This window comes from Platalea leucorodia, assembly GCF_965183815.1.
Source record: "Platalea leucorodia genome assembly, chromosome: 6".
Taxonomy (NCBI): Eukaryota; Metazoa; Chordata; class Aves; order Pelecaniformes; family Threskiornithidae; genus Platalea; species Platalea leucorodia.
Window position 1 is genome coordinate 5,838,442 of NC_138828.1, and position 130,258 is coordinate 5,968,699.

The 130,258-nt window shown below is 38.9% G+C and overlaps 3 protein-coding genes across 3 annotated transcripts in view; 2 read left to right on the top strand and 1 right to left on the bottom strand.

Moving 5' to 3' along the window:
- Positions 1-6,798: 6,798 nt before the first annotated feature.
- On the top strand, positions 6,799-27,760 carry METTL14 (methyltransferase 14, N6-adenosine-methyltransferase non-catalytic subunit). The gene is made up of 11 exons (XM_082315202.1): positions 6,799-6,904; positions 7,342-7,430; positions 8,155-8,242; positions 12,639-12,719; positions 13,164-13,251; positions 15,791-15,881; positions 17,425-17,566; positions 20,094-20,186; positions 21,571-21,687; positions 24,407-24,617; positions 26,121-27,760. The coding sequence occupies exons 1-11, from the start codon at positions 6,839-6,841 to the stop codon at positions 26,432-26,434; spliced, it is 1,380 nt and encodes a 459-aa protein (XP_082171328.1). The 5' UTR covers positions 6,799-6,838; the 3' UTR covers positions 26,435-27,760.
- A 2,677-nt stretch (positions 27,761-30,437) lies between these two features.
- On the bottom strand, positions 30,438-84,221 carry SEC24D (SEC24 homolog D, COPII coat complex component). Its single transcript, XM_082316310.1, has 22 exons — positions 84,041-84,221; positions 82,743-82,869; positions 80,498-80,646; positions 78,158-78,430; positions 77,243-77,364; positions 73,604-73,715; positions 72,119-72,246; positions 53,441-53,579; positions 51,603-51,718; positions 48,712-48,836; positions 44,127-44,318; positions 43,398-43,491; positions 40,716-40,832; positions 40,046-40,216; positions 39,192-39,288; positions 38,419-38,564; positions 36,656-36,794; positions 36,048-36,166; positions 34,282-34,461; positions 33,592-33,783; positions 32,973-33,062; positions 30,438-32,601 (listed from the first exon to the last, which is right to left on the bottom strand). Exons 1-22 carry the CDS (start codon positions 84,189-84,191, stop codon positions 32,461-32,463), a joined length of 3,120 nt encoding a protein of 1,039 aa, XP_082172436.1. The 5' UTR covers positions 84,192-84,221; the 3' UTR covers positions 30,438-32,460.
- An 18,815-nt stretch (positions 84,222-103,036) lies between these two features.
- The window catches only part of SYNPO2 (synaptopodin 2), a gene marked incomplete at both ends in the record, with an annotated part of 90,344 nt that continues 63,122 nt past the window's right edge, over positions 103,037-130,258 (top strand). Inside the window, one exon of the mRNA XM_082316380.1 lies at positions 103,037-103,165. Coding sequence (XP_082172506.1) covers positions 103,037-103,165 — 129 coding nt within the window. The remainder of the gene's footprint in view (positions 103,166-130,258) is intronic.

A 130,258-nucleotide genomic window follows, 5' to 3' on the forward strand; every position in this document is an offset into this window, starting at 1 on the left:
TTATTATCCTACTTTGGAAACAGGTCTCAGAGTTTTGTTACTGGTTTCAACAGAACCTTTGTTTGGCCCTTAGAAATCAAATAAGTAACTTCTGCTTGGAGCTGTAGGAGATGGACTTGCAATTTGAATCATAGAATCATAGACTACCAGGTTGGAAGGGACCTCATGGATCATCTGGTCCAACCTTTCTTAGCAAAAGCACGGTCTAGACAAGATGGCCCAGCACCTTGTCCAGCTGAATCTTAAAAAGTGTCCAATGTTGGGGAATCCACCACTTCCCTGGGGAGATTATTCCAATCATCATGAGTCGTCCATATGTCTACTTTTTTTTTGGTATACATAGGTTTTTCTTCCTGAAGCTTCTTTCTGAATTTCCTAGAACCCAGGAAAAGTAAAAAGCAGCAGAATAACTTCTTTCTTTAGGATTTAACTACAAGCCGTCTTCTGGAGTAACATTTTTCATATTTCTTTACTGCCTTCTGTCTGTACTTCTGGTGTTTCTGAAGCTGTGGCTGCACATTTGCTGCAAAATAATCGAAACTGGGTTAAAAGATCAGCCAGATCTTTTTCCTGATCCGATTTATTGCACAGCCACACAGAAAACACAATTGATAGTGAACTGACGTGAATGTAGAAATAAGTGGCAGATCTAGGAGCTGTTTAACTTAGTACGCTGTAAACTGAAACGAGAAAGCATTAAGATGGAGATATTGAAAAGTGGAGTATTCATAGAAGCTACAGTTAACTGGTAACACTGTAAATGTTCTGGAAAACATGTCAGTAAATGGGAGACTGGGAAAAGAAGATAAACAATAAATTCAGGGATATGTTTTTAATATTCTGTGCAAATAACATGCTGATGCAAAACACTCGATCTAATGTGCTATAGAGGTATCCAGGAAAACATTAAATAATATTGAAAACAAATTTAAAATGTAAAAGTACTGAGTATATGAGGTAATACATAAGGATGAGTTTTCTGGAATACAAAGACTTTAGACATATGAGGTTTTCAGTGTGCAAAGCTACCATAAACTGTAATATTCTGTATAGTATTATCTAGTCACCTTTATTGCTATTTAGTACAAACAAAACAGCTCTGAGACAAAGTAAGGGTACTATAATCACATAAAACATGCACAAGTACCGTATTTAAACATAAAAATACATGGGATTGTTTTGCAGGCACGATAGGACACAATTTCTGACTGTAAGATAAACTGGCAGTATAATTTTAATGTCTTGGATGAGAAACATAGGGAAAGCAGGAAAGTGATACATAATATTTGCTGATCTCGGTGCTTATAGGGTTAAGTCTATAAGTCAGTGAGCACTGAGCTGTATGGAAATGCGTTCTTTGTTAATCAAAGCATAACAAATTCACACTTCTTTAACACTTCGATTTATAATAATAAAGCCAGCAGATGTCATGTAATTAGATTTGTACTGCCCTTGAGGGGAGCGGATCAAATTCAGCTCAGCATTAGAACAAATAGTATCACTGAAGTTCGTATAGTTACTAGAGATGTGCTCCTGCCTCGCGAAGGGGGCAGTGTTAAAATGAGAAAGGGGGCCAATTTGGGGACAGTGTTAAAATGAGAAGGAGTAAATACAGGGCTGGATGCAATACAACATAAAGCTGCACTCTGTCCCCTCTTCACATTCTATTTTTTGAGGCACATACACAGACCCTTCAGTTAAAAAGCCAGTTGTATTTTAACACATTCTCTGAACGTGTTGGGAAGCCAGTAATGCTTGACCTCCAAGTGAAGCGGGATTTGGGCACTCAGGGGACTGTTTTGCTAATTTTTTTTTAGTAATTTAGAAGGAGGATTGTCAATTAATTGCTATGATTGACTGAATTTGTCAAAAGAAAGAATGTGTTAATCTCTTTCTTAAAATATGGATGTAACTGTTGGCAAGCTGTGTGGATGACTGTAGGGTGCAAGGTAGCATCTCTGAAATCACATATGCCTAGCATCTAAATCTTGATAGTGAGAGATATCAAAACACAAGTCACTAGAGCTCCAGAAAAATACACAATATGCTACAGTAATGAAGATGAGTTAGGGTCATATTGTGCCGACCTTATTCACATTTAATACTATTGCATTGTCTATTCTGTGTGAGTAGTCCCAGTGACTCCAGTGGAACTCTTGATGGCGGGTGGGCTCGTGTGAGCTGGGACGGTGCAGTGCAACCATCTGTGTCCTCAAGAGAGTTAAAATGCCCAGATTGTCTGAGAACCACGGGGCAAGTTCTCGGTTCCAAGTTCCACTGCTGTATATGGTTTACCTCAGAGTATATGGACAAGTGGCTAGTAAGTTTCTGCAATAGGAAAAGAAAAAACGTAAAACAGCTTGCTCTTTTTCCCACCCCAAATAAAAGGCTAAATCTTACTTTTTGGTATAGACATGAACACAACGAATTTGTAGACTAGACTAGACTATTTCAGTTGGAAGGGACCTAGAAGGATCATCTAGTCCAACTGCCTGACCGCTTCAGGGCTGACCAACAGTTAAAGCCTGTCGTTAAGGGCATTCTCCAAATGCCTCTTGGACACCGACAGGCTTGGGGCACCCACCACCTCTCCAGGAAGCCTGTTCCAGGGTTTGACCACCCTCTTGGTAAAGAAACGCTTCCTCATGTCCAGTCTAAATAGCTGTAAATAGACTGTCTTGAATTAAAAATTCTATATTTTTGGTAGTTTGTGACATTCCTAGAACAAAACATGTTGATCAGAGGATTTTTTAAAAGTGGGAATCATTTTCATTCCCAGCAGTTTAACAGATTCAATGCAAGGTCTTAAAATGCTCTCTTGACCCATCCACATTTTTCTGCAAAGCAAAGTTTGGTTCAAAAAGCTTCTCCAGCTCTACTCCAATACCGCTGTTCTTCTGGCAATGCTGGATACTCCTTGAAGAAGCCAGAACAACATTTTGCTCAGAACATTTAAGAAACTAAAGGAGTTTATGCCATGTAGGGGACTTAGAAATATTTTTATAATTTTTTAAACATTTGTGTGCAAGTTACTTATTCTTGCTGACAAAGTAGAATGAAATATGGTGCTACGCAAAAGCAAAGAAATTAAATAATGTCTTTCAAAATTCCTTTCAATAGTCACCTCCAGGTTAGTAAGGAGGCTATGATCAGTTGGTCCAGAGGCAGCAGCTTGTGCTGCGAGCAACATGCAACATCAAGGCTTCATGTCCATTACAAAGGACGTGTACAATACTGGATCAAATGGCAATGAAATTTCATCTAGATGAAGTGTGAAATCGCAGCACGTCTGTCAAATTACCCAGAGCGTATGGTGGTGTGTTTATGAAGGCTCTATTTTGGCTGTATGTGGGCTTACCAAGGACAAGCAGACCTGGCCTAATAAAAACTCTGCTGCTACTAAGTTACTTCTAGGAGATTTTTAAACAAAATTTGAACTGCTACAGTGAGTTTGCATAGACTCATGGTTGTAGTGTTTTTGCAACATGCTCATTAAGTCAGGTTTGCCATCTTGTAGGGACACAGCCTAAGGCAGAGGTAGAAAAGCATGTGCCGCCACAGTCACTGGGTGTTGTGGATACTGCCAGATATTCAAAGTAGGCCCCAAAGTTAAGGTTACGAACTTTTAAAGATATTTTTGAAGAGATAGATCTAGGTACTTGACTAAAAGCATGGGGAAAAGGGACATGGAATAGGAAGGGTGTGATGTTAGTCCATGCTAACTGTTTTCTATTCATCTGAGTTAAGAGATAAAAGTTCTCTTTTATTTCATCTTTGTGGTCCATTCAGTGCTTTTAATTTATGAATTTACTGAGCATCTAATCGGGCATAATTTAGTTTGAGGTTTGTGATGTGAAGAACAATTAAGGTGAGAGTACAGTGATAAATGAAGCAGCTTGGGCCTAATTCTCTAACTTTTACAGTCATTTCTACTGACACAAAATAAGCTAGCAGTTTTTTGCTAAATGGAGTAGAGTAGACTTGAATATATGTTGGTATAACACAAGTCCCAAATGGGTGTGAAATTCTACCATTATTTGTTTGTGTTTTATAAATATTTTATAATACTATAAACGGTTAAACAAAGTGGCACAGAATGTCTGTTTATTACATTCGGTGACAACCACCTGAAGTTGGAAGTAGATACAACTATGCTGGAGGACAGGATTTGAATTAGAAATTGTTGCAACAATAGAAATAATTAAAAAGATTGAATGCAGGTCAATAAAGAGAAATGAAAGGTAATGTACTCAGGAAAAGTCAGTTAAATACAAACAGGATGAGAAAACAATTGGCTTCATAAATCTGAAGGAAAAAATATGGATAATGGATCAGAGTTGAAGGCTTCATCTGCAGCTGAATGCCTAGTTCGGGGAATAGTTCTTCACGAAGGAGGTGACTCGATTAGATGAGATTCCAGGAGGCAGAAGGATCAGAAGTGCAGAACAGCAAGGTGAAAAAAAATGCGACAGCAGTCTTGCCAGACACTAAGGACTGTTGCAGAGCAGAAGCAAATAAACTTCTGCATGCTCACGGCAAACACTCTGAAATGCATTGCTCTTGCTGTCCGCATGGAGTAGAGGTTATTAATTCCAGCAACAAATATTTAGACTGGAGACTAGGAAAAAAAATCTGAATGTGAGTACCACGAAGCTCCGGTATGGATTGCCCAGGGAGGCTGATGCATTTGCAGCACCGCGTATTTGTAGGTCTGACACCGTGTCAGGGATGACATCAGGACATGAGGCTGGGTTAGAGAATTCCATTCTTTTTTGATGATTCCATGATAAGGCTCAAGGCCACAGCAAATCACGATGTAATCAAAACAGCAATATCAGTGATCAAACCCAAACCTATAGATTGGATTATGGTACAGTATATGTGCGTGTGTAGCTCTTGACTCCAGACCGGCAGAATTTGGCCTGATACTTAGCTTAACAGAAAAAAAATGACCACAGACTGCATACAAGGCCGAGAGAGCCAAAACCGCAGCATAGACAGAGAAGAAGAAAGACAAGGAGCATGCTGCAAAAATACAAAACCTTTTGTTTTGAAACAGTGTATGTGTATAGCGTAACATCTTTCACAGCCATTAGTGTTTGTAAAGATTAGCTCGTCTTAGCAACTGGTTCTAAAAACAGAGTGCAGGCTCACACAAACTTCAGGATATCACATCCAGGAGGAAGTGATTTTGTTACTGTGCAGGGACTTCTACTGTATTCATTACAGCCAACAATATCAAAGCAGCGGGTAGTAGTATGAGATAGTATTTCTTTTTCCATAACATTTCCATAGATAGGACAGTATTACTAGTAATGCATTCCCTAAGGAGATACAAAATCATCTCTTCGTATTTTGGGCTTTTAACATTTAAAAGCTCCATGATTTTTCTCGGATGTTCTATCACTGAGAAATGCGAGTGGCTGGAAATAGTTTCTTTCTGCATTGGTCTGTGCTGCTCTCATTTCCTTCTCTTCACGGATCTTTCTCAGTTTTAAGTTTGACCTGCATAATGTCATTGGCATGTATACCATATATACCACTTAAAAAAAGAGAATAACAGCTTGTATCACAGAAGTGTGATAGTATCTGGCACTAAGATACCAGCAGAGGAACACTGTGCTCCATATAACAGAGCCGAAGGTCACTTTTCACCTCTTGTCCACATCTTTGGGTCTGACATTTCCAGGAAAAATTGGTCTATTTCCGGAGAGCAAACATTAGCACTGATTATAACTGCGGGGATCATTTGTAAGGTTTCTTTATTCTTTTGTTACGTTTCCTTTTGTGAGATGCTAGGAACTGGAGTTTATTGCACAACTTTTGAATCCAGACTGCAGGCCTTTATTTCAATCTTTATTCTTCTTGTAGTATGAAGAGCTGTCAGAATGAGTATCAGCATGCAATATAAATTACATACATCCAAAGACAGATGATAAAATATGAGGGGGGAGAAAGAAGGAAGCAGGAAAGAGCCCAAAAATGAGATAAAAAATGCTTTAAAGATACTGGAAAACTCCCTCAAACTGGAACTTTTTAAACAATCGGAAAGACGTAGGCAAAACATAAAGGTTAACCTACAAATAACTACACTGGATATTGAGATTGGCTATAAAGGATGTACTAGGGTGAGAAACGTGTAGGAGAGAAGTAGCATTCTGGCATGAAGGGAGAAGGGCAAAGAAAAGCCCTCGCATGTGAAACTAAGATACAGGCCCCCAAAATGCAACAAATTGCAGTAAGTGGTCACAGCTGTGAATAAACCCTGCTGAACGAGCTCCCCGAGGGCTTTGCACAGCTGTTTGCCTGGAGTAGGCGAGGAAACCTTTATTGCAATGGTTGAGCGAAAATGAATTTAACATCTAGACTTGAAAAACACTTAAATTCCATTAAAACAGGTAATTATTCTGCTCGGTGGCTCCTGAAGAGTCTGGAAATGGGGTTTCCGTCAGTCGGGGGGCTGACAGGTTACACTGGAGAATGGGTTTCTCTGTAGGTCAGAGCTATCCTGCTTCGAGCGCGACCAGCACGTTCCCCTCCCCGGTCGCCGCCAAGCACGGCGAGCCGTGGCTGCGGAGGGGAAGGCTGCCTCTCGGCCGGCCCCGCCACGCCGCCTCGCTGCGCTGCTCGGGCCCCGCAGGCCCGGGCGGCCGCTGCTGCAGGCGGGCGGTGCGGAGCAGCCCCGCTCCCCGCCGGGCCGGGCCTCCGCTGCCTGCTACCAGCATGGCCGCCGCGTCAGGCGGCCGCCACAGCCGCCCCATTGGCAGAGGCGACGGAAGTGACGCACCGGGGGGGAGCCCGGCGGCGCGGGGCGGCGGCGGCGGCCGGCGGCGCGGCGATGAACAGCCGCCTGCAGGAGATCAGGGAGCGGCAGAAGCTCCGGCGGCAGCTCCTGGCCCAGCAGGTAGCGGGCGGCGGCCGCAGTGAGGCCGCCCCGCGCCGGGCCGGGCCCGGCCGGCGGGCGCTCGAGCGCGTGGGCCCCGCCCTTGGCCCGGGGGGAGGGGGCAGCGGGCGCGTGCCGCCTCAGGTGCAACGGTTCAGCTAACGGCGGCGCGGGGGCCGTTGTGGCTGTTATGGCGGTTGCTCGTCGGTCGCGCGAGAGAGCGGCCCTGCCGCTGGCCCCGGGGTGCCCGGAGAGCGGGTAGGGGGAAGCGGCGGGCCCCGAGGGGCCGCTCGGTGTGGCCCCGCAGCCCCGGGGGCCTGCAGGCGGCCTGCAGGCGGGCCCGGCTGGTAGGAGGGTGTGTGAGGTGTAAAGAGCGGCCCTTTGCCTTCCCGACTGCTAGTGTTTGGGGTTCGTAAATCGGAGGTAACTGGCTTGGATTTGTCTTGCCCGTTGTTCAGTTAGGAGCTGAAAACGCAGACAGCATCGGTGCCGTGCTGAACAGTAAAGATGACCAGCGGGAGATCGCCGAAACGAGGGAAACGTGTAGGTCAGTATCGGTGCGCGATTTCTGTTAGAAATTAGGGGGGTTTGATAGTAATACAGGCCTTTGAAATAGGATGAGATCGCACTCCAAAGAGCAAAATTAATTCTTACCGTTTATTTAAAAACATATAATTCAGTGAAAGGAAATGCTTTAATTACTTAAATCTGAATTTTGAATGAGGCGAGTAAGGTTTAGTCATTCACTTCTAATAGTAGCTTGGAAATCGGGGCGAACTTTTGTTTCTTATGTTAAAAAGCTACTGTGGAGCAGAACAGGTGTGAATTTAGAGTATGCTATCCCCGTTGTCGTAGAGCCTTTATACTTTTGCTAAGAGCAGTTACAGGGCAATTTAGTTTAGAAGTTCTTATGGAACAGTAAACATGTCTAGGACAGAGTAGCTAGTGCTGATTAATTCTCACGTGTAACTAATTTTCTTGCGTGAGCAGGCCTAATTTTGTAGATACACTGCTTTGGTTAAAATAAGCTGTACCTCTTGGCACAGAAAAACGAGGAAGCGAGGTACCTGTTTTCAGGAGTCCTGTCCTTAAGAAGTTGTGCTGGTCTCAAATATACTGAGAGAGCAACAACTTCTTATATAAGAAGTTTCAGAATAATTTCAAACTTATAATAAAAACATGCAGTTAAGGCAGATTATCAGAGATTTCTGAAATGTTCTCTCTGGAGAGAGAAACTGTTTTATATGAGCATTTTTTCTGGATGTTTATAGGGCTGCTTATGATACTTCTGCACCAAATGCAAAACGCAAATACCCAGATGAGGGGGAAGCTGATGAGGAAGAGATTGAAGAATATAAGGTAAGAAAAAAAGGAAAAAGTTAGTTTTCTCTGGTGTTCATGTGTCTCCGAGGGATTTAGAAAACATGTGTGCATGCATATAAATAAAAATAAATGCGATGTGTATAGATACTTTAAAATATACATCGCTTCCTTAATGTCTTCCACTGCAGAGATCTAAGAGAGGGAGGGGGCACAGAGGCTAAGTGGTTCTCTTTGTAAGTGGTTTAGGTGCATTGAGCTGTACACGCACCAGAACCCAGTGTTTGGAGGCTTAATGTAGCGCTGCTCTTAGGAAGTGGTAGGCTTAGGTGATAGTGCCCACAGGGAATGGCAGTGTGCTGTGGTTGGCTGTCTTGTGTGGAAAGAAGTGGTAAAATGTGTTTGCGCTTGGTATGCAAAAATAAAAAAAATCTTGACCAGAATTTCTTTGTTTCTGAAGAAGAGCTTGCATTTAGCTAGAGGTAACGGGCCATTGGATGAGATAACAGGCAGGCTGAGGGTGTCTCTTGGAAGCCTAAAAATAGTAATTTTTGAAATATGAGCCTTGGTAGTGCTACATATGTGTTCAGGTTTATAAATCTTTCTGTAATAATGTCTATTTTACCTTTATCTTACTAAAACAAAAAGTTACTGTATGACAGGACGTTTTTTGATGACTAATTTTTAAAGTCTATGTGTAAGTGGACAGACATTCTTTTAAACATGCTAAGTGTTAGTCTGTACATCTTGTTTAGCAAAGCAGTCAAGTCACCATCTCAAAGAAGGGATTTACAGAGTATGTGCCCTGTTTGTGAAGTGGGGGTTTTATGTTCACATTAACGATCAGTTCATATCCGTTTATTTTACTCCTTCACCAAGTATGTGGTTAAACAGTTCTTTTTTTTCCTGTGAAATATATGTGGATAAGTCAGTTGAGTTGGCAAAGCATATGAATCTTATTATTAACGTTTTCTTCTTTAGTATGGAGAAGACTCACCCTGTGGTGGGCTGTAACCACTTGCAAGTGGCCAAACTCTTGCTATATTGTTGCAATTGAAGAATATTTTAATTATACTAGCTCGACTAGCTTCAGTCCAGCAGGTGAATAGATTTAAGAAACTTGAAACCCCCAATAGAACATCTATAGTGGACTCATCAGCTGTTTTCTGCAGACATTGCTAATTCCCTGTTGGCCAGGAGATGAGAACTTAGTAAAATCCCATCTGTATTTATGTAACTTTTTTATTAGTACTTTGAGCCTGTTTAAATTGAGTCTCGTAATATGAACTGAAAAAAAAACTTAGATCCTTATGGTATCAAGCCCTATTGGATTGTGTTTAATACTCCTTAGACAAAAGTAATAATAGACTTGACTGTTAGTGTTACAGACAAATATTGCTAGTTTGTCAGTTTTGTTAGGAAAATTAAAGGTAAATATTTCTGATGTGAAGTGACTCCTATGTCTCTAAAACCCTGACTTGCAGTGTTGGGTTCAATGTGAGGGTATCAGTTAGTTTTTCTGAAGTGGTTTAAAATTTTTATGCCCTGACTTCAGATGTGGTGGAAATGAATGTGTCCTCAAACCTCAACTGCTCAAGCTGGAGCCTGAGGATCTAGCTGTAATTGCTGATGAAGATGGGTTCCTGTGAAGATACAGCATGGTTGTTACTGCAGTGCAGTGTGATGGCGCGACATCTGCAGGGGCAGAGTGTGTGGATGTGGGCGTGAAACCTTTAAACAAATAGAGTTGGGTATTTTAGATGATTTCTGTCAGTTTCTAGTGTTCCAAATGGAAGGTGAGGTGAGCTGACGACCCCTAAATGCCTTATGCTGATGTTTTGAGAGAAGGCTGAACAGTGACATTCAGTTTTTCATTATATGTGGAAGTGTGAGAGCAGTTTTTGAGATGAAAGATGAAGTATGTTAACCTCTCGGCCATTTAGGAACATCTGATGCAAAAAGAGCGATGTTTTTTATTTTCTAGTTTTGAGGTTTTGTTTGGGGGTTTGGGTGGTTTTTTGTTTTGTTTTAGAATAAGTGGAAATTTCTAGTGATGGTTCTTAATAAGCATCAGGCTTCTATGAAAATAAAGGGCAGCAAGGCTGCTCGTTAAGCTTCCCGCTGGCAGCTTGACTTCTGTCTTGGAGCCTGACTGCATTGCAAACCATAGAGGTGGGAGATATGGAAAGAGCTGTGTTATTGGCGAAAATGAATAATGGATATTTTAAGGTCAGAAAGTTGAATTGTGATTCTAAAGAACTTCTACAACACTCTTGTTTCTGTGGAACTGCAGCAGTTGTGCTAGGGTTAGTTGAGCTCCCTGGTCTGTATCTGGGAGTGACAGGTAATGGGACTAGACCACCTGCTGCCACTCACCGGCTTTTCACAGCTGAGAGTTGTGATTGTTGCTCCCCCTCTCCCCAACCCCAGGTGAATTCACTCAATTGTTTGCACCTGTATAAATATCTGGTATCAACAGTGTTTTGTGGCAGAGAGTTCCAGACTTTTAACTTTGCATGAAGTACAAAAAACCTGTGGTTCAAATGTGCTGTCTGCCAGCCTAATTTGATACAGCCCTTTTTTTACTTTGTTTCTGCAGGCAGTGGCCTGCGAGCTTGGAATGCTTCCATGCCATTGTTCTGGAGGCTGAAAAAGTCTTACTTGGTTGAATCATGATAATTGCTTAATGTAGTCTCTAGTCACTTGAAAAAACTATATGCTCGGATATTGTGGGTAGTCTTTGTTTCCCTAACTCAGCAACAATATACCAGATTTGGAAAACAAGGATGATTAATGTACAATCTAGTATCTTGTATTGCTGTTAATTTCATTCTGTCTCTGCTTTGACTGTGTCCTTTTCCCTTTGAAAGTTGGTGGTGTGGGCTTTTTGTTTGTGGCCACAAGACTTTGTTTCGGTTTTTTCCTTAAATCACTTAGGAAGGCATAAAGAGAACTGGGATGACTCAGAAGTAGGTATCTAACAAGTGCTTATCATCAGAAGGCTAAGATTTAGAGGAAGATGGAAGAGAGGAAACAGGTGTAAGCTTATGATGGCATAAGCAGTTTTAGTAAAACTCAAGCTTTCAGCTTGCTTTTTTTTCCTAAATAACACTTGCTGCTGCTTGTCTGCTGTTCATTCCTTGTCCTTATAAACACTGTTGCTGTTTCTGATAGTAATCCGTCTCTTTTTGGTCTGGTTAAACAAACAAACAGAAAGACTGTATCTCTTAAGTTCTTCACCTGAATAATAGGAAGGGGGAATCTGTGACCTACTAATCACAGCAGGCATTTCAGAAGTTGGTGCAAAGCTCCAATTTGGAAGGAACACAGACCTTATTTTAAGATTTCATCAGCCAGAGGAATCAAAATAGGGAGGACGCTTAATTTTTTGATTCTGCATTCAGACAGTTTATGTAGCATAGGGTAAATGCAGCAGTAATAATAGCCTCTTCTCTGCATCTTTTGACTTAGGATGTGTGTTGGGGGCAAGAAGTTGAGTTCTTTGCTAGAAGAAATCCAGTTCTCCATCTTTCCTTTTATTTCAATGTGTTAAAATGTCTTTTTTAATATTTCACATGAAGCACTATTAACTGATTAAGATTTCTGTTGTAATCAGTAATGTGTGAAAGACCATATGCATCCTACTAAAATATGGTAGATGATATTATTTAGTGGTTCTTTGGTTTTATTTATGGGAAAACAGAAAGTGACATGAAGAAGCGAGTGTGTCTCATTTCTGTTTTCTCTATGTTGGATGTTCAGAGTATGTCAGTGTGACAGATCTCTGAATTCCGGAAATCTGATGAACGAACAGTTGGTGACATTAACTGGGGAAAAAAATTGCAATACAATTCCTGTTTTCTGTAAGTTTTGAGACTACACAATGGGAATCTTAAAGTTACTTTTAAGAACAGTCCAAATGAAATAGTGGCTTGTACCATGTGCTGTTTCTGCAAAGTGTGGACTTCAACAGATCTATATAGCGAAGATGGTTTCAGCTGCTAAGGTTGGAACACAAGAGATGATTGAGTGGATATAAATGTTCAAAGGTTCTACTACAGAAGAACTTAAATAAAATATATCATTTGCTTTAGTCCAGGGAGTGAAATTTTGGGGGGACAAAAATTAAAAGTTCTACACCTTGTAAAGCACTGCCTACACTGTCAGGGTCTAGAAATGAAGGGTTTTGTATTTTATTCTTCTTTCAGCGGCCTTTCCCAGTAAAACTCGCCTCATTAATGAGAGAGGGGCAGACCTTTTTGGGACTAGGTAATTTTTTTTCCCCTCCAAAACTAGGGTTGGAACCGTTGATGATCTGCTGTTTTAGGAGACTTCTGTTTGTAGACAGACCACTTCTTTTCTTAAGAAGCAGAATAATAATGAGGAGAGAAACAGCATGATCTTGCAGACTTGTAATATCTGCTTTATTTCCAAGGATGAAGTAGAGCTGCAGCAAGATGAAGAGAACCTGCCTTATGAAGAAGAGATTTACAAAGATTCTAGTACCTTTCTTAAGGTGAGCAGCTTTCGTGATTAGAAGTCTAGTCAAAGCTGGCATGGTTGTGTTAAACTATTTCTGCAGTTGAGGGTATTTGAAATACCGCTTTAAAGGTTGAAGTAATTGACTGGAATTCACAAGTATGGAGGCTTCCTGTGAAAGATATGGCTGTAACAGGTGTTTACATCTGACTAAAGATCTGGGTCAACTTAAAATGAGCCAAAGTAATGGTGGGCCTGATTTGGAACTATAAAAACACAATGATGGTCTTCACTAGTGTAGCTTATAAAGGCATGTTGAAAAGGAGAAAAAAAAAAAAAAAAAAAAACAAAAAAAAAAAAAAACCACCAACAACAAACCCTGTTACTTTCTCATTTATCAGACTAACACATGTAGTGTGTGTGTGTGTGTATGTCCAGTTATCTCCCCGTTGCTCCCACTGAACTCCGTTTTGTTCTCCAGGGTACTCAGAGCTTAAATCCACACAACGATTACTGCCAACACTTTGTGGATACAGGGCACAGACCCCAGAATTTCATCAGAGATGTTGGTATGTCACAGTCAGTAACTGGAGAGAACTCATTTTATTCAATAGCACTTCTTTTTCTTGCCCTTTTTAATTCCTTACAGTTACTTGGAAATGTAGATACACGTATACTTCATAGTTTTGTCTCTGTGTGCGTATGTATCGATATATGTTTATATGACTGATTTTATTTTTAATCAGTTAGGAGGTGATTATTACCAAGGCTCTTCTTACTGTTGGTTTTATTTGAAAGTATTTAACTAGGAAGATATTTTCAAAACTAAGCTCTTGTGGTTCCAGAAAGTAGATGAGTCTAGTGAGCAGATCTTGAAACCTTTGGAAGTTTGAATAACTGACAGTTCAGCTGTTTCCTGGACTGTATTGTCTCCAAGAATGCATGTAGCATGTAAAGTATGGAAAATACTTATTTTTAATTCAGTAAACAATATGGATAATATTTACCAGCTAAACTATGTAACTGCTGACAGCTGATTAGAAGACCCAACACATTACTGAATTTAGAGGATGTTATTTTTTAAGTTTACGTTCTTCCAGCCATCACCGAATTTGTTACTGAAATCTTATTTTATTAGGCCTGAATTTAATCTTTCTAAAACTAAGGTACGGTTTGGTCCTGTTTCCCAGAATGGGTGCCTGGTAGTTATTTGGTTTTTAAAAAAAGCAGGATACCTCCCTCGGCAGATTTCTGCAACAGTTCTCTGTATTTTATCAAGTTCAGGATTGTCAGGGCAAGCGTGTTGTGTGTTTAGATGCCAGCCCAAAGAGCTTTTGTTTGCCTGTTGAGGCAGTTAAGTTTGTTTCTTCTCTATATTTTGTGAATGCTTCTGTGAAACACATCTGGATGTTTAGTATGAAAAACAGGCTGTTTTGACTCGGTTATGTCTTTATCTGAAAAGCATCTGGGCTTCACAGTTCTGTACTTGAAATAGTTACACACTGTTCTTTGAAATGAGTATGAAGAAAGAGCAGCCCATGTTACTTACTCTGACTTTTCTGCTGCAGTTGTTTAAATTGGGAAGGGACAGGACAAATTGTTACACAAGTGTTAATATGGAAATGAATGTGTCAGCAGCAGTTGGTCTAGACCCTTTATTAGGGATGAGGTATGTCACGTTGCATATTGGTTAGCATACGTTTTCTACGTGACAATCAAAACTCTGCTTAGGTGCTACTTCGTCATTGGACATGATGCTACAGAAAGCTGTAGGGAAGTGGTGGTTCCAGAACACCCAGTTATATCTTTTTGATGTTGCTGTTGGAAGAGAGGGAGAGACCTGTGGGTTTTGGTTCGGTTTTGGTTTGGTTGGGTTTGGGGTTTTTTAGTTTGTTTTGTTTTTAAAAAACAACTGCAGTCATCTTGATTGAAAATTCTTTTACACTTCTTGGTTAGCTGCTGATAACTGGCTTCTGTTTCTGCTGGTCAGGAGTATTTGACTGGCATTGCCTGGAAGCAACACAGCAGTGGAAATCAGAAAAACACAGTGGTGTTTTGAAGATGTTACGTATTTAAGGAAAAAAATGAAAATAACTTTCAAGTGTTTTGTGCACATGTAATAAGAGATTATAAGGTTAGCTACTAAGAACTTTGCTTTTACCAAGGCAGTGCTAGGGTTGGGAGTTCAGAAGTTTGAATTAAAATAAGGAGAGGCATGAAGGGTTGTGGGGTTTGTGGGTTTGGGTGTTGGTGTCATCATCCGTGTCCATCGTGAGTTCCCCCCCCCCATGGATTAGGACCATTTAAAGTTGTACATTTAAATGAGCCTGAAGTTTTGTAAATAACTCTTACTAAAGTTGAACTGATACTGCTTGGGAGGTGGGAATGGTACCTTTTTGGTTTGTGCTGATACTACTGCTAGCAATAACAAAAACATATTATTTCTACTTACTTTTTTGAAGGGGGAGTGTAATATACTGAAAAGTTTGCTTGGTTTTTTTCTTTTTTTAAAAGTTTTCTCTTTTGCATTCTGTACATGTGAAAGGTTTGAAAATTAACATCGTAAAGCTAAGTCTAGGAACCCAATAAATAACTATACATGTATTCAAATCTTCATGACTGACACCAGAGTACCAAATCTCGATATAAGGGTTGCCTAAGGGAACCAGTCACACCCCAGTTGCTGCCTTAGAAATAGTCTTCAAAGGTTAAATGAGAGTATTCTGTAAGCGAATGTTAATTAGATCTTAATATAACTTATGGGGGAGAACAAAATAACTTTCTCTTCTCATTCTGGCACTTTCAGTTTAAATGAAAGACTGTTTCCTTCTCATAAAAGGAGTGGTGAACTGATCGCTGTAGTGCTTTAGAGAAGATTAGAGCATAGACACTACATTCAGTAAAAGCTGTAATTAACTGGGTGAAGGCAGGAGGCTTTTGTGAAGTACTGAACAAAAAACGGCTTTGAAGGGTTTGGTTTGTTCTAACGAAAATTGAAATGAGGCTAAGTATTAACATCTGGACCCATTTAGAATACTGGACAATGCTTAATTTTGATACAGATTTACTCTCTAAGTAGTTGTTAACTTCATGTTTTCTTCTCCTTAGGCTTAGCAGATAGGTTTGAAGAATATCCAAAACTTAGAGAGCTCATCAGGTTGAAGGATGAGCTGATATCTAAATCTAACACTCCTCCCATGTAAGTGTTCTTGTGGAAAATGCCTTTCTTCTCCAGACCTGTTTGAAGTTAGCTGTCTGCTTTGCAAATCTCTATCTTTAGCACCTGCTCAGAATTTACATTTTCTATTTCTGCTTGTATATACAAATTAATCAATTGAAACTTCAGAAGAATAAAATCAGTTTGTTAGTTTAATCTAGATGTTTAATATAGTGTATAAACGAGATTTTCTTTCCAGTGTGTGATTATTTATAGTACCTAAAGCTTTGGTTTTTAAGACCGAACTGTGAACTGATTGGGCTGCAAGCTTTAATTTGGGAACTAAAAGAACATCACATGATCGTGAACCTCATGCTGTCATGCTTTAAAAAATTGGCCTCTTCTATAACCTTAGCTGTTCTTGTAACAACTTTGTTTGTGTAATGTTCAGCTATTATCTTAGTATCTGTTAATCAGACATCACTTTGTAGTTTAAGACCAAAAAAAGGTTAGGCTGGCTGGAAATGATTTGTCCTATTAACTTGGAATTACCCCTGAGTTTTTGTTGAACGTTAGACACAGTATAAGCAGGCAGCATGTTACTCCCAGGAATTTGAACCCATCTGACTGTGAACCTGATGCTAGTGTGTACCGAGTAAAATGGAATTATTTCACGATAGTCGCATGAAAAAGTCTGAAATAGTTGTCTGAACAACTGAGATACAAACTGCAAAACTCAACTTGCTATTTTGAGGTTAGATGCGTTTTGGCATTCTTAGCCTTAAAGCAGAAAAGGGGAAAAAATAATAATCAAATGCTGCCTTCTGGTAACACCGAATACACTTACAGAATAATGATCTCTTCCAGACGCTTTCTTAGGAAGGGGGAGGTGGTGGTCTGCTAATGAGCTTTTTTAAGGTTAAAGGTATTGAGGGGAGGGCAGTGTAATTTTTTTTTTTGATAGTGACACAGCAGTGAGTGGTGGGCAGGTGTGGAGTCCAGTCGTAAGAGTGCGTTTGAGTGTGTATTTAATAAAATCAACTTGCGTGGGAATTACACTTTTGTTATTGGGATAGAGAAATACATTTCTACTATATGAAAAGTAAGCATATTTCCAGTAGTCAGTGTATTCTGAACATAACGTATAATAAATCCCAATTCTAAAAATATGCCAGTTTCCCAAAGTAAAGCGAAATACAAGTCTGTTAGCCAAGCAGTGAGTGTTTGCTTCTTAAATGTTGAGGTTTTCTCCTGTATAGTTCATGGATGTACAGAAAGTTCAGTGATTCTGTACTAGATATTGTTGTAGAGTCTGTGGGCATCTGTTTCCTGCTTGCTAAATTAGAACCCTAAAAACTGTTTGTTGAGAGAAAGACTGCTTTTAAAACGATCTAATGCAACAGCATCCAGCCTAGGTTAAGTGAGAATGCATTATGCATCTCCTCTGGATTTAGTGCATTTGAGCTATATGAACTACACAGGAGGCCCTACTCTTAACGGGCTACACAGAAGTGCTGCGTGGAGTATAATTTTCAAACCGCTGTTGTAACTTGTCCAAGCAATCTGTCATCTTGTGTTTAAACAGGTACTTACAAGCAGACTTGGAAGCTTTCGATATTAGGGAACTGAAGTCCAAATTTGATGTGATTCTCCTGGAACCACCGCTGGAAGAATACTACCGAGAGACTGGCATTACTGCCAATGAAAAATGCTGGACCTGGGATGATGTAAGTATTTTTCTTGCTGTGAAAAGGATTTCATACATGTACTTAAGCAAATAGTTTGAGAATTTCATTTGGCATCAAAATGTTTGAGATATGTGTTTAAAGGAAAAATGGGAAATTTGTTTTGTTTTTTAAAGAGAAGTCTAGATTGTTATAAAAACTAAGTTTTATATTGTATGCATGCCTACACTACTTGTGGTTTTGAGGAGTTTAATGAATTAAATACACCTTTCTGTTCTCCCTAAGCCTGGTTGAAAACTTAAATAATAATCATAGTAGGTTTTCTCCCTACCCCCAAATTCCATGAGTTTTCTTTTCTGTTTGGTTTTTGCTGTTGAAATTCAGAATATCCATTGTAAATATTCCCTTCTTTGTTGAATTTCTGGAAGAGATTTTTAAGGTATGCTTTTTAATACGCTGGTCTTCTAGTCAAAAGAGGAGATGAGCATGCTTCACTGACATACCTCCTTTCTCCAAAATACTGATTAGGTAGGAAATTTTAACAATCAAACCAACTGTAATCCTGAGAAGCCTAACAAAATAGATAAACCTTACTTGTGGAATTTTTTCTTGTATTTATGTATTCCATTGCTGTTTAGTCACATCAAAGGTTTGGTTTTTTGTTTTTGGGGGTTTTTTTGGTTTTTTTTTTTTTTTTTTTGAAGCCGTGTTGATTTCTGACCCCTTTTTGGGAACAAGGAGAAATCTTAATGTGCAAGATGTGATCTTTTTTGAGATGGCTGTTGGTGCTCTTGTTCTATTGTGCTCTAGTAAACAGTTAGAGAATTGAGTTAGAGAAAAGATTTTAAAGTTCCTTCTGTAGTAAGGCATGTAGATGCTTGTAAAGGAGGAGACACTCAAGATGTATTGATAGGTAACTCTGTTCTGTATCTTCCCCTTCTCAATAAAGTTAGCTCTGGAAAAGCAAGGTGAGGGCTGGAGGCTGTGAAGTGCTGGATGTCATCAAGCATAACAATTTGATGACACAAAGCCTGCTGACAAGTTGCCCTGTCGTTCAAGATTGAACCAGTGAATTCCTTCACTTGGTCATTGAATAAAAAACTTGTAATGCTAATGTAAAATGGCAATAAATTGGCTCTACTCTATGTATCTACACTTAAAAAAAAACACAACAAACCCAAAACAAAAACCAAACCCACAAAAAAAATCCACAAACCAAAAATAACCAACCCCACCCTCACAACAAAACAGGCAATCCGTAGTAGAGAGGAATAGCAGATAAAAAAAAGTTTGCATAACCATGTCAGGAATTCTTCGGTTCAGGCATATGGTGGGATATGCAACTAAGAAATACCTATTATTTTAGAGACCCTGTTTGAAAGGTATGCAGGACTATGTCTGCGTTAGCTGCAAATTTGTCATAATATGAGTGAATCAGTAGATTAAAGCAGTTGTTGCTGAGATTTTCCTATCTGTGTTCTATGCAGTTTTGGGGAGGGGGATGATGGTGTTACTTCAAACTAGATTTAGTTTGTCCTTAGGCTGGAACCTGCATGTGCATAACTTCAGAAGTGAACCAGTCAAGCTAAAGGATCTTGAGAACAAAATAAAATTCAATCCACCTTTAAGGAATGAGTTTGAAAACAAAGGCGTTCCTGCCTGTGATAAGAGACTAGGTAACTACATGTTAAGGAATAGGTAGCTTCTGTGTTAGCCATACTGTTACATCAGGCAAAAATGGTGCCTGGCAGCATTCCCTGGGGAAGAAATGTTCCATCCTAACAGAAAAACTGGAAGTGTTGGAGGCAGGAGTCATACTCTTAGTTGGGAGTCATATCCTCTTAGAATGGCTTCTGTTGCATTATTTTTCTTCGCAGTGGCACTGAATGAAGCTTGATTTGATGTGTTAGCGAGTTACAGATGAATCTTTTCAACTTGTAATGAGTAACAGATGCTTTGCATCTGAAGTTATTTCATCCTGCATGTTACTCATCTGTCATTGTTGAAAGACTGTCCTGATAAATTCTTGCCTTTTTTTTTTCCTGAAAGTGAAAATGGAGAGAATGTCTTTCCGATACAGTAATAGGAATTAAGCTGTTGGGGGTTTTTTTGTTGTTGTTTAATGTGTCTTCACAAGCATCACATAAGTAATTCCAGGGCTGAAAAGAAACAGAGCACTATTGCTCTGTTATTAAATCGTTTTGCTACCAGTGGAATGATAAAATGAAGCATAGGTTTTTGGAGAGGGGAATCATGTGGGTTGTATTAATCTTTTAGGTCTAGAATTTTTATACAGATAGAATTTCTGTTAAAAAGAATAATTAAACTGGTCATCAGCTATGTTGAAAACACGCACTTGGGTACTGATAAGGTAACTTTTACAACACGCTTTTCTGGAAAACAACTTTAAGAGCACAGCTGTGAATGGTATACAGGCTAACGTCTTCAATAAAAGTGCGTCCTGATGGTTTCTGTGATAATGCTTCAACACTTATTAAGTATTCTTCCTGGTATAATTGGTGATTTATATTTAATTCAGAAACACTTATATTACTATTATTTTTATTAGATCATGAAATTGGAAATTGAAGAAATTGCAGCCCCAAGGTCATTTGTGTTTCTATGGTGCGGTTCAGGCGAGGGTCTGGATCTTGGCCGAGTGGTAAGATGATGTTTTAATTCAATTTATCAGGGACAGGCTTAAGAGTTTATTTTTATCGTTGACTTTTTCTGTATAGAATTCTCAACTGTAACTGCTGAGAGATGCTTTGTTACTGTGTATAGGGTATAATTTTAAGTGGATTAAATAAAGTCTATCTGGCATTAACTGTTTAGATACTGTTACTTTCCAGATGAGTTGCTGTGACTATGCGAGGAAGCATAATTCTATAGGGTCTAGAAAGCTGTATTGCTGTCTTGTTTTTGATGTATGCACGTTGCCACAGGAGCAGGTTGCCATGTTCAGTGCGTTTACAACATTTTCTTTTCTTTAATGGAAGTCTTAATAGTTTTCTGCCAGAAATATTCATGCTAGTAGAACGGTGCTACTGTTTCATAAAGTGAGATAAAATTGTGTGCGTAGCACTGCTTATTTTCAGAAAACACCTGGAGTTTAACTGGGTTTGCTCTCAGTGAGCTCTGTGAAGTTGTACCTCCCTATAAGATCTTGGAGTTTTAGAGTAATCTTTCCGTATGCCAGGGTAGCACTGCATGTGTTGGGGACGGTGGAATAAGAATTTCCAGGTGGCTCTTGCTGTACTGAAACATTCTTTGCTTAGTTTGAGCGGTGCTTTCTATTAAAACAATACAGCATTTGTTAAAGGACAACATGTGATTACTAATCTGTTCCAGACAGTTATTTCGAATAGATTGATTTTTGTCACAGACACATTTGTAGTAGCTGGACAGTTCTTGAACTCAGCAATAGCCAAATGAGCTGGAGTCCTTAATGCCCAATTTCCTCCCTTTCCAAGACTACACTTACAGGAGTTAAGGATTAAAAAGTCATGTAAGTTCTGGTTTGGGTTTCTTTTTTTTTTTTTTTTGGTGGGTTTTTTACAGATATAAGAAAAGCCACAAAATAGTAGCAAAGGCTTTTAGCTATTTATCATCTCATTTATAGAATTTTACATTGATGTGAAAAACTACTGGAGTGCAGGTATTAGTTGAGACGGGGCCGAGGCAGCCGATCACTACGTTGTTCAGACTGGTTTTGATTAAATTTAAGTGTTACTAGGTAAAAATGAGTGCAGAGTTCCATAGGGGATCTGTGCAGGGGTTAGATTTTTTTTTTTTTTAAAAAAAAAAAGGGTGATTATGTAGACATGTCAATGTGCACATGAAGTGTCTTTGTATTTTTTTTTCTTTGGGGGGGGCAGCTTGACAAAACATGGTACAGTCATGCCAGTAAACTGTTTCATTCATCTGTGACAGATTTCTCTTCCAGGTATGCTTTAAGAAAAGTTGAGTACCTATATGACTGTTCAGCTCAGGTTACTTAAGTTTTTGGTGTAGTGTGAACTGTTTTATCTGTCTATAATCTTTAGTGTCTACGCAAATGGGGTTACAGAAGATGTGAGGATATTTGTTGGATTAAAACGAATAAGAACAATCCTGGAAAGACAAAGACTCTAGACCCAAAGGCTGTTTTCCAAAGAACCAAGGTAAAGGTTTGACTCCATTTCTCCTCTGTTCCCATCCTGTCTCTTCCTGCTGATGAAACACCCGGTGCTCCGTGGCAGCTGGTGGCATGCTTTCAGGAAAGCAGATGTGAGGACTTGAGAGTTCTGTTCTGCAAAGCACATTATATGGAAATAAACATATTCATAGGGTGAATGATGAACTTCTGTCCCCTTCTTGACTTTAATCAGTGGGAGGTATAGAAGTTTCATCTACCTTTAACACTGCTTGGTAAATTTCTGTTATAGTCGTCTAAATGTGATACTCGTTTGAGCCGTGTTGAAATGCAGGTAGCTGAGGAGGGTTCATAGATGGATGGAACAAGAATGAAATCCTGAGAGGGAAGATGGAAAGTGAATAGCAAATGTTACTGTACGCTGCAAAGGTTTTGACTTCTGGGTTGTTTCGGTTATGGGTGAATCATAAATAAGCGGTTAGTCTATTAGCAATAGCTTCTGTGTAAAACGCAAGCTCCTTTCCAGATTAGAGGAGAAAACTTGCTGGCGGAGGAACACCACCTGAACGGAACTAAACTTAGCAGTAGAACTGGACTAAATTTGACGTCAAAAGAAGTCTTTAAAGCTGTAGATTATAAATGGATGTAGTCATAAAAAAATAACTCTGGAAGACTGGCTAATGGTTCTAAATACACACGTGCAGGTATGTGCCCAGAGATTGAAGCAGAGAGGAGGACTGTTAGGGACCACAGCTCAGTCAGCACCTCCTGACTTGCTGAAGGTGACTGTAATGCACAAGTGACAGAATCGGTCAGCTTGCTTTAAATTCAACAGTTTCTTAGGGCTGTGTTGTGGAGGACGTGTATTGAAGAAGGTGCAGAGGCAGAGAAAGTATTCTGATTTAAAAGACTCAAATGTATGTTATTCAAAAACTTAGTCAAACGCAGATAGGATTAATAAAGAATTGGTTTGGGTGTATGTGGCTTTAACTGTAGCAGTTTTATTGAATACAGAGAGTTGGCTGCCAGTTTAGTAATTTAAAGTGTCATTAACCTCAGGACTCATTCCACATTCATTAATCGTTTGTTAGTATTAAACATCCTCAACTCTGTCTCAGATCTGCCATTTTTTAGGAGTATAAACTTCCCTTTAAGGTATCTGGAATCTTTCTTTGACTTGCGTTTACATTAATCTGAAGTTTGTTTGAAAGTATGTTTTATTAGTTATAAATATTTATATAAGTATAAATATTGTATGTTTATTGCATAGAGTATTGCAGCTATGTGCAGCTCGCTCATGAGGGAGAGGTTAAAACTAACACAGGAGGAGTTGGGGGGACACTTTACGTCTGTGTTTAGGAGGAGAATAGTTTCTGGTATTCGAGAATTTCTCTGCTTATCGAACAACGGTTGGGCTGAGGTCACTATTTACAATAAACATTGAAAATTTAGCTAGCTTATTCTGACTAAATAAATAGTCTGTCGTGCAAGATGTGTTTACCAATGATTGCAACAGCAAATGCTATCCTATTATGTTTAGTTTAGGCATCTCTATAGATGGACGCTTTATGCTGTGCCACCTGCTGTAGAATCTAAGGTACTAATGAACAGCATTCCCTGTGTAATGAAAATAAAATGCTTTGGATGGTTCTTCTAAAGACTAGATTTACGAGGCTTTGCCTGATGGGTCGTTTCCTTAGCAGTATTGTGCCTTTTGTATTTAGTTAAATACAAGGTCCGAAAACCCTGTAGCTTGGGTGCGGTCGATCAACTGCGCAAATGTGATAGGTCTCCTATTCTGCCTCTCATATTTATTCACTAACTCTTAAAACACTTGCCAAAAATCTGGAAATGATTACGTACTCTTGCCTGCAAGTTTTTTGAGAGCCATCTGGTGGCGCTTAGTCAATCAGTGTTTTATGATACTGGGGAAAATCACTCATTTGAGCTTGATATTCCCAGAAGCAGAACTCTGAAATGAATCTGTAGAACCCTCTTTTCATCCTGTACCAGTTATGGTGATTGCTCATTCATAGGTGCTACACACTAGTCACTTAAGTTGATCTACAATGTTTTAGAGGAAAGGAGAGCAATGCATGTTACAGTTAAAGAACATTTTTAATGCTGATGGAGTTGACTGAGAGTGCCTTGACAGTTTGATAGTGGTTTCACTTTTTTGATGCAGTGATACCTTCTAGAAAGGAATCTGAGGGTGAAGGCTACTTTTGTAACAGGTACAATATGAAAATGTAAATCTTATTGTCACTGACTGGCTGTTTTATGACTAAGAACTTTTGACAGTTATTTGTATGAATAAAGTTAGGATCAGAATGCCAATACAAGTATTGATCATAATTAATAACTCTTCCCTTGCTCTTGCCATCACCTTGTACTCTCTTCCCTTGTGGTGATTTCTCAGCCCTTCCAACTTAAAGCTCTAACTTTTCTGTAATTGAAGAAGTTAAAATATTGTATCTCAGCCTCTGTTTGAGTTTTACCACTTCATAGTGTAGTTCATCAAGCCAGATAGCTTAAACTACTCTCTGCTTTGTTCTCAGAAGGCTCTTTTGGTAGCTCCAGCTCATTCTGTTCTTCTAGCTCATGCTTCAGGCTTTTCTCTGTGTAAGAGCAGGATCTACTCTGCCTGGAATGTCCTTTTCTCTGCATTGTGCTCAACCCACGGATGTCTGTGCTACAGCAGTATGTGCGGCATGTGACAGGTACCCTTCCGTGTTCTGTGTGCGTAGGAGCACTGCCTCATGGGCATTAAAGGAACTGTGCGCCGCAGTACAGATGGTGACTTCATCCATGCTAATGTTGACATTGACCTCATCATCACAGAAGAGCCTGAGATTGGCAACATAGAAAAACCCGTAGAGATTTTTCACATCATTGAGCATTTCTGCCTTGGACGACGACGTCTTCATCTGTTCGGAAGGGACAGTACAATTCGACCAGGTAGCTGTTATGTTTACTTTTGTCGAATGGTTACATTTTCATTTACTTTAATAACCCTCTTCCATCATCTGAGGCCACTTGATGGGTTATGATGGGAGCTGAGACAATAATGGTTAATCCTAATGCATGATTCTCAAGGAGATGCATTTTTTTGGTTTATGTGAAGATCTGTCAGTCACAAAGCAGTGTTGTTTGGGAAGTCTGTGACAATTACCAATTCTATCAATTTTTTCAAAAGGAAGTTTTTTGTTAACTGATATTTTCACCTGTTGATGTGTTTACACTTCTCAGAAGCGTGATTTCTTTCTCTAAACTGATTTGAAATCACTATGAGCTTAGTGCTGGTCCTGTTGCCAGTGTCTGAAGACTCAGTGTCTTAGACTGGGTGCTGCATCTGGCGTGATAAAAAAAATGCATAGAAATACATAGATCAGATTGAAGGTAACTGCATTTTGTTTGGTCAGGCCTTTCAATTTATCATGTATAAGCAATGAAGGTTTTTTCACTGCAGGAGAATACAGACTAGAAGAATAAAATCTATTTTGACGCCTTTCTAGACTTTGGTATCAGTTGTCAATGGCATTCTGCCCTAAAGCCTGAGGTGAAATACAATTCAACATGTTACATAAATTCCCAGGGTAAAGAGAAAAGTGTTAAAGAACTGATCTTGGGGTTTTTTATTCTTGTTTTCCTTGTAAGCATGTTGTTGAGATCACTGAGCTACATTTTTCTTCATTAGTATATGATACAACTGAAAATTCAATTCCCACGGACATTTTTAAGTGGTCTGAGCCCTATTTTACATCCAAATGCTACTTCAGCTCCTAATATGAAGAAATAGGAACGTGCTTGTTTTAAATGTCTGCCTGCCTTGATTCACTTGGGGAGGCTGAAGTGCCCACTCAATGTTTTGCATAAACAGGTTAATTTAACTCTCTTAAGCTCTATTTTCCTATCACGTGGGCTTCAACAGAACTGTTACTTTATTGTGTTTTCAGGTGTGGGCTTCCAGTGTGCTGTGCTCTTGGCTGCACTGTCACAACTGGTTTCTGGAGACAAAATTACCTAATTCAAGTTCAAATGCCTTTTAAAAGGGGGAGAAGAGGAGGAGGGTGACGTTATTTTTAAACGAGATGAATTTACTGATCTGGTTTACAGTCTGGTCCCAGAGGGGCTGGAAAACATTGTTGTGGTCTAAGAAGAAGTAGGAAGGAGGAGGAGGAAAGGGGCCTTGAGAAACCATAGCTTGAATGTTATCCCATAGGCATAATTTAAAAAAAAAAAAAAAAAAAAAAAAGGCCCTTAGAAATATCAAACTAAAATCTTAACTTCAGTGACCTTGGCTTTCCTAGCGGTGACCTTTTCATTCCGTTCAGTGCAGGTGACGTGTAGGTAAGTGTCTGTCCCCATCACTTGAGTGGACATTTACTGGGAAACAGGTGCTAATGGCCTTGAAGCCTGACATTTGTTCTTGCTTTTGTTGACTCTGGTTTTGTTCCCCAGGTTGGCTGACTGTAGGACCCACCCTCACCAACAGCAATTTCAACGCAGAAACATATTCTTCATACTTCACAGCTCCCAATTCCCACCTGACTGGCTGTACCGAAGAGATTGAGAGACTTCGGCCCAAGTCGCCACCTCCCAAGTCCAAGTCTGACCGGGGAGGTGGTGCTCCGAGGGGAGGAGGAAGAGGAGGGACTTCGGCAGGCCGAGGAGAAAGGGGCAGAGAAAGGAACAGAACTAACTTTCGGGGTGAGAGGGGTGGCTTCAGAGGGGGACGGGGAGGCACCCATAGAGGAGGCTTCCCCACCCGCTGATGACTGTTAGGTAATTGCTTCTTCCCCCCCGTCCTATGCCTCAGCTCCGAATCTTTTTCCAAGTCTTGTTTTTGCTAAAGCGAATTATTCTGGGGACTCAAGCTAGATGACTCTTAACATTGTTTCTGGTGCAAGCGGTTACAGGTAGCCTGCCTTCCAGCGACCGGCCTGGCGCATCACCTCACCTGGCGGGCAGGGTCCCGCGCCTGCCAGCGCTAAACTCGGCCTCCTGGCAGATTCTCGTTAAAGCAGAGCGCAGCAGCCATCTCCTCAAACCGCGGATAGGGCTGAAGTGAAGATACTTGCTCTTCCCTTATGAAACTTGCAAGGTGTGGGCTTTACTCACTGTCATTTTCTCCAAAACACGGATTCCTCTTCCTCCTTTGGAGGGTCAGGTTTGGACTGACTTGGATTAGTATGATGGAGCGGGCATGAAATGCAGTTCTGAATTGCATGGCCATAGCAGACTTACTCTCTTATTCATGGAAGAAAAAGTGCTGTGTCTGTATTGACACCTATTTTAACTTCTCTGAAACCAAGGAGCAAACTGAATAAATAGAATTCTATTTTTTCTTATTTGGTTTAAATTTCCCAAATTATTCCGGGGAATAGGGAACAAGTTTGGTTTTCATTTGTGGTGTATATGCACTCACTTTTTGTGTCTAGCGGGGAAAGCGGGAATTCTGTGCAGTCGTGTGTTGCACTTCATGGAAAGCAAGAAGTTGCGCGTTATGTGCGGCCCAGAACTTACTTACATGTAAGTTTGGATTGCTTCTCAAGTAGGGGTTTTCACCCAGTGTCTGTTCGTAATAGCCTTGTTCTTTGATAGGGAAAAACAATTTTATTGCACAGCAATCGCAATGTAAGTAGCGGAAGGACCTCGTTGGAGGTCGTATTGGAAATGCGAAGCGATGTTGTAAGAGTGGGCGCTTCCTGAACCTCATCACCTGGGCGACGAGGGCGCAGTAATCGAACGGAGCGTTGCGCTTTGCCTGTGCGTGTTCCGTGCATTGGAAAAAGGCTGTGGGTGGTCAGCTCCAGAGCACGGTGTGACATGAAAGCAATTCACCTCGGTAGGTACCACGGTTGTTTTTAGCAAAACCACCCCTCTGAACTTCTCCATCCATACTTGGTAGAGGGAACAAACCTGGCTGTTGAAGCCTGAGTGTTCTAGGTGTGGATTTTGGAAAATTGGCTTTTAAGTTGCATAATGTTTCTTTATTGGAGCCTAGCTTTTAAATAACTGTCCTGTAAAGTAGTGCATTATTAAACTTGTTTATCAAAGCTAATGTGGAAATATTTTTCTTAATATTTTGTGGGTTTCTTCTCCTTGAGGTTTTGGAATTGCTAAGTTTTACTGTGGTTTGCTCCCTACTGCTGTAAACAAGGAGGCGGTAACTGTTCTTTTGGTGTGTGAAACTTTTAGCACAGAAATTTTTGTAGGATCTGGTCAACTGTGCAGCCTTGGTAAGTGTGCTCAGCAAGGGACTGCGAACCTCCAAATGAAACTCACCTACTGTTTACATTTTGTTTCTTCCTGTGTCATGTTCCCACATCTGAAGAGTGACTGCCTTTGAGGGAGGGAGGGGGTATTTTAAGGGTAGCCCTCATCTTGAGGGTTGGTGCAAAGACTACTTGGAACAGCATCCGATAGAAGCTGCATGCCACAGTACAAAGACTCTTTTGTGATTTTTGCCCTAATCATGTTCTTTCTTACTCAAAAAGTAAATACTGGAGACACTTACTTAACCTTAGGAAGGTTGCTTTTGTGCTGCTGACAAATCTTCTTTTTCTTTTTTTTTTTTTCCCCCCTCAATTAGTAGTAAATGTTAACTAACTCCTATTTCCCCCTTTTAATTAAATGTCCATAGCTAATAGCTCAGTGCTTAGGCTGCTCTTAACAGAGAAGATTAGGCAACACTGAAGAGGAGAGTCAAAAATAACTGGTTGAGATGTGCATCGGTGTATTGATTTGCAGAAGTCGGGGTGCTGCTCAAGACTTCAGTGACTTGGGAAATTAATTGCACAGGGTCTTGTAAAAAAATATCCTGCCAAATAAATCCCTCTTGAGCGTGCGGAGTTAGGTTTCTAATTTTTTTTCCCCTCAAAGCTGAAATAGCTAAAGTAGTGTAAGAAAAAAAGACTGCTGCTCCAGAGAGTGTTAGATTAGATCTGGATGGGCCAGCTTCACCAGGGAGGTGTAATGTATGTGTTGGTAACAAGCAACTGACCGCACTTTTTTAATCGATGTTAACAGACAAGGAAATAGAACTTTCTACGTGTCCTCTATGAAGACAGACACCTGCTCCTCATAATCTGAAGGTGCTGTTTCAACAGTGATAGATTGCCTGTGAAGGTAAGACATGGGGGTGTGTACCCAAAGGCTTGGTGTCACGTACTTGTAGTTGTGAAGGTGACACTTTTAGAAAATACTGTAGAGTAGTGGAACTCTACTCCCCACCCCCCCAACTATACAGCAAAAACATCTGGTCATTTTTTTAATTGCTGTTGATTTGGACCATGTCTAAAGTGGTGTCTAGAGATGAAAAGCTTTTAATATCATTACTGGTTGTCAGTTAATTTCTCAGCTCTAATAGGAGCTCTAATAGGAGGAGGAGAACGCTCACAATCAGTGAACACTTCATTTACCACAAGTAAATGCAGGCTTTATTTGAGCATGCTACGCTTGAAGATAAAAAGCCTAACGTGTTTCTCCCTTTCCAATTTTATTAAATACATAAGATCTAGACAGGCATCCCAAACCAGAGTGGTGGCCTTGTTATGTCTTTCCATTCTGGAAGAGACTTAAGAGTATCTTACACCCTATATGAATTAAGTGAAGGATTTGACAATTACACTGATGAGACACTTGGAATGTCTTAGCATTTTGCTTCAAAGGGATTTTTAAGACATCAGTCAACTGTAAATCATTGCATGTAACTCCAGCTATCAGCTTGAGGATCCTTTCCGCTTTCTGACGCTGCCGGTGGTAAGAAGTTGGTTGAAGTGCTGGACGTGCCGTGCAGGTTAGTGGGTGACAGGCTCGGGGTTTTGGAGGTTCTTCCCCAGCACAGTATCGTAAACACAGGCTCATGGCGCGTGATCGTAGATACTGACTGCTTTGTTCATTGGAGTGGAACTTACTAAAGAACAATTTTGATCTGACAATGGAAGTTAAATGGCATTAAGTCAAGGGGTTAATTTTAGAATACGCAGATGTTTTAAAATCCTTGGCAGGGGACAGAAATAATCCAGAATGCACTCTGGAAAAGAACAGACGAACACTTCAAGCCCCTTACATTGAAAATGTCTGCAAGTCTCTTGTTTCTTGAATGTGGCTTTTTAAGGATACATTGAGTAATTGAAAGTGCTAGAGAATAAGGCCCACTCTTTCTGTATACAGTAGGAAAAATGATTTCTCCTTCCAAAGTTGATAAAATGGTGGCAACTTTATTGCTGTAGTAGAAATTGCCCAGTGTAATGGGATGCAGGTCAATTTAATAACACAGAGGAAAGCTGACTAATCCTTTTCATGATAGGGTCATTCTCATGGGTGAAAAAGCAAGCAGTAGGTAAATTCTGTGGCAAAACATGAAGTAAGTTTGAGTATAATTATTGCAGCAATGAAAAAAGAAAAAAAATGCCTAACTACTATAACTGTGAGTTGAATATTACAGTCCTGCCATTTATGCAGGAGACAAGAATTGCACTTGCAATACGTCTGTGTGGTAACTTATGGTTGCTGCAAGAGCCGCTGTATCAATGTGTGTCTATCTTGGTGCTGGTTTAGCCATTATGATGTCTTACTGTGGCTAAAAGTACCTGTATGTGAAAGGCTAGAGCGCCGATGAATTAACTATGCAAGTGTAAATGGCTTGGTTTGTCTTACTACAACTTCATTCTGAATAGCACCTCTGTGCCTGAAATCCTGCTCTCCGTAGGCTTGGTAGCGCACAGGTAAGTGACTTGTACGCTTTGCTCCAGAATGCTGGGTGTAAAACAGGTTGCCCTGAAGCAGCTGGGCAGTGCTGCTTGTGTGGCCTGAACTGACCAAGCAGAAGACGCACGTGGTTGTGGTGCAGCTGTGATCTTCTGGCCATGGGCAGACTCCAGGCAATAAGGTAAGGAAACAGGTTCTGAGCAGGCATGGCTGAGGCCGGAGCTGTCTGGGGGAAACTCATTCATTGCAGTTGGCATGAACTTTGTTCAGCAGCTGAGCACAAACATTTTCCTGATTACTCTGCCTTAGTAGGTGAGAATTGCTGCATCTTCCTGCTTCCTGACTCATTTGATAAGTGATTTTTCTAACAGTTTACTTACCAGGCTGTTTTGGCACATGTTTTTTGGCACTAGTTTTAGGTGCTCCTGTTTAAGAGGTGTTGGATAGCTTCTGGCAGAGGCTGATAGCATAAAAAACTTAGAGAACTTAGTATATGAAAGAATAAACACCCGTGATGATTATATTTAATACTTGCTTATGTCTTTACACAAAGAGTTGCTGGTGTTGCTTTACAAAGTACACTGATTTGGAATGGCGACGAATACTTTTTACCAGGTAACATCTTCAGCTAAAAAGTCCTTGTCTCAGCAGCTGAATTCAGTCTGAGGATCCTTTTGCAATATAGCCACTTAGTTTAAGAGCTCTCAGTCAATGTGCAAGGATACACCTGTTCTGATAAGCTGTCAAACAAAAAACATGCACCTTGACCGCTTATCTTGGATATTACAATGATTAACACTAAGTAGCAACACTAACATGTTTAAAGGCACTATTTTTTAAAGAGGCCCAACTGTTATCCTTACTTTTAAAGGTTTTTTTGCTTTGTTTGAAACACTGATTTTTGTAACAACAATAGCATTTCAGGTTTGGAAAAGCTCAAACCTCACATGCAGAGGCACTGGTGAGACCGATGAAGTATCTGAGGTAAACCGCTCTTCCAAAGGCTCTGGCTTTCTAAATTCTACCTTAGATATTGGTATTAGCAGAGGCTTGTTTTTCAAAGCGGTGACTGTTGAATAAATCAGTCATGTGAGAGGAGGTCACTGTAACGGAACTGGTATTAAACAAGAGGCTTGCTTTTTTATAGCACCACAAATAACCTTTGATTCATCTGTCAACTGTCTTACACTTGACCTGCCACAGATGTTTATCTATCTAAGTTGCATTGGGAATATTCCAGTTAGCAAACCTCCTAAATAAAACCCAACACGTTCATTTTGGAAAATGTAATTAAATAGTATGCTAAATTAATTGCTGCCCTTAAGACTAGAGATTTGTACCATAATGGCACGGCATTATCTGCCAAACATAGCAAAAGGATTGTTCGATTACTGTTCTTCTTGTGGTCCACTGTTGTTAAACTTGCTCAAGTCTAGTTATAACCTGAGGCATTTGTGTGTCCTAGATAACCCCTTCCCGGGTGTGGAAGGTCACCCAGAGCTCTGTTTCTGTAGAAGGTAATGCTTGTCTCTTTCAGGAAAAAGGGGATTATTATTTTTTAGAGATTAGCTTTACATCTTGAAGGACTTCAAAGTAAAGTACTCAAAACTGAACTACATGATTACTGCAAATCTGATTCAACTGAATGCCCTCGCTTAGAAAAAGCCGTGCGCTGTATTTTTTTCCTCTTCTGTGTGGATTTTTAGCATCTTTCCTGGCTCTCGTACAACTTATGACTAGCAAAAGGAATAATTAGTTTTCTAAATGATATTTTAATAAACACTTACCATATGCTCTTAAGCGTTGACAGTTTGAAATCTGGCAATTCACTTAGAGAAAGAGTCAGGACTCCTAAAAGATTAATACCTGAGGGCAGAACTTCCTTCCTATTCTACAGCTTAATCAGTAAGCTAAATACTCAGTGAGAGGTCGTGTGAAATGAGACTGTACAAAAAGAGCACAGAAAAGGTTCACTAAAGCACAGCAGAAGGCTCGGGTACAGTAGAGCTGTGGGCCAGCCTTCAGGCACCAATGCCTGTCCCTCTTGCCAAATCAAAAAGAAACAGACAAATGGTACTTGAGTTCCTTAACTGAGCAGCTGGCAGATCTCTTTGTGAACGCAGCATAAGAAATCCACGTAAGACGCTCCTCCATGAATACTCTTGTCTTCTACTAGGAACTGTCGGAAAAGCATCTCCGGCTGCTCCCGTTGTTTCACTATAATCAACTGAAAAGATAAAAGATACATATTTTTAGGATACAATCATACTAAATGGCAGTACTGTTCTCCTGTGTCTATTACTATATGCTGTTTGGGGGGGGGGGGGGGGGCAGGAAAAAATAGTAGCTGTATTTATGAGCAGAGGAGAGTCTAGTGTGAGTGAAGGTTTGCAGAATAAAATGGTAACCTTTAGGCTTGACTACCTCTGAAAATCTCTTTTGATTAAGAATTAAGCACATTTGAGATGTTTGCGCCTAGAATGCGTGCTGGAACTCACCTGATATGCAAAACCTTTTACAGCTACTGAAAATTGTGTTGAAAGCAGTAGCGTGCCTTTGAACAGGTATGAGGAATGAGTTGAGGCAGAGAGAAGTTACCTTCATCGTGTAGGGCTTTTGCTTCTGGATGTGCTCCAGTACTGACTTCAGTTTCTTCGAAAATGGATTGTCCAGGACAGGCAGTGATGTCTGTTAGAATGAAAGCGTGGCAGGTGGTTATATTCCAGTTGCATCCCTTATGAAATCAGCAAGACTAGCTGCTGGTGTTTATGATGTGAGTTACTGGATTTTATTCTAAACTGGGAGATGCCATCTCCTTCACAAAAATCTATCTATCTAAGCCATTTTTCAGTTTTAAATGATTATCACTATATGAAAATTCATTATCAGGAGAAACTTGAACTATTGCAAAAGTGTTTTGTTCCTATTTTAGCAATGCAAATCCAAGAGGACTTTAATATCTGCAACTGTGAAAGTTTAAGAAGGTTTAAAAATGTTTTGAAAGCTTCTTGCCTGTAAGTGTTTAGAGTGTAAAAGCTTATTAAAAGTTTTATGTATGTTAAGACACCAGAAGCGTCACCTGTTAAGACACCTTCTGCTGGTCACCTGTTTCTGCTTTTAGTGTAACAATGAAAATGTCTCACTTGTTTCTCTGATTAGCAGTCTGGTCTTACTAAATCATAAGTTCTGAAAAAGGGACTAGTCTGCATCTACTCACGGCCTCCGTGCTGATGTGTGCAAAAGATGGCACGTTGAAAATCCCTTGGATGAGCTCTGGGGGCGTGCTGACTCCCAGCCATAGGAACATAGTCAGACCGTTGGCTAGAAGGAAGGCCCCTCCTTCGGAGAGACGTTCTTCGGAGCAGCGGACGGCAGCTGGGACAGCGTCACTCTTCGGATCCAGGCTGTGCTGTGGGGCAGAAATACACAGAGTTGTAGACATGGTGACTAAAGCTCTAATTAGATACTGAAAAGTAACTATTGAAAGGTTTAGTACACCTTAGCGGTTCCTTTCCAGATCAGAGGAATGAGAAATCAAACCTCTTCTTTTTCAGTGAACGCACTGTGTGCAAAGACGACGTGCTGTAAGTGGAGAGACACTTGCACGCCCGTGTTGTTTAGTAAAGCTGGCATCTTTCATTAGCCTGAGCAAAAAACCCTGCTATGAGTACAGTGACGTTCTTGGAGGGTGCTGATGTCAATGGTTGATAATGTTACTTCCCCATTTTCCATTAGAGGTTCTACCCTCCCTCCTCCATTTAGTTCAACTAGCAACTGCATCACAGTAAAAATGTAAGCCAATGTGGTAGTGCAACGCTTGGCCAGCAGACACAATCTTTTCTGCATCTGCACAGTTCCAAAATCACAGCCTACTGAAAACAAAAAGATGGGCAAACACCATACTCACAATTGGCAGAAGCTGGGGATAGAAAAACAACTGTGTGTCAGCCACGCCCATAGACATGACCAGCTGGCGATGGTGAGCTCTCTCGTCAGTTGGAATTTCTGGTCTGCCAACTAGGACGCAGCTCTTCAACAGACAGTTCATGTACACTGGCAGCACCTTCATCGCATCCGGAAGGATAAGCTGAGAGGCAGAGAAGGGGGGTTAGTTGATATATCCCAGGCACTGGGGAATGAGAGCTGGACTTCCAAACATTTAAATAAACCACTGCTTGTTTTCTTTGATTAAAAAAACAACCAAACGGAAAACTTTTTTATAGGTGCTGTTTCAAACCAGATGTGACAGCTCTGAATGGTTAATACATTTAATAAGAATCCAACAGAAATTATTTGCCCTATAGACTGTAGTCATCTCCCTGTAACCTGTAATTTTAGGTACTAAATTAAAGGAGAGTCACATAGGAAAAGTGGGTCTGTTTTTTCCAAACAATTTAGGAAGGAAATGAAGGTCCCCAGTAAGTGTGTCACTGTTTCTAACACACTTGGCCCTCACTAACATTAAACAATTCACTCCCCAGGCTTCTGGTTATTGAAAGCATTCCGTGGTATGTAAAAGCCTTAGTCCTTCTCTCTCTAAGTTGATTTGCCAGGACATAAGGGTGAATAATTTAAAAAAGGAAACAACAGTTGCTTTTACTGGAGCATTGAATTTTAAGTCATGTAATTAGGATGTGCTAATATAAAAATACAAAATATATATTAAATATATACTAATATATAAATGTAATCTATACATTACATTCAAGAAGAATAATAAATAATTGGAAAATACAATTTAAAGGCGATCAAAGGAACTAACCTAAATCAAATGCCTTCGGCCTTCCTATTAACTTCAGCATTAATGTACAAAATCGCTCATTGTCAGTCAAACAAGTGCCAGCAAGCTGGCCATTCCTGCTATCTTTTAAAGTGCCTCAAAATCTGAAGGAGATAGGGAAATATTTTGAAAGTTGCAAGAAAAATAAAAGTTAAATGCAAATGGTTACAAGATTTGGGTTTAGTTCAGCCATCTTTGGGTGTCAGAAACAGTTGCTGAAAGGATGTGAAAACACCTTCCTGGTGGTTCAGTTAGACCTCCCCAGCTGTTCTGAATATAGAAAAGAATGGGCTGAAAATAATAGAGATGTCTTCAGTTGAGAGAATTTTCAAGTAGCATGGAATAGAAGTACTCAGGTTCCTAGAGCTTCTTACTACACTTTGGTAAATAAAGGAGTTAACAGACTTATCTTAATCGCCATGGATTATTGGGGGTTTTTTTGGCCCCATCTAGACATCACTGGGTATTTATCATTCCAGCATGCTGGAGAAACCTATGTGCAAATGCAGATTGTTTACTAAGATACAAGGTTATTTTGATTTTTTGACAGTAACAGTTGTCTTTGTCAAAAATTAGAATACTAAAATCTTTAACAACATAAGAAGGAAAAATGAAAGCTTTGTGAGTCAGCACATAATTCCAGCAGGAGGAAAAAGGCTGTCTAAGCTCCTGTGTGTGAATATGATCATGAGTTTGCCATTTGTTCCGGAACAACAGCCTCCCTGTGTTGTAATTGCCTCCCTTGAATCGCACCTGTCATTCATTTCATTTGAAAGAAAAGGAAAAGTCTGTCCCGAAGTGTTCCTTTCTGGCAGTGCTGCTGATGTTGCAGGGGTGGGCGTTCATCTGCTGCAAAGCCTGGCTGGGGGAGGACCGAGTTCGGATGGTTTTACCTGGCTTACTGCCGACGGGCTGGCACAGTTCTTCCTGTAACACGCCAGCATGTGAGCTGTCTGGTTCACCAGGATCTCTCTGACCGTCTTCAGTGGTTGGCTTAGAATGGCTTTAAAAGCTGCAAGTACAGAAGAAGAAAAGAGCGTGCTAAAGATGGACACATACTCTTCAAGTATCTATATTGTGCTAGCTTCTAATTTTACTAACCTGAGGTCTATGGCTGTTTTTTAGTCTCTTTTACAGACAGCATCTCAGAGGGTGTTTATTCATCTTTGCAAAAAAAAAAACAAAAAAAAAACAAAACAAAAAAAAAAACACCAAACCTCCAACGCTATGGTGGGATGTCCATTTCCACTACTGTGCCTGTTCAGTTTTGTGCATCACATGCTCCTAGCTACCTTCACAACCATTACTTCTATGGCAGTATGTCTAAAATATGAAATCTACTTGTCTTTTCAATGTTATAATACTTCAAGAGTTGCTCAGGCTTGGAGCAGCAAGTTACTAAACATGATTTCCCACTAGGTAATCACTTTAGCTTCCTTTCCTCCCCCTTCCTCCACCCCAAAGTAAAAAAGGAAACAAGATTGGTCTGTTACAACTTTACCTGACTTGGCAAAGAAGTTGATCAGCGCATCAGTCTCACAAGTCTTGTAGACGTCAGCTAACTGGGAGCTACAATTTAAACCTATATTGTGTATGCGAAGTCGTCTTTGCCCACTTATTGATGTGTAAAGGACAGCACACTGCAACAGAGGAGCAAATTACCATTTTTGTTTTAAAACAAAAAGCTGCTGTCATGCAAGAGCCACTTACTTTGTGCGTAAAAGGCACAGAGTTACTGTTGAAGACAGCCTAGCCTTGCAGGGCTGCTTCAGTGCTTCTGTCATCTATAGGCCCAACATACCTGCAATTTTTGTGGAAGTATATTAGACATTATAAAAGTTACTAATCGTAAAATTATAAAAAAAAAAACCCATAATATGACTGATTGAAAGGCTTATTACTCTCATTTACTACACACTGGTCATATCATCTGAAAACAAGAGACCACCGATTGTAAATTTGTACATCATACTTTGTAATTGTGTAATATTTGAACAGTTCAGATAAATATATCTAGAAAGACACCGCATAAGAGCTGAGAAGCTTGCTGAGAAGCACTCTGCCCATCACATTGTCTCTTGGCAAAAACAACACAGACAAACTTCCTAATCTTGAGAAGCTGAGTGGTTCTTTTTACACAAGTAAGTTGCTTATGAAGTGAAACAAGAGGTCCTGCATCTACCATGGGCTTAGCTATTAACAATTGAGGGTGTAATTTGAGCATTTCCTTATGACTCCAATTCTGCTTCAATATAACGTTGATACGTCAATATAATGTACGATCCAAAGCCTGCGGGGCAAACGCAGACTCCAGGTTGCTGTAGTCTGCCTTGCATTAGGTACTGCCACAAGTCTCTCTCCTATGCAAGAGCTGTAAATGCAACATCTACACGGCGTATACATCCGTGGCTCTAGGAAGCAGCTTCAGACATAGCAAACTGGCTGTTTCACAGTGCTGTAATCGTACAGGGATTAACTGCTGACCTACAAAATGTATTTTTAGGGGCAAGCTAAAAGCCAAGCAGAACAGAAATAAAAAGTTCAGATAATTCCGTGGCTTAAGTTTAAAACCTTGCAAAAGCTGTAACATTTTCTGTCATTAAACAAGAAAAAGGTCATGACTAAACATCTAAAATAGTAAACAATGACCTCCCATTACCTGATAACGGGTGGGATACTCCCATTCCTAACAAAAGATGTATCACAAGTCTGTTTGTTGGCAATTTACGCAGAGAAATATCAATTATTGCCTAAGTGGCGTTCCCAGGAACTGCTTCTGAGGTCCCATGTTGTGAACTAAGGCGGGATGCAAGGATTTAGTTAGCTCTGGAACAGCCTGGCATTTTCAAGGTAGGAGTGAAGCTCCTGATGCACAAGGAGTGCCACAGCAATAACAGTTTCCATATAAGTAGTAACGAATCTTGTACTCCAGATAAACTTGTTTCGTACGATGGAAAAAAATTATAGCCGATGGTGTTTAGAAAGCATTTTGGTATCCCTGAACAGAGCATGCAGCATAGCGGTAGCTGAACACACTAATTGTCGTAAGGGGCATTGTTTGTGCTTTTGAGGCAAGATGCGACCCTTGGCTAATTAATTAAAACCTTTTTTAATCGGCGGTATTGTGTCACCAGAGTATGTGCAAGCTGTGCCTTGCTCCCAGCAGTCCTACACCATAACTTTTTTTTCTGTTATGGCTGCCGAAGTTCTTGCTCACAATTTCATGACATTACATGTAATTAAGTAAGTTGTTGGGTTTTTTACCTGAATTAAGGCTCCGGTGTCTTCATTCAGCTTGTCGTCATGTTTGAACTCCACTGTCACTGCCTTGTCACAGTCAACTGCTGCCATCTCTACATCTGTGGTGTTGTTCATGTAAATAGCACCGAAGAAGTCCGTAGCCCTGAAGCCTACAGCCAGATTAAAACAAAACAAACATATCTTTTTTAATTTAAAAATGGCAAATAAAGTTGACATTATTTTGTGACTTACTTTTTACGGTCAGTCAATTCTGGTTCCTGAAACGGGAACCATTTTCCCTCAGGGGGCCCCACCAACTGTCCTTGCCGATGGCATTTTTTGACAGTTGGGTGAGAGGGAAAAGCTGATGGGCCACGAAGCTGCGCTGGGACGCTGAGCCCACCCAGAACCTTTTGCGCTGTTGACTTGGCCACTTTGTGTGTGTACCTTTCTCAAATATTTGCATTTGAGGTAAGAATGAATGCTTGAAAAGTAGACACAGTAACGTCATTTGACGTATGAAAATGCAGGAACGTATAACTTACTTGCAATCCAAGCTGCGTGCATAATGATCAGCAGCCTTACTCCTATTTGAAAATGAATTATCGCGGAGGCATATAGAGGAAGGACATAGTCATGCGTTTTCTCAGCCTAGCCAATTACTTTTCAAGAGGTACATCGTGAAGTTAAAACCGTTAGCCTGATCTTACAAGTGACCTGGGCAGCACTGTATTATTTAAAATTATACCCTGTCATATGCATTCATGTTTATTTTCATTCCCAACGGGTACCATTACCTGTACTTGTCCGAACCCTCATTATTGCATCAAATCCGGTCTTTTTTTCTATGTCCTTCCTGAGGTCACTCAAGAACTGGGGGCTGTCGGCATCGAGCTAGGAACGCAAAGCAAAAGTTGCAGCTCACCACGGGGTGGCAGCAACATAGCAGAAACCCCACCTTCTCCCCCTCCCTGGGACCCCCCCAACAGCAAATCTCTCTTCCCACGTTTAACATCTCTCTTTTCCTTTAAAAAGAGAGAAACAATGTTGATTGTTGTTTCGTTAACAGAAATGTATATATGCAAGTGTCCACCAATTCATCACTAGGCTTGGACATCCAGAATTTCTATTCAAGCAAATTATCTCCCGTAACATCCGTTCTTGCACTTAGCCTTGCAGCCTAGCTAGGATTTTATGGCACAGCCTTAAGAATTACAGAGTCACCTTGCTGACTTCACAAAAAATGCTTCTGCAGGTCAGCTCCTGACACAGAGAAAGTCCCCTAATCCCCCGAGAGATTCTTACAACATTTTAAACAAGTGTTGTTACGGCTTTTTGGGGGGTCTTTATCATAAGCATTTTTAGCTGTGTATACAGGAGTAACCGACTTCCCTGCTCAGATGCCAGCATATTTAAGTAAGTGGATTCAATTTTAAGATACCAATCAGCTTATTACTGTTTCAAGATACACATATATTTGAGCCTGATGTGTCATTTCTAAGTTTGAATTTTATGCCCTGGAGTTTATAAGTAAGTTTTCTAGAGTCACTCTTCTTCCATCTTAAACGTCGAGGCACACGTTGAAACGAAAAGAAAACCACCAAGTCCCCAGGTGTTACTACCTGAAAGGCAGGCAACCTCCGCCACTTACCTGGAAATTGTTGTACTTGTACAGTGTTCCTCCAGTGTACATTGTGACAAGACCCATGGAGGCTACGTCCACGTACTGATTTGGGAAGAGGAACAAATTCACGCAGCAGCCATTAGCCACACAATCCCTGGCTAAGGCCTCATAAGAATTTACCTGGGGCTGGAAGAGCGTCTGCACAGAATTAAAAAATACAAGTGTCTTAACATTAGATACTGCTGGTAGCCAACCACAACCCAAATGCCCACCTGAAGGAAAAAAAGTGGAAAAAAAAAAAAGGAAAGACAGAGTGGAAGTTTTAAGTGAGGCGTGGATTTGATTAAAAACGTGTTGCCCCTGCCCATATGCTCGTACGCAGGGAACCAACTCGGTACGTTCTTGGAGAACTAAATCCCTACGCAGGCGGGTAGCGAAGGCTCCTGATGGGTGGAATTATTTCCTGCTGGGGGGTTTCCTTTACTGATGGGAACGGCTGCTCTACCGTAGTTTGACTTTGGTGTTGCTGTAGGGCCAATATCAATATGCCTACACAATCAGAGCACAGTGAGAATGGGAATATTATATAATGAAACAATAGATCTTTGTAAAAGAAAAGAAATGGAAAAAAGATCAAGGCTCTGTTACAGAAATTCAGCGTAACAGCAGTCCCTTGTTAACTCGGAGTAGAAAATACCTTTTCTTTATCTGTATTGAGCAGTTTTTTGTCATCTCTGTTTCTCAGCTTCCCTGGTGCTTCCGCAGTTGGCAATGAAGAATGGAAGATAAACAATTTTCCAGCACATTCTGCAGCCTGTTTCAAAGACACCATATTGGCATATTTATTACTGCTAAGATAAGCCTCATTTTCATACATTGTGGTATCTCAGAGAACAGTGTAAACTCTCTGCAAGTTCCTCAGAGCTAAATAATTAATTGAGAGACTCAAAACTTGATGGGAATAAGTCCCGAAACAAACTGGGAATTTTATGTGAGTAAATACCTTGGTCTAGCACACAGATACGTTGGCTGATGCATTGTTACAGTGATTTCTACATAGGAATCTAAAATCTTGATGGGCAAAACTAGGCGTACCCCTCTTGGAGACTTTCCAATTGGATACCAGCATTACGCAACAAGTATCAAAGGTACAAATATTAAATTTGGGTAAAAATAAAAGGAAATGTAATTTAACAGAAAAAGTATTTCTTTCAGTTCAGGCACGCTAGTGTTCACTACATTTTTATAGACGAGCAACAATTACATTCCTGTACTAGATTCCACATTCAAATCCACGCTAAAGTGCAGGAGTATCAAAACTTGTGATGAACATTTCTCCCTGTGACTAAGAAATGAAGTAACTGACTGTTTTATTCAAGTTTTCTATTCTTATTTAGAACTCTAACGAGAACCTATTTACTGAGATGACAAACTACTGACAGAAACCCCTGAATTCCAAAGAAGAGGGTAACAACAGTAGCAGTACCGCAGGCATCTTTGTACTACTAACAAGCTTTTCCACCAAAATTTAGGAAGTCCAGTTTATCGCTTACTCTTGCTATTGAGCCAGCGAATGGGAATGAGCAGAATAGAATAGCGTAATTCAGTTGGAAGGGACCTACAAGGATCATCTAGTCCAGCTGCCTGACCGCTTCAGGGCTGACCAACAGTTAAAGTGAAATAAAAACTGATTAGCAATTCTGAGGTCTTCATCACCTATTGAAGAAGTTGGGTGAAGGTGAAGGGAAGGAGGGAGGAAAGAGGGATTTGGCCTTTTCCTGCTCCCGACTCACCCGCACATCCAGGTTAAAACTCCAATACCCAAGACTACAGACGCAAATCAGCTTTGGTACTCTCTCCTCCAGCTCTTAAGATGTTGACAAGAGAAAGATATTCCACATTTCAAAATAAGCTACGGCATTCTTCTGGGAAAGCTAGAAATCTCTTTGCTATGGCAGAAATACAACTGAGGACAGTGTCTAACTTTTAATAGAGCTGAAGTTTCACCCCTAATATTTCAAGCGTAGTTATCTTTAATCATGAATGCCAATTTCTCCAATTCCTTTTAAGAAAGATTCTGCTGAAGACTGAAAGACTTACCAAATACCTATTTGTCACGATACGCATCGGGAATTACTGACATTGCTTTTGACAAATTTTCTAAAATGTATATATTATTTCTACAAGTCTATTAAAATTAATCTCAAATAGGAACACAATCCATTTATTCTTTTAGACAAGAATGGTTGTCTTGAGCACAGGTATATGCATATTAATAATTCACAGTGAAAATCCTTACAAATTATAACTTTAAAATACTGAGCTAAATAAAAAACTTAAGTGAGAGCTGCTTTCTTTTATAGCCAACATCAAAGGAAATTTACAACGATGGCCCTTAAGTTTTTGTAGAAGTCAAGTATTAGGGAAGAGCACTCTTGAGGGAAGTGGCAACCAAACGTATGTTTTACACACCTACCTTCTGGCAGTATGAATAAATAACAAGAAAACAGGTATTAATTAAATATTTAAGAAGCAGATTTGAGAAATGTTGTGCATTTTCGGTTCAACAAATTTATCTACTCAAAGTTCATGCTTTATTTATACACAGCTCACAGATAAATCAACTATTTCAAAACACCACTGGCTGTTTTCTGCCCCTACAAATCTTGTGGTGAACCATGGTGGCATTCTTTTAATTGGCAGCGCTCCATGGAAATGTCAGCGCTTCAGGGGGTGTCCTGGACATAGAGAAAGCAAGCGGGCATGCATCTTGACCTGCGGATTCATTTTCAGCTGTATTCAAGCTGTGAGAACTTGTCAGTTAAGCGGAAACCCTCCAACCCCCCACCCGATTCAGTCATAAATAGTCATAAACATCTCATTTTGCACAAGAAGTCAGCAGAAGCAGGAGAACAGGCAGGGCAAAATCGCATCTTATACCGACTCTTTTCCTGCCCTTCACACACGCAAGGGCTGGATATCTGTACAAACATGCAGAGCATCTATTTGTTCTGTTGCAGTAACTAAACACTTTTTTATTTCTCTCCGATGCTGAACGAGAAACGGACTCCCGCTCCTCATGTCCTAAACGTCCATTCTATGTAGCGTAGGCTCTAGGGACTGGTTTCCCTCAACAAGCAAAATCTGGAAACAGATGTTATGCTGGTCAGTGTTCTCATTTTGATGAAAGCAGTTCAAACGTACTGTTAGAATAACGGAACATTAGTGCTGGAAACAATCAGCAACTTTTTTTTTCTCATTTCCCATTGTGATTTGTAGAAGGACTTGGGACTGGCTTTTAGCAAACAGAATTTCTGCAACTTATCAAGTCTTATTCTCATTAAAGAGCTGCTTCTCTTACAGAGAGGAACATTCTAACCTTTAACGCCTCCATGCCAGCCTGGATAACAGGAGCGAAGATGGTCTCACCCTCGTTAGTGTCTGCAAACATCTCTGGAATCTGGTCCAACAAGCTAGGAAAGACGAAAGGATCAGTGTCTAAAGCTGGCTAGTGTATCTAGGATAATTCCCGAACACACCAAGTCTTCACACAGGAAGATGTTTTCCATGCAAATTTATATTAAAAAAGTATGAATTCTGATTGCTCAATTTCTTAGGATTCCAGCCAGCCAGAACAAAGAGATATATGCATTTTTAAATTCTATAAGACACATTATTTCAAAGCTGGTAACATAAAGCAACGTGCAATAAATTAAAAATAGCTAAAAATTAAGGAATTCTAGTGTGCCATAAGGACTTAAGACTCCTTAGATCATATCCAGGTGTACATCATATACATCGCAAGAGGAAAAATATTTAACATGGCACACAGCTGCAACCCCCCTCCCATTTTTGAAGAAGCACAGCTGAAGATGCATGGTTTACAGCTGGCCTAAACATGCTTTCAAATTCAGCACTAGGGGGGTGTTCATAGCACTTTTTCTTTGCCTCAAAGGTGGAAATATATGACTTGAAGCACCTGCTGCCTTCTGAAGTATTTCAATAAATACACGTACACCCCAAAACCCAGTAACACAATTGACTAAAAGGCATAATGCATATCATAAGCACTCAGATCTTATGCACATATAGAATAATTATACTTTACTTGATAACAACAGATCGTGATTCCTGAAAGTTAACGAGGAAACCATCCAGCAAAGGAACAAAAACTTCTCCAACATCTGAGACCACCATCATCTGAGGCTGAGCTAAGCTGCTTTTTACATTAAAGAAGTGGAGGACCTTGTTATAAGTGACAAAACCAACTCGAATTGCTGAGGATTCTTCCTGCTCTTCTCTGTAAAAAAAAAAAAAAAACCCACAACTGGTGATAACTGTGAAATTCTGAACTTGCAATAAAAGCATTCTTTTGAAATGCAAGGCTGCTTTCAGATCATTATCTGTACTGGAAGCAAGGAAGCAAACAACAGCCAAGCAGATGTAATGGCCTCAATCCTTGCCTTAGGTCAAATTAAAACACCCTGATAAAATCAACTGCTGTATCGTTTACTTTTGTAAAAATATATATTTACATCAACCCTATCAACTGTGCATCCCATGCAAGCAGTCAAAAGTCCCTAAGATAAAAAATAAACCACATTGTCCTCAAAACATGGAAAAGAGAGAACGGGGCAATTAGTTACAAGATACAATCAGAAAGTCAGCTTTATTTACAATACACTAATTCAGGGACACTATTGATTGATGCCTAGTAAGAACAGTCACCAGGCTTGAGTAATGTCTTCTGCTTCAGCAGGACTACGCTTAAGCAGCAAAAGCTGTTAGATCCCCCCTAGCTGTCTATCACACAGAAAACACTGCAGAAATTGCTCATTATTGCTAGTAAGTTCCCAGCCCAACCAAAGCCAGCCAACTGCTGCTGTGAGCTGCGCCTGCAGGAACACCGCAGGCAGCAGGCTCAGCCTGGTTTTGTGGAGGTGACTCCTCTAAGCAGTAGCCCACTCTGCCATTAGCAGCAGTGTTACTAATAGTACAAGTTAGACCTTTACCAGGTTGAGAGTCCTAAGTTTAATGAGCTTTTCCCTAGAAGGCAATTCTATTCAAAAAATTGGGCTTAATTCCTAATAAAATAGAACCTTCTTGTAGCAGGGCATTCCTCTCGCAAACGACAAACCAAGCCTTTAGCACAAAAGATGCCAGACAGGAGGCCTGCGGTACTTGCAATTGCTACAGGTCAGCCCGTATGTTCTGTACAGCAACACTGAACATTTAAGCAGCTGACTTAACTTACGGTGAGATGTCACAAAACCAGCAAATACAGAGTCTGTAGTCTAATGCTTTTGCATGTTTGAAAGAGTTTCATATTCAGAGTGCTGAAACTTGGAAATCCTCATTCAATTCCCAGCTATGCCACTGATTTAATTTACAACCCAAGAGGAAATTATTTTATTTCTCTGTGCCTCAGTTTCCATTTGTAAAAGGGGAACAGCAAGAAGTATTGTTTAATCTCACCAGGATGTAGAACTATGTACCACAAATGAGACTGCAGCAATAGGAACCACAGAAATAGCCAAGCTGATTTTATTTTCTTTAGTTTATAAAAGAAGCCACTCGCTGAAAGTTATGATTGTAAAAACTTTAACACCAAGAAACATGCCAATCGACAAACAGGATACCGTAATGCACACAGACTCATACAGATGTTACTATCACACCAAAAGTATTTGGTAACAGAGCCCTACCATAGTATTTTCAGTTACTAGGCTCTTAGGGCAGAACATCCATTATTTATCCTTCGCTCTACCCTCTGAAGGAACAAGGGAGTGTGAACAGTCACCCTGAGCCTTCGCCACAGTAAAGAAGCCAGGGTCTGAAAACATTTATCCTCCTAAAGAGAGTAAAGCCTTGGCCCCACCAAAATCAATGGCAAGGCCTCCATCCCGTTCCACTGCAACCAACAGACTGCATTTCATGGCTTCACAAATGCACGCAGAATCAAAAGTCAAACTAAAGAGGACAAACAACACAAACACACTTTTACTGTGGTTCTTGTTTATTTTTTCTTAGAGCAAATAGAAAAACCTGTCAGCCTTCTTCCTGGCTATCAAAACTGCTTGTCTTCAGAGAAATAAAAACAAAAAATTGCCATCAGCAATTTCACAAGCTTCATCTAAAACCTTGAGTTTGGGAGAGAAATAATTTTTCTCGTCTACAATCTAACTCTCATGTCAGCCTAGAATGCTAATCTACCGTTCATGTTTTACAGGAACACAGCTGGGTGAGAAAGGGGCTACTTTGATCTAAAACAAATCAATATTCTATACTGAACACACTCCATAAAGAAGCATTTTAAATAATTCCTCCAAGATACGCTCGTCAAACAGATACCTCATTTCTCAGTGTAAATTTCTAATCATTCCCAGCACTCGGACACTATTTTCTTAGTAACGTGATTAACAGGGAGCATTCGGGAGCTTGATGAGGACAAGGTATTATTAACTTTCTGCACATACAGCACTTTCCTACTTCCCAGAGAAGTATCCACATCACCCTAGTAGTCTCAAAGTTGTCACACAGCAGGTATTCGGGACAATTTTTTCCGATACTGCTCTTACCCGTGGCAGTCTGTACTGCCACACTTCGTCCAATTTCTTCTATCATAGTTGTAAAGATTAGCTGTAAATGTAGCAGCCTATTGCCTACGTAGCTCACACACTATTTAGTTCTTTTTGAAGTCTACGAATGAGATATCTGGATCATATGTACATAAATGCATTTAAATGGTTTTTTTAATTATGCACCTAAAAATCATATTTGCACAACTAGTCAGCCTGGTCTTCTGAGCTCGTAAGCACAATTTCTATAAACACTTTTCTCTGTATTTCTCTAAATACAGAGTCAGGTGTTTCAAACACCTAAGTTTGAAAATGTCTGCTCCGAAATTTCAAGCAAGCAAATAACGTGGTTTTTGCTGTGCTGCAAGTCTACAAACCCACAAAGTTCTTAACACCAGGTCTTGAGCCAGCTACCTTAGTCCTTTCTTTGCTACCTCTAACTTCTCCCTTTGCAGCCACTGTCACAGGCTTACCTGGCACAGGCCTTTACACCAGCGGCCTTTGTGTGACACAGATTGCTTTGCTACCCCAAGTGTTTCCTCTTAAAGATATGAGCACAGGGTGAATTCCCAGCACAGGGCTTTCACCTCATGTGGTAACAGCAGAATATTTTTGCAGGTGTCTTTGTCCAGCAACAGAAAATTAACACACAGTGACCTTTCTGTCTCAGCACCAAAATAAAAGTTTCACCACAAATTCTGGTGGAATGCCTTATGGTTTTTCTAAATTAATATTGTTTAAGGACAACAGATGAGTCTGAAGAAACTGAAGGACCTGCCTTTTCTTTTTATTTTTTTATTGCTTTTTTCAGTGGACATGAAAACTTTGGCCCGGCAAACAAATTCTTTAGCAGCAAATCTCTGCAGAGTGCTGGTGAGGAGAAGAATTAACATGGCCTTTTTGTGATGTAGATATACTCGCTTTCATTCTTCCTCAACTTTCCCTATTTAAGCCTAGGTGTTTCTAAACTGCCAACTGCTTTTTGTTACTACACTCATGCCTTTTATTATCTTCAGAGTCATGACCAATCCTGATGGAAAGCTCTGAGGTATGTTCAGGATAATATCAAACACTTGTGTCTCCAGTGTAATCTTCAATGACAAAGTACTTGAGAGATGGCCTTACATGGGCATCTGACAAACTAACCCCCCACCCTGGACTGGAATTTCTTTCATGCACAGCGATCCCTGAAGAACATACGATAAAAGATTTTTAACATATCCCAGATTATCTTGAGGATCTCATCTCCCACTCTTCCTCACTTTGCTGTCTCCATTTCTTAAGTCTGCTCTCCCTCTGCAAGTATCGTTATTTGGAATGCATTTTCTTTCTGTATGTTCTTCAGTGCTTTTATATGCCTTCGCTGAGAAACGTCTTGTCTACTTTAATTTCTCAGTCTTTCACTGCTCTCATTTAACTATGTGCGTCTGCATTATTTAAACTTTAATGAAAACTATACTAACATACTATACTAAAAACTATACTACACTAAAATAATATACTGTCATTACTATTGATCAGTAGTAATACTACTATTGTGTGTTTAATGCTCACGAAGCAAACGTGCTATATTTCATAAAACGTTTGCTGCCTCCAAGATTTGTTCAACTCTCAGATACAGACGAGGCCAGAAAAGTCTCACAGCACAGCAAGGAGCTTTAGAAGTTTTGCTAATTAACAATAATAGCTAAAGATACAAGCCATCAACACTATGGCTTTAGAGAGACTTGTCATTCTTGAGTATTCTGGTTTTGATATTTCCCCGTTTAATGAGAAAAGCAGCATTGCAGTAAACAGGACCACAGCAAGTAAAGTCAAAACCACAAGCTGAGACTTCGCTGATAATACCACTAGAGTTCACTACAAGAAAGGAAAAGAATGCATGCTCCATGTGCAATTATATGACAGATTCTTTCCATTCATATAATAAGCCCAGACATCAAAGATTAAGAACTGCCAGCAGTGTTAAAATTAACATTTGGTCACTATCACCCCAAAAATGCCTGGACCGTAAATTTTGACATTTTCTGTAGCTAGTTTTTACCGCTCAGCACGCAAAGCTGCACAAAAACTGTAGCGTAGTGAGTTAAGCAAAGCACACTTATGTTTCCTTACCTTGGAAGCTTATCTAGCAGAGTCTTCAGTTCATCACAAATGAGTTTAACTAGGCCACTGTTTATGCTTCTGTACGATACATCAATCATAAAGATATAAGCTGGTGGCTTTGGCGGCTTGCTGTTCTACAGGAAAAATGACCATGCACAGGGAAAATTAGACAGTGTCCCGTTATGTCAAAAAAATTTACAGGTGGTACAATAAGGCAACCTAAATACAGAGTTCAGTTGTTTGAAAAATGCTATGGATCACGAATAGTAACTATTGCAGAAAGCTGACACGTATTAGGTAAAGTCCCCTGGAATAAAACATTATTACTGGAAAACAGCATCCTAATGGAATAAAATATGCAAAGGGTAACAGTTTATTAGATAAGATGAAGCACAAACAATTTCTGCTGGAATCCAAGTGTTTAAACACATTTGCCTTTTGGCTTTTTTCTGTGCCCATACTGGTTTTGCATTCCCCATATCAATATGCAATAGCATTTTGTTAATGTGAATGCTTAAATTCAGTTTTTCTTACCATTTGCCTCTAACAACTCTTAAGTGATTTCTAACCAATCTGGAAACAGAAAATACAACTTAGGTACAGAACCAGAATTAAAATATCTCAGTTCTTAGCAGTACTAAGTGGCGATCATCTGCATCATGTCTGTCTGTCTTGCTGTCTCATGCTCCAATGCATTCTGGACAGCTGAACTGCATTTTCAGGAATAAGCTGACTTTCTGTAAGATAATCATGATATACACTACTGACACAAGGTTCTGTAAGTAAGAAAAAGTAAGATGAAGGGGTTTTGTTTCCAAATAAAGCAATGTAATGCTTAGAGATGTACCCAGGAAGAAGATCATACAAAGTGAACATAGCAACAGCAATCATCACGCTCCCTAAGATCAGTTTTCCTAATTCCCCTTAAGACGAGTAGTGGTCATTACTTGATGCCAAATTCAGGACAGCTTTTCCATTATACTGTTTCACTGCCTTCATATACGGAGTTCTGACCATTTAACCAAATTATACTTGTTAAACTAAACCTCAGAAAACTCCATTTAAGAAAAAAAATCATCTAACCCTTGAGTTATGACTTATCCATAATCCCTGGCACACTTTAAACTAAACTTAACATTATACTCTTGATCTCACTTCATTTAAATCATGTAAATCAGGATTAATTCCTGTGAACTAAAACCAGGCAGTATTTTTAAAAGCTGTTCTGTTTACTGTACTTGGATTCTAGTTTCAAAAACTGTATCAAACACTACTTCTAAACTCTTGCAGCACATCACCATTTATAAAGAATCCCTGCGTAATTTCTGACAAAGATATGGTAGAAATGAGGACTTGCGCTCTTGCCACATCCGCTTAGCAGGAGCGCAATAATGCAGAACAGCTGTTATTTGTTAACATTTTTTGTAGCTGTTCATCCTTGTCATTTGATAAGCACAAAAGGAAATGACTTTTCAGTTCTGGTCTTAAATTGGATTTATAAAACAATTAAACCTCTGCAACTTGGAGCAAAACGAAAAATAAATTATAAAATAATGTTAACTTCTGTAAAATTTAATGACTTAGCATTTCCAGCATGAGCATTAATTTTGTAAGAGATTTCTTTTTTATAACATTCTAGTAAGTCTACGGAGGGGTCTTTGCAACAAGACAGACCATACCGGATGACTTATCAAGGAAACTCCCTGATTTAAGCTATATGGCAAAAGCCACTGCACTGAAAGCTGCGTTGTGATGATGACTGCATCACAGAGGGTTACACTCTGAAGTAGAGAAAAAGAACTGTGAAAATGGGACAGAGCCATTCAGTATACACGAGTTTTCAAAAGTTTAGCTGCCAGAAATCAGCAAAGCTTAACTGAATTTGATGGAGCTACACTGGATGTACACTGAGGATCCCACACTGTCTTTCTTTAATGGCTCACTACAATTCTCTCCTGTCCTGGGGTTTAACCTCGATTTCAATAAAATCTATATAGGTCGTCTCAGGGATTTCACTGGATTTTGGAGCAGTACCCTAGTGAGAAAGCAGAATTAAACCTGTTCATTTTCTTCATACCAGCAATAATCTGATGGTCTGAGGAAGTTATTGGTATCTACTTCAAGACTTTGTAGGATCCAGTTGCCTTTCCTAACCTTATCATGACCTCAGCTCCACTGACAGGAAGCAAATTCTGCCTGATTTTGGCAAGAACAGAAAAATATGTCCATACTGTGGACAGATGAAGTCACACTTGCAGTTTTGTAAAATGAGCTAAAGTTTGAAAAGTTTAAGTAATTTATGCTTTTGGAAGGATCAAACACAGTCCTCTAATAAAATCAAATATTTACAGTGACTTATGTGGGCTTTGGATTGAGTTCTTCAGTGAGTTAATATTAGGAGAGGGAACCCATTCCATTGTAACTTACTTACTGGTCAGAAGAGTAAAACTCACTCTTGCCAGGAAAAGATTACAAGGTCAAATTCCCTTGCTAGCTAAGGTTTTCAATGCTGGGAAGGCAATTTAGGTATGTGTCAGTCTTCAAAATCAATAGAAGACATGCACCTAAAATGCAACACTGCACCAGAATTTCAACTATATCCTCTAAACAGTGCGACACGCTAGCTAGGACCAAACACACACACCCCAGGTAAAGACTGGCGATCCATGACTTTGCTGCACTATTTGTTATTCTTACTTGCTAGTCTCACACTCTCCAGCAGAAAAGAACAAAACATAATATTGTAAGCTTAAATTCTCTGCATCTATCTACATTTTCTAGAATGTTCCTGGACTCTGATATTCAGCTTACAAGTGCATTTACTCTACTGTAGGTATTTAAATGATTTTGTTTATTTTGACATAAAATTGCAAATTAGTTTGCATACTGGAAATACTCACTCGGCAATAATCCAAAGTAGCAACATATTCATAAGATCCCAGAGATAGCTCAGGCCTTTCATAGTGGTCTACCCGTCTGCCAATGTGGTCCAGATGTTGAAAGAAGAATGGAGGGACTAAAAGCCAACACAAGAGCAGGAAAATAACGTTTATATTTTGGGGAGGAGGGGAACAACCCAACAACTTCTTTCAACAGATAAAATGTACTAATGTAGGCTCCTCTGTTGATGATCAAGGGAAGAGTTTAAACACTTATCCAGGTTGCAATGGCTTTTTTTTCCCCACATTGGCTTAAAAAACCTCAACCAACCAAACACCCACAACATTCTAGCAATGCCGGCTCCTTTTGTATTTGGAGGATAGGGCATATTCCCCTATAACTGTCCATATTCTGCCTCCTCTATACTGTCAGGCTTGAGTAGGCAAAACTGACCCAGGTCATTTCCACAGACAGGAGCCCGTTACCCTCAGGATACAGACTTAACAGTGACTATTTTGCTAGTAGATACAGTCTGCTCACAGCTTAATTCAAATCACTGGAGCCAGAGCTCTGCAGAGGGACAGTGGTAAAAACAGCACTTTTCCTCAAGCCTGTACTGCTTTATCCAAAAATACCACTTCACTGGAAATAGCTCTACAAGGGTCACAACCCTGGCCCACTGTACAGCAAAGTGCATTGCGTACATTATATTGCGAACCTTCTGCCACTACAGATAAACGGTGCGGAACTCCAAAGCATTAAGAAATCAAGTGGGTTTGCCACCAACAATTTATATACAGCTAGTCTAATGGTTAGAGTCACATTGGGGAAGAGTCACCTCTGGATTTTAGCTCACTTTCCTCAATCAATATGTATTTAGAATGCTTGTTTTCCACGTTTTGCCTGTAAAAAGTGTATGCGTGTGTGAGTGGGGGGAATATCTACCTAGTTTGTTGGCCATTTTTAGTCCTCATTAAAGTTTTTTTTTAAGTGCTTTCTGGCTTGGAATAAAGACACTGTAGTAATACAAAGCATGATTTAAAATGACACTGCAACTTAAACGTCTTAAGATGTTCACAATGCATTTAAAATTCTTTTTATGAGAGTTTAAATTGCTAACAAACTATGAAATTTGTTATCTGCTATGCTTGCATAAACATTTGAGCGTCAGGCAGAAAAGAAGTTGGAACGAGTCTGTCAAGGTTCACATTTCAGAGTTGAAAAGATTACTGTATTAGGGAAAGCGCTATACCGCTGTGATCCAGCTGAGGAAATCCAACTCGATACAAATGTCTAGAAAGGCTAGTTCTGGCAAAGATTTGGGATTCAGCCAAGAGCACAAGAACAGTTATGAGTCACATGCAGCACACTTGAACAAATATGGCATGGTATCTTCTGTGAAAACCAACACGTGTCACAGGAAGATTAATACGTTATTTAACCATTGCACCCACAGTCATGGACAGAACTAGGCTAACGTGGTTCTAAATACTTGGTTCTTGCCGGACATTTAGATTTCTCATTAATTTTTTCCACACAAAAGTTGCTTTCAGTTAACAATACAAGCAGCTTTGTATCCTACATTGACAGAATATTTTTAAATGAAGTTTTGATAGTATCCGACTGTACTTCCTGAGTCAGCATTATTTTTCATACATTTATCCTTTTACATTGTACTGAACGAATGTTTCTATGGATTCTTCTTGGGTAGTACTTTTTTTTATTTGTGAAATAGGCCTAGTTACTGCATCTCACTAAACTATTTTCTCAGCAAGTCAAGAAAATCATTTTAGGGATATGGTGTCTTTTTACTTTTATGGAATTTGTATGAATCACAGATCAGACAAATACCACTTACCATCATTTATACAATTGCAAAATCCACACTGGTATCTTCTTCCACCTTCGATAAACTGCATGAAGGGACACATGTAAGCCTTGCACCTGTTGCATCGGATTGGTCCAGTCTCACCATGGTTTACAACATAAAGTGGTGTCTAGATGAAGAGGTACATGAAATTATAAAAAGCAAGGCAAACTTGAAACCAAATAAAGCGAGCTAGAAAGCTACTGCTCAGACTTAACCCTTATTAGAGACCACCTGACCAGGAGACGATTCATTGTTCAGCACTTACCCAAAATCTGCAGTATGGTCAGCTCAATCCCATAGGTCCCCTGAGGGGCTAAATTTACACGTTCACAGCCCCTATTCTGACATTTATCAGAAAGAGAGCAAGGATTCACACCAAAAGCTTACAAAGTTTTGAAAGCATTGGAAGTTTAGGGCTTCAGGCTGATTTTCTCTGGCAAAGGGTTTTTACAGTTCACTAAGAGAAATCTGCTGGAGTCAGGTATTTTGCCTTCTCTGTCAGACTGAGCTTTTCCTGAAGAAATCTATTGCTGCTCATCTATTGCATACAGTCTCTCAAACAGCTATTGGCTAAGAAAGCTTCTAATATTTTGTCCTAAATGTTGCCCCCTCAATGCTGCCATGCTACATGCTCTACTAATGTTTAAATGTTGTCAGGGTCACCAGCTAGAGTAGAAGGTTTAGAAGAAATACTAATATTTATTGAAGGAAAGTACATACAGCAAACAAATACAGTATCTCAAGCACTTGTCAGTTTAATTACACTGACCATGCTTGCTTATAGCCTCTGCCAAAAACCACAGCTAATGGAAGACATTTTCCAGATGCCTCTTTCAGTAATAACCATGCAGCAATTGAAAGATTCCTGCGATTATACTTATTGTTAGAAAAGTCATACTTGAAACCACTATAAAAATGGAAGTTTGCTCAATTATTTGTGAAACTCTATGGAACATAAACGTGTTTTGTATTTTTCTTCTTTCCTTACTCCCTTCAATCCCAACTAAAAAAATCTATGAACGTAAGAAAAAGAAGAGAAATCCAGAGTTTGCACACATAACAGATCTCTACAAGAGGAAAAATGCTGACAGCCTTTGAATGCTAAAACATTACCACTAGCATATTCACCTTTTTATTTTTTAATTATTCTGTCTCTTCTTACGGAATGGACATATTTCACCTATTATACACTTCATCATTTATTGGAGCATAAGAGTCTTTGAATACTTAGAAAATCATTCATGTCCCTCTAGCATTCACTGCTTACATATAATTTATTGCTTGTTTATATTTTACAGAGACTATTTTACTCATTTATTTCTCCAAAGGGTTTAATGCTTTTTGCCAAGGATTTTATACATATGAGTAGATTTTGACTACATGGGTTTTAAGTGCTCCCCTCCTGCTCTACTGAGATACTATTTTACTTTGTGTTCTTCTACAAAAATTGAGTTTAACACAAATTAACCAATAATGTCAGCTGGCAAACTATCAGGGTCATTTTTCAGACATGAAAGCCTTGGCTATAAAACCTGCTCATCAGCCACAATTGCTTAATAAGTTTTAAAACTTCTGGGTTTTGTTCATTACTTGGCAATTTTCTGATTATCATTCTGCTGTATTTAAGGAGGCCTGGATCTGGTTTGCAGTTAATATTATTATAGTATCTGACCTGGTAGGAGAAAAAAACAAGACTAAAACAACTCCTGATGCATTTATACACATTGATTTAGTAATTTTAAACCTTGTTTTGATACATTTAATGTTATCCAAGAGCAAAGAAAAATTACCCTGAAATGATCATATTTTGAAATACCAAAATTAAGACCTTTACATAAAAAGCGTGAACAAGAACAATCAAAAACTAAATGCCATGAAGTTCAGGGCGTAGGTGTCTACATTCTTGCACACACTTAATAAGTTACCTTTTTAAAGACAGCGGAAATAAAAATATTTTTTTCCTTGTCTTTTCATATTTAGAGTGTAAATTTTAGTTTTCCCCTCCCTTTAAACTTCTTTAAAAAAAAAAAAAAACTTATTACAATAAGTCCTTTTTAAAATGTGGGGTTAGAGCCTCAGTAGCCTAAAGGTTATGTTTGCAAAGATTTACACGCACGTTTAACTTTATGCATTAAATGGTTCTCTTGAAGTTACTCAGACTATGTGCAGTGCATGAGGTTAAAACATGTGCTGAAGTCTTAAGAAAACAGTATTCACAGGCAATGTTCTGTAAACATATGCTAGGCTGGATTCTGTTTTGTCTTGCCCAGAGAAAGAAAGGATGAAACACCAATAAAATCATACTGCAGAAGCTAGCTATTTTTGATGCCTAATAAGCTTGCAGAAACTTTTAAAAAAAAAAAAAAGGGGGGGGGGAGGGAGGAAAAAAAATATCAACGAAGCAAAACCAACCAAAAATGCATGCAATAGAATTAAGGATTTTGTCTAACAAAGAAAAATCCTGAAAAAAAGCCCTATGTGTACCTTTATTGATTTATTCATTTGGAATTTACATTTTAGTACTTTCTTTAAATAATTTAAAACATTACATCAATAATGAACACATCTAATGAAAAAGCTATTTGTATGATAATTTCAGAATAAGCACTCAGACCAAAAGCATCAAAAACCTACTTCTTGATGTGACCACCACAGTTGTGAAAGAAACTTTACTTCAAAAAAGCTGTTATCTTCCAGGGCATTCTATCATAAGACTAGATATTCTAACCCTCAAGAGAAAGTAATTTCTCTTTGGATGTGTAAACTGCTATTGCATTTCCAACTGTCAAAATAACTTCTGTCAGGGTGAAGCAACTTTTTAAAAAAAAAAAAAAAAAAAAAGGTAGATCTCCATGGGAATGTACAGAGATAAATAATACTGTACATGCATTAAAAAGCATAAAATAAAGTAATAAGTTTAAACTAATGAATACATAAAAGAAAAATAGTTATAAAAAAGACCTGGTACTAAATAGGAAAGTCATTTGATGTGCTCCACTCTCTGTAGATGTCACTGTATACCAGAAGATAAAGCAGAGATCTGTTTATGGTCTCATGGAAGTCAGTGGCAAACTCTCATAGGAGCAGGGGAATACGGTAAAACTTTAAAAAAAAAAAATCTTTCTTTGTTTTTGTTTTTTTTAAACAAATGCAATACTCCTTTTTCACCTATAAAGTATCAGCATTTTCTTTCTCTCCTCTCTTAAATCTCTACCAATAATAAGTGAATCAAGTTAGGTATCTACCATAACTATTTGGACATTTGCTGTACTTGTGGACTTGTTATGGCCTTATACCCCCCTTCCCTCTCATCTCTTCACAAACCTTTGTCCAATTTGCCTATTTGGACCACCTAATCGAGAACAGAGATGGACCTCACAAAAAGGAACACTTAAGTAGTGATTGTTGGCATTCCAGTACTATCAAAATATAAATATTTCTCAAAACCAGCGACTAAACTAATACTTGATAGCCTAAATCTGAACAGGACACATAAAAGCCATTCCTTTTATGTAAGCCGAAAGAGTAGAGAAGCAGAAAGAATCAGTTGTGCTGGGAGGCAGAACATTATCATTTTTCAGTTAAAGGAAAGGAGGATTGCACGGAAGAGATGGGAAATGATGTAAGAGACCTGCATAAACTTTCCCTTCTCTGGAACCTCAGGGCTCCACAGGAGTGCAAGTCCTGAAAGCCGAGCTGATAAATCATAATTTATCCCACTATTAGTCCAAATATAGCTGGGATAGCAAGAGTTTTATTTTGGAAATATTTCAGCAAGAACATCTCTCAGGAGTCAGAACAATATCATAAAGCAACAGATAGACATTGGTGGCACAGCTCCAAGATGAAACACATCCATAAAAATTTCCAGAGGGACTGTAACCTGTGCTTTAAAGTCTGAGAAAGCTGAATTACTATTGCTTGCTATAAAAATGAAGTCCTGACCCACTCCTGAGGGTTCCCTGTGATGCCTGCAAAGTATCACCATATTCATATCGCAGGATCAGGGCCACAGCTGGAAATTCTAAGTGTAGGAGTAAGGACAGTGATGAAGCTCAAGATTGTCACGGCACATGTCTGGAAAGGCATTCTAAAGAGCAAAAATCATAACACAGAGAGTGTCTCTGGAAAACAAGAGAAGCCCACGCAAACACTGAAGAAAACTAGCTATTTATCACACAACAAAATAAAATATATACAGCACCTGTTTTCTTTGCCAACTGGCATACAGACTGGGCTGCAAGAAAACATTTTGTAGCTGTGCTGCAAGACAAATCTCCACATGTGATGGACACCACGCCTTATCTTTGTCTTTTCCTACCTACCACAGCCAAGGCGGATTCCTATCCACTTGTTGACATAGACCCTATCAGTACAATGACAAGTCTACATTAGGAGCTAAGATTTTGCCCTTAGTTTGACTCCACCACCGTTAAGGTGCATTTAACACCCCAGCACCGAATCAACAGGAATGCTATCGTATTGAAAAGAGGCCCACGCAACGTGCAAAGTCTGGCTACATCCAAGAGGAACAAAAAAAGTCTTTCCATGAATGTAGTTTTCAGTTAGATCAGTGCCTCTATCACACCCTTACTCACCCCCACAAGAAGGGGAACTTGCCACCAGTTCTTCTACATACTTTTGAAGAACATTACTGCTGGATGACACAGAGGGTCACTCCACACAACATAACATCATATACTACCCGCGACACGTTGCCTTTTCAACTGCAGATTATCCTGGGGCAAACGACTCTGAAAGCACCCACCATGAAAACCCACACCCCGTGAAAACCCCAGATTTAGGGGATCTAAGATTTCAGGACGTGTTTAGATGAAGGCTATTTGTTTCAAAAGGAAGAGTATCTCACAGGTTTGGAAAGCTGGACAGATACGTAATTCCTGATGACTTCCAGTTTGACAGTTCCTTAAAATTATACTCCATGATCCCAAGTACTACAGCAGACAAAATATTTTATAATTCTGATGTACAGTGAACACTAAACACTGCCTTTCCATGGCTGATTAACAGAAGAGATGACACAAAACTGCCAACTATTCAATCCAGACAGTTCACTAAACAGACAAGCTCTGCAGTTTGCCAGGGCAACAAATGCAGAAAGGCAGTGTTTCTAGAGTTATTTACAGTGACATTGATGCAGGTCTAATTATTAAAATATTCATATGAGAACTTTAAGATATGCTATACAATATAGTTTTCTAATGAACAGAGGAGAAGGCTGTTGGCCAAGTGTGGTACCACTGCCCCAAGTAAATTTTGTGTTTAATTAGTACAGTAAAGAGATGAGGAAAAAAACTCCTCCGGATAATAAAAGAGAATTTTGAAATGTAACACTGATGTTTTTGGAAAAAAAAAACTAGGTCATGAACCAAACTGTCTCTGTTTCCTAGGACTGTTGAAGGGTTTTGTTTTCTCTTATTATATCATCATAGATTGCTCTTGAGAAAGATTAACCAGTCTACAAATAATCCTTTGGTTTTGAGTTGCTTTACTGATTCGCATTAAAATGTCAAGAAAGCATTTCTCTTTGTGATGTTCCTACTGTCTTTTATCAGAAGCCATTCCCTCTGAAGAGAGAAATTATTTTGCCTATTCTTGGTTTTTAGATGTTGAACACTATCAGCCTCCTCAGCTGATGACTCAAGCCAATTTGGACTATCTCCTCTGCAGGGTTCACAGCAGGTTCAAGTTTTTTCCGTAACACAGTCCTTTTTCATCTGTTTCCTTGTTTGTTTGCGTAACTGCAGCACAGCTAAAGCATCAAGCACGTGATGCAGTATCTCTTGGCTCTATCCTGATTTTTACAGACCACAAAAAAGCAAGAAGCATGTTCAAACCTTCTTGCTCAAAAACCCTCCAGAACCAGACTGAACATTCACCTATGTACACAGCAGTGCAAAAAATACCGTGGCATGGTAGCTGAATTTCAAGTTGACACTGCACATGGGATATGATCCAGTACGTACTAAAATAAGCAGAAAACTAGTTATTAATTTCAGTGGATCATACCTCAGATTATCCTTGAAATCCTTACTCAGCATTCCCTTTTTAAGAGGAGTATTGCAAGTAACTGAATAGAGTTGGCAGCACGAAGAGTGTAAATAGAGACTATTCTGTTCAACATGAGAAGAAGGATTTTTAAAAGTTTGAGGATGGGGGAAAAATACACGTAATAATGATAACGTTTTGATGTAAAGAAACACCAAAATTAGTTAGCTTACTTCTTTAGAACTTTTGTATCATACAGGTGATGCGGGGGGGAGGAAAAAAGTTTACTATCCATGCTTAAGAGAGGCAGCACAAGTTCTCCTGGTCATGATCCCAGGCCAGGAATACCAAGCGTTAACAAGTCAGCGCTCTCCAGCACTTCTCAGCTTTGAAGTGCTGACTGTTATTTGGATGTAGGGACATGCTGTATCTCAAGTGAAGGTCAGCAGCCAGGATTAACTGATGATATAAGCAGAAGCGTGAAATTGGATAATCAAGAAACTGTGCTGAACAACAGACTTGCAAAATGTTCGCACTTTAAAACAATCAGATCTCAAGCAAGACCTGCCTCGGCCCAGTCTATACTCATCCTGGCAAGAGGGGGAGCTGGTGCAGAGGCACATACACAAGAAGCGAACAAGGGAAGGTAGAAGAGACAGACAAGGCAACCCCAGGACAGCGTTGTCATTGTCATGTTGTTTCCCCCCCCTCTTCCTGTTAGCACCCCTGAGGGCAATATGCACACGTTAAATCACCTGAGAGGACTCAGGTTCATGCCTGTACTAATCCACAGTTCCACTTCCCACATATCAGTACCAGAGCCGGTCCAGCACTGCAGTCCTTGTCTGAGATTTTTAGGTATGATTGTCACGCTAGCTGTAAAACCATTGAAAAGTAAGACAGGCAAGTTTCAGGAAGCTTCTCCACAGAAATGGTAAGTAATAATTACAGGGGAGGTAGTCTAGGTTTATCGATCACAGGAGTTTCACAATAAAATTAGAAGTTTGATCTTCAGTGATTTGTTCTCTGTCTGGCTTGAAATTCATCCCGCACAGAACAAAATAAAAGATATTTAGCAATATACTTTACAGAAGTAAAGATAATTGTTAAGGACACCTCATTCAGGCATCATTTTTATTTTTTGCAGATCACTGCAGGAGAGCTCTAGAGGATCTTCAAAACAGCAGAGAGAAATTGGGCTCCAAATACTGTTACTACTGCCGCCTTCTTGACAGGCCCAGTTTCTTACATGTGCTGTGCGGTCACAACAATGTTAGTTTACCCTCACATAAAATTTTTCAAGACTGCTTAATAAATGATAAATCTAATACCACAGTTTAAAATACAGGCACAGCCTGTACCATACAAAGATAACAGGTAACCTGGCATATCAATTCTGTTTTAGAAGGTCAAAGACCATCTAATGCAAACACAGCTGTGACAATTTCTACCATGCTCTAGAATATCCTTAGGATAGCCAATCAAGCAACACTCCACATAGTACTCATGGAACATGCAGCTCTAGGTTTAGGGAACAACTATTTACATTTGTAAATAAATCTATACGTAGCATAGTGATCTTTGAAGCAACTCTTCTCCTAGATGAAACTCTGCATGAGAAGAACATTATCAATGTTATTCATGTCTTTGTAGCAAGAACAAACCCAAAACCTAACTTTGGATTTCAGGACCATTCTGGCCTGCTGGGCTATTGTCAGCTTTAGAGACCAAATATGTGGGTTTTTTCTTTCTATACATACACACACATATATAGGTGCATAGACAGATGTGTGTGTGTATACACATACATATGGATAGACAGATGTGTGTATATATATGTGTGTGTATACATATATATATATAAAAAATTTTTTTCAGCATTTGAGAGAAAAGCAACTACTGACTTAAGATCATGCACAGAAGTCTGATGAATGGAGGGCTTCTTTCCTTCTCGAAAACGTGGAGTTGTTTCTCGTTTGTTAGAAGGCATTGCTATGACTTTTCAAATTGACTACTCGTGTTTGCATTCCTGAGAACTTTCTACAACAGGAACTCTCTTGCTCTTATTTTTGCGCAGCCAAACATACTAAAGAAAGAAATTTTAATTAGAAAAAAAAAAAACATAGACAAGTTTAAGAGTGTTTTAATTGGAGGTGGGTAAAATAGTTCTGCTTATCTGCAGGCCTTCTTGAACAATGTTTATTAGTAAACATGCCTCTAAGGCTAATTAACTTATTTCCACTGAAATCAGAAAGAACTGAATGTAGTTAAAGTGTCATGCTGCATTCACAAGCCAACTATAGCTAGCCAATTGCCACAGGAGTACTTAGAAAGTATAAGGAGAATGTTTGTTATGTGAACAAAAAGCAGCACTGAAGATCTTCACCTCTGAAGCAAGGATATTTGGGATGAGTTCAATACCCTTTTTAAAAGTCAAGTCCTTTCTACAATGTTAGTTTTGAAGGTCAATAGCAAAACTAGCTGTTTCTTTTAAAATACCACATCAGGTAGGAATGTTCACACTCTGAGTTTCTCTTCCGTGAATACTTTCACTACTATGATAGCTGGGATGCTTCAAGCAGACTCCAGAACCTCCAAACATTAATAATGTTTGTATGCAACTACCCTCCTCTCTTTTATTAACACTGAGCTATAGCTGAAATGTCACAAGTAAGTGGCTGTGCTGAACCGAGTTATGAGCTAAGTAACCCTGCGAAGGGCACAGACCTGTTCTATTGCTCCTTTACTCTAGGGCTGAGGAGGTAATCTATGCCTCTATTCAGCAAACCTGGATTACCGAACTCTGTTAAACACCATATGCAAAAGCAGCACCCTCCACCTATTTCCTGCCCTACAAGAGGAGAAGCTTCCCTTCCCACAGAACTAATGAAGGGACGTTCTGTGAAAGAAGGCTTAGTCTCTCCTATTTTTCTATAGGACAACATGAGAGCCTGCTATGATTAGGCCCTAGATGTAACCACGTGCAATGCATGTTTGATACAAAAAAAAAAAAAAACCAAAACCAAACCACCCAACCACAACCCCCCCCATCATCAGCTTCCTATTCAACTTTAAAAAAACATTTTTTCTGTGTAATTACACACTTTACATGGTTGCGTCCAAAATACAATACTGCACTAATACACACAGATCAGTAAAATATGTTTAAACTGAAAATGCAGTAACACCTTCAGTTTAAAAAGCAAACCACACACTTTTCCTCCTGAACTTAGTAAATACCAGCGTGTTCTGACTCTGTGAAGTTTCCAAGGTAACTGAGTAACATCCCTGACAGCTTAAGGTTAGAGCTTGCAGTCTCATAATGTTTAATTTACTGCTGTTGCTATGATCAAGTTTGGCCAGTGCATAAGAGGAGACGAACACCATTTCAGGAGAGCAACGTGCAGTCCATAGAGGAAAACGCACATGCAGAATGGCAGATGCATTCAAGCAGCTATTCTGAGTTAGAGGTAAATGCCCTTGCAGCCAAGGCGGCCAAGAGTATCCTGGGGTGCAACCTGCTGTAGGTGAACCTGATTTAGCAGGGGGGGTGGAGTACATCATCTCCAGAGGTCCCTTCCAACCCCAACCATTCTGTGATTCTGTGGTTCTGTATCCAGCGATAGATAAAGTAATTTTTTACTTGAGTATCATTTTTGTTGGCAAAACAAATTATCAATATTGTTGGCCAGCTAATTAAGTGGATACGAAAGCTACTTTTTATTTCCCTTCTATATCTACTGTTGCTTAATAAGGTTTTTTTCCTCCCATTACCATTCTGACAAACAGACAGTCCCCAACTTACCAGAAACTAATTACCGCATCTTTAGAAAGGCATTTTCCCAGTCCAAATTTCAAATTTGTAAAAACTTAATCAGGAACTCTGATTACAATATGACTAAGGTTTATATAAATGTCAAATTTCAAGTCACTGTCCCCATCTCTTTCAGAATTACCTCCTGACCGTAACAACAATGGTGCACGGAACAACAGAAATATTTTAAAGAATACACTTTAGAGTAATTTAAAATGCACACTAAAACCAGAAAGGCAGAAAAAACTAAATCAGGAAATTTACTTGAATTCTAAGTCCTGCTGCTGAAGCCTTTGCTAAATTTGGCTCTGAAAGTTCATTCTAGTTACAGAGTGTAGTTACAGCCCAATAGGCTAACAAAAAAAACTTTCTCCTAGATGATGAAGTCTTGGGAAGCAATCCAATTCCAAACGCTTTACTACCAAATGCAGACTAGGACTGGGCATACTCCATAAAGAAAGCCTCATCTAATACAGGATTTATGCACCTCTAAATTAGGCATTGCAAAACCTAGCTTACAGACAGTGGCCTCCAGAGTGATATAAAACTTTCTGGGTGAGGCACCTGAAGATGCTTGAGAGTTCTGGGCTCTCCATACCACACATGGGAGAGTCAGGCACCCCAGAGGAGCTGGTACAAAAACCCCAGACATTAACCTGGCGCTAGCTAGTTGAAAAAATTAGAATAAAATAGCATCGACAGAGCAACAAAGATTGTCAGATACCCATCCTGCTCCATAGTCCAGGCAGACTCAGAACTATCAAACCAGTATCTCACAGTTCTCTCCCAAATGCAGGCACCAACAAGGATACTTTGGAACTTGTTTTATTTTAGTATCTGGAAAATGGAAGAAATAGTAGTGCTTAGGCTCACACTTACCAGCATGGTATACAGCAATGAGTTCACGATATAAGTTTATGCTACCTGGACAGTCTCTACATGGATTGATCGTTCCAAATAGCTCGACAATGGATTGGTTGTAAAAAATACCAAGGCAGTCCTAAGAACAAGGAGGAATGTCTGGTAGCATGGCCCTATCCCAAAACTAACTGGCCGAGTTGTCATCTACAGCCTGGTATTGGTGCACGTGTTCTCTTTCTGGTCCACTGACTTCCATCTGCGCAAGTATAAACAGAGGCAACAAACTCTTCTGTACAAACTGGCAAATATCTTGGTCATCAGCCCCCCTTTCCTGGTGGGTGAAAAAGTGTTTCAAAGTCATCAGACTAAGTGTCGTAACTATTAAGTTGTATCACATGTGCAGGGCTTCTACTCTCACTGTGTTTTCGAAAAACGTGACAACTAGCACAGATTACTTTGATAGTGTGCCCCAAAGACATTGACAAAACCATTCTCTGCTGGATCTTCATTCATTCCCTTGCTGGACAATCCAGGGACCAGAACTGCTGAGCACACAAGGCAATCTGTTCCACTTACAATTCAGAGAGAGCAAAATATTACCTCCTCACTGGTCAACAGCTGCTGGTTTTGCTATGGAGTACTCATTTGAAAGAAGGAAGCTTTTGTTGCCTACACTGGAGAGAAGTCCAGTATTGTCAACAGACATGAAGCTATTTTGAATAACCTAGATATAAAGTGTCATATGAAGTCCACGCAAAGTAAAAAAGGTCATTAAAATTTCATTTCCAGCAGTTGTGAATATGAGAGAAATCTCACATCAAGCCCCAAGTACATATGGGGATTACAAAGTTACAAGCCAACACTGAGAAGGGTGAGACATTTCAGAACAGACAGCAGGGCAAAACCATCACCAATCTCTCTTTCAGAACCTTTTCTTCAAAAAGTTTTCTTAAAACTATCATCTTTTGATAGTTTAAAAAAAGCTTACTAGTAGTATGGACAATTTTACTGTCTAACCATGCAATTCCTGTCTAAAAAGACTCACAGTGTGAAACTGCTGAACTGTACATAAAACCAATTGCCTGCACAAGCTTCAGCGCCCAAAAGGAAAGAAGGCAGCAATACAAAAAGAAATTTTACAAAGAACTTCTGGGTGACCCCAGAGCCACAGACCAGCACGTCCTACTTCCATAGAAAGCAAATTTGTAGATACTACAATGGAGGAGAACATAAAAAGACACACAGATATATACAATATACAGAGGAAGAGCTCATGTGGCTGTTGCAGAGGGATGTCATGACATATAGATCTATTGAGTTCTGTCAAGAGTCAGCCACCATGCAAAAGAAGTATGACCTAGTTGATATAATGTATTCCTTTTGAAAAAAGTCTTTTCATAGAATCCCTCATCAAAAGCACTTAAATTAGCTAAGCCCTCATGCAATATGGGGGAATGGCCTCCTGTGAATAAGTAACTAAATAAAAAGACAGAAATCAATGGGTAAAATAAAAATGGTGGCTTTTTACAGTGGGTAGATGTTATCAGCAAGCACCTCAAGGATCTCTTCTGTAGTCTGTGCTTTTTAACACATCCCTAATAGAAAGGAGCAGTCAGTAAGATGCTTAGTTTGAATCATTTCTTATCGCCTGCACACTAAGCAGTCCTCACTCTCCTCAAACCAAAGTTCTGCGTAAGCACATAACCACTAATAAACACATGTGTCTATATAAAAACATGCTTCAAACTAAAGCTACAGCCTGCTCGTCCTTCTTACTAGCTACAGAATACGGACAGCAGAACCTGAGTCCCCACTGAGCCCAGGGCAGATTGCAAGAGTGTGGGAATTTCCCTAATTCTTCGTATTTATTTAACATTTGAATGACTTATTTAAAACCCAAAGGAGTAGACTTGGGGTCTAAAAGAAAATTCACACTCTGGTACTTGACTTTGTTCTTGAAACAAAAAAATATTTATAACATTGCATCATATGCTAGTTATTCACCTCACTCAATTTTTAGCTTCTGCTAACCTTACAGCTCTACCTAGGAAACTGCACTACCATCCCTGTAAAAACCACGGCTTTCCAAACAGCTCAGCTGCACTGGTCATCATCAAAGTTCGCTATCATGAAAACGTTAAATGGCTTTTAGCTCATGAACACCAGCATTTCTGAGAAGTAATTCCATTCCAATTTTATCTTTTAACTAGTTAATTAACTGAAGAGAAAATGAAAAGTGAAATATTAAATTCCCACCAATTGATATTTCTAAAAAAAAAAAAAAAATTCAAATAAATAGGGAAGAACATGGTAGAGAATGATGACAGAAAACTACAAAGGAGCAAAGAAGGTAATTTAGATATTTAAATATTTAAAACTATAGATAATTATTTGAAGTTGTTTATATTTGCTTTTACAACATGAAATACTCTTTTAACTACCTTTTGTTAGCAAGTAGTATTAAATGTTAAATCAAGATCACACGGTTTATTCAGGCTCTGGAAACATTCACACATCTCCAAAACAAATTCATGTAGGGCTTGGTCTATGATGATAACTGTGAGAGCTAGTTTATTTTTATAGACTGTTGCTAAAGCACTGGTGGACTAAAAATAAGTTCTGTCAAACAATGATGCTGTATTCTCTATCTATAACAAACAAATACTTTCCATAGATCATCCAAATCAGGAGAGTGAAAATGAACTGTTATTTTTGAGACATAATAAAGAAGGACTTGGTAAAGATAAGATTCAGAAATGTCTAGAGCTGTTAAGACACTGGGGGGCAGGGGGGTAAGGCATGCATGTTTTAACAGCCTTTGTTTCGAAGCATATGTGTAATGTTCACTAGTTTATAATTTTCTAGATTGGCTGTAGGTTTGTTGTAGTAACCTTTGAGAGACTGCGTGCCTTCCATGGATTTTGCCCCTCTAACTTTCAACTTGAGGGCTTTTCCGAATAAATCCATTTCACTTGCTCTGTTCTTCTGAAGCTCAGTGCCTATATGCCAAGTGTTGCTAATTTAGCTGCTCTTAGGATATCAAACACAACCCTACCACGATCTCTATTGAATGGTCTCTACTCATTGTCTGGTCTTAAATTCGCTCTCGCATGCGATTTAACGTTACTGAAGTAAAGCCTCCTTTGTGAACTCTTCTCCAGTGTGTCCAGTTTTACTGTTTAAATTTTGATAATGGCTTCTCAATAATGTTTTCATTGTGCAGTGACAAGTGAGTGCCTGAAATCCTGCATCTTAGCAGCATTAGATCTTTCTTACTCTTTCAACTATAAATTGCTGTGGAGTTGAGCTTTCCTCTCTTGATGTGAAGACCAATATTGCAGCCTACTGGTATAGGTATATTTTTATATCTTGCTTTGTATTCACTTATGTTGGCCTTGTGCCCTCTCAACTCAGAATTTCCACCAGACTTCTAGATGCTATGGAACTTCTCAGACACAGTATCACTCCACCAGGTCTCAATTGCCTGGGCAGTTTTTAGCAACAGCATCTTCGTCTTTTCATTCCACTAATTTCTGTAATTTTGAATTTGTTCTTTCTCACTGGGGGGGGCAAACCCTGTTTGCTTTGGGGTGCCCATGTCCACCCCCAAGCCCCCCTGCAAAAAACACCAGACATGCATGAGATCTTTTCATTTAACATCCTTATCTAGCACCATATGATTTTACTTTGTGTTCCTATTTTCTCCCACAGGGATCATTTCTATCCCATTCTTTACTGGAAATGGAGGTATCTGTTGTACACGTCTTCAAAAGACGCCCCTGTTCAAGTTTGTGTATTTCTCAGCTCCTGACAGTTTTTTCCCAGACTATAGTAAAAAAAAAAAAAAAAAAAAAAAAAAAAAAAAATTATTCACTTTGTATGCAAACATTCTCACTTCACTTTTGGAGACAGGAGAGACAGGACACCAGCCCCTGTGTGTAGACACTCTACTTTCCCCAAAAGAACCCACAGTGACTCATGATCTTAAATCTGCATTTCAGACATGCTGCAATCCTGAATTCTCTTCTTCCAGGTTGGACCTCCAAACTGGAAGAGTATTTCTGAGAAAACTACTGTTAAGTCACTGGACCTAAACTTTTTATTTGAAAGCTCCTAGGTTTTATCTCCATCTCCCTATGTTCTTAGTCAAAGGAAACAAATCCTCAAAGCTCAATTTCCAGTTGACTACCGTTTCTATGAATGCAATCGACAGTTGTTTTTTTTAAAAATTCATTCATTAAATTCATTAATTCAAAAACTTCAGGGAGTGTTCCAGGCTCGGTCAGCTGGAGCACTATTGATTCTTCAGAGTAAAATCTGAAAGAAGAGACAAACAAAAAATATCTAATTGGCAGAACAAAATGCTACTAACCTGCAGAAGCTACAGTAAACTCCAAACAGAACTTCTTATAGGATCTCCTTGTCAACGAGTACAGGAACAAAACAGATTTGACAGCAAAGTGGTGCCACCATCTCCATTACACACACGTCTCTGCCAACTCCGGGACCCTAATTACCTTTTCCTACTCCCTCCTATCCAGTTGCTTTAGATGAAGAATCTCTCAGGCACTCCTTCCTGCTGCCTGCACAGCCAAGAACAGCTCAACACTTTGCTTTGATGGTCAAAGTGTAAACTCAGCAACAGACACTAATTAGAGCACACAACCCTCCAACTGGTACCAACACATACCACCACTTATAAGTCATCCACCAAAATGGTGATGTGTTCAATTAAGAAAGAAAATAAGGTCTGTACAATTGTGCTCTCCTCATACACATATCTAATTCTATCAGTGTCAGTAGACTTAGCTATTTCATTGCTCTTTTACTAAATTTTTGCTGCAGTTCAGATTACACAGTGCCAAACAAAGCATGGATAGGAAAAAATACAATCCGCAGTTCTCTTGCTATCATTTAGGTCAGCTGGACAGAACCTAATGCTTCATCAATGCAGAAACAATCCTCCCAATGAATCAAAACCCACACTCAGAATTGGCTTCCAGAAAGGAAGAATAAGTCATCTGAAGACTGCACTGAATCCTCATATTATTTGGAAATGGGAGCAAGGTAAGGTTTTTCCTTTGTTTCTAACTGTCTTAGTACAGTAATGGCATAGAAAAAAAAAAGACAGACATGAATTCTGTGGCAACAGACCACTGAAAATGCAAATACATTTTATATACTATTTTAAATTCATCCTCAACTATAAGTGATGACCAAAGCAAAATACCAATTAATTAAAAATTATATTTATGGAACACTCCTAACTATTAGTCACTTGAATGACCCTGATAGCCCATAGCTTTTTAAATATGACTTTACTAACAGAGAAAGGCATGGTCTATATAATATGCATCATCATGGATTACGCATACTGTGCAGATTTGCTGGAGTCCTTACAGTTCAAGTGAGACAGGTCAGTTTCTCAGCTGTTCCTAACCATATTACCAGCTGCACAAACTCTTTGTGGCCATTTCACATCCACTGTCCACTAAACCCTTGTAGCCATTGCTTTTCCTCCTCCTCTGAAAAGAAACAGAACTGAAATTCTCTGGGTGCCAACACTGAGTATATTAGAAACAGCAGCAACAGAGACATATCTGCAGCTGAAGCTGCAACAAAGATGAATGAAGGGAAACTACCCATTAAAAGGCTAGAAGAAACAAATCATTATCTTAAATAGTTACTATGTACATCATACCATTTATCAAGAGATAAAGAGATTAGACAGATTCCCACTTTGTACTGAGCCCTGTAACATGGGATGAGCATCACCTGTAGGCATTCCTAAAAGGCACTATCCATAAGACAGGCTAAGTATTCTGAAACGAAGAACATTCTGTGCCTTGCAGTCACTAGTTCCAGGCAGAATGCACCATACCAGGAAATCCAGAAACACACATGAGCCCCTGAATGTATTTTACCACTATAAAAAGCCCAGTTCTTTCAAATTGAGTGGCTTTTAGGAATTAAAGTCATTATAAATCCCATATGGAAGACCATTTTTTATTAGATCTTAAGAGCAAGATCTTATTTTGGCAGCAGCAGTGAAGACAAAGGGCACGGGCAAACCTCGGAAAACCTGCCTCAGCTAAGACTGCCCAGCGCTTCCTACTGTCACACCATCTCTTCAGTTCTTATAACTTTACCAAGTTATAATTGTTCAGACTAAAATTTTCCATGCTGGACTTTTGCCAATTCTGAGAGACATTTTTCGGAGTTTTTTTAGCCTCTTCCAAGAAAGAGGCTAGGGAAAAATACACTGCTCTTTACAGATTAATGAATTCCACTGACCTTTCCAACAGTTCAAGAGCACTAACACTTCAGAACAGGCGGGTCACCAAGTACATCTTTTTGCCAACCCTGGGAAAACCCTCCTGAACTTGGCCGAGTACAAGTGTTTGTACATACTGCTAATTTATGTATGCAGAAGAGATTTAGATTTTAGCAACTCATTGATCACCCTATCCAAACACTATGCAGGAGACAGGGAAGCCATGCATGGGGGACATAAATGACTAGCGGCAGACTGAAAGATGCACAAATGAAGAGCCAACATGAAAGCAGAATCGGTAAGCACCACCTGGGCACAGAAACTGGGATAAAGGGTAATAAAGAGTAAAGGCTGGCTGGTAAAGTGAAGGGGTGGAGAAGCAACAGCAGGAGTTTCATCTAGGAGAAAATGCAGGGGGGCAACGAGCCAAGTCTGTACATTCCCCTCAAGAACTGGAATGAAACCCCAAATTGCTGTCTAGCAGACAAATGGTGAGACTCAGTATCTGCAGAACCGTAATACATCCTATTTCCCTGTGGACCACAAAGAAGATAACTACATACTACCCTGTTAAAATAATACTCTTAAACTACAGAGGTCTGTTGGATTGGAAGTTATCCATCCTGATAAAGAACAACATCTGGTTTTTTCCAACATATTTTTCAAAAAAACCCTAAGAATTTACAAGTAATAAAACAAAAAGAAAAATCAAAGACTGGAAAACCAAGCACTGAAAGTCTTTGCAATTTTAATTAGGCTTTTCTATGCATGCATTTTATGAGGAGTTTTTGAAGACACAATCACATAGTACAAACTTTCATGAAATCCCTGTTTTTTTTCCCAGCAAACAGTGCTCTGAAAGTAAATTGGTGCAGCACATGAAAACAAACTGCATTCTGCAAACCTTCGTTGCAGAATTTAGAAGTTGTGCAATGGAGGAGGCAGGAGTTGAAGAACAAGAAACATGATCCTACAGATGATGCGGCTAAATGCTGCACTTGAAAACTGATTTTATCCCTGCTACTGACAAAATCTTTTGGGGATGCCAGGAAATCTGGGTAACTGTCTTAAGACCACAGGGTACTGCAAACCTGCAGAAATACTTTGCAGAAGAACTAGGGATATGTTTGGAATATGAAGGGTGACTAGAGACTGTGAGAAAAGGAATTGACTAGGTTAGTGCCTCCAAATGAGTGCCACAAATGGGTGGTTACATTTGTCTTCTATGACTCAGCTCATCCAAGTAGAAAATATCATTATCTTCTCAGTCTGTTGTGAAATTAAATTATTCCGTAAAGAACTAAATGGAAAATGTAATTCTTTGAAGGTAACTGTCCACATCTTAAAATTAACTTGATACAGTTTGTTGTCGTCCTCTTTAAATGTCTTTGCCTATTCCTATGGAGTTTCAGCAAAGCAAGCAACTGACAAAGCTGGCATGAACTAGAGGCAGCTGGGGGAACGCCAGGAACCTAGTGGTTCAGATTACACAGTCATCACTCTTATACCTTTCCTAAACAAAGATTTTTATCCCTTGAAGTTGCATCATGACCCAAGTGCATCTCATAGTTTTCTGCCATCTCTCTACTGTCTTACTCCTTCACAATCAGAGATAAAACACCCTCACCCCCAATCCAATCAGAGAAGAACAAGTCTGTAATATTTAGGAGACAAAACCACATTGGAGTAATATTCAGTTAGTCCTTACCTCATTTGGTGGAACAATAGCAAAAGGTTGGATGACAGCTGCCAGTGGAATGCGAGCCTGTTTGGCCATATCCGAAGATGATGGGAAGCAGTAGGTAGTACATCGGATGTAACGAGGGCTGGCGTGGCCTAGAACACCCAACATAGCATGCAGAATTAAAAGCTGTTAAAAGGAACCCACCTGTCCCAAACATAAATCAGAAAAATCAAAACAACATAAAGCAACAAGCACATATGCTAAGTTAAATACATGCTTTTTTCCCTCCCATGAAAGCCTCTGCCCATCTGTCCTCTTCATACATCAGCCTGTTGCCCCTCCATGTGGATAAATCTTTTCTTGCTGTTTGAGTTTAAAACAGAGATTTAAACATATCAAGAAAACCCCCACAATTATTTGCAATAAGAGTCTCAATAGAGATTAGCTTGAAACATATCATATCTAAGATCTTAAAATAATATGGATGAAATCCCCAGTGGAAACGTCAACACTGCATATAAAGAAATGCTGCAGACTGATACCTACTTTTAAGAGTGCCCTAATGAGCTAGCTCTGATTCAGAAAACAGCATATCTGTGTTAACATCGCCATGCTCATTTATCTTGCAAAATATAGTGTGCTAAAATCACCACACCACTTCTTGTGGCACACTTAGCTCAGTTCCCTCAACGAGAAACTGTGCTGTGCACTGCAGACGAGCACTGAAAGGCAACAGGAGTTCAGAAATCAGCTTCCTCAGGCTCCTTTTTTAAACCATCAAGCTGCAGCTCCGCTCAGTTTCTTGAAAGGAATTTCTTTGTTCATCAGAAGTGCATCACCCCATTCTCAGATAATGCCAAAAAATCTTGATGTGTTTGTACGTTTTATAAGTTTATCCAAGCACTGATAAATTAATGCTGGACTAAATGATATCATCAGTTTAATCTGTATTGAAATATCAAGTCTGCTGTCAAGAGCAGCACATGGAATACTGTACTTCCAGGTTCTAGGCAGAGGCAAAGGCAGACACACTGGCTAAAGGAAAAAAATTAAGTCAACTAGACAGCTTGTACGCTGTCCCTATCACTTGAATAGAATTTTCCAAAATTTGTATCTTAAAACATAACTGCTAGTCTCATTTCTTCTTCTAGTGTCCATCTTCTAAAATTTCAGAAGAATCCAAAAAGGATTTTCAACTTGAAATTTAAAATATTGAAAAATTTTAAGTTAAAAAGAAAAGTTGCCTCAACTATTCATATTATTTTAAAGGTCAGGAAGGGTAGAGGAGGTGTTAACCCAAGGTGTAATAATTCAACCCCCACTTCCCTCTCCCCCCCCCCCCCCCCTTAAAAAGGAGTTGCCCATTTCATGTCCAATTTAGAGTAAGGAGCATCATTTTCAGATGAGAAATTTGGGAACTGAGTCTTTTTTTTTTTTTTTTTTTTTTTTTTTTTAATTGTATTTCATTTCACCTAGAAAGACTCCCAAGTCAGTAACAAGGACAGTTACCTTGGTCTTGGATTATGCAGTCTGTGGTGACAAGAGGAGGAACCTGTCCTCTTGTGTTTGTAGCATAGATCTGCCCTCCCCTAGAAGCTTTATCATTTTCAATTACTTGAATCTGATGAATAAGAAGCAAGAACAGTATGAGAAAGGTAAGCCATGCATTCAGTTACATTCATAAACAGTTATGCTAACATCTACGCCAAGTAACACTATTGACATTGTCTTATACAGAGGTGCTATAAACGTATCACGATACAGGCTTCTGGGACACTTAACTAGAAAACTATACACACAGCTGAGCAGTATAACTCATTTACAGCTGCAGTTGCCTATTGGAACTCAGGGGTAACACTACACATTGGGGTGGATAAGACCTATATACAGTGAAAAAAATGAGTTGTTTAGAGTAAGTATATTGACTGCTAGGAGGACAGACCTCTTTTCAAGAGAGGCTAGCCAGCAAAGTGAGGAGAGTGATGGCGTAAATAAGTCCTTGTTACTGAATCTGACTTTCCATTCTCCCAGATCAAACTGAAGTGCAAGGTTGCATCACCTTACTCAGATGCCAGATATACCAGGTTATCTTTTGTATGACCACAGTTGTGCCAGCTGCTGTTCTTCATAAATGAATGTACAGGTAATTGATCAGATTGCAATGGTTGGAGGGGCCAGCCCTCATTCCTCCTGACTAGGCTCCATGCACAGGGTCATTAAGAAATAAACAGTAATCTACATAGTAGATCACCTTCCTAGCTGAGCTATATTTCAGCACTGCCATTTAGAAAGCAGCAATTCAAACTCCTGAGAAAAGCCACGCTGGCCATTAGGCAGTATTTCAACACTGGAGCTCAGGGTTTTCATTCCCTAGGTCAGACTACCATGTTGTGAGCTTTCTCCTAGAAAGAAAGTAAAGGAGAGCAATCACAGAAAACTTTCATTAAAATGAGGCAGCTCTGATCATGTACATGTTTACTCTAGTTGAAGCCTAGTTTATAGCAATTTACAATGTCATGTCACGAAACGCTCATGAAGCTGGCTTTACTACTGAACAAATTCTTTTCCCATACACTTCCTCCCCTGTCACTTCTGCACAGTCCCTCACCCCTGTTTAAGTTTGATACTTTCCAGGATATAACTGAAGTTATATAAAGCTGTATTTTGTTGCACACCATAAAGCAGATCACTGACATGATAGCATTATTCCTCCTCTTCCCTCAAAGAAGCTCTCTTTTCAGCAATCTGGTTTAGAGTGTAGCCAAACAGCTGTGAGAGGCAAGAGGAATGAGACAGGGAATTTCTGAAACTGGCTTTGCCACTGCTGCTGGTATCCCATGGAATTGTATCTTTACACTGCACATGAATTTCTAATAATAGCTACGGACGTTCAGAAGCCTCTATTGGAAACCAAAGAGAGAAGAAAAACAAAATTAGTCGCATAGAGTCTATTGATCGTTGTCCAAGAGGTATTTCCTAACACACTGGAAATAATCTGGAGCCTGTAACTTATTTTTTTTCCCCAATAAAGTTTTTGTATTGCAATTTAAATATACAATACATTCCTCAGAGAGCTTGTTATATCTTCTGCTTTACTTTTCCCTGCCTCCTTGGCTTGTATACTTATTGCTAACTCTTGCACTAGAAGGAAAAAGGTTTTGCTCTAAAAAAGATCCACTGGCTGAAGAAAGCTAACCACTTTCAGACTTAGCTCTGCAAAGGATCAATGTACGATGGTATTCTGCAGTTAACTGACGTAAATATATCATTGTTCTTGGAAATAATTGTTGACAAAGCCCAGATGCTAGTTTTCATAGATGCTGTCAGAGCACGTATCAACTTCTAACATATGTAAGAAAAATATAAATCAACAATGGCTATAGATAAGAAGTAAATTTATCTGGCAACACTACTGTAATTATATAATGTAAATATAACAAGAGAAAAACACAGGTCATACTTATTCCTCATTCTGAATTAGCTTTTTGCCCTTTACAGACGTTGACCCAGATCATGTTTCTTTTAAACATGTCATTTTGATCCTCTCTGTGCTGCTTAAACAAACCTTTTAACCTATTTTAACATCGCTGTCATAGTCAAGGCTGTTTATTCTACATGCGTAATTGAAACAAGACATCAGTCCATGCTTTCATGCTAGATCTCCTTCTCCCCCCCCGCCTTTTTTTTTTAATTAGTCAAGACCATTTTATCCTTCTTATGTAAAAAGCACCATACTGAAACACTAGGAATGACTGACCTATTTAAGGGCATTTGTTAATTATACAGACACTTTGGTTTCTTTACACAATGGTTTTCAGTTACATTTAACTTGAAAATTGCCTTTAACAGAGGCAATTGTGGTTGTTACATTAACCTCTAAGTGATTATCAACAAGCATTTTTCCAAAATTCTGGGGATTTTACATCAAAACCATCATGGATAAAACAATTTTTTCTAGGACAAAAGAATATCCCGATTTAAGGAAGCAGGGCTGCTCCCTACTAGACAGCGTCAGGCTTTTACACAAATGTTTTTCCCTCATCTCAGTGGAACACAAATTCTTTGCTGTACAGCAATACTGCCTCAGCAGAGAAGTGGAAGATTCCTTCACCCAGACCAGCTTACAGTGTGGTGGTTAGTACACTGTTTAAGTAGAAAGTTCCAGGTCAAAGCTGCAAGACACAGCCTGCTTCAGTAATCCTGACTCTCCAAGGACCTTTTGACCTGTCCAGACAATTGCCAGAACCAATATAAGTGTATGCATCAGAATGTGTTCTCCCCATGAGTTCAGCACATTTTCTCCCTCTATTTCAATCAGCTGTTCTCAATAAAGAAGTTAAATGCAGCCTGCATCTGACTAGCTATTCCTTTGGGTAACAATTAGACTACTTTATTTAAGAAAGATGAACACCACCATAACCTTGTTTTCTCTTTCTCTAACACCATTCTAAGAAGAAGAGACACTGTCTCACCAGTGCATGTTCGGGCCTACTTCAACAGCTGAGCCTCTTCAACCTCTTTAAGCGTTAAGTATATTCCAAGCTACTGAAATCCTTACAAGGCTGCAGCAACTGGAAGGATGCTCAGGCAAATAATTCTAATGGCCTGTGGAACTCCAGAAATCAAACAGTGAGGTGGATTTTGAGCATGGGACTTCTCAGCATTTCCAGGATTGCAGTTTTAGAGTTCGCATACCTGCATTCTGCACAAATCCTACTTTAGGTGTCCATCTGTTACTAAGTTTAAGCCTTCCAACTTTCCGAGTGAAAAGGAAAGGTGATTAGCTGCAGAGAATGCAAGTAATCCTTCAGTATTGCTCACTATCATATTAAGAATCCTGTTGAGAATTCCTATGAAAGTATTTGGATTCACGGGTTATGTCGCACGTTAGATTAAGTCATAAAGCTTCTTCAGTACTAAAACTAACATGCACGAATTTATCCAAAACTGACAGCACAGAGTACAAAACTGCATAATTAAGAAACTGCAAAAATTGGAACGTATCTTGTGAACTGAGCTGTGTAAGTGCAATTTTATGTTACAAAAAAACCCACCAACTAAAATAAATACAATATTAGCATTGTCATTCCTTTGTCTTAAATGCAGCAGAAATTTACTTCTATAAAAAATTAGTGCCACATTACTTACTGGGCTTGGAATAGAGTCAGGATCAAGCTTCTTCTGCTGTGGACCTGGGAGCTGTGCCAGACCCCCAGGAAAAGCACCAGGATAAGACAGTTGAGATCCTGCCATCGGAGGACCATAGTTTGCTGCAGAGTTACAAATGACAATTCATTTAAAGTATTTAGGTTGCGTTATCAATTTTTAACATCAACATTTGCCATACAATTCATTTTTACTCAGCTAAATGCAACTTCTCTTTCCCTTCTGTTTTCAGCAAGTAAAAGAAATGGATTACTTCGGCTCATGCAGTCTGTGTTTTAAAGGTAAGCGTAAGACTAGGTGTGACAACTTTGGCTCCGAAGTTTTCAGGTATATGTCAAGTAGGATCATTAGTAGAGATTACTACAGCTAGTCAAACCAGGCCATTACATTAGTGAGAATCTCTCCCCTAACATCAGTCAGTGCAAACTGGTGGAGTTAGCTGGCTTTTTAGTTGTCAAAATAGCTGTTTTACTGAACCATGTCAGGTGAAATAATTGTATTGTTACAATTCTTTATTGCTAAAGTATTTTTGAAAGCTGCTTATGACAGACAGTACTATAAGACAGAGAGCAACCTATACCTTTACAGAGTATAAGAAAAACTCCTTTCTGTCGCATGTTGTGACTTTACACATCACTAACCAAATAATTCTCTTCCTGATCCAAATTAATCTCCTTTTTCTTGTTACAGTCTCAACAGAGTGCTAAACTTTTGAGCAAAACCATAGCCTGCCTTGAATGTACTGACTGACAATGCAAATCTTTCCATTCTACAAAAAGAGGATTAAATTTTCATTTTTCCAAGTCAGCAGAACATCAACCATGAATGGTCACAGTTCCACCATTGATGGTCCCTGCATGTTTTGTTTTCAATTACATAACAAACATCCTCCCTTACCTTGCTGAGGATGATATCCAGGCCCTGGAGGCTGTCCTGAAAGCTGCTGCAAGTTAGGATTTGGGGGGGCAGGTCCAGGGATCCCATCTTGTCTGGCCATAGGAGGCAATGATGGTTGAGCACAAAGGCCATTAACGTTATTTGCTGGTGGAGGAACCTGTGATCCAGGTGGTAAAGCCGTTTGCTGCTGGGCTGGTGGTGGTGGTGGTTGTGGACCATGAAAAGATGCCGAATGCCCAGAAGACATGCAAGAGCTTGGAGTAGTGCCAGGACCTGAGCAAGAAACTATGTCAGCTGCGTCAAAAATGATAACCTACTAACACTGTGTGGAAGGTGTTCTATTTTTGCTCAATACATTTACAACATATAGAGAGTATTGTATCCAATACTGACAATGCTGTATTCTGGGGATTCTGAATGCCTGTTCACATAACAAATCTGACCTCGTAGTTTAAGTCTGAACTGATTCAGACATTCAATTTTGTTTCTTTTGGCTCTATTTTCAATAAAACCCTGCAGCTGGGGTGGACAGTGAAAAAGAGAGGGAAACCAGCCTTTGACAATCCTTGATTAGAATATACATAAATCACCATTTGCTTTTGAAATAATATTTAATTTCATAATGTGAAACAACATTCTTTCTGCTTAATAATCAATTTCTCTTATGTGGCATGTTTTTGTTAGTCTGCTGTTTGCATTTCACCATGATAGGTTCGATGGAAGACAAATCCACTCATTTTATCTGGTTTACCACCATCTTCTGGTTTTGATGCTAAAAGATGAAACATGTGGGAATTACTTTGTACACAGCGGCGAGGAATAGTTTTTTGTTTATAAGATCCAGATTCCAATTACAGTTAAGAGGACCCTGGAAATATAGGGGGTTTTGAGACTTACAATCTGTAAATACTTATTACTTTAAAAAAAACTACATTTTTTTAGTCAAATTTCTCCCCAAAGACCTACGGCAAAATAATTTTCAAGAAAGCTAAAAAAATAACCAAAATTAGGTTTGGAGCAAAAGCACCAATGTGTTAATATACAAATATTGACATGTATCTTCTGTCAGACACGTTAACTGAAAAAAAAAAAAATTTACACACAAAACACAAGCTCATGTTCTCAGCTGGTACAAACAAACATCACTCCAGTAGCTTTACAAGCTGTGAATTGCAGCACTCTGTCAAGTTACACCAACTTAGACTTACAGCTAAGGAAAAAAACAGAAGAACAAAACCCAATACAGGCAGAGTTGTAAAGAATCTATGTCTTCAGTGGTCTGAAGGGTATCTCAACCTTCCAGCGTGTAACACGATAAGCAAGAACATCATATTTTACATAATTATTGCTGAAGGCAATATAATGAAGGCAGCAAGCAAAAAAAATTTTTTTTGCCATATATGAAGTGCTCTACAGGTGGTGGGCCACACTTCATCCAGTATAAAAAGGTCTGAGTTAATGGTGCACTTGCAGTTTGGTACACCAAGGTTGAATTCGAGTCTAAACTAATTTTTCTAAGGTGAAGAAGGTGTAAATTTTCACAAGTAATTGTACAAACAGAGGGTCAGACCCATGGTAGTTATGCAGGTTTCATTCAAGTCAAATCAGCAACTCATAATGGCAGGGCAGTATAGCATCAGCGCAGCCTGAACTGAAAAGTTCACCTTTACACATATCTTAAAGATATCAACCACCACCATGATCCTCATTTAAAAAAAAACTCACCCTCCTAAACACGCTGGCCTCAGCAAAACAAGATGCTAACTAAATTCCACTCCTTTCAAATGAAATGGTATATTTCACCAGGAAATACTCCGGAAAAGCACATACAACCAAACAGAAAATTAGTGGTGGGAAGTAATTTACATGGAAGAATCACATGATCACATCTTTACCATGGCTTAGTTTTGAGATGTTTTAACCTCAAAATAAATGCAAATAAATTTACATTAAAAACTATAAGATTTGGACAAAAAAGAATAAGATAGTTTCAAAACTGAGAGAAACTCTAAAAAGCTGAGAAAAATGAAACCCTGTCTGCATATTATTGCTTATGCCTTGGCTGTAACTGACAGGATCACCAAGTAATTTGAGAAATAACTGATAAGATAGCGGACTTCTATGGAAAGTTCATCAAACATCAATTCAGAATTAACCCAAGAATATTGATTTAAGGAATAGGATGAGATTAAAAAAAAAATAAATCTAAGAACGTGAGCAAATGACAGTGGTCAAAGATTTCATTTTCTGTTTATACAGAAATCCAATAAGTTTCTAATTATCATAGTCTTAATAGCTTTAACTGAGAAAAAGTCAATCAGATCAGATACAACTTATTACCATAGCTATTTATCTGCATGCTGTTGAGCTGATTAGCAAGTTGCGCTGTAGGTGAGGTGGATGCAGTATTTGGGTAGGCGGGTTGTGACTGATGACTGCAGGGAGGATAGGAAGGTCCTGTATTGCTTGGAGGTGGAGGGCCTTGAAACCTAAAGGGAAAAATTAGTGCAGTTATGCAAAAAGTATTACATCAACCAATCATAATTCTAGAAGGTCTCATACTTTCTCAAGGGTGGTGCTGAAACAATTAATCAGAACAGACAAATTAAGAGAGTTTGCTCATGTTCTGCTCAGAAAACATATACTTGTATTAAAATAGTCATGAAGCACAGAGAGAATGCACACTTTTTTTAAAAAAAAAAAAAAAAAAAAAAAGACAGTACATGTTTGTTTGCATACCTGTTAGAAACAAAGAAGAGTGAGTATGCCATGGCAAAGAGAGAGTGGTAATAACTATATGAAAGCTTGAAGATTAAGAAACACAAGCTTCTAAACATATCGCATCACTCCATCCCCTTTCCATGCTTATAAAGGAAGATTCCCTACCAGGGATGGGTGAAGAAGATTAGGAGAAAAATCTGTGAAGAGAGGAAATGAAGTGAGAAACTGTTAAGAGTTCCCTGTACTAGAGGAAAAAAGAAGATGCAGGTAGGAAAAAACTGCTTCATGATTATCAGATATGGAAAAACATGAACGCAAGAAAAACAGTTAAAGAAAAAGATAACACACGTGGCTTATGAAGATATTTTCTACCAGACTATTTCACTCTGGAAAAATAAGACCTCAGACTATCTCTCAAAGAGGATCTGCACGGATTTTCCTACGACCACTTCTAAAACTGAGGAGGGGCGTAACTATATCCAGAGAACTAGAATTCACTTTGCTTGAAATTTTGATGTGGAAATTTCCTGGCCTAGAATAGCATCTCAGCAATTTGGGAATAAAACAAGATCAGCTAAAAAACAGTAGACGTGCAGCTGTCAGGGCAATGACTGGAAGCTAGGAAAGAGAATCAGTATTTTGCGGGGTTGGTCATGTCAACTTGACTCTGTTCACCTTGTTTTTACATGTTCGGGACAACAACCACTTCTCCCTATGCATTAGTACATTGTCTTTTACAATTGATCACCAGTCTCTTTGGGTCCTCTTTTACACAGTGATAACACACAGATAACAAAGAGGCTTCCCTATTTTGATGCCCAAATAAACAAATACGTGGCTTTATTTGAACACAAATAACTATACAACTAAAAAGCACAGAAGCAGATTAAGACTTCAACCAACTAAAACAAGAACGTTGTTAAACGGTGTCAAGTTCACTAAAACTAGAATAGCTATAGGTACACAAACTAATTTCGCCGCTCCTGAGAGGTGAACAAAATACCTAACATTTGACAGAATTAAATAAAAGAGCTAAGCATATTCACCCACTTATAACTACCTGCAATATAACCACTGTGCAATAAAGCCTGGCTATCCCCTTGTACGATCATTTTTCCAAGATTTCTTTTTCATCTTCCACCTGTCCCTATTTTCTCCCTTCCCCACTCCTGTCTCCTTCACTTCTTCCTGTGAGCTCTGGAGGATGGACAACAGCACTTCAAACAGACTCTTCATAGTCAATCTCAGACCTAAGCAAAAGAGTAGCGGTCGTCCATCTGAGAGGGTATAACAAAACGACATTATAAAGTGTCTTTAAGGTACCCTATGGAGCCTTGGCTGTGATCCCATAAAAATGAAGCAAAGACACCCTAACAAGGCTGGAGAGGAACTACAGATATAGAGAGACATGCAGCAGCTTCTAGTCAAGACTCGCCGTAAACTATTGATTTGTAAATAATAACTTCTTGGTACCTCACAACAAAGGAGAATTAAGACATCAGAAAGTGAACAAAAAAACCACCCAAACAACTTCTATATCAAACAGCACTTATAACACCTTACTGCTCCTTTGAAGCAATGGGTCTAAGATCAAGAAGAAAGCATAATTAATATTAAAACAAACAATGCATGAAAAAGACCTGACTTGTTGTAAAATGGAACTTAATGAGATTACAGATCACACTGTATGATCTGGCAGTTTAACATCACAGGGAACCAAACTAGAAGATCCAGTTAAGAATTAGAATAAGTCAGAACTGCTGAAGATAAAAGGGATGCCATACTTAAATGTCAGTGAAGCAGCCAAAGAGAGGTAACAGGGGTCAAATAACTTAGATCTCATGTATTAATTCTTGAAAGTCACCTATGTGGCTGTTGCCCTGGTATACTGGGCCCATTTTGGAAGTTGGTCTGGCTGAATTGATGTGTACCAGGTGGTGGAGACCCAACAGGAGCCGAAGATCCAAAAGGCACAGTTGTTTTCGACACACCTGCAAAAGAAGAGGTACTTTTATGTAAGAACCCTGTAAGAAAGCACAAGATTGCCAAGAAATACAAGTATATGGCCCTGCGCTAGCAATAAGAATACCAGCTTTAGGTATGAACCTAAGAGGAACAGTAAGAAAGAAGAAAGAATGAACAGACTCTGCAATTCAAGTTGTGATACTGGTAATTCTCTGTCACCCAGTTATCTTTATAGGTAGAAGCAAGAGGTCCCTTTGATTTCGGAGACCACGGTCAGAAAGAAAACTTGGAACAACCTTTGGGAAAAAAAAAAAAAAAAAAAAAAGCCTCCATATGTAGAACCTGTAAACCTATGCTAAAAATGGTTCTTAATTCAGATCTAGAACAGTGACTGTAAGAGACTATAATTTATGTAAACAGCTGTGCTGAATAAATAGCTCTTCAACCTGTATTTCTTGAATTGTCTTCCTTTATATTACTCTAACATAAAAAAACTGTTTAGTACCAAAACTGGTATTTTTCCTGAGTATTCTAGTAAGCCAATTACCAGAAGTAGTTCTATCTTCTGACTGTATTCAGCATTGGATTAAGTTAACACAACTCCTGCTGTCTTTAATAAGACATTTTAGAAAAACTGGGTAAAACAACTTTTTTCTCTTTTCATAACACAAAAATCAAGAACACCACAGAATATTTAAAAAAACTCAATATACTTGGATACTTAGTTCTGTCATTACCCTACTCCACCATGTTAAATCCTAAATGTAATGTAACTTATCATAATCTAAATGTTATTAAAAATTTTAACTAATACTTTTTTTAGATGCTTTAGAGAATACTTCAGATATCTTCACTATTTTAACTAATTTCCCCCTATGACATCAGGCAAAATATTGAGACAGTCCCCCTTCCCGTCTCCCTATCTTGGCTACATATATTAGGTTATTACTCATAATACAGCACTGAGCACTGGCGCTTACTGCTTCCTGGACAATGGAATTCACACACAAAGGTCAGATACCCATCTTACATCAACATCTGAGCATCAACAACACCACAGACAAAGCTAGTGCAGGATCTTGTTGCAGTAGCAGTGTAAAATAGAGCACTTTGTGCTGACACAAGTAAGAATAAGAGATGCAAAATGCCTTCGTAGAAAAGTAGACTCTAAAAACACATTTTAAGCCAATTTCATACCTGGCTGAGGTGCTGAGTATGAGGAGTTAGGGTCCCCGTAATGCCCATAATGAAGTGAAGAATTAGGTGGTCCAAAACCTGCAGAAAAGCCTCCTATTCCTGGCTGGGGTTGGGAATATGGAGGAGCTGCAACATAGCCTTGTTGACTCATGATGGCAATATTCTCATTCCAAGTATTGGGTCCTCTTTAAGATCTGCAAAAGAGAAAGTGACACCTGCTACTACTCTTCACTCTTTGTGCATTTTAAAAGGCTGTAAACTGTGTTCCCAAAAAGACAAATCTGAGGGCAAAAAAGGACCTTGTTGCCCTTGCTATTACCAGGCATCTTCTCCCTAAGCTTTCACATCTTGATTCTGTTGCTGGTAAATAAAGGGGGGAAAAAAACCCCAAAAAACAAAAAACAGAATTTGATTAAAAGCAATCCAGAAAAAGTTTTCTAATGATGACAGCATTCACAAGACATTTAATTTCTTTCTTGCAGCTAGAGTTTGTTAAGCAGGATAAAAGAAACTTTTAGGAAACTTTCAGGAAAGAGTATCCTGATAATTGTAATCATTTAAGATTGGAACTAGAAAATCTGAAGAATTCTGCATTACTAAACCAGATGATTGTATTTCATAAGACTGTTTTTCAAATACAGTGCCCTTGCCACCAAGGGATTTGAAAAGTTATTGAAGTTGTACACTTTGCAGCCTTGATAGCTATCTTTCTCTTTTCCATGTAAGAGAGAATTTTTTATTTTGACTTCATATTGAATTTAACAAAACCAGAATTCCACTAAGTTTCTTGATGCCCAAATTAAAACTGCTTTGAGAAATGCTGAGGATCCAAACCCTGAATGAGCACTTACTACTTCTGCAGAGTCCCAAGTACACAGGTCAGGTATCCCCAGAGAACTAAAGATACATGATACAAACTAGCATTTTAGATGTTAAATGTTTCTTTGAAATAGCTTTCCAACCACCTATACTTCACATTCTTAGGCTTGAGCCATAGAGTGATCTTTGAGTATGAAAACTGGATGAAAGTAAATCAGGAATTGTGCTCCAGAAGCACACACAAAGGCACCTCAAAATTACACACAGCTCCAAGAACACAACAGACAAATTCATGCTGCACTGGCACACATCAGCAGAGAAAAGCTATCCCTATCAGAAAACCCATCTCTAGGCTTCTCATATAAAACATATGTTTCTGAAAAAAAACCACAACGGTTTTACTAACATTCCACGTCAGACAAGAGATCACTTAGAGCTGGGTACAGGGCCTAGCCCTCCTCACACATTGCCCATGCAACCTTCTAAACCACACTCCTCAACGTAGCATAAGATTTCTCAGTTGCAGTATTAAACTGCTTCAGATAGATCATCTCAGGGAGTTACTTTCTATTTCTTAGTTAACAAGGTAAACATGGGAAGAAGAAGAAAAAAAAACGTTTAAACGGAAGGCTTCTTGCTGCCAGCTGTCCCATCTTTCCTCCCCCGCCCCCATCAGAAAAGACGTGGCAGTGTGAGCCTTCATTGCTCCAAAAGACAGTAAGTCAGCACTAAATTACCTACACACTGGCATAGACATATATATGTTTTATATCTATAGAAAGGAAGAGATTTTCACTTTGAGGCAGCTACAACAGCCAACACCTTCAGCTGCGACAGCATCCAGGGGAAATGACTTCCTCCACAGCTTACTCACTCACACACACAAAAAAAATCTTGCCACGTCGAACTTCCCACAGACAGCATAAACACACAGAGGTTGTGCTGAAGAGAGACAGGAACTCTAACCATAAGCAAAATAATGTAAGTTTATCAAACACAGTTCCAGATTCTACTTAATATTGAGCACATTTAATCCCTTCTCAAGATAGGTATATATACCAACACATGATGAAAACAGTTTGGAGGCAACACCCAAAGTATCAATAGAAACTGATCACCTAAGGTTTTAGCAATCAGGTTTAACAAGAGGCACACAGATTCACTCTGGAAATTGCACGAGAAAGATCAGAGGATCTGCTAAACCCAGATCTTTCCCTGGGTTCATTTACTGCAAGTGTCACTACACAGAAGGACATGAAAACGTTTTTCTCCCTGTCTCTCTTAACACGACTTCACCTTACACCCCACAGCCTGAGGAACAACACTAACACAAGCACTTCTCCACAATTTCATTTACTGCTATTACAGAACAGGTTGTCATCTTTTTTTTTTTTTTTCTTCCCCAGAGGCTTGCTGTACCTATGCCATGCTCCACTGCACTATATCTCTGTGAAGATGTAAAACTGCACCATGTGCATGTAGAATTAGGGTAATGGAATCGAAAATAGAGGATCACGTTCTCAGCTAACTGAAGGTGAACTATTAACTTTATATTTCTTCAGAGACACTGTGCTTGCTAACATATCATTTAGGCATGCTGCAATCTCAATTTGACAAATAATCTTTGGAGTGTGTGCATCTACACACACCCATATACACAGAATGGAATATAGCTACACAAGTTTTCCATTTTTTTTTTTTTTAATAACACACTTTAGAATAAGCTATGAAAGCATAAGCTTAATTCACTCCAATTCAGTGCAAAACCTGCGAACAGGTAACATTTCTATCCCCACTAACTAAGAATTTTAAGTCAGTGCAATACCGCAACAGGTCTCACTACTCGGTCGGTGCTACCTCCCCGCTCCGCGCAGGACACGTCCGCCTGCCCGCGGCCGTGAGTACCTGTGCCTGCCCCCCCGCCGGCGCCCGGCTGGCGGGGGCTCCCCGGCTCCGCGCAGGTAGGGTGCAGCTCCCCCGGCTTCCCGCTGCCTCTGACGGCGGTCCCCCGCGGCTGCTCACCCGGCCGCTGCCCTGCCGGCACGGCCCGATCCCCCCCGCACTGCCCGCTCCCTCAGGCTGAGGCGGCGGACCGAGAGCGCGAGGAAGCCGTTAGGACCGTTACGACCGTTACCTGGGGGCCGCGCGCAGCCCCCACCCGCCCGCCCGCCCGCCCGCGCGCCGCCGCTGGGGGACACTCACTCACCCAAGTGCCACGTCTGAGCCCGGCCGGGAGCGCGCCCGGCCCCGCCGGCGGCGCCTGCGCACTGGCGGCAGCGAGGCCGTGCCCTCAGCGGGCCGGAGGCGAGGGGAGCGGCCTCGCTCGACACCCGTCGCGACCGATCCGTCACCGTCGCGACCTAACGCGACCTAACGTGACGGGGAAGAGCCACGGGAGCGCTGACCGCGCCGGTGAAGGGTGATCGGAAGCGGTGAAGGGCTCGGAACGAAGCTGGCAGCAGGGGCTGCCGGGCTGAAGTGGCGTCCCGAAGAGAAAGATACCCAGCAGCTTGGTTAGGTCAACTAGAAACCGATACACGCAGCACATGCAGCTTATAACTGCTATCAGCAATTCCTTTTTCCTTCTATATTAGGGGTAAAATTACCCTTCAAACATAGAAATGTCCTAAAAATATGATACTTTTTCTCATACGTGCTTTCAAAACACATTGTTATCTGTGGCAATATATATACACGTATAAAATTATGCCACCTGAATATCTAGAGTGAAATATGATACAGGTGCTTTACCTGGTTGCATACTCAGGTTTTAGTTACTGTTCAAGTACATTTAAAAACACTGCCTTGGTTACAGGATAGAGTCAGTGTTTTTCTAATTAACAAACTAGAAACATGGGAGTAACATGAGAAAGATGTACTGGTAAAGTGATTGTTCCTCCCAGTCAACAAACAAACAAACATTGTGCTGTTAAAGTAAAAATAAGAAAAGGAAAGTGGCAGAGGATTAGCAACAAGAAAAAAAGTCATCACTCAAAGACAGCTTCATAACTCATATGCATCTGGAATTCAGGCTTCATAGGCTTTCTTATCCTTTGAATGTTTGTTCTACAACCTTAAAGCTTTTGAAAGTAGTGAACCGTTTTACATAGTGCTAAGCCTCAGTAATGGCTACCTCAGACAAGATTGTCAAAAGCGTTCATTACTATACAAAATAATTCTGAAAAAAAAATCCCAGTGCCTTTGAAACAGCTGTCAAAGTGAAGGTACACAGGGGCATCTTTTACATGAAAGACTGACAAGAAGCCTCAGCAACACAAAGTGGGCAAGAACAAGCCTTGACCTGTTCATTCTTGCTATCCAGATCTGCCACCGAATAATATAAGCTGGTTTTCTACATGTTATCAGAGCCGATACTGTTGGATATGTCAGAGAAAATCTAAAACCTTTCCAATCTCTCACAACTGTCTAATCAGAATGGAAAATTTAGTCCACGAGGTGACAAGCACCAGTTACACTGGATGTGGTTTTGGCTGCAGTTATCAGTGACTCTTTCATAAAGCAGGATGGAAAACCATGCCTTTCACCGTTGCTGTGCTGTAGTTTCACCCGCTGTCCCTATCTCTTTTGCTGATTACATGGACACATACAACTACTTTCTGTTATGCAAAATTCTTTTGAAATACCATGCCAGTGAGGAAAATAACAGCTTTTAAATTTGGACATTCCCTATTTTGTCGTGGAGACTGGCGGGTCACTGTCCCACCAGTCCTGTTGTGTCTAGCTTGCAGCTATTAACAGTACACAGCTGTGGATAATTCAGCACTGAAGAACCGTGCACTTACTTGGCTGCTGAATACTTACTATCAGATTTCTTCTCCCTGAAATCAGCTCCAGTGAAACTGAAAGACGAGATCAGCAAAAGACAGCAAGGAGAAGCTATGGCATTATCAGTTCTTCCCTGTTTCAGGCCCGCTCTGGAAATGGATCAAGACGCCTCTTTTTTTGAGGATGGAGCTTCGCTTCCGTTGTCCTTTAGCCTGGAACACTGAGACAAAAGGCACCCAAGCATGTCACGGTCCGGATGTTTTGAAGCTACAAGTAGTATTTATCTACAGTTTCCACCTATAACATTAAAAGTAATTTAAGGTTTTCAATTTCAGAAATGTGGATACATCATTAAAGATTTAAGTGCATTCCTGGTCTGGAAAGTAATTTCATAAAAATGAGACTGCAGGATTGCTAAGTTGTTGTCACTTCATTTTAATTAAATCATTTTAATTAAACTGTATCATAAAAACTGAGAATCGGACTGGTTTCTTCTCTATCATCTTCAATGATGAAGATCTTGTAGGTTAAATTACCTTTCTTAACCATCAGTTTATCCTGAAGTTGTACCTATGCAATGCTGCTGAAAACTAATGCGATTTCATATATTTCAGACCTAAATTGGAGTTAGTACTGGTGAAGTAAATAGAAGAATTTGTCTGAATCGATAATGCTTTTTTCATCTATGTTAAAAAACAGCAAATCCCCTGCCTCTAAAATCTCACTTTTAAAGTTCTCACTAGAATTTTTTCTATTAGTTCTGAAACAAATTTTTTCTATTAGTTCTGAAACAAAGAAAACACCCAGTCATCACCCAGGAGATTATTGGATACAGAATCAAAACAGGCTCTGTAGAAGGCTAACTCAAATCTTTCAGAGACCAACATTAAATTTTATTTTTTAAATTATTTTAATCATTTGGGATTGATCTGTTCTGTGAAGTTACTATTGGAGGTCTATAAAAGCCCCTCATGGACAATCTGTGCAAAACTCCATGTCCCTATCTCATAGCACACTGCATTAAGACAATGTGTGATTGCGGGAAACCTAAATCCTAACCTAACCTTTTCATTTAGAGGATGTCCTTAAAACACGGCCTTAGCACAAGCTGCCAGGAAGAATCAGAACACCACCATGATGCATTTGAGCTACGGGCATGTATTTCTCACGATGATAGCTATAGTACAGCTTTTGTAGCAGTTAACATTGATTATGTCAACACATAGCTGTGACAAGACAAATATCTGCAGTTCAGTGCTATATGAAATTTTTTTTAATCAAAATATATTCTAAACCATTCTCTAGGGGAAGGTGTGGGCAATATTGGGTATGTTCTTTAAAGAAAAGACTATTTCATCACAAGAAATAGTTCATAAAACTCCAAAGATTCTACATTTTAAAAGGCTTTTTTTATTGAAACTGGCTTTCTCCTTTAATTTCATTTGTATGTCCTGCAGACAAAGCAACAGGTCTGCTGTTGCACAACATCAGAAGGGTCCTAAAAGATGTTTACATAAAAAGATTACTTTCTTTTCCTGCCTTGCTTACATATAATCACTAAAATCTTCTTTAATGTTTTGTGTACTGTATAGTTAAGATCTATGGAAAACAGTTTACAGTTTATTGTAAAGCACTTTACAAGCAAAATGGAAATTAGTATTTACAAAGGTTGTATTTGTTTAAAATGAAAGCAAAGACTGGTAAAAAAAGGCAATCAAATTTTGAAGGGATTATGTTTTTCTGAAAAAAAAACCAGCATGACTGTGAGGTCAAATTAAAAAATGCTACATGAAGAAAAAGGAAAGATGTCATATTTCAGGAAACAGAACACTACTGTAAGAAGAAATACATCAGTGTTGGGACTCAGTTACATTTCTAATATAAAAAACTAAGCACAATAGAAACATAAGTAAGGGTACAACAGAAGTGAATACTGATATTTTGATTAAACAACCTCAATGGCAATTAGAAAATATTATTGGAGTACACACTTTAAACACTGCCCTATATAAAATGAAAACACAGAGAGCAAAGGATTTTCAGAATATTAGACTGATGTAACTGCTGTTATTCAGGGAAAATAATACAGTCATGTTAAAATCCTGGGCATACATTCATTGCCATATATATTTTCTCTTAAGTAATCGGTGTTAATAGTTACTTCCTCCAGTGACTATCCACTATCACCTAGTGCTGCTTCAGCTCAGGCATGGGGCCACAATAAAGGAAGAATTAATTCCTTACCGTTCTTTTTCTTGCAAGATCAGACACTAGTTGAGCAGGTGGTGAGCCAGAGTACATAGCCCCAAAATTGGGCCTGGCCAGTCAGAGGGGCCACCGGGACGCAATTAGGGATTGCTGAGCACACGGATCATGCAAGCGATTCTCCCTTTTCCCTCCCGCTAAGTACTGACCTCCCGCTCCACAGTGATGGCGAAGGCTGTTGTACCTCTCCGGTTGCTTTCAGCGTACCATACACACAGGGGTCCTGACACCTTGCACTCGTTAAAGTTTCCAAAATATTTTTAGCTAAGAAAGAGTGTAAATCCAATTCCAATTAATAAACTTATATTCTGTCTGTCTGAATTCATCTGCAAATTCATTTAGACCAAATATTACTCTCTATTCCCTGCTGTGAACTGGGCAATTTTGTTGCACTTGTACAGTTGCTGGTAGCTTTTGAACAGCTGTGTTGTTCCACCCTAGAAATGGCTGCATTTTGTTATACCCTGCAGGGGAGAGGAAGGACTGGGAGCACGTCACTCCTTCCCAGCCCCAACCCTTTTAAACATCACTGGCAACTGGTAAGTCCACAATGATAGACCCTTTTGTCTTCATGGTCCCTGATTCCCCCAAAGAGAGGACAAAAATCAACTCCCACAGAGGGCATTCATTGCCTACCTTGGAGAGTGTTGGTGAAGTTTACTGGCATATGTGCAAAGCAAAAAATTATATTTAGAGAAGAAAAATTATATGCAAGTGAAAGAGTATTTAATGCTATTATTTGCCCAGGAGAGACTCTGGGTCTTGTGAAAAGGGCACTTGCCTTAAAGCCAGGGTCCTGATTTCATGTTAGGTTGGTCCCTATCAGCTAAAACCACTTTCTTTCCCTGAAACTCGGTGAAACAGAAATGATTATAAAATGGTCTATGGTCCACATGTGTGACTTGCATAGAACTTACCACATTACAAAAGTGAATGTACTTTAGAGAACTGACTGTGGCTGCTTTCTTTAAAAAAGACTTTCTGGTTAGTTCAAGCCCCTGGATTTTTCAGTACCTGCAAACTGTGAGGCTCCTCTGCTTACTCTCATTGATTGTTGCTATTTTTGTTTTCTAATTAAATTAACATTCTGGCAACTCTATCTGGAACATTTACAGGAGATAGATACGATGTTCTGAGAAAACTGCTGTGATGTTTCAGTTGGGGAATTCCAATTATCTTTTTAAAATTAATTTAGCACTGTCTTAAGATGTATGAGAGTGGAAGATTGTACTACCAGTTCTTAAAGAAAAAAAAAAAAAAACAAGACTTGATTACCCTGCTGTAATTGCTACATAACAAACTGTAACATAAAAACAAAGATGAGAACTTATTATAATCTGATGAATAATGTATGCTATATAAAGCACCGTGAATAAACATTAAGCCGTCAGTCTGAGAAAGGACAGCAGAAAGTTATATGATCCTTTCCGTGCTTGCTTGCTGAATGTATGGAATTTCTCAAACTCGGATGTATTTCACTTTTACATTCAAAAGCATCTGAAGTAGCTTTACTGTCATTGGCTTTCATTTTATTTTTCCTGCTGACATATAAAATTTCTGATGTTAGCGGAGTCTTGCTATAGAAGAGTACTCAAATCAGCTTACTATCATTAAAAAAAAAAAAAGTAATTGTTTGCATTAACTCTTCATAGCAAACTAGCTATTTGACTGATTTACTCAGTTTTCTCATTGGAAGATATAGGATGAATTTACAGTGTGTTTTTTCTCTTTGTCCAGTTAATAACGCAGTTGTATTTCAGCCAGTGCTAGTGATCATTCAACACACTGTGAGTATAGTCCTACTATGAGTATAGTCCTACTGTTAGTAAGTCACGTTTGTTCCATATAATTGATTGTCTACTGCAACTGATATGATATTATTTCCTTTCTCCGATCAGTTGATATCACAAGCAGGGTAAGTTGGTTTCTATTCGTTAGTACTGAAAAATACTCTTAACTGTTGAATCTGTTCCATAAAACAAACAGCTCTTCAAATCCCTCTCAAATCACTTAAGATGCAAATACTTTTATGTTTATGTGCACTCACATTCCCTGCGCTTCTGCTTTACACCACCATTAATGTGGAAGTAAAGTATCTTCTACCTGAGCATGGAAAAATAAGGTACTATATACCAGTAAAGCACCTCTGTCACTTGTAAAAATATCAGTACTGATTACAAGAGTATTTTTCAAAATACTGGTTAAAAAATAAACATCAGAATTAAATCAAAGAAAATCAGAATTAAATTTTAAAGAAATCCATCACATCATCTGTATATGACAGACGCAACAAAGGGATAGGAGACACAGCTGGCATGAAAATAACAAAGGACAGGAGCAAAAATTCTACATCACGCTTGGTGTCACAGCACGCATACTAGATTTGCTCTGTGGAGGCACAAAAAACACTTGTTCAGGCAGACATTGGTAATTGTCTGGAAATCTGGCAGATCCACGCCAACACCAGCTAAACAGTAGATTATCACCAAAAGCAGAAGCCTGTACCAAAGACAGAAGAAGCTGAGAAGTCTGGAAAGTGGTTCCTGGCAAGAAGATGCAGCACAACAGGCAAGGATGTAGGATCAGCAGGGGTTAAACATCAAGGTGTTTTTGGAGGGCAGACTTTTCTAATATAATCTGCTCCATTTGGAAAGGAAGTAGTTATCAAAGCAGAGAGCTGGAATTCTTGTTCCGATAGCCAGGAATGAAGATTATCTGGATTGCTTTTTAATCTATTGAAGTTATTTGCAGGGGGGGTAAGATTTCATGCAGGGAGGTCCTTGTTGTATCATCTTTGTTGTTACTGGTTCTCTGGTAAAAATCTAAACAGAACCATCCAGATGCAAAGAGCGAGCAATGCCGTTAGCCTTATGCAGACGTAACTTGATGCCATAGCAACTTTTTATGCACTGTCCTTTTGCTAGATGCTGTAGCTTGAACCACGAACATGAGACTCGCTGGGGCAGACACTAAACAAAATACTTCACTGTATTTGTAAAGTGAGTGTTAGAAACTGCTTTATAAATCTTACAGCTTATTTTGTAGTACAGAGGAAAGAGGGAAGAACACAGTACTACAGGAGGATTCAAACTATCAAACTACAAACAGAGATTTTCAGAAGTTCAAGCAGATTTCTCAAGGTTACACTGCGTACTGGCTATTTTCCCCATTTTACAGGCCCAGACCAAAAATTAAATGTGAATTTGCAAGTGTAAAAACAGAACCCAAGCTTCCTGAGACCCATACTGTATTATAACTCAATTGTTCCTCTGCCTCTCCCGTTCCTGTTTTCAGTACTGATAAATTCAGTCTTATGAGCCTTCCAAGTGACAATAATACCTGCAATGCAAAAGTAGTTGATTTTTATGCTGGACTGCAGCCATGCATGTAATCAGTCATTGGGCAATTTAAAACCAACAAGTCAAAGGAGTTAATCACTTTTATGCTAGCTAACAGGAAACAAAATTTAAAAGATGAAATTTGATGCAGGCGAGTATTCATCAGACTAACGTTAAATCTTCAAGATCTCTTCAATCTTCAGTTCCACATTAAACCATCATTTCAAAATTCAGTAGACTATTTGGGCCTTATTCATAACTCACCTATGATTAAAATATATTTTCTAACTGAATATGATAGGGTTACTCTTGATTCATTTCACTGTAGTACATCGGAAGAGAGTTTAGCATGGTATATTTTTTTAGTCCAATAAGTAGGCATGAAATGTTTGCACTGGGTTCTTTCAGTAGGAAGAGAGGAGATCATAAAAGCAGACTGTCTAAGATGAACAGATAGATAAAAGGTGTTGTGTTACTTAGCTGCCACCTTTAAATGACAATTCAAAGAGCAGGGTGAAGCATTATGGCAGACGTGGGGAACACAGAACACCTACTTATATGCATGTTCCATTCAAGACTCAAAAGCTTTTGCACAGAAGATGAATTTTGATTCCTGTAGGCTCTATTAAGAAGAATGTGATGCACCCTTTCCCTGCCAAATCCAGAAAGAAAATACCACATAAACAGTTTTCTTTTTACTTTAGAATCTTTTATCAGAATTTTCCAAAGTACTGAAGCCAAAAATGTAGTCATCCCACCTCCTGGGAATCAAAATAAAATGGAGATAGACACCTAAGATCCTCCCCAAGGCCCAAGAGAAAATTAGTTCTTGCTTGCTAAAACACAGCAATAAGTAAAAACAGCAGTGGAATGACACCTGGAAACATGAATTATAGCCCAAAGCCTTACTTCAAGATTAACAAGAAACAGGTCACAAACATTTTTTCCATGTTCACAAATCTTGCAGTGAATGTGTTTTACTTTTTCCTCACAACAAAATCTTGGGGAGCCCTTGTAGCTATTTTGCATATTGATTCTTGGGCACATTCTGAAATCCTTGTTTCTCCATCTGTCTTACTGACCCCTTCCCTTGGGTGCTTTGAGACCACCTGTACCTCCAAATTGCCTGGCCCATACAAAGGAGTGGGAGAAAGAAAGGGAGCTTCTGTTCTAGTGTGCAGCTGGGACATGGTGGGGCCAGGTATGCACACCTGGAATCTCAAAAGACTTTGAGAGTCCAGGGAGAAAAAAAAGGCTACTTCTCTTCAGCCAGTAGTTCAGGAACCTATTTCCTGAGAATCTGTGTCTGGCTGTGGTAGGAAAAGGTAGGACAAACCCCAAAGAAACATCAGAGTTCTCTTCTCCAAACTCTTGGCTTCTGACTTGAGTTATCCATACATTTTTACTCAGTCTATTTAATGGTGACAGCTCTTTGTCTACAGAGGGCCTTTGATATGTTGCCACCTAGGCATACGTTTAGAGAGCAGATCTTCATTAATCTACATCCTGACATGGTGAATTGTAGAGTTACAGGGGAACTCTCTCTGCATGAATTTCTATTTATTGTGTTATCAATCAGTAATGCTTAAGGATATCAACTTTGTTTCCGTGTTTTGGAGGAAAGTGGCTTCTTTTGCCTGTTTGGTTTTTTTGTTTGTTTGTTTGTTTGTTTTGGTTCCCCCCCCCCCAATAGATCCTAAAACCATAATGATAAAGCCATTATAAGCATCTAAGATGACACCCACTAACGTAAGTGCTGAGAAATACCCTTCTGGTAGTGGCATGGCAAACTTCACCTTTTCAGCTGACTTACATTGCCTTCTCAGGGAACCATATATAAATGCTGGGAGTGTGATCTAACACACACACCTGTCAAATAACAATGCCTGTTATTAACTGCGTATGCAATCAGCTCAGGACTCACAGAGAGATACTTTAACTTAATAACAAAAGGCATGATTGTGACCATTGCTAAGCCTACCATTAAGAGGAACAGAGTTCTTATTCCTCTGCATGGACTACCTGCATGAATAAACTTTTGCTTGTGGCTAGAGTTACTATTATTCATCCTACTAAGAATATGACAGGGAACAAAGAGGTAGGGGCAAGATAAAGAGGCAAAAGTTTGACTCTTCCTCAATGTCTAAAACTTTGTTAACCTTAGCAGAGCTGGCATGGAGGCGAGGTAATTTGTTTGCATCAGACAACAACAGCAAATTACTTTCCCCCTTCAAGAGAAGCTCGGCTGAGCACTGTCCTGCGTTACCCCTTACACTTGGCAAATTGCAGACTTACAGCTTTTCAGAACGTGACAGTGCAACCCCTTGTATTTCCACTTAGAGAAAGAATTATTGCAGGTTCTAAAACATGATCGGATTTATTTTATGTTTCTGAGAAAGTGGTTTCTCACACCAGAGTCAGATTCAGTACGTTTCACTGGTGAGGAACTGCTCATGCCTCTTACAGGTGTGGGCAGAGCTTTCCATCTGGCCTTAGAGGTAGCTAATAATTATCTATGACTTGTATTTTTAATTTCTTTTCTCTTCACTAAGAACTTGGTATTACTGGTTTTTAGTACCTTTACCACTCCACGTCTGTACTTTTAGTCAGCAAGCCCTCTTTAGCTGGCAGTGCACCGCAAAGTTCCTCATGCAATCAAAACATCTGGATTCTATTAATTTCTCTTGTAGGACAAGACAAATTTGACGGGAAAAAATGAAGAGCAATCAGCTTTAATGAATGTTAGCTGGAGCCATGCATTTGAACCTCCCATCAATATATTTCATTCATTTTGTCTGTCATTTTATATCTTTTTTGAAAATTAAATCCTTTCCATGTGGCTCTGTTCCTTGTTACTTCTAAAGTCAGGAGAACAAAAATTAAGGGTAGGAATTAAGCAGAAACTTATTTTTCTACTTCTGTAAGGTTTGGGGAAAATGGTGTTTAGCTTTGCCTTCAAAATTTGCTTTTACCTTATGTAACTACTGAAACTACTTTCGTACTACTACAAAACAAGGAATGTTACTAGGCAACGATTCAGGACACTAACCTATGCTACGTTGCCTTACATTACCCAGCTTGCAGAAGCCACTTTTTGAAAAAATCTAATTTGAAGGGATATATTAGAAGAGACCATTTTCACTTCATTTGGAAGAGCCTGTATGTCACGTTTTCTTAAGTGGCATGGCTGTGATTTTATCTTTTGTTCCATTATAGCTATATATTTACAAGTGGGTTTTTTTCCCTGTAATTAATAAACAAACAAACATGCACTGTCAAATTCCACCTCCCACCCTCACACACATCCACCCCCCCCCCGCTGATTCTCCCATTTGGCTAAAATCACATCCTACAATAAACTGGGCAACGTATTAAATTGTTTACAGATGATACAGTTAGAATCTACTGGAAAACTGTTAAAATAGGCATTTTTAGGGAACTAGCTTACATTGATTTCATGTGAAAAAAATCAGATAGGAAAAGAAAATGAAATGCATAAAAAGGAGGAAATCAGACCATCTGGGTATTTGCAGCAGTAAAATGCTGCCCATAAATTAGAGATCATGATATCCCCTTTCCCTCTCTCTCTTCCTCATTACTAAGGAATGGGTGGAAAGGTTTGCATTTTTAAAGAATCCACAGACCTAGGATACTACTGTAGGAAACTAGGTGAAATGACAGCTTTTCTTTTATTGCTGAATGAAAGACGAACATATGCCTTATTTCTTCTCAAATTTGTAGATTGTCTTCTGAACTCAGCTACAGAACTACTTGATTTAAATTGGATTTTAGATAAATCCACTTATAGTAAAGCAGTTCAGAATCATAAATGATTATTACAATAAGAAAAGAAAATATACGGACAATTGACAGTAGATGAGGTAAATAAAATTAAGAAGTAGTCACCAAGACCACACAGAGCTTTAAACGAATTCAAGGCTGCAATAGCTGACTCTTACTTAAAACTGTTACCTGAGATTAGAGAGTGCCATTTTTTAACAAGAGTGTTCCAAGAGAGATTCAGAAAACACGCCTGTCAGACTGATATCTACACAAAACAAATAGGTGGAAACCATAGTATGAAATGGTGGACATCTGGATAAATATGACTTATCTGGGAAGAGTTAAAAAGGTTTTCATAAAAGGAAGTCCTGCCTCACAAACATAAGGCAGTCCTTTGAGGGGATCAAAAAACATGTGGATAAGGGTGATCTGATTGATCTTGGATTTACAAAAGGCTTTCAACAAATTCCTTCACCAAAGGCTTTTAAGAAAACTAAGCAGCCATACCATAACACGGCTTAGAAGTATAAGGTGATACACATTGGGGAAAACCCCATTAATTCACACATAAACCAATAAGCTTTGAACTGACTATAATCAGTCAAGATTTTAAGATTTTTAAAAGATAGTTTCATGAAAACATCAACTCAGCAGCACCTGAAAAAGCAAATCCGGTGTTAGCAATGTTGGGGTTACCAACTAGAGAACAAAATAGATGATATCGTCATGTTATTGTATAAACCCCAACTTTGCAGTCTGAAGACAGTGTGGCGTTCCAGGCCCCCATCTCAAAAAGGATATAGAACTACAGGAGACGTAGAGAAAGGCAACAAGGATAATGAAAGGTATGAGACAGCTTCGGTATAAAGAATGACTAATTATCCTATTCTTCTTCCCTTGAAAAAAGATGACCGAGATGGATATGTAAGAGACCTGTAAAGTAAGTGCCTGGGAAGTGTGGCTGGGGACTGCTTGGTCACAGTTTCCTCTGATCCAAGAAGCCGGGGATGTCAAATGAATCTGTAGGATCCAGACTCAAAGAAGAAAAAGTGATTCTTTATGTCACAACGTAGTTAGGGATGACTTCCTACAATAAACTACAGATACTAGAAGTTATGTGGGCTCAAAAGGAAACCACATGGAAAAGTTCATGGAAGAGAAATTCATAACTAAGTACAGAGGAATTTTTCATACAGATCTCATCATAGAAGATCAGATTCACGCCAAAGCTTTACCTGTATTTGGGCACAGATAAATGTTGGGTGAGTTCTGACATTTGTCATTCGCTGAGTTTATAAAGTTATTTTTTGTGACTTAACATTTTTATCAGTTGCTGCCTAGAATTGGATCTTTAGGTTTTAGTGAAATGATGGAGATGGTGGCAGTGGTTAAGTGGCTGTGGTTGCCATTAGCTTTAAATTTTTCAGTGGATTTCAAAAATTATCTCAGAATTTATGCAATTTATTTATGTTATAGAGACCACAAAGACAAAAATGTCATAAGCCCTATGAATGACTCCAGTTTTATCATGATGTCCAGTTTCTGACCAGCATTTAGAAATCCCAAAGGATGCAGAGAATGTACAAAAAGATAAGACTAGTATTAAAAAGCAAGATATGCTGCAGCATAAGGATTTAAGAAAGTCATATAAGGCAAATGGGAATTGTTAATGCCTATGGAGTATTATTTGTTAGATTAGGACATAGGAAACTTTGGGTCTCCCCATCATGGGAATAGTTTAGTTACAGACTTTAAATGCTTTTCTTACTGCAGAGCAAGCAACAAATTCTCTCTCAAAAGAAAAAAAGCAGCAGTTTGTTTGGAATTGTTGTTATAAAACCCCCTCAAAATACCAGCTAGAAAAAAGTTATTTTTCCTATCTTTGCTCTCCTGTCAGGACCACAGTTGTACTCTTGCCAGTTCAAGCAGAGAATCCTATATCAGTTTAAATGTACCAGGTTTAAACATCCCCAAAGCTTTGTCATTATACTGGGTTACTCTTAGTTTAAAGATTTGGGGTGTTTTGGTTTGGTTTGTTTTGGCTTTGGTTTTTTTGTTTTGTTTTTTTTTTTTTTTTTGGTTTTTTGTTTGGTTTTTTTTTTTTTTTTTTTATTACATTCTTTTCAAAACTTGTTCTGGAGTAATTAGTACTACACAAGATACATGCAAACTCAGCAGAAAAAAAAGAATTTTTCTTTGGAGATCAGAGATCTTATAGCACCAATGATGTTATCTATTGTTGCCATTACTTCCACAAGATGATTTAACCATTTCACCACACAGATTTCACAGATTAGAAGCCAGCAGAACATTAAACAAACACTAAAATATTAAGCTTTAAGCATCCAAAAAACTAGCTCACAATGTTGCAGACAACTGTTAATTTTGCTTTTAAGAGAAATTTCTCTAATGTTTTACATGGTGATTTTAGCCAAAACCATTGGCACGATTTTCCTATGTCTTTAAAGTGCTTCTCTCTGCTCTTTTGTCTTAAGGACATCAAATAGATGGTGGGGGATTAACTTCAAGGAACACCAGCTACTGATGCTTCAGCAGCTGTACGGAGACACTTCATCTATGTCATACAACAAAATCAAACAGATCCTGGTGTTCTGACTGGTTATTTTTTTCAGCTGAGCAATGACTAATCAAGATAGTTCTGTTTTATCATTTTACACAGTTCTGTTACACGGTCAAAGGAGATAGAAGCATCTCTATCTAGTACAAATTCCCATCAAATATATGACCATCCAAATGCAGGGGTGTTCCTCCTTAATTGGTTTTCTACAATAAGTATATGAAGAAGTTCAGAAACAAGAGATCAGATTTGATTATTCCTTTTTACCCAAATGATAAAAGAGAGTCTAATACAAGCTTGAAACACCCTAACAGTAATTAAACATATAAATTTCATCTTAAATTTGTAACATTTGAAGGGCTGATAAGTATGTGATTCATTTTCCTAAAAAAAAACTTGTTTATTTGTGTATTTACCAGTGTGTCATAGGGCATTTTTTGCAGCTATATACTTAAGAATGTTATCGTGATAGAAGTATCTATAAAAATGTGCATCATTACGCAAAAAGGAGAGAATTTTGTCTAAAGCAAGATTCTGCCTAGGGAAAGACTAAAAAACTGTCTGCTATAGCAACAAATCAACATTGCACAAGATAATAAGAAGCAGTTAGCCACCTTGAACTGAGGTATTTAAAATGAGGCATCTTCACTCAGAGGTTGTCTAGCAAAATTCCTTCAAAGACCATTCCCTTTCTGAGTATGGTTTCTCTGATAGTGTAGGTTTCTCCAAGTATTTAATTATATGGCAAGCTGTGCTTGTTTTGCTCCTCCAGAGCCTTTGACTTGTAGTCAATAAAGAAAGCACTCTTCCTCCCCTTAAATCCTGATATTTAGAGAGTGACATTTTCCTCTGTTTGATTAGGCAGCTTGTCTCCACCCAGTCTTTGGGTTACCTTAGCATCTTCAGAGGCCTGATGAAGGGCTCAAGCACCTAAAAGCCTGTCTACTTTTACGAGCCATAATACTTCAGTTTAACAGAAGATCCTGTCTCTATCGTGATATTTTGCCTTATGGTCTTTAAAGAACACTGCTGTAGTGTAAGGAAGCACCACTCCAGAGACACTTAATTGACAGACACACAGGCTTAGGTTTAAAGCCTCAACTGTTACCAGCTACTTAGACGCAAAGTCGTGTAACTTAAATGCCAAGTGTTTCTTGTTGCCCTGACATCTGTGAAGACCTAGAACCAGCCAACTGAAAACACTGCGTACAGGGACCTCAGTGGAATTTAGGCTGTGGGAATCTGACATCAACCCCCAGCAACCTGGGTCTCAAACAAGAAGTGTTTGTTTCAGAAACTAGTCTAGCTGTTAAAGGTGTTTCTGCCCACCTGCTAAACACTCTCCTTTAGAACCAGCTTAGTTCAAAATGCCATGTCATTTAAGCCAAGCTAACTGACTTTGGGCTGAGGTGAGTAGGAGCACTTACGCTGTCAGTTGTTAACACTTAGCTAGGAGAATATTCATCCCTTGCTGAAGAGCAAGGTCTTGTAAGGCACTGGCATATTAACTTCCTGCTGAAACTTTTTTGTTTGTTTGTTTGCTTATAGTAAGGTTCCCCTTTAATGACACAATGCAAATCATCCATTGATAGCATCAGTAGAGAGATCTGATACTTCATTCCACTAATCCTCTTCCCCTCTCTAGTAGGAAAGGCAACAGGCTGCATAAGAACAGGTATTATTAGGGTCCAATAATAATTCAGGTCCTTGCTAAGTAGCAGTGCACGTTAAACTATACCGAGGTTAGAGAGAACCAGCAAAAGAATCAATTCCAAGACAGGGATGTTATAAAACTTTTTTTTTTTTTTTTTTTTTTTGCATACCTGAAGTGCTGCAGAAAGTGCATGCAGGGTAGAGATGAAAATCATAAACCTAAGTTTAACCTAACCTAATCATAAATTTAAGTGTATCAGTTATTAAGAGGATGTACATGATTCACTCAAGATTCTGCTGTTTTCTTTGTTTGGAGTATGAATGCAAGAAATGGGCAAATTAGACTTTAAAACATCTAGCACCATTTACTAATGTAAACTTACATCCTAAATTGTCACTGGAAAACGTACACTTCTTTTTGCTGTTGTTTTGATTTAGCTGTCACGACAGGCGTGTTTAAATACAGTTTAAATAAAAAACGTTTAAATACATGTTTAAATGCTTTTCTGCCTCATGGCTGAGTCTCTTTGTGTGCATTTCCTGAACGTTACTTACTTACTTTGAAGGTGGGCTGAGCATAGAAATCTGACGAAAGAGTGGGCTGTGCCCTTGATCCGAGGGAGCTCTTACATTCTTCTGAATGACTACATTTGTAGTGCAGTACACAGCAGCAGCAACAGTGTGGTGCTCTGGGTCTCCAGCTCTGCCTGGCAGACAAATCTCCAGCTCGCTGAACATCTGCAAGACAAATTTTTCATGTTCTTCTGTAAATGAATGCTGCCTAACTGCACCAGGAAAATGGGCACGGGGGATTATCTCAGCATTGCTATGAGCGGAGGGGCGCCTTGGGGCTTTAGATTGCAAGGTGGCAAGGAGCAAAAGCAGCCTTTGCAAATCGCCAAGGTAGGATCACGAGAGAAAGATGTTATCGGTGTTTTGTGAACACAAGTGAAGAGAATAGTTTGTTTAAATATATACTGCTTCCAGTGAAATGGCTGGTGTGGATATTACTGTGATGCTTGTTTGATTTTGCTAACGTGTTTTGCAGAGATTCTACAGGTGCTGATTATGTTTGTTTCAATAAAAAGTAATGACTACTTTTTGGTAGCTTGCAAGTATTGCAAACATTTAAGAAAACGTTAAAGGTTTGAAATTATGAAACGATGTATGCCTTTCAGCTCCTGTTTGATTCACTGTGTGTTTCTGAATGCACTCGGCATATCGCAATGCTGAACGTCATATTAGGAAATGCTGTTTCAGTCATCTATTTATGATACTTTTTCTACTCTAGGCATAGAATAAATACAGCTTTATCATGAGAAAATGTTCTTACTATTTTGGGAATCCTGGAAAGCACTACGCTGAGTTATCTCTGGTTTTGGAAAGTTATCCAGTCTTAGAAGCAGCTTTAACAGATGCCAAACATGCCCTCTTATATTTCACGAGCAACACTGAAAATTACTGGACACTTCATAAATTATCTTCGTGTACAAAATGAAAGTAAAATAGACAGTAGAAATGCAGAATAAATAAAAAATAAAAATTGGTAACCCCAAGTTGCAAAAATCATAGTTAAAAAGTAATTTTGTTAAAAATCAGTGCTCATTCCATTGCAACACTGGTGCAAAAATGAAGATTTGCCATGGTTATTAAGGCTTATGTAACTGTATGGAGCTGCATTCTGTTCTCCTAGACAAGAGGGACAAATTTTGTCCAGAGCTCCGAGGTCAGCAAAATACCACTGGCTGAAATGATACTAGGATTGATCATCACACCATCAGTTCTGCCTTGTTAAATTGAGGGAGAGAGATTGAAATGTATCTTATCACCTTTTAGTATCTTGGTAATCCAGTACATTGAGTGTTAAGTTTTTTATACTTTGATATAGTATTTTAGATCAGTAGTTTAGCTATTTAAGCTCTAACTTTCTTAAGCTGTCAATATATTTATTAGTCAGTTAAATTTAATTTACCGGATCAGTTAACTTTTTCACAAATAGCAGAAACAGTAAGTCTACCTCATTTTATAAAAGAAGGTCCTCTTAGTTCCTCTGTCAAGAGGACATTTTTCACTATTATTTTCAACGATTTCCAGCCCATAACATTAATCATATTCAGTAACAGAGCTATGATTTATTGAGTGTATGTATCATTTTTCTCATTACTGTTAAGTTTTTTGTTTGTTTTTATATTTTGCAAAACTTGAACGTTTAAATGTTTTTCGTACGGATGGGCAGCTGTTGCTTCGCAAGTGAAGCCACTGATAAGAGATGACAGTGGAATCCTGCCATCTAGTGAAAACTTGTAGCTAGAACTTAAAGAATTGTAAGTAACGGTAAAAGGCAAGTGGCCTTGATTACATAAAACCAAAAGTAAAAAGCACAGTAGTTTTAACACAAGATTCTCATTAAGCTTTAGTTTTGCTGATAAAAATGGGCTATATGATTTTTTTTTTTTTTTTTTTTATATTCACATCCTAGACTGTGGCACGTAAGTCTGGGTTCTGTTTTACCACTAAAATTTGGGACTTGAGAACTAGATAAATGATAATAGTTGTGCTTTACTTCTAATGGGAAAACCCACCAGTAAAATATATCTAAATTTAGAAAAATAATAATTTGTATTTTTAGGAAAAAAAATCCAAGAAGCACGAGTGTGTTTTCCTGTAAATGAACCCAATCAAAAGGCCACGTAATACAATACTTCAGAGCACCCTTTGTAAGCGTACATGCGTATCAGCATATATAAGTGTTATAAGTGTGGTGGATTGGGTGCTTTATGAGTTCCAGATCATTCATTTCTCCACGCTTAAGAGTTGGTCAGGATCAGTGAGATTTGAAAACTGACACTAGTATCTGGCCGAAAACCTGAAACTTAGAGTTGACAGACCACAGCTTTCTTTGGGACTTACTCTGTCGGCAGGCTTCACCGTCCTCCCTGGGGAGCCTGGGCTCTCTCCGAGGCGCGCAGACGCGGGTCTCCAGGTCAGGCACCACCGTCAGGTTGAGGCACGGCGAGGTGGGGGGTCTGCAGCTACACTGTGTGTGTGACTCTGTGGGAAAAGGCAATGTTTTCAGCTTTTATTCTGTTATCGATGAAAATTGAATCTAATAACTCATGAAAGAATAAAGAACTACCCAACTAGTGCATAGTAATTTTCCTACTGGCTCCAAAATCCAAAGGTTGTGTTTCCTAAAGACAATAAAAAATTGGTTTTGCTTTTGGTTTTTTCCAATTCAAGGTTCAGCTTCTCCACTGGTGCATACCAATGTAGCTCCATGGAACCAGTGGGTCCTTGCCAATATACACCAGCCGAGATTTTGTCAGAAGTGTGTATTTCTGGTTTTGGTGCCTCAGCTCCCAGGAGCTGGGAAAGCTGCAGAGGGGTTGCTTGCCTGGTTGCCGACACAACCTGAGCACGGTATACCCCCAGACTGCTGCAGAGGGAAGCGCGCTCAGGCCCGGGCATGAGCAGAGCAGTGGTTGTGATACAGATCTAAAGGGGAAAGGGATGTGAAATGGGGGAAATGAGATAATCCATGAAAACGTAGCAGGATACAAAAATCCCAAATTCATACTTATCTACCCTGTTGATAAAGGGAATATACTGTTTTTAAAGCTAATAAGTCACTGCAGTTCACTCTCAGAAGCAACTTTTTCCAGTTTGTTTTATGCCTTTTAAAATATTGTTTTATTACATTTATTAAAAAAAATATGTAAGCCCTCCCCGCATTGTCTGTTGCCTAGCTCTTAAAGCATATATGCAAGTAGCATTCCTGCTAAAATCAATGAGTTTTGCCTGTAGTATGAAGTATTATCTTCCATTATCATGCAAAGTGTTAACAGAGAGATAAGAGACAAATAGGAAATTTTCATCAGCAAATAATTTTACAACCATTAAATTAGATTCAAGACATTTCAGTAATTTGTTAGATGTGATATTGCAACAAATGTTTTTTTTTAAAGTATAAGAAGTATCATTTTGTTTGCCCATTTTTAACTTTTTCAAAACATAAATTTTGAAAACATTTGACTCGTTTTCTGTAGAGGCATACAAACGGTTTAACACCCCTCCTCCTCCCAACTCTGGCTCCATACATCAACTTACTTAGTTGCATCCACTAATGTTGTAAATACTTCATAAAAATTTATTTTCAGTTAAAAAACATTCGCATACCCTATCCACATACACCATAATGACTTTAAATTAAAAAAAAATCTATTTTAAATACTCTGTCAAAAGACATATTGTGCTAAGAAGGATATCTAATAAAGGAACGTTATTTAAAAAAAAAAGATAATTGGAGTATAATGCTAAGGAAAACAGTGGTTGTATCAATGCACCAAGACACTAAACCATGTCAGTATTGCACTGTAGGATAGCTTTCCCCAAGCAGGAGACGGTTGGGAAATGTCAGTACAACAGTGACCCTAGATGGCTAAGAATTCAAGATATATAAGAGCAAAGTGACACATGATGTCCTTTCTGTTTCCACTGTGAGATATATGAAAGAATGATTTTTTTTTATGAATATCATAGATTTTTTTTCTTGTAAATTTCTTTGCAGTTTTTATTTTAAAATATATAAGAAACATACGTACAAAATAATGGATGATTTTCTGGACTAGAATTTGAAAGAAAGTCCTGTGAGTTTTTCTACTAATACTTAACAATACCAGCTATGTTATATATAATAAAGCTATATCCCTTAAGAAGCATCTCTTTTGCAACAGGTAATTTAATTAAGTTGTCCTATAGATGATTTAGATTTATAATTCAACCATGACGTAACTCCATTAAATTATCTGGTTGCAACAGAGGTACATCATTCTCAGCATATTTGTCACCTACACCAAACAGCAATTTGATGAATTCATGGTTTGTATCTGTCAAAGTCCTGCATATTTTAAGTTTGGGAACTTAACCAAATAGCTCTAGTATTCAAGGGCGTAAGTTCCATGACTCAGACCTCTAAGCACTTCAAAGGAAATTCAGTCCTCTTTTTCCTGTCAGTCTCCTAAAAGTAAAAATGAACAGATGCATAAAAATCCATATGATCAATTGTGTTGTAGGTTTTCACGCTTGAGACATTGGGGAAACTAATGCTATTGAGACAAGGTGCCACACTTGTTACTGAATTCAGATCACATACGTTCCAAAGTACTCTGATCTATATGTAGTACATACAGAGATATTTCTACATACATACACCTCAGCTAGAAAGATATCTTCAAAGCGGGTCATGTTGTCCTATTTTTTAATCTATGAAAGCATTCATCCTGATCTCTCCCTGATTCATCAGTGGCAGAATAATATGTAGTTGCATATAGAGAAACACACAGCCATTTTTTTTAAAGTGCTGACCAATTTTATGTACTTTCTCAGCAACTTTTTTCAACTAAATTTTTAGAAAAATAAAATAGTAACATTTCCCTTTAATTTCTACCATGCCAGTTTGCCAGTGCATAGCTACAATTATAATGCCTATCCTCTAAAATGTCAAGTTATTTGAAAGAACTTAATGGACATTTTGAAACTCTTACCAATGTGATTTTGCACCCTGACAATTTTTGCTCTACTATGGACATTTTCTTATGTCCAAACACGCCAAAGATCATGCAATTTTCCATTGTCTTGTAAATGTTAACTATAATTCTAATTAATCCTATGAAATACTTTGATAATTCAGGGTTCAAATCCAACGGCCTCAACTAGGCCTCAGGCAAAACTTACACAGTTTGTGACTATTTTGGCAATTTCTGAAATAGACTTCTGCTGCTGCTGCTGCACAAATAGTAGTTTTACCTTTGGCTCAGTATTGACATGTGACAGCTGGCTGCCTCGTCATTTTAGACTTGTGCACTTGTCCATCAAAACGCTCAGATTTCAATTCAAGTCTCAGTTTCATCATTTTAGATTCATTGGAACCTGAAACTGGAAGTGAAACTCAAAGACTTGGGAACAACCTGAACCAACAGTGTGAAAAGTTGATGTCTGAATGTGATTACTTAATGCTGGATGTAAACAGAGGTGGGCTCTGTTGTGGTAGTTTGCCTTTCTCCCTGCATTTATCCAAAATACTCGACATGTGCAGAACAACCCCAAGTGGCTTTCATCAAGTTGACCTTTCCACTTAGTCTAGCAGAAAAAAAAATAAAGGATAAGACATGTTAGCACAGTTATGCTTTTGATCCCGAGGTAAGGCAAAGCATGTCACTGTCACATATACGAGAGGCACATTAGCACACACTTTTTCCATCCACAAAGTACATCAAAACTGCTGGGTTTAAGGAAACTTTTTCAAGTTCCTGTCATTCTCTTACATTGTCACCATTGGCAAACGCTCACATTTCCAGGCAGAAAAACTAGGTTAGTAAAAGCTGACATTCTGGTCACTACATTCTAGTTGAGACGTGATAAATACAGCTGTGTTACACCTGTGCTCCTAGCTCATTTCAGTGCTAAGTCACACAGATGAGTATAAACCATCAGTTGCTGAAGCAGTGGTTTTTTGCTCTCCTGCTTGCCTCTGCACTGGTGGCCTAGGAGCACCATCCTCCTAGTAAGATGAAGGTAAGAGAATGTTCTGTGGTTCAGATCACCTCCAGATGACATCCGAAGTCATCTTGGAGTTGGAGTTGGTGCTTTGGTGCCATCTGCTTCTGAAAATATACTCGTTAATGCATAGTCAAGTAGGATCTTACTATACACTACTGTGTTTGAAATGAAAATGCTGTGTAAAGGCTCAGTACTGAGCTAACATGACCCTGCTGGTGTTTCCTGATTTGTATCAATTGACATTTTAAACAGAATTTGAATACAACTTTATGCATTAGCAGTAGACAGAGCAAGCCACGTTTAAAACGTGCTAGTTGAACTTTGGCAGCAAAGAAGGGGAGTTTAGAGTTAACCTACACGATTTTAAACACAACTTGCCTTACTTGGACTGTATTTAAAACTGTTTGTTTAAATTTGCTAGCTAATACATTTCCAAACATAGTTTGTCTTTGCAGCCTGGACAAACTCTTATACTCAAATTCACTCTTCAGACCATCTGACACAGCCAGTATTTGCTGATATTCAAAAAACCCTGTACGGCATATTTACATATTCTTTCACATAAGGAGTTATGTGGAAAATTGTGGGTTTATTTATCTTTTCTGGAGAGGATTTTGCTTCCCATACAAGCCTTGACCCAATTTAATAACTAATACATTTTTGCACACGTTTAGATGACATAGTTCAGCTTCTATGTAAGTAAATGACAAAACTTCCATTGACAAACTGGCAAGAAGCTGGGCTTTTTAGAGGTTAGGTTAATTTATTTTGCAAAACAAAGGAACAAATGGAAGTTCCCAAAACCTAACTGAAATAGACCACTGCTAAATAACTTTGTTCCTGAAAATCTGCCGTTGCTAGTTAGAAAAATAATGAGGAAAAAAAATTCATACACCTTTACCAGCAAAGGTTTATATGTACTGCCAAAGGTTAGGGGTCTGCATTTTCTAGTTTCAAACTTTTGCATTCCAGCTATTGCGCGTGGAAATGTTTAGTACTAAAGTCCCATCCAGTTGTTTAAAAACTTCAGGCTGAACTACCACTTGATTGTATACCCTGTTTTGGATATACAAAACTACATACCAAGCTGGTTTTGGCATCCTTTCCACAGTATTTAGGCAAATACAAGCATGCTTTGGATATATGGTAGTATTCATTTGTGCTTGTTTCCAATAGATGCTTTTCCAACTCTCACGCTAGGGGAGTTTTCAATGGAACAGAATGAACAACATAATTCACACTGATTTAAACTAAACAAACTAAAAAAACCCACACAGTGTATTCCTACTAAATTAGATTAGCTGCTTTGTATAGAGCTTTGCTTCATTTTTTAGTTTCTTTGCTGGAAACATTTAAAATACACTGCATGACATTATTATATTTCATTGTTCTGCATTTTCTGCCATCACATTCTTATTGTGAATGTGAATGTAATAGTAAGACTTTTGGCCAAATTCACATTAAAATCTCACAACAGGAAATATTGTTTACAAAGTCCTTTAGGATTGTGTCAGATTGTTTGAGAGGATACAGCTAGCAATTTATGCTTATCATGGAAGGGCTTTCTTCCAAATACAGAACTCAATGTTCTTCATATTTACAGCAGAAATATTTAGAGCAGAAATTACTTTCAGGGACCATATTTCATGGGTTAAATGCTTAGCACTCTATAAAATGAGACTGATTTGCAGAGATAGCTTCAACGTGAAAGAGGAACAATTCTGTGCATGGAATTAACTGTGGACAAAAATGATAACATTTAGATCGCAGCCAGTACTCACAAGCGCTGTTTGTTGGCTGGAACAAAACTGGCAGTAAAAAAAACCCCTGGATATCAGCTTGAAGGTTTTAAATTTCAGACCTAATGTACACAAGTTACACAGTGGATTTCTTTTTCCTTTTCTGTAATTTTTCCCATCTGTCCCCTTTCATTAGAATCTGTAGTCCATAGTCAGTGTGGATGTTAGGATGAGACTAACGCACATTTAGACTGAAACACTTCAGTGTGCACCAAAATCAAAGTGCTATTTTTTGGTTACCTGCCAGTACAACATGGTGTTGAGCATGAAAGCCAAAAATCTTCAAGACACCTCAGCACCTTGCTCTCAGTGGGGTGCTAAGAACAGCAAAGAAGTGGCTGCTTTATTCGTTGCTTATGTGGAAGGTAAATTGTAACAAAAACCTAGCTCTAAGCTCACCAGAGCCAATGGGCTTATACCTAAGCTCTCTATCATGTGCTGCTGTCCTGGGCACAGCACAGAATCTTCTTTTCTTGTAGACAGTGTTTCCCTGCTAAACAAGTCTTCTTTCTGCTTCCACAGAAATGTATTTTGAATCCGTTACGTTTCCTTCTTTGTTTGATATCTCCTTCCTACATCTGGGATGGGGCATAAAATGCACGGGTAACCTTTGGCTTCAAAAGAGTCATCCTGGACTACATAGCTGTAGAATCATTATTTTATAAATTTGCCTTTTTGTAAGCATATTTTAGAAATATGGTCCCATTTAGGAAGCTGGATACTTTGGTTTTTGTAAGCATGTTTTATATTACAATTCATTAGCAGATGAACCGGTGATGGGTCAAAACTATGAAAAAAGCAGATAAAATATAGCTTTCTATACTGCTGGTTTCATTTGATATGTTCTCTATAGCATAAGCATGCCACGTATGGTATAAATTGCTACAATATTGAATTTCAAGAAAGTTTCTAAAATAAAGATAATGCAAGACAATCATATGTCCATTGTGGCACTTTACAGCAAGAAAAACAAACAGAATTATAGGGGAACATAATTTAATAAGACCACATTTCCCTTTCCTAGTACTCTCTGCCTAATACAAGGAGTATCAGGAACTGCTTGTTGTCTGCAGGCAAACGTGGCAAAGCTGAATCTTTGTTTTAAAAGCCTAACAGTTGAAATTGCTATAAAGGAAGTCTTAACAAAGGAGTTACATTTTTTCCCATTAACTCAATGGGAGCTTTGCCATTGACTTCAAAGGGCAAAGGATTGGGCCTTAGTATGTATAATATAGTGTAGTTATTTAATTAGAAGCAGATATCATGAATAAAAATCCTCATTGGGAAGGGTGTAGCAGTTTTTTCTAGGGATCTACTTACTACAATTTTCTGTGTCTAGCAGAAGTCATTCCCTTCAAAGGAACAAAAAAACCCTTAGACTTCAGGGTATTCCGATAACACTATTAAATAATGTAACTTTTTTCAGGTTATTTGGTAATTGTACATTTCATTTCTAAGCTGTCTTGGAAGTCTTTGTAAGGACAAAGATACTCACTTGAGCTGAAGACATTTCAGTTTGCATATTTATAAGAGAGTGAAACGATTGCTAATAATAAGTACTAGACTGACATTACTAGAAACTAGAGGCCATTTATTAAAAGACTGATGATGTATCAGTGTAAGCTAAGGAGAAAATTTAGACTGTGCTAAACTATCTCTCAGTTGCAAATGTTTACTGGTTGAAGAGACTACTTGTAACTGCCCTCTTGCTTTCTTCAACTCTGCAAATAGACAGGCTTGTGTTAGTTGAAATGAGCAGGTATTTCTTAAAAAATTTAGATACTAGGACTTTGCTAACTCACCTCATTTTGCCTGAGAGCTCAGGGAACAATCATACGAGCAGCTCATATAAGATTTGAAGTGTAGAAACCTCCAGGTTAGGATAGGGAGGAGGAAAGAGAGAGGAGTGCCAAGCAGCTGTGGGTGGCAACCTTTTCAGCAGGCACAGCTGTGGCTGGACAAGTCAGACTAGCTCCTTGTGGTGGCACACTCATCTTGTACGTGCATCTTCAACAGTTCAACTGACATCACTTTGGAAAAAAACTGCTTTTCTTCCAGAAGAAAAGCATCTACATGGAGAATTGTGCAACAGTAATTATAATAGTTGCCTATACCTGTATAATATCAGGTGTTTCCATGATGTACTGCAATCAAGGGGAATCACATCATGAGTTTTATTAGCTTTACTCAACCACCACTACTGGTGCTCCTGAAGAGATCATTTCTCTATTTGTCTCTCTAAATCCTTGTCTTCTCTGCCAGAAATTCTTGCTTTGCTTTCTCTTATCATTGTCTCGGTAGTATTTTTATTTAAATACACAAGTCCAGCTACTTACTTAAGCAGCGCTTTCAGCGAATTCACTGAAAATTGTGGGCAAACAATGCCTCAGACTTCAAAACTTGTTAGTTGGTTAGAATAGTGCCCATCACTTCCAGTGAACTTCCTTTGGGCTGAAACAAATACAGAAAACTCTGCTTTGCATGAACTCTCCCGTCACAGAAATCTCTGAACTACTAGAGCTTAACAGATGTGGCTGGAATAGACTGATCAGCATTTTGTTCCACAAATTACATTTCCCTGTTTTGCAGAGTTCACTTCAAAGACTAGCTGCCATAAGCTACTGATTTAACTACAGAGGATGCATGTGGAAGTAATCTGAAAGGGATAAATAGCTTTATATATTATCATATATTCATAATGATCTTCCCCACACTGAAATAATACTTGCAGAATGGATAGCGTAAGACCTGCTTATAAAATTTTTCAAATTAGAAAAAAGCTATCATTAAGCATGAACGTTTTAAGCAAACTCTAAAATATAATACTATTTAATGCCTAACATCCTTACAGAGGAGCAGCTGTTTGACATCCTTCACTGAGAAAAGCCCAAAGTTTCAGAATTGTTGGCTTTCCAAAAAACTCAATACCTAGGAAATTAGAATGGTTTCACCTAAATTCTCCATCAGTGGAAGTAGTATGCTATACTGATGAGCCATTCACAAACTTGGAGGGTTTTGTTACAATAATACATAATAAAATTACATCATTGGTTATGAAACAAAATGTTAAAGTGTTATCTCATGGTATCTATACTGTCAGCCAAAGTTAGTCTTTAGATGTGTTGTGCATGTTTAGGAGTATCTAGGGGGAGATACTAGTCATTAAACTGAACTGGAAATCACAACTAGAACATTCTTTCCTTTCAAGCCCCCAAATTACTTTGCTAAGTGAATTAGCAGTGTGCCTTTATGTCCAGACTGAATAATCACCTTTTCATGATGCTGACATATTATTGATTATCACCAGATGGTGCTCTTATTAACAATCCTCAAAGTCATAGGTAAGTGAATGTAAAGACAGTTACACCTTGGAGAAATTCTGGTTGCTAGCTTTACTGTTGTCTTACTGAAGCTGCTAAGTATTGTTCAGCTTGGTACCTCCCGCACCAAATAATTTCAAAGTGTAGAATTAATGCCTTCAAGATAAATACGCATACAAAACAAGAATCACAGAATATCAAGTTAATCAAAATCATGCTATCAAATTAATCATTCTAAATCTTCCTTTCACTTCTACTTATTATTCCCTGCATACAGACAGAATGTAATCCCCTTAAGGAGGGCTCCATACATTTGTACTAGGGTTTGATTTGTGGTTTCACAACACTATAATTAGGACAAATTTTGATCTTTAAAAAACTAACTAAAAAGGAATATTTCAGAAGGCCTTAAGAAAGAGGCACTCATAATCCTTTTAAAGAGAAAACAGAAAAATATTTCTGCACCTATTTTACACCATAGTATGAACATTCAGTAATAGTATTACACACAACTATTGAATACATGTAATGAAATAATAATAAAAAAAAGAGTATAAAAAAACATTATATCAAACCTCAGTTTCTTCCAGCCCAATCTGACAATAGCCAGAGCAGCCAGGGCTGGGAACCCTGGAGATGTAAGAAGTCTCCCAGGTCTTGTATCCAATTTAAACCGAATTTCAAGCTATATTAAAATGATGTTTTTTCTAAATTCCTCATTATCCTGCTTGCTTTTCCTTTGTCTGCCCTCACTTTCAGTCATGACTTCAGTCTGTAATATTAGCTCTTCTAAAACCAGGTTATTTTACTAATCTGATGAAGAACAGACTCCCATGAAGTACACCAAAACCAAATCCAAGAATGCATCCTTGAACAGCTAGGGTGTCGGAAATCTACCTGAGTTTTGCAGCTTGAGCCCGTTTTTACTTAAATAGTTTTAAATTGACAGATCAGTACAGGTATGATCCAACTCATTTTTCCATGACTGAATCTTTAGTTGAAAGGCCCTGATTCAGCCCATAAATGCACTACATTTTTAAGTCATTTTCCAGATCACCAGGACAATGTTACCAAAAGATGTCTGATTTCATGGCACAATTTGTGACTACAAAAAGGATTTGTCTTTAAAACCTCTTATCATTCTACAAAAGCAAAAGTTTCCCAAACTCTCAGAGTTACAGTTTTCTTCCTCTGCATTTACAGGAACAGTGAAAAACAATCCAGTAAATCTAAACGTAGTGAGAGGACCATGAATGCCTCTTTTTCTATGCTGGCAAGAACAGTACAAAGGGTACGATAATTAAGCCTGAGGAGATAGTTATCTTTGTGGCCTGTCATTTTTGTTAGCGTTACTACACGAACAAATGGAGCACTGAAACGCGTGGCCTGAGAACAATGGTGCCCAGCCCCGTACCAGCCTTCTGGGTCATTCACTTGTTGTTTGCTTCCAGGCCCGATTTGCATAAGAGGCCTGGAAAAGTTGCAGAGGCTGGGAATTAGCACAAATTGATATTGGACACTAATTGACTTAAGCAAAAACTAAAGATGCATTGGCCTGTTCAAATCAGGCTTGAATTCAGGCCTTCTGGATTCCTGCATCATCCAGCTCTGAAGAATTAAACCCTGGCATGGTTCATCAGCTGCTGGGTCCTGGGATAAAAATAGAGAGGCGGCAATAGGATCATGTTTTAGCACAATCTTAGCTGAAACTGAAAAGGGTGGGAACGAACCCTTCCTCTTATGAAAAATATTTTCTTTTCAGGTGTTCCAGGCAACAGCATGGCAATCAAGCTTACCTAAAATGAGAGCCAAACGAAATCTTTCCCCAAAACCTTTTACTGCTCTAGACCCAAACATTTTTTTTAAAGGCTGGAAAATATTCATTGTTCCATGTCTATGTGCAGGTGTGTTCCATCAAGAACAAGGAACACAATTTACTTCAGTGACTGGATCAATCGTGCTGGATGCGCGCACAGTGACAGTCACAGCTGTAGGAGTTACCTATGGCCTCAGGCCTAGGCAGTGCCTCTTGCTTGTCTGGTATCCAACTAAAAAGCTTCTTCCAATAGGTTTCCATCAGATCATTATGAGCAAGCCTTCAAATGAGACTTGTGCTGTCTGGCATCAACAGTTTCCAATGAGCATAATATTTTTAGTAACTCACAGATTGTGGGATTGAGTTTAATATCTGGAGATCTTTGGTCCACACGTGGTTGAAATACTGTGTGAATAGGTTTCTTTGTGATTGCCAGTCCCTTTTATATTGTAGGACTCTTGTATATCGTTCTCCTTACTGGGAGAGGAAACGATATGCTACAAAGTCCTCTCTGGTTTTATAGTTTCATAGTATTATGGAAAGCAGCGCTCTCCCTTAGGGATTCACATGATCTCATGTTATACCTGTATGTCACTTAAAGCAAAACTTACACAATTGGCCCAAGTGAGTTTAGTTTCACTTAAAAGCTTCCTTGAACTTTTTTGATTTCTTTAGTTTTACATTTGTACGATACTCTCAGGCCAGACAATATTTACATGTGCTCGGGTTTCATTTTGGCCATTTCACTTGGCTCCCTTAAGCCTTGTGTACCTCTAGTTTCTCCGCCATTTTAACACAATTAGTCACAATCTAAATCAGTATCTCAAATACAGATCCTGCCACAACTGCAGTTGACTGGTCAGAAATGTATCTGTGTGACTGCTTTGCCTGGACTGAGCACACAGCTAAGGAGTATTTAAGGCAAAATCCTCTCAGCAGCAGGCCCCAACTCCATCCTTCAGCTAATACTGGTTATTGTGAAGCGAGTATGTGTCTGTCAGATCTGCTGAGGTTCTCCTTGTTGAAATATCCCTTCCATCTCTGGACCCCTCTTTTTAATGCAGAAAGCTTTGCTGCACTCCCGTGGTGTCGGTCATGGATAAACACTTTCACAGAGTAAAAGACCTATGCAACGCGTGTGGAATACGGGGTGGGGGGCGTGAGGGGAGAGGTTGGACTTGGTCTTCTCTTTCTTCTCACAAATTACAGTAATCTCTGGCATCAAGGCTTCTTTCTTCAGGCAGAGCGGATGAGATAAAGTTTACTTCAATGTGCAGATTTCTGGTTTCTTCCATGCAAAAAGAAAAGGACAGAAAAGCAATCCCCTCTGATACAGTGACATTAAAATGCTCCTGCTGTGTGTTTTCTTTAAATTAATTATTAGGCTTAAGTTAATAAGAAAAAGGTAAGTTTCAGGGCAAAATAATAAAGAGAAAAGGAAACTGGACACTGATTCTGACACTGAATTTAATTTATGAAGGTGCTGACCTGTGACATCTGTTTAAAGACTACGCAATCCTTAAAAAGTGTGCTTCCCAGAGAAACTTGAGAAGATACTAGCAGTTCATATAACAGGACCCTTCCCTCAAAATTACATCAGTAAGAGAGGTGTCAGCAAAGTTATAAGTGTTCTGAGGCAATCTGAGTCAGATTATCTTCTTTTAGGTGAAAAAGAGCACGGTACATTTCTACATTCCTATTCAGTTGCTTAAAATGCCACTCTTGATCTTCAGATGATTTTTAAATGACTTCTTACATCACCAATATGTCATGAAATTTGTGTGTGACTGTAAAGGTTTCTTAAACAGCTATAAACAGTGCCATGAGATAAGGAGCTACACCACCCATCAATTTCCAGTGTATATAGTAATGTGAATCATAGGGAAGCACTTGCTCAGGAAACAAATACAAAATCACAGAACTGATCCATATAAATGCCTTTTCAGTTTCTAGCTGTGCCTTCACAAGTTCCTCCTAGCCTCTACTCCCTTTACTTGGTGCTTGGCATTTGGAAGAGTGCCACAGACCAGGGCCGACTTTGCTATTACCATAGGTTTCCTGACACTCCTTCGAACAATCATTCATGAATACCATGCTGTCATATTGTCAGATGTTCCTTCAGATTACCTTTTCTTTCACAAATAAGCTCTGAAAGCAGCACAATGAGTATGAGAGGAGAAGACAGAGTGATTTCCATTTCCTCTTCTGCTTGTGTCTCATGTTTTTAAGCTAGTATTTGACCTTTGTTGGGAGTTGAAGCATTTTCCATAGATCCGAAGGGAAATATTACATGGAGGATTTTGGTTTTGGAGCTGCCAGAGCCTGAATTTCAGAAGTCTGTAGAAAAATTGCCTCTTAACTCTGTACAAGATACAGTTGTTTGTTGCTTTCTTATGTAGTAAAGGCAGTGCTCACTCTGAAAATCAAGTAATGAAGATCTGGCATAGTTTTGGGTTTATACATACTAAGGTTACTTGGAGGTTCCATATGGCCATAACAACGCAACCAAGTTAGACGCATCATTTAATAGTTGAAAAATATGCAGGATATCTTGTAGCAAAGTTGGAGCAACACTAGCCACACAAAATGAAAAGGAATGCTGTTGTCCTATATTAATATAACTAGGGCTGTCAAAAAACTTTCTACGACTATGTTGGGGTGAAATATTCTGATGGCAAGTAGGTATTTTATAGCCACATGTTAATCATCTTGAATGGGATGAGTTATTAAATTAAATCCTTAAAATGAGTAGCTCTTATGTGTGCTTGTATTTTCCAGATGTTTGATACAGTCACGATTATCCTGTTCATTTGCATGTGCTTGTTTCTTTTGTTGGTTTTTTTTTTTGTACAAAATTCTTTAAAACTTACTATTATTCTAAAATCTGAGTAAGATTTGAAAATCTTTTTTATTTTAGTCCCATAGCATTTTTCAATTATCTTTCTTAATCCTTATTTCTATTATTTATAGTTTTGGAAGAAGAGACAAAAGAACAGCAGCCTATCATGACTTCAGGCTCTAACATTTATTCCAATAACACTGTGCAGAGTAGGCCGTACCTCCGTGGCATAACTATCCAGAAGCTGATGGAGCTACACTAGACCTGTAGTGCATTTTCAACAAAGCTCAGGGGGAATGAAAACAGGTTACATGGGAGAATATGACTGTAATTTGGGGTAATGCAGTATTCTTCAGAACTGTCATACTCTTATAGCAGGTTTCAGATCTCTCAGTTTTCAAAATACGAATGTTCGATAGCAGCAAAATCCAGGACTTAGTTTAAACTAACTAAGCAAGTAGGATTTTGTCCTAGGTTTCGTCCCCACTAATTGACTTTAACACTTACATGGAAGTTTAGTGAAACTATAATGCACAGGAACTATGATGTCTTTAAAAAATACAAAGCTTTTTACATGTGCTCTTCCATTTTAAAAATATCTAAGGTACTGACACTCTCACACTTCAGTTCCTTCTCTTCAGGGAACGGAGATGTACCCACACATCTACTGTGTGTGACTAGCTCATTGGTAGACCACAGTTGACTGATAGGCTGCATTTGTGAGCTATGCATCACTTAACAGAATTAGCAACAGTGGTGATATCTGTTTGTCGTATTTAGTAGTATGTTTTTATAAAAATTATACCTATGCTAGAACTAAAAACTGTGCATCAAATGTAAATAATACCACCTCAAATTGTGATTTCCTTTTTCAAGGTCCTTCCTTCTTGACAAAACCAGAGTGCTGCAGAAAGTTAACGCTGTGCATTCAGTACGTGGCCATGTCCCTGCTGAGTCAGCACCCGAGTAATCCTAGCAAGAAATGTGTACCTGGGGGTTCTGACCACCTGCAGTAATTTCACTTTTTAAAAATCTGTTTGCAGGAGAGAGACTATTTTTAGCGTCCCGACCAAATTCCAACTTGTGCCTACGATCTGATTAGTTACCCTGTATCCCTTTCCTCTTTGAAAGTTTTGTTAGGAAAATATTACTTTGCCTCAGGAAGGCACACATAGTGGTGCTCTTGCTATAGGATTGCTGCATTTCATGAATGTGTGGGCTGCAGACTTCTCTGTATATAACTGCATTCTTGACTTAGCCAACATGTCTTAAAGCTGGCACAGATTTTGGCCAAAGGTCATTAAAGTACTTCAGAATCTATCTGGGATGAGAAATGCCGTATTATGCTTGGGTTAGTACATAATAATACTTCAGAGGAAGATAATTAAATAAAATCATAGAAAATGTATGCCAAAGACCTGCTTGAAACAATACTCCAGTTTTTTATATTAAGAATTGTTAAAAATGGCAGCATTAAAAAACAACTGGCTCTTTCCCAAGGTACATGCCATTTGGCTTTCCTTAAAAATTCAGTCTTTACTGTTTCTGAATAATGTAGCCATTGTAATTCAAGGACGCTCCCCTGCTGGTTTTGATTAATTTATTTTAACAACACAGAAGAAGTCTGCTGTAGCTCCTCTGGTAATATAAATCCGTGTTACAAAGAATTCTGTTGTCTCCACCTCTCTAATAAACTATAGTGTCAGGGGTTCAGAGCCAAATGGATGGCAACACAACTAAAACAATTCATCTCCGCTTTTGCGTCTGAATTTAATATCAGGGTTTTTCCCCCTTCACCCCTTAGCTAGTTTTTAACTCTATTCTTATTTCCCATCTAAGTAGCACATCCAGTGAAATATTTTAATTTGTATGCAATAACACCCATTTTACACATTTAAAAAGAATATCTTGAAAAAATTTTACCTATAGTCAGGTATCTTAAGACAAACATAAAATAACCATGGCTATCTGGCCAACTCTTTAAAATTTATTGCGAGTCTCATGACATGCTATTTTCCTTACAGAACCAGATACTGAAACCTGGTTCTTACCTGCATTACAGCTTTCATTACAATTAGAATACATTTCTGGATATTCTGGATTGCAACGCAATCCCACCCACAAGAGGGAAAAAACAAGTAATCTCAAGTTTTTAATGTTTAAATCTTTTTTCACGTGGTACTAGAGAAATTGTTATTTACTAGTTGCAGGGCTAACGGAAGAAGCTTGGAAGGACCACAGTCTGAGAACAAAGTGCACAACGAGGGCACCTAAATACCTATTACAGTTTCTATGGCAGAAATTGAGTAGATGTACAACATAGCTGCTATCAAAATAACAGTGGTTTCCACAGGTCACAGAAATTGTCGCAGCAATGTGTGACAAGTAGGTATTCTCCCAAATTCTAAGAACATGTGAATACTCTAGCATTCAAGCAGCATGCTGAGTTTTGGGAATCATACAGCGCTTCAACAGAAATTGCTGTGTTAGCTTACTTATACAATTCCATACTCTTGAACTGTTTTCATTCCACATAAACATTAAATACTTCTTTGTTTAAACTCATTTATTTAAAATATTAAGTAAAATGAAATTAAACAACTTCCAAGCTGTTTCTTACAGATTTCTAGTAAACTAGGTGCTCGTTTGACATGTCGCATGTGTAATTTCAACAGCACCCCTGCGTGTGAGTGTATATACAGATGCTTTAGGCTAACAGTAAGCAACGTTCTATAGCTATGAATGTTTTTGTAATCCAAATAAAGTAGGTAGTGTTTTATAACTATCAATTCTTGGGTTATGGAGAATGTCTTCAAATAGAAATGGAAAGAGGTTTATCATTACAAACAGGTCTCATTCCCTTAAAAGGAAGCTGTTTCTTTTTTCTTCTGCTTCTTTGGAGAACTGGCTACAAACTGGGAATGGTTACTGTATGACTCATTTGAGAAGAATAGCTACAGTGTAAAAAGTTCAGAAAGGATTTTAATAAAACCAAACCCAATTATCTTCTGGTTTGGGCACGAGAAGGACAGTTTTAAAGAGAAAAATATCAAATTTTTCAGAATGCTGTAAATCAACATAATACTGGAGTGTTTTAAAGGGAAGGGGCAAAAGGTCAGGAAAGAATAAAACATTTACCCCTAGTTTCAGTTCTATAGATAAGACAGAAGTCTCCTTTCATAAGCAGACTTTACATTTACTTTATTCTGGTCTGGCCTGGAAGTGAGCTCCTGCACCCACCAGTGCAAATCACTGACTGCCCAAAACACACTACAAACTTGGGAATCATCACTCGCTCACGCACAGATAACATGACTTTTCTACTGCACCCCATGTACTTCGGCTACTTAAAAATTCCTCAAAACCCCAACACTGTAAGTCAAACTGTTTGCAATAATAAAATTATTTCAAATAAAACAGCATTAATGACATAAGCAGCTATGCTGTGGACATCAGAGACTGCAAATGCTACAAGCAAATATTATTGTATTACTCCCTGCATTGCTTTTCCCCCAATGGCTTAAAGGATACAATAGTAAAGTCAGGACAGAAAAAGGCCCTTTCCGTCTTCAACTTCTGTTATTGCTTATGATTCAGCATTTGAAACTTTTGGCATAACATAAGGACCTGAAAAAGGTAGTCTCATACCTTCTAGCTTTTGCTCACTGTGCCATTCAAAGGGGAGGCTGATCAGAAAGTAGGAGGCAGTACTCAAGTAATCATTGTATCCTTTCGTTACAACCCCTGTCGCAGTTTTTACAATTTTATACAAGAAATCAGGTCTCCAGCATGCCACTTAAAGTTCTGCTTTTCTATGTGCTGCAACACTCAAGTATCCTATCTTTCATTTACAAAAGGGAGGGGAAACTAGTGTTATGTCTCACAAAGCTAAGTTTTAATAGGGTTTGTGATTGCTAATATTAGGAATATGCATACAATAAGTGCATGCTAGCGGGTTTATGTATTTTCAAGACACAATAGCTGGGTGAGGGATGCTGACTATTTAGGAAGCATCCCATGCAAGACACAGAGAAATGCAAATTTTTTTTAAGTTCAGCACTAGCTGTTTACGTATTGCTACTCTAGCAAGAGAAGTTTGTACATAGCACCATGAACTATAAGAGTCTGCTATATAATCCTCTCTTTAAATAGCTAAGTACTTAGATGTTTTTATCTAAACGCCAAGCAATAGGGTCAGGGTATTCTATTTATTGTGATAGTCAAACACAGTTTGATAGTTAAAGATCTGCTGAACAGCCTGTAATAGTCTGTGTAAGAATATGGTTTGTCTATTTAAAGTGTGTGAGATTAGAAGGGCAACCATGCTAATCATCTCATGTGGCTGCCAAAATTCTGTAGAAACCATCTGGAGGGAAACACAGTATACTGAAAAACATTATTTTGCCTTAAAGTTATAGGCCACCCTAAAGGAATAAAACTTCATGGGATAAGTCAGTAGCTTCAGATCAAGACACTTCTTACTGTGCAGTCCAAAGAATACTATGTAGAAATAATTTAAAATTATTCCACTCTAAACAAAGACAATAATTCATCAGTCACAACATGAAGGTGTTAATATTTTTTAAAGATTTTTATTTACTTTGTCCTTCGGGCACATATATTGTAAAGGAATTTGCTGCATTCATCACTTGTAGTCAAGGCATATTCTGTGTTCCCTTAAATATCACACAACTATTATGTGGCTTCATTTAGATGTGAAAGTGCATGTCCAATATCGGCCATTTATTTAAAGTTTACAAAAGTGCTAGTAGGATTTTTTATTATTATTTTTTAAATTTATTTCTCATGCTTGTAGCACTATGGAACTTTTCCCTGAGTGTTCCTCCTAAGATCGCTCCACTGAAGTTAATGGAAAGCGACCAAGTGATTTCAATGGGAGTTTCACATTTGGAAAGCAAAAACAGGACAGTATTTTGGCAAGACTGTCCATATATCTGAATTCCCATTCCTAGGAAGTTTACAGGAATATGCTGAACATTTCAAATTGTCATGAGATTAACTGCATTTGAATCTTCTTCTGAATCCATGTAGACTATCCTGTACCCTTCAAAGCTAAATTTTAAAGGAAAAAATGCTTCAAAGCCCTCTCCACTTGCTAACATTCGATCAGTTGAGAATGTCCTGGCCAAGCAAGGTTCATGGATGTATCACAAGCACTCAGTTTTTTGAAAACCCAATCTTGCATAACTTGATGACTCTATGCTTTACAGTATAGCTCAGGCTTTACAGTATACTGTAAAGGAGGACATGCACTGCTGATGCTTTATGAGGTGCCTTGTATGATAGGAGATCTACTGTTGCAGCCATAATTTACCATTGCAAGAGACAGTGGAGAGACAGAATTTTAGAATTTGGATATTTTAAATGGGTTTTTAAAAAATATATTTTGTAGAGCTCACATTTAAAAAAAAATGTATGGGTGAAACTGTTGTTGCTGCTACTACTGTCCCACAGTGCTGGCTGGTGTGGCAACCTGCAAGGTCAGTATTTGCGAGCGGAGGGCAAAGGGTCATGATGCTGGGAATGGGAGGCCAGGTGGGACAGGAGGCTCCTCCTTGCCTATCTAGTGCTCTGCCTCATAGCAAGGGGAGTGATATTGCAAAAGAGAGTCTGTGCTCCTTTTAAAGGCCTATCCTGGACCCAGTGGCCAAGGAGCTGTGGTAGGGAAAAGGCTGGCAGCAGACAGGGAACTAATTCAGTTGAATTCAGTTAGAGTGCATCAGTAGAACTAAGTGAACTATTAAAGTAAACAGGCCCCCTAAATCAGAAACAGGTATGTCCATAGAAATCAGAGTCTTCACAGATTTGCTTTATAGTATATCGAGTTATTAGTGCTGTCTAACATGAGCTACAGCATCGCACGGTTGCAAACGCACTCAGGACAAGATTATGTTTAGGGTTGCATACGTGGTGTTGGCCCATCTTGGTCCCTCTGACATTGGTCATTTTTCAGGATCCATAGCAGGCAGTGAAGCAGCAAGGCACTAATTTCCTACAGAGACTGAGGAGCTGCCACCTTAGTTTGTGGGTGAAAGGAAAACAGAAGCGACAGCATGAGAGAACAGGACTGTGAGCAAACCCTTCCTTCCCTCTTCTGCTGAGGACTCCTGCTGAACACCTGCAGAGAGGGCAATGGTTGCTCTAGAAAAGTAAAGACCAAACCATTGGCCAGGATACAACCCTAATCAAACAGAAATAACCCAACAGTCTACTAATACCTTCAGATACCCTGGATCATTTTTCCTTTAAGCGGTAACTAATTGATTTAATGAGAGAGATTTTCTTATTTAAAAGGAAGCATCCTCAGCATTTCCTGGACTGTAGATTTAATTTGTTCAGCAGTGGTATAGGTATTCATCAGCAAGCAAATACCCAACTTAAATTTATAATAGACATTGCACTGCACGCTAAAGCCAGAGATTTGGGAAGAAACTCTGTGTAAGTGACAAATATCTGCTTGTAATTGAGACAAGTGGGTTTTCTGAACAATGTAGGAGTATGTTTTCCTTCTGCTTAAACTTCTTTTGTTTGACAGTGAATTTTATAGAGACAGTTATGTCTGAGTGTATTGATACACGAGAACAGTTAAGAGAAGGTCATGTATTGCAAGAGATTCTTAGGTCATGTATTCAGGAGACAACATAGATATTAGTGCTGAATAAAAACGTACTTTGTTTTTTGGGTGGTATTCTGGCATTTTGATATCCTGCTCAAAAAAAAAGAATAATGAAGATAACCCAAGTTAATGAAGAGAACTGAAGGAAACAAGCATCTCAGAAAGGTTTCTGCAGAAAGCAGCATCCATTTTGTATCTGGAGCAAAATATTCCAAAGAAAGCGTAGTGATAGTCTATAAAAAAATGTTACCTCAAACTGTTCTGGAATTTGCAGTTGAGTTCCCCTTTCCTTCAAAGGTTCAAAAAGACAAGTTTTTGCAAAGCAGAGTTCTCAAAGTTTGCAAGAGGCCAATGGTTTAGTTTATATTTTTCCCAGTGCAAAGCAAATGACTGACAGAGGTCAAACATACAATTTGAAAGTTAAGTCCTATTCCCTAGTTCCTTTCCTGTTCTTGCCTCCTCTTAGTGCTCCATTCTACAGGTTCCCGAGTTCTCCTATGCATTATTTAGCAGCCTCAGCTCATAGCAACACAAAATTACACACAGCACCAGCAGAACTCCAACTTGGTGTATTCTGGAGGCCTAAACACTTAAATTTAGAAAAGCAATAAAGAGTCCTAGGCTTTCAGTATGTATTTTGGTACACATGAGAACAAAATACAGGTGAGAATACTTCTGTTAGTTTGAGTTAATAAATAGAAACGTGCTTTTAAACAGGTTCCATTCCAGAATGTGAATTCCTATACAAAGGTTAACATCCTGAGTACTGGGATTTAAACCAATCATTATGGAAGAAAACCTAACAGCTAATTCCACTGGAGCAAAATTTCAATGCTCACAATTTAAAATGTTCTTTTGCTTGCTTTTTTGCAATCGTAAGCAGAAAGTGTTTGAAAGATTTCCCCCCCCCCCCCAAGTAACCTTTTTTGGTTATGAACCAGTGGTGCTGACAAATGCCTAATTCTTGCCAGGAGCCAAAATACTAAATGGCAATCTGATGCACAGAACAAGAGTGACAATAGGTACTAATAATCAAAGTGTATGTCCAGTTGTGTCCTCCCAAAGAGCTAAATATGGAGTCCGACCCAAAAAGTCAGCAATAATATTCAAGCTTCCTATCTCAACTCATTTCAGACTTCTGCAATATGGGTGAGATGGCTGTAAGATTTTGCACTTATAGATTTTGAGGGGTTTGGATGCCAGGACCAAATTCTTTGCTTCGGCCCAGGACTGTTCCACCAAACTCTTTTTAGAAACATGTTTAGCTTTTGTATTGATGTGATCAGCAGAACTGATTAATGGCAACGGAATTATGCTGAAGAGCTCCAGTGGAAGAGCTGGCTCCAGTGATTGTTGCAGCAGACAAGAAGAGCTGATGAGGGGCAGGAACAAGTTAAGAGTCCACACAGAATAGTCCCATTTGGCATTACAGGCCAGGATCTAAACTTATGAGTCAGATACAGCTTTTTCTGGAAATATTGGAGACCTTGGGTTTCCAACCACTACTCTATCTGCAAACCTGCTTTTCATCATATCTGAGACACTAAGTGGATCAGGTCTGAACACATTTTGCAGTCAGAGCCTCATCTAATCTCTCACCTTTCCCTCATCCCTCCCCAGCCTCTAACACCTGTAGCATGCTGCTCAGATTTCCTTCTGCATAGAGACATGAGCGTACTACTTCTGTCCTTGAATAATCCACTTCTAAATATTCTTTGTCTAACAATCTCTCTTCAAACATCTCACATTGCTTAGGCTAAGCTACCTCATAAACTGGGTGTTCCCCTACTTTCTTCTACTCTCCCCTTATTTTTTGGTCCTTTTCCTCTATCCTTCTACATATATCAAACATCTGTGGTGTTAGACTCCTCTTTTTGCAAATTTCTACCATGTGAAACAGCTCTACTGTGCTTCCCCCCTGTTTACTTTACTGGCACATACACATCTTTCCTGACATTTCTCATTCCTGCACCTGTCAGGTGTTTTAAGGAAAAGAATTGAACAGGCATATTGGAAAGAAACTGTTCTGGGTAAAGGTACTGGGAAGCCCTGTTACGCAATGAAGACTACGGTCCCGTCTGGGATTGTGAGGATTATCAAACACGGAAGAACAGTAATTTAAATGTATTAACCTCTTTGCTACAAATACTGTGCGCACAAGAAGATATAAATGATAATGACAATAGATTAAACTTGTTTCACAAGCCTTCAAACATACTCAGTATGACATTCTTTTTCATTTATGCAGCTGAACAAGTTTACTTGAGCCAGCAGGTGGGGGGTCTAAGAAAACTATTTGGACTGCATAACAAGGACACATCTGTACAGTTGAGATAGCTTTGAAGACACGCCAAATTTGGTTGTTTTTTGGTTTTTTGTTTGTTTGTTTGTTTTTAAATAAGCCTAAGGCTTTTCTAAAAGAATTCCTAATATCACTTCTACCCCTCACACCAAAAATAAACCCCAAATGAAAACAGCATCAGGAACAGTCATGTAAGCATTTTTATGGCTCAATACATAAACTGCTTAACCATTCAAGTCAATGAAAAATTGAATGGAATTAATTTACATATTATGCATTCAAACAACCATCAGCCAAACACATCTTTGAAAGCACTGATATGAAATACAGAAGTTGCCAGTTCCTAGTGAAAATCACCTATAGATGTTTGCAAACAGCAATATCCAACTACAGTATGCTTCAGTATTTAACTAGGCTTGGCAGGGAGAAGTAAAAACAAAAATATACTCATATCCTGGCAATCTACAGCACGTTGAATTCTACAGCATTAACCAATGTAACCATCTTGTCCTATTTAGGAAATTTTTTTTGTCTAGGTTTCTTTGTTTGGGTTCGATAATGTAACTGCAAGCTGATCCAAAATGACAATAAGCTTCGTTCCAAGTGCAGTATGAGAATGCAGTCACAGATGCTACTTCACTGCTTGTCCGTAAGGAGGATTGTAAGGGGTCTGTTAGACTCTCAAAGACAGCAGTCTATTGGCAGCTACCTTTCAGATAGAATTTGCTAGTATTACTGATTTACTACATTTGTACACAAAACAGTAATGTATATACATTTCAAGATGGTGTATCAAATTCTCATACAACATACATGTTCTAAGCATGCAGTTTGGAAGGGCTGGATTGTATTCAGTGCTCTGGGAAAAAGAAGTTACAATTCCTCCTGTGCAGCTAAATTTGGAAAGCAAGAGACCCCAGGTGTGCTCTGCAGTGTTTCATATGCTTGTATCAAGAACATTACGCTACTCAGTACAAACCAGGCCTATGCTATCCCATGACATAGGCCACTGGCTTTCAGACGCCCAGAGCATCCGTGGTGCACACTGAACTGAAACCAGTTTGGACAAGCTGCCTGACAACAGCACTGGCAGCATCATTCCTAGCAAAGAGCAAACACCCAGACACACCTGGGGCTTCCTCAACAGTGTGCATGATAGCTCCCTTACAATGGTAAATAAGTGGAAACACTGGGAGGATGTTTGCCATCTTCCTTCTATTTTCTCTGTGCCCCACATTACATAAACATAAATTTATATGTTCAATTTTAAATTATTAGAGGCTCAGATTGAAATGAACCTAAATGTAACTATCTTTTGGCCACATACAGATATTTGCTTTGCCTCCTCCCGTTTTCCAATCTTCTTCCTTCATAACAAAACCTTTCATCTCAAGAGAGCTAACTGGAAACCTTAGGCTGCCAGTTCTCTGTTAAAACTTGCATTTGAATCTCACAAGGATGCAATGGGTAAATCACATAGAAATTTCTTTATGAAGACCTACTGATAGCTGTGCTGTTAGTTCTGTGCTCGCTGTGAGGGAGACTGCTCCTATCCTTGCAGAATGATCCAACAATCCTCTTTCACAAGTAACTGGACACCGCAGAGCTTGGTGGAAGCATTACACGGAGGGCTGTCATGTTATCGCAGTCTTATCTTTGAGCTTTTTTTTCCTTGGATGAGTTTATTTTTTCAATCCTAGCACAATTTTGATGTCATTTTTGGCAAAAAAACAAGGCTGGTTTTGTGCAAGAACAGCCCAGTATAGTGTGTCAGAACCTATTTTCATCTGCTTATTTAAGTCTTCCAGAAGAACATTTTAGCCCTTCCCACCATACAGAGCTATGCCTACCTTGAATGGTTTGTTTATTTGTACTCAGGATAGCTAGGCAACAAGTGGGCAACAACTACCCATGACCTGGTAAAACTGCATTGTATTTAGCTGTACATGGCCAACTTCCTTTTATTTCAGAAGATGAAATCAAATGCAAAATCTAGACCAAAAACATAAATTTGCAGGTTCTAATGTTATCTTCATCTCTTTTTTCAAAAAATTAATACCGCTGCCACCCAGCATCACCAACAGAAACAACAGTAGCTTTAACTTCTGATCCAAATCCTGCAGACCCTTGGCATACCCAACTCATACATGCTGCTTTTACCATCAACTGAAGATTCGGTTCCGATTAATCTTTACTCCCCATTAGAATACACTGAGAGCAATGCACCATGACCTACCAGCCACCTAAAATGAACTCTTGCCAGAGGAAGTTTGTGGTACCCGATGGGCTGTGGCTCTGCATCGCAGGTCTAGCATATTACAAAGCCAGGCACACCGTGGAGCCCCACGGTGTCAAGTCTATCAGGCCGTGCAGTTCAGTGTAAGGTTGGTTCATCTGCCCCTGTATCCCAGTCCTGGAACTGGGAGTGCTGGGGAGCACAATGGCAGGATACAGGAGCCACTCAGACACTTTCAGTCAGGTGGAACCAGATTTATTAGCCCAAGCTCAGTGCTATTGCTGCAGTCCGCAGAGGCAAGGAGGACGCTGCAGCCAACTTCGGGAGCAGGGTGAAGTGGATATAACAGAGAACAAATCTTGCCAATTTTTTCAAGTATGGCTTGGCTACAGAACTGTTGGGAATCATTACAGTATAATGTATTAGAATATATTAGATGTGCTTGAACAAGTTAAATTTCTTGTTTTCTTGGACAATGAAACCATCTTC

What these genes read in the sequence shown, in the direction of transcription:
- METTL14 (XM_082315202.1), top strand. Translation starts at nt 6,839, where the DNA reads ATGAACAGCCGCCTGCAGGAGATCAGGGAGCGGCAGAAGCTCCGGCGG. An exon ending in GAAACGAGGGAAACGTGTAG is followed by an intron (nt 7,431 to 8,154) that starts GTCAGTATCGGT and finishes GGATGTTTATAG; the next exon opens with GGCTGCTTATGATACTTCTG. An exon ending in GTCTGGATCTTGGCCGAGTG is followed by an intron (nt 20,187 to 21,570) that starts GTAAGATGATGT and finishes TATAATCTTTAG; the next exon opens with TGTCTACGCAAATGGGGTTA.
- SEC24D (XM_082316310.1), bottom strand. Translation starts at nt 84,191, where the DNA reads ATGAGTCAACAAGGCTATGTTGCAGCTCCTCCATATTCCCAACCCCAG. An exon ending in TTGCAATTGTATAAATGATG is followed by an intron (nt 51,719 to 53,440) that starts GTAAGTGGTATT and finishes GTTGGCTTTTAG; the next exon opens with TCCCTCCATTCTTCTTTCAA. An exon ending in GAGGGTTCGGACAAGTACAG is followed by an intron (nt 38,565 to 39,191) that starts GTAATGGTACCC and finishes ATCTGGCTGTAG; the next exon opens with GCTTCAGGGCTACGGACTTC.